General features: G+C 46.8%; 4 protein-coding genes across 16 annotated transcripts in view; all 4 read right to left on the bottom strand.

Annotated features, from left to right (window-relative positions):
• LOC147252801 (C-type lectin domain family 10 member A-like) overlaps positions 1–1,258 on the bottom strand; it is a 3,080-nt gene extending 1,822 nt beyond the window's left edge. Inside the window, exons 1-3 of the mRNA XM_086217053.1 lie at positions 914–1,258; positions 312–384; positions 1–14 (exon numbers count right to left, since the gene is read on the bottom strand). The exon at positions 1–14 is cut by the window's left edge and continues 43 nt beyond it. Coding sequence (XP_086073179.1) covers positions 1–14; positions 312–384; positions 914–919 — 93 coding nt within the window. The 5' untranslated portion in view covers positions 920–1,258. The remainder of the gene's footprint in view (positions 15–311; positions 385–913) is intronic.
• Positions 1,259–1,734: 476 nt separating this feature from the next.
• LOC147252800 (NKG2-D type II integral membrane protein-like) lies at positions 1,735–7,730 on the bottom strand. 2 transcript variants are annotated; one of them, XM_086217051.1, is made up of 7 exons: positions 7,568–7,730; positions 5,573–5,647; positions 5,170–5,292; positions 4,027–4,374; positions 3,772–3,935; positions 3,548–3,660; positions 1,735–3,465 (listed from the first exon to the last, which is right to left on the bottom strand). In XM_086217051.1, exons 1-7 carry the CDS (start codon positions 7,632–7,634, stop codon positions 3,342–3,344), a joined length of 1,014 nt encoding a protein of 337 aa, XP_086073177.1. In that variant the 5' UTR covers positions 7,635–7,730; the 3' UTR covers positions 1,735–3,341. The 2 variants fall into 2 exon arrangements, with proteins under 2 accessions (XP_086073177.1, XP_086073178.1); XM_086217052.1 differs by having other exon boundaries at positions 4,027–4,209.
• Positions 7,731–22,948: 15,218 nt separating this feature from the next.
• On the bottom strand, positions 22,949–30,858 carry nes (nestin). The gene is made up of 4 exons (XM_086217626.1): positions 29,972–30,858; positions 28,956–29,080; positions 27,342–27,415; positions 22,949–26,756 (listed from the first exon to the last, which is right to left on the bottom strand). Exons 1-4 carry the CDS (start codon positions 30,797–30,799, stop codon positions 24,025–24,027), a joined length of 3,759 nt encoding a protein of 1,252 aa, XP_086073752.1. The 5' UTR covers positions 30,800–30,858; the 3' UTR covers positions 22,949–24,024.
• A 2,597-nt stretch (positions 30,859–33,455) lies between these two features.
• Positions 33,456–124,437, bottom strand: mef2d (myocyte enhancer factor 2d). Of its 12 annotated transcripts, none has more exons than XM_086217625.1 (13): positions 124,203–124,437; positions 84,248–84,599; positions 78,150–78,353; positions 67,438–67,572; positions 67,182–67,319; positions 59,043–59,277; positions 56,329–56,385; positions 49,980–50,158; positions 48,895–48,924; positions 46,682–46,799; positions 45,645–45,825; positions 43,373–43,441; positions 33,456–36,626 (listed from the first exon to the last, which is right to left on the bottom strand). In XM_086217625.1, the coding sequence occupies exons 2-13, from the start codon at positions 84,299–84,301 to the stop codon at positions 36,191–36,193; spliced, it is 1,836 nt and encodes a 611-aa protein (XP_086073751.1). In that variant the 5' UTR covers positions 84,302–84,599; positions 124,203–124,437; the 3' UTR covers positions 33,456–36,190. The 12 variants fall into 12 exon arrangements, with proteins under 12 accessions (XP_086073751.1, XP_086073740.1, XP_086073742.1 ...); XM_086217614.1 differs by lacking the exon at positions 67,438–67,572 and adding an exon at positions 39,955–40,005; XM_086217616.1 differs by lacking the exon at positions 67,438–67,572 and adding an exon at positions 39,955–40,005 and having other exon boundaries at positions 48,904–48,924.
• Positions 124,438–144,179: the final 19,742 nt, after the last annotated feature.

Raw genomic sequence — 144,179 nt, 5'->3', positions numbered from 1 at the left:
TGGGCCACGTTCATCTGAAACGGAGGAAACATGAATGCTTGAGTACCTGCAGAGGTAAACAGGCTCATATTTGCAGGGTCACTTCCAACATGTGGAGCAGACGAGGAGAAGTCATCATGACAAAAGCTGAAGCGGGAAACAGATTTGTGTTTGCTCCGTGTGTTTGTATCGCGCCAAATTACAACACAAGTGATCTCATGACACCATGTCAATGAAGCAGATCCAGACTTTTTAGAATAAGTTTAAAGCATTGCGTAAAATGAAAGGTAACAACGTTGCCTTTTTCATAAAGTTTAAAGGAAGTATCTTACCTGCAGGCAAAGAAACACTGGGATTTTGGGCAGTGGTGGCAGGTGTGTCTGTCATTCTGTTCCTCTTTAAGAGCTGCGAGGGAAATGATGAAGTGAACAGTGTGAAAATGTTTTATTTCTCAGAGGAGGAATCTTTAGTTCTGCTTTAACGTTGCTACAGAGATGTTTGGTCAAGACAGTGTGCGTTTACAGTCCTACTGTTGCTGTAATTTTCCAAAGAACGAGACATTAACAAAAGATTTCAGACACTGATGTCAGAGGTCAGGGAACTCTCTCTCTGGGTCAAATGATGGTCTTGAACTCAGAGAGCAGCAATCCCCACCTTGAGACCAGGATGTTCCATGTAATGTGAGAATACACAGGACGGGATGTTAGCTGAGCTGCCAACAGCAAAGTAGCAACAGAATCACTTGTCCTCAGTCCAAAGGTTTTCAGAATAAGTCTAAAATTGCTTTGACAAAAAAACCACAAAAAAAAACGGAATAGTAAAACATTGCTACTCTTATTTGAAAGGATCCCTGCACTGGAAGTGATTTTGTAGGCAACTGATCCAGGATCAGGTTTGACGAGGAAGACTAAGGAGAAGGATTTCTGATTTGTACTTTCATTGCAGACGGGAGGAAGAGTCAGAAGTCGTTCAGTCAGCACGTTGCGAGTGGATATCCAAGCATGTCAAAACGTTTGTGACGGTGTCAAACAAGGGTCTCGATCCTCTGGATTTACATCGAAGTGAGTCACAGTCCTGGTTGGCTCCTACTTCTTCGCTCCGTGTCCCTCAGTTAAATGTGTGCCAGCCTGGTCGTGTTTCAGCAATCCTGCTGAGAGACAAACAACCGAACTGACAACAGCCTTCATAGTGAAGTAACACTCGTGCAAGAGAAGGTGATGAAAGAGCCGAAAACTACAAATGGCTCTCTCAGCAACACCAAACCCCACGGGCACCAAAAGCAAACTCAGAACGCCAACTTTAACTGTACATTAAGACAGGAAATAAATCACAAACTTACGTCAATTTAGTCGGTCAATAAAATAAAAGATGATGTTTTCAATTTGCTTGAAATGAAATAAAAAAGGTGAGGAAATTTGTGTGATGTTGACATTCAGATATTTGCCACAAACACTACAGACTGCACGTCTGCCCAGGGTGAACCTGCCTCTCGTCCAAAGTCAGCTGGGGTAGGCTCCAGCACCCCCCCCCCCCCCCCCCCCCCCCCCAGCGACCCGTAACAGGAGAAGTGGTACAGAAAATGAGTGGAGGGATGGATGGACTACAGACTGCACGTCTGCCCAGGGTGAACCTGCCTCTCGTCCAAAGTCAGCCAGCTGGGGTAGGCTCCAGCACCCCCCCCCCCCCCCCCCCCCCCCCAGCAACATGGATTTTTTTCTGTTAATGATTTTTTTAAAAAGTTTATTTTCCCCCCAACAGTGTCTTTTTTATTTCCAGTCATAATAACACATAAGTAGAACCACTGGGAATTAGAACTCTGCCCCAAACCATGTAGAACCCATGTCTGTCAAACCCGACCACGCGTCACAATAGAAGAACAGCACCAATAAACCTATAGAGATGAGTTACTAGAGAGAAAAGCAAGAAAAAAACTCAAATACACAATGAAATAATCATACACACACTACATAAATGAACGGGGGGTAAAAGACCGACCAGCTCATACTTGCAACTGTACACTACACATAGATCAGATCCTGATCATTCAGCACCAGACAGTAAACACGTTTTCTTCATGAACTGCAGGGGGCTGCTTTTGGGTCATCCCCAGGTGCTCCCACCAATTGTGACAAGACTTTATTAGCAAGAAAATTACTAAAGGGGCCCCAGATTAAAAAAGGTGGATTTAATAAATTTGTTATTCATTTGCAGAAATGTATATATCACACAGATTTGATTTGAGTGACCATAAACAAACTAAAACATCCCAACAACAAAAACAGAAGCGCAGCCATGCAGTCGTCAAGCAAAGTGTGCGCCACTGCCCTCTAGTGGGTCGCGGAGATTCTGCAGGTGGACCAAAGGTGACGGCCAGTGATAAAAGGCAATTAGCGCCACCTGTGGCCACCAGAAAGAAATGTGTGTGTGTGTGTGTGTGTGTGTGCGCGCGTGCGCGTGCGTGTGCGGAGGGAGGGGTGGTCGGGCGGATAATGTTTCTATTAATCTCAAACACGTATGACACGGACGTATGAAAGCGTCTTCCGCGTTAGTGGGTTCTTACACAGTGTGTGTGTGTGTGTGTGTGTGTGTGTGTGTGTGTGTGTATGTGTGTGTGGGTGTGTGTGTGTGTGTGTGTGTGTGTGTGCGCGTGCGCGTGCGTGTGCGGAGGGAGGGGTGGTCGGGCGGGTAATGTTTCTATTAATCTCAAACACGTATGACACGGACGTATGAAAGCGTCTTCCGCGTTAGTGGGTTCTTACACAGTGTGTGTGTGTGTGTGTGTGTGTGTGTGTGTGTGTGTGTGTATGTGTGTGTGGGTGTGTGTGTTTTGCTATGAAAGTAGGATTAAATAGACCTGCTGGGTTTGTGTTGATTATCGTGAAATGATTAATCAGCCACTTCCAACTCTCCATTTTCACATACAGTGTTTAAGTTTGGACCTCCACAGATTGATTGGTGTGTTGTCGATGGTTAACTTGCAAAGTCTGGATTATTTCCTCCACAAGATGCATCACATTGAGTGTCTCTGCAACAAGTGCTTCCTCTTCTGTGTGAGAAAAAACTACTGAAAGAGACCGATTCTCTGGTCAGTGAGTGGTGATGACTGTGCAGGAGTGGTCACTGCTGCTTGTGGGGGGAAGTTGGTTTATTCTTTGCACAATGGTAGAATGGAACAGTGGTACACTTTTCTTTCGAACAGCCAAAGTACATCAGTTTTCAACCAGCATAGAAACTATGAAATCTTTATAGAATTCCCAAACTTGGCTTTTGGTTCTGAGTATTTAGTCGATGAGCAAGTGCACATGCACAGAAGATTTGAGTCTCCCTCTATATGTGTAGAAAACACTTGGCTTCTGTAGTTTTCAAACAGATAAAGCCTTCCTCTCGCAGATAAATTGGTTTCTGGCCCTACAGTCCACAGCCCTCAGTGGGCTGCCAGAGAGAGAAATGGCACAGAGACCGTTGATGGGAGGTTGAATCCAGGAGCTGAGGGAGGAACATGCAGGTCAGATCAAGGCCGCTTACGTCCGAGTGGATGATTTAAAACATTTAGTTTTGTGTCTTTTACCTCTCCGTCAAACTGCTTCCGTCAACCCACGTCCATCTGCCATGTTGACGTCTCAGGCCCAACCAGTAGCCACTGATTCCCTGACCGCGCCAGCTGTTATCAGTGATGAACGCCTGAGAACAAGAGAAACACAGTACAACTGTCCTGATGGTTGAACATGAATAAACAGTCTGAGTGAATGTCGACCCAAAATACATTCTCATTGCATTCAGGAAGTCCTTCACCTTCTCAGCTGCATTTCCTATAACAGCCAAGTGTGAACTCCTTTGTCTGCAGAACTCTCGAGCTTCATCCCAGGTTCTGCTCTCCTGGGAGCCATCAATAATCACGTAGCAGCTTGACTGGTCCCTTAACCAGCCTGGCACACAACGCTGACACTCCCTCCAACCTGAAATAACAGAGAGCAACACCAACAATGAACATTTCAGTGCTAATATGATTGTTATTATCTGGGTGTGATTAATGTGACCTGAACATACCTCTGTAGGATTGTGCTGGGCAGTAGGCATTGATGGTCCACTGAGCTCGACTCACGTTGAGCCTCAGCTGCTCTTCCTCCATCTCTCGTATCTGCTCAGTCAGGGTCTTCTTGTCCGTCTCCAGCTGCGTGATTTGTGATGTCAGGTTCTGTTTTTCAGCTGTCAGGTTGGTGATCTTGCTCTCTAGGACAGCAAAGACTTGTGTCAGGTTGCCAAGGTGGTCTGCCAGGTCAGTTTGGTTTCTCCTCAAGTTTTCATTTTCTGAGCTGAGTTTGTTGTTGTTGTCTGTCAGGTTGTGTTTGACCACCAGTAGATCCTTTATATCGCTCCCTTGAGTCAGGGAAGAAACTGCAAAGGCAAAATCAGCTTCTTAGGGACATCAGTGGTGGAATTCAGTTCTTATGTTGCTATTGTTGGAAGCTTCCTCAGTATTTGTAGGATTTTTGAATTTGTTGCATTGGGACACTTTACTGGAACACTAGTTGTGTTAAATCGAGGGCTGTCATGGAAAATTCCCAACAGGATAATTATTGCCAAAACAAATCCGGATAATTTCAAGGAATGTTTCTAAATTCTAACAATACTGTCACTCAGAATTCATCTCCAAAGGTTGAGCGTCACCACAAAAATGCATCCAAAGGAAAAATGACTCCACGGCTACCAGACAGTCACTGGTTTCACTGGTTTTTCTACAATATTAACATTCATGTTAGCATCGTTTGAATTAGCATTTTAATCTACATGCTTCGTCGTCTTCAACAGAGTTATTAATTCTATATTTTTCTTATGTGAATGTGAATGACATTGAACATTACATTCGTTTATATATACAGTGTAGTTCTCATATATACACACCATAAATGACCAATTAATAGCCTGGTGTCAAACTGCCGCAGGGTCTCATATATACATATATTAACAAATGCATATGAATATGTACACACATAATATATACATATTATACATGTATTTATATAAATAATGTACACATATATCTCAAATATATTTGAATTTTTATATCTATGTATTCATATGTATATGTGTATATATACACACATAAACAGTATATATCTCAGAACTGTTCTGGTTCCTTTTCGCTGTGTCTCAGGTCGTGAGCTGATGAATGGTGGCTGTCTTACTCACGGTGGACTACGACTGCAATGATGCCAAACAGCAGAATGACACAGCTAGTGGTCAAACAGCAGGTCAGCTGCTGGTAGTGGCGAAGTCTGCTTCCTGTCGTGTCTGTCAAGAGCCCCTCTGAGTCTGAACAGCAAAGAGAGGATTAGGTTACTTTAATCTTTCCTCTCAGCAGAGCAGTGGGCACTAAAACATACTGACTCATTAGACTCAGATTTAGACAACAATGCTGAATAAGTTTGGATTCCAGATTATGTTTTGTGTCGTTGTTAACTGGTGTCCAAGCTTCATCAGTGGCCGAGGATGTCTCCTGAATTAGTTCACTCCTGAGAATGGTGATAGTCATCAGGAAAGAGGTAGAGGCAGAGTGATACACGCTCCCAGGGGCGCCATGGTCACAACTTACCGCTCTTGTCACCCTGGTGTTCTTTCTTCACTTTCACCTCTTCGTACACAGTTTCTTCCTCTTGTTCTGTTGTGGCTGAAAGGTCACGATCACAAGGTTGATTACTGCATAGGCTTCCAATCACAAGGCCCAGAGAGGCTAATAATGCTCTGTCTCTGGACATGGATGAAACAGCAGGGCAGAGGAAGTGAGCTGGTACAGTGGAGTGACAAGAACTCCCTGTATGCGACCCAGGTACCATCAACAAGACACCTGGAAAGCAGGTGGAGGCATCCAGGTATCTGGGATCTGGTCCACTTGGGTGGATGTTGTGTGTGCTACTTATATCACTGCTGCAGTTGTCAGAGGAGACAGAGGGTGTACAAATACTCCACTGGGCCTTGTACTTTTTCCCCAGGAGCACATGAACTCCTTTGTTGAAACATTTAGGAGCACATGGAGAAATTAAGGGGCTCAGTATAAATTTATAAAATTGTGTGTTTTAACTCAACACAGGACAAATGGAGGTTGATCAGCAAACTGTAATAGTTTGTATGCAAGCAACAGCAACCATGCTACAAACATTTAAACATGCTACAAACATATGAACATGCCATGGTGGAGCCTATCCCGGCTGATGTATGGTGAGAGGCGGGTTTCACCCTGGACGGGTCGCCAGCCCTCGCAGGGCTCATGGTTTATGTATGTCTCCCAACAGTACTTGGAGAGCTTGAGTACGCTGTGTCCTGTTCTGCCTCGGGAGTGTGAACATGGTGATTTATTGTTTAGAGCTGACCAGATTCTCTCTGCCGTTCGTATGAGAACTACGACCTGTGCCTTCTATCAGAAATACCCTTTTGCCGTCTGTTCTGCTTGTGGGATGCGCCTCAAACACCTCTGGTGAAACCAAAAGCATTGTTGGGGAGCCCTGGCTGCTTTGGTGGAGTCGGGCCTGGGGGCTGAAAATGCTGTGGGTGGGCAGGCAGCTGCACAAAGGATGGACAGAAACGGTGGACTGGACAGCACCGGTCCAGCGCTGCGATGCTCGCTGTCGTTGTCTAGAAACACAGTTGCTGGTTGAGATCGTCGGCTCATCGACGTCATCGGTTGACCTGAACCTGAGTCTTTCATGACAGCCAGAACTCAGAAGGTATGCGCTCGGCCCAGGAACTGACAAATCTGCTACCATCGAGCAGGCAGTCGGACCACCGTGGTGAGGACTAAACTAGACGAAAAACTCAGTCGCGTGGAACCCCATCGTTCTCTTAACAAGCAGAGACAGATCAGTTGGACTCGAAGGGTTATTTGTATTTCAAGTATCCGTCTCTTGGGGCTCCAGCCACATGATTTATAACTCTGGTGGATTTCCTGCTGTCATTGCATCTTGGTGTGTTCATGTGAATCTATTCTTGTAAACGATTCCACACACAACACTGTGAAAGGAGAGGTCGTCTATTGTCAACATTGAGACTGCTGCATTCAGTCTTTTTGAGGATATCTCTGTCACCACCGGGCTAAAACTCAAATTGAAACGTACATATTAGGAAATTAAAAAAAGAAGCCGGTGCCTTTTGTGGTGAGAAGCTTGGGAAAATGTCGAAATCACCAAATTTTGCAAACTGTTTCTTGACAGCAGAGGTCAGTTTTAAATTTCCACTGTGATGAAGTAATATAAAGATACAGACACACACACACACACTTTATCTAAGTAAATATGTTGATGATTAATAAGTTGCATAAAAGACAAGATGCATCCATCTCATTTTTTAAACCTCAATTCATTTTACATTCATCAACAGTAACATTTTTAACATTAAACGTGTCAACTTGGCTAAAAGCTAGTCTGCATCCTAACTCCTGGGTTTCACAGTGGTTGAGCTAATCAATGTGTGGCTGCCTATCAGTTATCAGTCAGAGGATTGTAATTATTTACACCTGTCAATCAGTAAAAATCGAACTCTGGATTTATGCAAAAAGGAACTCCTCTTGACGTATTGACAATAAAAGTCAGCATACCTGCATGTTGGGGCGTTTTTTTGGCTTTAAAGACAACGGAAGCGTAGTTAATTTCCTCCTCTGCCATCGCTGGAGATATTCTGTTGATGTGCTGCTGGCAGACAAGAGCTGTCGGACCAAGGATTTACACTATCACCCAATTAGAGAAGTGACTCAGAGTTCTGCTCAGTCAATTCTCACCACTTTGAAATGATCAACTTCTGCTTTTGTGAAAGTGTGATTTGCATCAACCACTTCCTGTACACCCAGGCAGCCTGGCTCAGAGGTTGATGGCCCTTTGACAGACTGGTGACTGGGTGAACCCCAGCTCTCACACAATGTCAGCTGGGATAGGCTCCACTCCCCTGACCCTTAACAGATACGCGGCGTAGAAGACGGATGGATGGCACTGCCCTGATATGAACCAACAGTCCAGTCAGGTTCATTAGTGTGTCACCAAACCCCAACCAAAGTCCTGTCCTGACTCTGTCCAAGTAGAGCAGGTCCAGCTCCTCCCTCCTTCAATGAACCTCCACCCAACAATTCTCCATCAGCAGCACATCCTGCAACAGCAGCCACCAGAACCTTCCTTTACCAGCAGGAAGGTGGAGCAGATCCAGGATCAGTGGGGACGGAGTGGCAACTTGAGCCTCTTCAGGTCTGGAGCCTCCTCCAGCAGCACCGGGATCTGGGATGAGGGGAGAAGAAGAGGAGTTAGTAACACGTCTGAGTATAGAAAGTTTTGAGGCCATCTTGCCAGACTACAAGTGACTCCTCCAGTTTGGAGCAGTGCCATATTCTCTCCAGTTTTTGATTTTTTTGTTTTTGTTTCAGCTGTTGGGTTTCAGAATTGTTGTTTCCTTTGTTTCATGATTTTCTTTTATAGTGGGGCAGTAGAGTCCAGGGTTGTTCCTGAGGTGCCTGCTGCTCTATGGATAAAATGATCAGTTTGGGAGGGACAAAGGTGGACAACAGCGGCCTCTGTTTTACTGGGACATGACATTGAATTTAGTGTCAATGGAATCACTTCCTTGAATCCAGCTGTGGCCTGATCAGACAAACATCTGGAAACTACAGTTTTCCTGAGTGGAGTGTAGCTGATCAGTCCAAATTCCAAAGTGATTGATTGGTGGTCTGATAAAAGCGTTCTGTGGAAACACAACCAGATGTTCAGCTTCAGTTCCACATGTTAGGAGGAGGTGGAGGTGTGGTTGTGACAGTGAGGGGGTTCATGGACAGACTGATGGACACCAGCTGAGTCTAGGAGAGAGAGAGACGCAGTACCAGACTGTGGTTATCAACATCAACAACAAGTTTGTCCGTACGGCGCAGAAAATAAAACCAGTTGAGGCTCCATTTTTAGCGGTAAAGTGTCGTGTAATTCGGCTAAACTAGCATCAACTAAACTAGCATCAACTAAACTAGCATCAACTAAACTAGCATCAACTAAACTAGCATCAACTAAACTAGCATCAACATTTATTTCATGCCACTCCAATCGTAATTTTCAGCATATCATTATTATTTTTAATTACATACCAGGTATAATGAACAAACATTGGCTTATTACACTTTCCAGCATCACAACAGAAGAACCGGCTTAACAAATTTTTAAAGAATGACCGTACAAATCGTACATTTCTCAAATCACGTTTAATTAACAAGAACATTTTTGACATTTAGCGCATTGCAATAAAAAGTCAAACGAAACGTTATGTGTATTCTGTGAAGGCACTTTTATTTTGTAGCGCATGCAATGTTTTATTTTAGTAAAGACCAAAGGAAGTGAGGAATGCGCTGATGACGTCGCAGGGTGTTCCGAACGGAGGACCTTGGACGACGCAGGGTGTTCCTTGAACAGGGAGCAGGGAGTACTGAGCTGATCGGAGCGCAGCTTGAGAATCCGGCTGTCAAATGAATGGAAACTTCTTCTGGTTTGGGATTCATTCCTAAACTGGTGTGGCAGCAGCGCCACCTCCTGGGCCAGAGCCTGGAGGAATATGATTGCCCAAGTAATGAAATTAACTATGCAGGGTTTTTTTTGAAGTTCACAGTATAGCATACATATAATCTTCATGGGTTACATTCTTTTGTTTTTCATTTGTACAGTCTGATCAATGCGATTTATTTTAAATATTTTTCTTTTTTTTCTTCTCTCATATGTTTCTTCGTGAAGTATCAATACTTATCCTATAACAACGTCAATTAGAATAGAACACGGGGGGTCATATAAAGATACAAGAGAAAACAAAAAACAAAAATACAAAAAAAGACTAAAAACCCCTCTTAAACATAAGCCAGACCTTTTAGGGAGATTTCCGTTTCCCACTTCTTCCAAATGTCCTCAAATGCACTGTCCTGGAGCCTCAAAGAAAAAGTCATTCTTTCCACGACACAGATTTGATATGCAGCATCACAACATTCTTTAAGTGTTGGGGAAGCTGGTTTGAGCCATTTCTTTGTGATAGCTTTTTTAGCAGCTAGACTCAGGATTCCAAACAGTTTCTTATTTCTAGTGTTTGTGGTTATTGATGTCAAAAGTTCATCCCAGGTGAAAGTCATTTTTTTCTCAAATATGATTTCTAGTTCAGAGTGAATCTTGTGCCAGAAAGGGAGCACCTTTGGACAGTCCCAAAGCACGCCAGAGTGATTGCCATTCTGAGAGGCGCACTTCCTCCAGCAGGTGGAGGTTCCTGAGACGTGACGTAACGGAACAGGAGAAACAAAGCACCTGCAGAGACTCTTCCAGCCGAACGTTCTCCAGCAAGATGAGCTCGAGATCCTCATTGAAATTCACAGTATTTAAACCAAACTTCCTCTGGGATGCATTTATAAGTCTCTCTTCCCCATTTTTGTTTAATGTATGTGCTATTTGTTCTTTTGATATCTTTTCGATATCTATTTAAGAATTTTTATCTCCTCTAGCATGTCATTTTTTGTAATAACATCTATCCGTTCTTTCAGAGATAGATCGATCCATTTATTAATGATACATTTATTGATTAGTCTTTTATCTCCTAACCGCGCCTGAATAGGAACTCCGGATACTTTCTCCTCAATTCCTTTCCATCTGGCTTGGGATCTGGAGCTCCGCCCTGCCTCATAGTGTCTTTGTTTTAGAAAGATCAGTTTCTTTTTGATGTCATTTAAATAGAGTTCATTTCTTTCGTTCCTTATCCTGTCTAGTTCTTCTTTAATCCCTACATTTAGAGTCTCTTTATGTATGTTCTCTAACTTCATCAAGTTAGTTTGTAAAATTTCCAGTTTTTCTTTCCTCTGCTTTTTTAGATTAGCGCAGTAACCTGTAATTGTCCCCCTTAGGACAGCTTTCATTGCATCCCAAAGTGTCGGTGGAGGAACTTCCCCATTATCGTTGGTCTCAAAATAATCTTTAACATCTGTCTTGAGTTGTTCCCTTATTTGATTTAGAATCCCAGTATTTAGCCTCCATATCGTGTTTTTCTTTTCAGAACCAAACCTTAAATCCATAAAAATTGGTGCATGCTCTGACAAGTCCCTGCTCCCAGTGCTGCAGTTTATCACCCTATCTAAATCTCCTTGGAACATAAAAAAATAATCAATCCTCAAGTGTGGGCGGCATGGCTCAGGGGTAGAGTGGCCGTCTAGCAACCGAAGGGTCGCTGGTTCGATCCTCGACCCCGGTGACCATGTCCAAGTGTCCTTGAGCAAGATACTGAACCCATAATTGCTCCTGATGAGTAGGTTGGCGCCTTGCATGGCAGCTCCACCATCAGTGTGTGAGTGTGTGTGTGAACGGGTGAATGAGACGACACTGTAAAGAGCTTGGAGTGCTGCTAAGGTAGAAAAGCGCTCTATAAACTGAGTCCATTTAGCATTTACACAGAGCGTGGGTGGGAAAAGGAAGTACAGTCCCTTCTTGTCGGATCCTGGTCTCTCCATATGTCTGAGAGTCCGAGCTCCTCCGCCATTGCCTTTATGTTTTTGACTGTCTTTTTATCTTTGAATAATAGGGTTTCGATGTATCTGAGGTTCCATGAAGTCGAACATTAAAGTCTCCCCCACAAATAAGGATGCCCTGTGCCTCTGAGATCAGTGGATCAAAAATGTGTTGATAGAGTTTCCCTCAGATCCTGGAGGGGCATGGATATTCAACAAAGTGACCAGAACACCCTGCAGATTTCCCCGGACCAGTAGAAATCTTCCATCTACGTCCCTTTTTTCACAGGAACATTCAAAGATCCATTTATTAGCAATAGTGTTCCCACCCCTCTTTTGGAACCCTGACTGCAGGAGGAGGAGTACTCCTCTTAAGTTTTTCGTGCTCGGTTCTTGCTAGATGAGTTTCTTGGAGGAAAGCCACATCTATTCCTTCTCTTTTCAGTTTTGCCATTATTTTGCTCCTTTTGATTGGATTTCCAAGACCGTCTACGTTGTAGGTCGCTACTTTAAGTGACTGAATATTTGGCATTGTGAAATTTGAAGTATATTTTGACTCCCTTCAGGCCTATGACTGAATCACCTTTTGCACCCCAGTGCTACCAAGAGCAGCAGCAACATCTTGAACCCTAACACATAGCAACTACACATGAACAGAAAAAAGAAAACATTTTTCAATACTGACTTCCAAAATGAAGGCCTTTCCAATGGCCTTGTGACTCAGTTGGAACCTGAGTAAAGAAGGGAAGTCTCTTGCACCTAGAGTGGGAAGAGAGCCCTCTTCACCTTTAAGCTGATGTTTAGGCCTACAGTGTCCAGTAAAAGTGTCCCGATATAGTATCTGTCCTTAATATGTCCTTAGCAAGTAACTCTCTGGCACAGTCACTCATATTGGGAAGAAGAAGGTAAAAGTTTGATGTCATTAAACACATCCTCGCTGTCCTCGACGGTCAGTTCTGTCTCCTTGTTTAGTCTAATCACTCTGCAGTGGAGGTACTTATCCATCACCCTGATGGCGTGGAGCCTGGAGCCGCTCCTTGAAGCCCTGCCTGGGTCCCGCTGCCTGCTGACGGTTCGCCATGTCATCCGGTTAATCTGGTCCAAAAGCGACGTCGGTTTTTTCAGCACTGTCACTGATATCCCACGCTTCGCTATGTCCGCTGCTGCCTCCTCGGCTGAGCTGTACGTCACCGTGCCTGCCTCGTAATGCACTCTCAATCTGGCCGGGAAGGGTGTTTGAAATCGGATGTTTTTTCCTCTTGGTGCTGCTTTAGCTTCCATGTACGCTCTCCGTTTCTTCAGCAGCTCTGGTGCATACCCATGGTCTATATGGTCCGCTTTCCTTGAAAATCACACCCCTTTTTCTGCCAGCTCGTTTGCTAATCTCCTCTCTCATCCTAAAACTTGAAAACTTGACCACAAATGATCTCGGGGGAGCTCCGGCCGGGGGTTTAGAGGCGAGCGCCCGGTGCGATCTCTCGATGTTTAGCGCTGTGGATGGTGGAGCTCCAGACCTGTCATTATCAAATCCTCAATAAAATCTATCACATTAGTCGCACCCTCCTCAGCTCCTTCTTTAACCCCGTGGATCCTCACATTGTCACGTCGTGAGCGTCCCTCCAAATCCACCAGCTTGGCCTCTGTTTGCATCTGAACTTTAGCTCGCTGTGCTGAAACCTCCTCTGAAGATTGAAGGTCCCTGCTGTGTCACCTCTGTCCTCTGCTTCTTCCATCCTTTTGTCGATTTTCCGAATGTCTTCTCTCATGCCTTTTAGTTGTTGACTGAAATCCCGTCAGATTTGTCGGAGCTCTGTCAGGATCAAGTCCAGGTTCGCTTCTCGGCCCGACCCCGTGTCGGCGTCCGACTCATCCTCCATCTTGCTAGCGCTGCTAGCTTGTGAGAGTTCGCCTTCCTCTTCTCCTTCAAGTTTATTTCATAATGTTTGTCTTTTCTTCATTATTTGGGGCATAATCTTGTCCCTGCAATGTCCCCTTTCGTGTTAGCACGTCATTAATATGACTCCAGTTGTGTAGGGACACTTAGCATTTATATTTATCTGTCGCCCTGTGCTGCCATGTAGTCGCGCGTTAGAGGAAGTCAACGATGCAGTTTTAACAGGGGGTGAATCTGCATAACTACCATCGGCAGGGATGCTCAGACTTCTGTAGGTGCAACAAGGAGAAGCACGACGCTCAGCAACAGTAACAGGAAGTGAAAACGTGCTGTTGGGATCCAGGCCCAATGTGCTGACGTCCACCACTGTCTTCCTCCCTCTGTTCCACCTGGAGATGGGACAGAACACAGACTAATACAAACTTTCCCACCAGCCACCAGGTTGAGGTGTGGCAACCCTCTTCCAAGGGGGAAAACCACCACTCATTGGCTGAGAGCCCAGGGGTCCCCGCTACGTCATCATCAGCGGTGGACCTATAAGAGCAGACGTACTGCCGCAATGCCTCGCTTCTTCCCAGGTACGCTAACTTCACCAAGCGTCTGTCGAGAGGGAGCAACCACCACACGTCTCCCTTTGCTCCCCTCTTGTTCGTGGAGCAGCAGTCCACAACCCGCGGGACGAGTCCAGTCCACAGACTTCCACGGTCAATTCAGTCACGTGACCGCGGTTCTCCTCATCCCCAAACACGGAGAATCCGCGCGCCCCTCCTTTTTTTATCTTTTTGACTTTGTTTTGGATCCAAAGGAGACAGCCCGCACCCGCTGATCTCCTCCACCCTGCAGAAGGAGAAGAAGTTTTGTCGGGACGTGTTGCTCAGGACAATTCCCCGACCCGGTCGACCGCGGAGGCGCGTATCCGAGCCAAGGAACGGACCCTCTGCAAGCGCCACCTCCATCTCCGCCTCGGAGCGGAGCAACGGCAGTGAGGCATCAGTGTGTCTGGGCAGAGATCGTAGCAAGAGTGTGACGGTAAACGCTGCGAGTGAAGAGCCGCCGAGCTCTCATCACTGTCACTGTGCCGTGTTAACTCTGTTGGATCAGACGGGCCGCCGGGCCCTCGGCTCTGATCATCAAGAGTTCCCACTGTTTGGTTTCCACAACCGAGCTGAGTTCAGGATCGGTGGCCGTCTATGAAGTCCAAAGAGCTGGAACCTCGTGTGTGGAGGCGCACGGACCAGACTCGGTCGAAACCTGTACGCGCGCACACGGCGAGCGGGAGCGAGCTCTTTGTCTTTGTCCGCGCCATTTAATCTGAATCTATAGAAAGGTTGGATCTTTCCTTTCCTCCCCCACTCTGCTCCGAATCTCCACACCTCCACACTCGCGACTAGGACTCTGCAGCCTCCCTGCCCCCCCCCCTTCCTACTCAGCGGAAGTCAGGGCGGCCATCTTGGCTCTACTCGTCCCAGTCCGCCATTTTGGGTCAGTTACCCTGACCCGCTCAGGTGCGCACGCGCACCCACTCTCGCTCTCTGTCTCTCTCTCGCTCTCTCTCTCGCTCTCTCTCTCTCTCTCTCTCTCTCTCTCTCTCGCACACACACACACCCTTGATCGAAGTAGATGTTAGATAGTAGTCCGTAATTGTGAACTTATACCTAATTGATTATTGCTGTGTTAATTGTAAAATTAATATTGTAAAAATAATGTAATAATAAAAATAAATGTGTTATATTTTGCAACAATTCGACTCCTGGTTGTGTGTGGATTGAACTTTGATTGCTGCTTTGATTGGGTCAGTGCTCAGAATCAAACCGTCTATTTGACTGAGACTGAATAGATCTGATAGGAATTGATTTGAATTAAATAATTAATTGTTTAATTTTAATTGATTCAATAGCTGTTGAATTTGGCCAAGCAAATTTGACAATTTGCTCACCCTGTTCACCTTTGAGGTCGATAGCAGAGGATTGGCTGTTCCCTGATTCCAGGGTGGTGCCCCATTAATAGATTATATTGGAATAATCATATTTAATAATTGATTATTTTCTTTACAGTTCAATTTAAGATATCGCCAATCCTCTCCCCCTTTATGAGCCCCAACATTTTGGCACTCCTTGTGAGGCCCAACCCCAACAAATCCGGGTACAGGAAGCAGAGAGAAGAAGAAGAAGAGAGAAGCTAGTATCATGTTTTCTTAACTCATGCAGGGATGGTTTGAGTGTATCCTGCATTACAGCAGGCAAACCAACTTCTCCTGTTAGCTTTTACTTCTTCCATCTACTTGTCCTGCCTTCTGCATTGACTGTGTGTGTGAAACCAGTCCGTGTGGGTGACGCCAGTCCGTGGGTGTCAAACCAGTCCGTGTGGGTGACGCCAGTCCGTGGGTGTGAAACCAGTCCGTGGGTGTGAAACCAGTCCGTGAGTGTGACACCAGTCCGTGAGTGTGAAACCAGTCCGTGTGGGTGACGCCAGTCCGTGGGTGTGAAACCAGTCCGTGGGTGTGAAACCAGTCCGTGGGTGTGAAACCAGTCCGTGGGTGTAAAACCAGTCCGTGGGTGTCAAACCAGTCCGTGGGTGTGAAACCAGTCCGTGTGCGTGAAACCAGTCCGTGAGTGTGACACCAGTCCGTGTGCGTGACGCCAGTCCGTGGGTGTGACGCCAGTCCGTGGGTGTGAAACCAGTCCGTGGGTGTGAAACCAGTCCGTGGGTGTCAAACCAGTCCGTGGGTGTGAAGCCAGTCCGTGTGCGTGAAACCAGTCCGTGAGTGTGAAACCAGTCCGTGTGGGTGACGCCAGTCCGTGGGTGTGAAACCAGTCCGTGGGTGTGAAACCAGTCCGTGGGTGTGACACCAGTCCGTGAGTGTGAAACCAGTCCGTGGGTGACGCCAGTCCGTGGGTGTGAAACCAGTCCGTGGGTGTGAAGCCAGTCCGTGGGTGTGAAGCCAGTCCGTGGGTGTGAAGCCAGTCCGTGAGTGTCAAACCAGTCCGTGTGGGTGAAACCAGTCCGTGTGTGTGAAACCAGTCCGTGTGTGTGAAACCAGTCCGTGTGGGTGAAACCAGTCCGTGTGGGTGAAACCAGTCCGTGGGTGTGAAACCAGTCCGTGTGTGTCAAACCAGTCCGTGTGGGTGAAACCAGTCCGTGTGGGTGAAACCAGTCCGTGGGTGTGAACCCAGTCCGTGTGGGTGAAACCAGTCCGTGTGGGTGAAACCAGTCCGTGGGTGTGAAACCAGTCCGTGGGTGTGAAACCAGTCCGTGGGTGTGAAACCAGTCCGTGTGGGTGACGCCAGTCCGTGGGTGTGAAACCAGTCCGTGGGTGTGAAACCAGTCCGTGGGTGTGAAACCAGTCCGTGTGGGTGAAACCAGTCCGTGTGGGTGAAACCAGTCCGTGTGTGTCAAACCAGTCCGTGTGGGTGAAACCAGTCCGTGAACATCCCTTCATACTTTCTCCTGATATCACCTGACTTAATGGCTCTCGACGGCCTGACAATTTAATGAGTGGAAAGAGTTGATGAGGTGTTTTGGATGAATTTGATGTCCTGTCTCATATTTAATCATTTATTCCACCTCAGGGCTGGTTTCATCTGCTGATATTATTGATAATGGATTGCAGATGTCACTTGCAGCTGGATGGTCATATCATGTGACTGGTATGATAGTGTGGTGCTTCTGTCTGGTTAGAATTTTAGTCCAAATAAATCGTAGCTGAGTCTCGGCTGTTGATCAGTGATTGGCTTTTTTCCCCTTGGCGTTTCCATTCATTTTTTATTTTTAAACATTGTTTTATTTATCGAGTTCCTTACTTCTTGTGGTTTGCAGTGCCATGTAATGTTGTTGTGGACCCTGAGGTGTGAGATGATGGGGATATTTACCATTCTGTAAATGTATAGAAAGAAATGTTTCTATGAGATTCACGGTTGTAATTTTCTGTTCTGTTTCCTGGTTTAGTGCCGCAGTCCCAGTCTGAGTGACTTCATGCATCTGAACGTTTGATAAACTTGAAGATGAAGTGGCTTTGACCGCTGCTTGTGTTTGTCCGTCCAGTCACTAATGGCTCAGTGTGGGAAAGTCACACTTGGTGTCTTCTCAAGTTTTCGTGAATTCCTCTGCAATGGTTTGGTCTCTGTCCACACTGGTTTGATCTCATCAGTTTGAAAGGCCCACCTTGAGTCACTGTGCAGCTCAGCTGCTTGAACTTGGCATGATTTTCTTTTACGTCTCCATACTTGAACTACATATAAAGTTCAGTTCCACTTGGTATTGATTTCAATAAATAAATGTATTTCTTTCCTTCTTTTATGAATGTATTTGTACATTAGAGAACAACATGTGATGTGGTTCATTATTCAATCTGTTAAAACTGCATTTTTAATCAAAATTTAGCTGCAGCTCTTACATCACATGATGGCAACATGTTAATTTTTAAAAATCTTTTTTAAAAGTTTTCTGCAAGTACTTATGTCACCTTGGGTTGCTGTGTAAGGTGGTGGAGCAGTGGTCCTCACGGTGGCCCCCAGCAAGAAGGTTGTGGGTGGAGCAGTGGTCCTCACGGTGGCCCCCCAGCAAGAAGGTTGTGGGTGGAGCCCCGGCTGCAGCACGGGGTCTTTCTGGGTGAGTCTCCATGTTCTCCCTGTTCCTGCTGGGTTCTCTCTGGTACTCCAGCTTCCTCCACAGTCCAAAGACATCAAGAGGGACCAGGTTAATCCAGACTCTAAATTGACCGTAGGCGTGGCTGGGAGAGCCAATGGTTGTCTGTCTCTATGTGTTGGCCCTGCCATGGACTGGTGACCTGTCCAGGGGGAAGGCTGCTGGGATAGGCTCCACCCCCACCACCCTCAACAGGAGAAGAGGGAGAAATAATGTTGGAGTTATGTCCCTGTGGATTGCTGTGTACTGTAACTGTTGCAGTGTTGATGACTCTCCACTAGGTGGAGATGCTGAGATCTGTTTGCGACCCTGCACTGTAACACCAGAGCTGCTCTGCTGATAACTGTGGTGTTTGTAGGAGGAAACACACTCTCACTGATCGCTGTGATCACTTGAAATTCTGAAGAACCAAATTCAAAATAGAATTAAAAAAAAAAGTAATTTGCAGTTTGAGTGCAGAAGGAATATCAGTCTGTTCCGTGCCTGCAGCGGCCATTGTTTCAAAATTCCTGCATTTGAAATTTTCAGGGAAATGGTTGTTTGACACACGATCACGTGGCGTTCCTCACCGCTCTGGAATGTTGCACTGCCCATGTCTGTTAAACTGCTTAATTTTCTCAGGAAGATTGTGAAGTTCACTTTTTTCTTTCCGTTCTGTACTTTCTGCCCTGTTACATTGCTTTAATGCAGTACTTCTCCCTTCCAAGTACTCGGTCATAGGTGTGAGTTGATATCAGCCCATCACAGATGTATCCAGGTGTGTGTGTGTGTGTGTGTGTGTGTGTGTGTTTTCCGATATGTGCTAATATTTACCAATATTTATTAACCCTAGAACACATTACAATTAGTTACACCATAGAGTTTGCGTCACAATACACTACAGTACTACACTGTATGCCAAACTGAAGTACTCTTCTTTAACTTCCCAACATGCAGTGTCACACAAGAAAAGATACCATTGGAGATGGGGTTCTACCAAGATATGAATTAACAAAGACAAACCTAGACCCCCCCATTATTCTCTTCATTTCAGTTGACACCTCCCTCCAGAATGGTTGGATTTTCAGACAGGGCCAAAAAAACATGACAGTGGTTTTTATAGGAATATTTTAATGGAGAAAAAAAAATCTGTGTCATGGGAATTATCAGTGACATCAGCAGGATATTTCAGATGGCGGCTGCCTGCAGATGCGCGCGCACACACACGCACACACACGCACACACACGCACACACACACACACACACACACACACACACACACACACACACACACAAAGTAATCTAATAAGTGTCTGGCAATGAAGTTAGACGCAGGCAGAGAGGCCACACCCATGAACACACTGGGAGACGGTGTGTGCCAAACTTTATTCACATCAGCTACAAGAAGGAACACTCAGAAAACCAAGTCTCTCCGGTTCCTGGGGAGAACCTTGACCACAGAGAGCTGTGGTTTTCTGCGTAGTCAAGCCACTGTGAGGGCACGATGACTGCTTGAATATGGGAACATCAGAACAACCGCCTTCATCGCACAGTGGCAGGAAACAGCGACTGTGGGCTGAACAATGCCAGGACCGTCCAGCTGGAGGTCTGACTGAGCCTGTCTTACTATCAGCGGCCTGTTGAGCCACGAGTGTGTGTGCCTGTGTGAGACGTGAGGCCACCGGCTGCTGCAGACAAACCGGCTGACACTTGCAGCTGATCAACTCCGTCAGTCATACACCAGTGGGTGCCCCCTCTCCTCCATCCATCCCAACTTTGACCCCTTTACCGTCTTTTCTCAGCACATGATGTTAACATCAGTGACACTCAATATCCCACTATTTTGTCCATTTTTGACCTACTTCTGACACGACGATGTTCCAGCTTAACTGTTCACATGGGTAAGGAAAGTGAGGACTGGACTAGTGGGGTTTGAGCTGAAAGACAAAGGGCGGAACTGCTGCTCGTGTCGTTTCCCTCCTGTGCAGTTAAAGGCACTGCACACTGTGAGACTGTCTATCAACATTTCTCCTGACTTTGTGATGGCATGTCGTCGAATGCATTGTGGGAAGTCTGAAGAGAGACGCTGGCCTTGTTAGCAGGCTGCACGGTGGCATTAAGCTAGCCTGCATTACGCATCTGACTGTGCGCCCAGAGGTTGCTAACACTGTGGAAGCCCGGCTCCAGATGCTTATTTGAATCTGCTAAATTAGTGGAGAGGTCACAGTCTGATAATGCGGCCAGGATTTGCTGTTCACATGAAACCAAACCAACCATCCCTCGCTGTGGTGGAGGTCATCCTGAAGTCCTCATCAAGGAGAACTAGGATGGCTAAACTGCAATAATTCAAGTGAAGCTTTACATTCAAAGACGCACCCAAAGTGCCATAGCTGTGCTGATGTCATAGCACTATGACCTGAACGTGGAATTGTGTAGTCTTAGCACAATGCCTGTAAAAATTAACACATGTTGAATAATTAGATGAACGCATAGTTTCTATGAGACCCCCCCATTGCTGATGTCAGGCCTTGTTGTTTTGGAGGACGTGTCTATCAGGTCACATTCTTACCTTATTTTGAAGTAAGAGACGGCACCTGGCCGCCTCCTCCGTCCAGCGGCTGCTCCGCCGTTCACCCTGATGACATCAGCTGGAAATCAACAGAGAGGAAAGCACCTCACGCGTGCACACGCATCACCGCGAAGAGGCCAGCAGCTCTAGAACGTAAACCTCTAGGCCTTGGTCCCTGCTGGATATGTCAAGAATGCTCATAGTCACGTTTGAGAGAAGTTGAACGTAACAGCAGATAGAAGGAAGTGTGTGGGCATTGGTCCACATTTCTGAAGTCTGGTCTGGCGTGCATATTAAGACATTTCTAGTTGTAACTGGCCAAAATCCTGTTCTAACAGTCACGTTAAACACAGCAACACTCTGTCGGTGGTTATGCCAGGTTTGCTGCAACGAGGGAGCTTGTTAGTGAGAGCCTGGCGCTCGACAAACACATGTTGTTGACAGTTGGTGTGATGCTCTTCATCATAAAGTGATTCATGCCACCATCAGAAGACACTTCCACCTCCGAGAGCCTGCAGCGCTAACAGCTAATTTGAGCCAGAAGTCTCATGTTAGCACTGTGCCAATCATACACACCCTATTTTGACGGGGTGTGTGTGTGTGTGTGTGTGTGTGTGTGTGTAATTTAGAATAATCTTCCGGTTTGAGACAGTAAATGACAGGCCTGTAGGAGGAGAGGCACGATGTCGTCATGTCTAGTTGTAGGCTACAGAGCTCCCACTGGGAAACGAGCTTGAGAGAAGTGAAACTCCTTGGTGGTCACCAGAGGCTGCCTTGGTTCTTTTTCTGGAGAGCGTCAGGAAGTTTCACATTCAAATGTGCTGCTTTGCCATAAGAGTATATTTTGATTACCTGAATGCTTCTGTAAACAGGCTCACACACACTTCTAAAGTCTTGGGTGTGCAGGAATATAATTAGACCAGATAATCATTTCCTCACGTCCAAAGGCCCTGAACAAACTTTACTGGAGCAACGTTGGATTTATTCTCTCTCACTGCCTGAGTGACAACGGGCATTCGCTACCTGCAGCTTCATATTTTGAAGCACCTGTGCACACTGACAACGGATGCTTCAAGTGTACCTGGAGCATTGTAGTTGGACGCTGTGAATGTGTACTCAGGACAGCTTTAGGTAGTGGTTAGCATGGTGGCACTTAACATATATGGTCATTTCTTGTTCCAGGAAAACAAGATGTCTAAGAATCCACAAACCAAAGTGGTACCCTGACGATGACGCCAGATGTTTTCAGTTACCGTTATCTCAGTTATCACTGGGACACTTTCAGTGCACCATAAATGTGTCCCAACAGCGGTCAGCTGTGTTTGTAGGGAGAGGATGAGAACATGGAGGGAAGCCACTGTTGTCCTGCTCCAGCCTCTCACATCCTGTATGGCCTGGCATTTCCTTTCTCGCTGAATCTTGTCGCACAGACTCAGGCAGCGAGGAGGCGAGCACCTGCTAAAATAGCCGTCATTGTTCAGTAAATGGACTAATGAATGACCAGAGGGGGTGCAGGGAGTGATGGGGCAGGAAGGACATTGTTCCCTTGTCTCGTGGGAGGGGTGTTTGCTGGCTGAGGGCCCCAGTGCTGCTTTGTTGGCACGCCTGCTTTGAGGTCAGTGAAGCTGGGATATAACCAGATTCTCAGTCCTCCTCAACGCAAAACCCCCGAGGACGCAGAGATGGATGATGCTGGACGACGGCAGGCAGCTGGTCACCTGACCTTGTCTTAAGGATGCGACTGAAAAACTTTGAGAGACTTGGCTCATCGATCATTAACTAACCCCCGTTTCCTTTTACATTCAGGCAGTTTAGGGCTGCAGTCTCTGTTTGGGTGCATGTACACCATTACTGATAAAACCTCCTCTGACAAAAAAGAGTTCATGCTTTATTTGACAAACCACTAATGTCTTCGCAACTGCATTTTCATAGATATACGTATGTAAATAAGGTAATGCGGAAGAATTGGTCCATTACTCAGTAGAATCAGGTAGCTGATCCTTCCATTGTCATTAATAACTGTAAAATGAATCCTTTATGTATTGTGAACTGTATCCCTGCCAGCTACATGTTCATTTTCATTTTGTTGCACGTTTAGCCTGCCGGGCACAAACAAAACCACTCTCCAAATCATGCTAGTAATTCATTTAAGTGCACTAATTGAACAATCTCATTAAACAAAGTGCTACTTTTGCAGCTCGCAATAAAAAACCCAAGAAAGGACTTGCACTCTCAAAGTTAATGGATTCAGGCTTCACTGAGTTTCCTTCATGAAAAGATAACAAGATTCTGTCACCAATTCAGTTGATGTGTTCGCGCCGACATAAAGATGTCACGTACTTTAATGGTGGGCTGCAACAGTGATCGGTCGCCTCTAATTGAGACGATGCAAATGAGACGGGGAGAGAGAGAGAGAAGGAGAGAGGGAGTGTACCATGGATCTAGGGTTTATTTTGAGGTGTAAATGTGCAGCAGCAAAAATAAAAGTTCAACCAATTTTCTTCTTACAAATAAATCTGTTTGCGTAATCTTGAGCAACCTTTGAAACCATTCTAAGAGCAAAGAGGAGCCAACTGTTGTTGAGCTGAATGAGAGAACTCGTTAGCAGTAACATGAGCTGTTTGTTACACAGTGAAATAGCAGCTCTGCAAGGAATCCCACTCCTCTGGACTCATTGATTTCCACCAGTGAGTAAAATCAGATTATGCAGCAATCAATAAATGCTTTGACTTTCAAATGACATTCTTTGTTCTGTCTTCATGCTGTCCTGTCATGCAAAAACCTTCTTATGTAACACGCACACTGAGAGACTGAAGGGTTTCAACAATCGGTGACAAAAATGATGAGTGAGATCATGAGGCGAGTGTTGGGGCGTCACAACTTCGATTCTACAGAAACACAACTGGCTCTTGACAGGCACTCTGACATTTTGGAGAAACTTGCTGTTGTAAAGGATGATGTTGATGGCGGCACTAACCACGTCACGGTGCCGGATCCACCTCGTACAGAACCCTCTCATCCATCTGTGCCCCATCTACCTGGCAACCGAGGTTCCACAAGAGAATGAAAGACTTGAATGATGTAAGCCGTGAAATTTAAGCCAATAAAAGAACCGAGCCTCTGCTTCTTCATAGTTTGCTTTTTCTGGTCTCTGGTCAATGGTTCCACTCAAGACAAGTTCCATACCAGTGGTAAATGTTACACTGACCATACAGTAGCTGTCAACATTGAACAAAAATATTTAAATAAAATTGGATTTCGCCATTAAATCAATTTGAATGCTGTATGGAGACTCGGTCCATGCCTAGCTAAGGGTTGATGGAATTGGCACATTGGTGGTTAGCACCACTCAGGTGCGCACCAAGGCACAACTTTGGCTTTCAGAATAAATTCATTATACAGAAGACTTAACTTTTCATTAAAATCATGAGGTCTAAACCTGATTTAACTACACCCCTAGCTACCTTTCACACCTACTCCTCCCCAGAAGACCAGGATTCAGACTCCTCAGAATGAACCACCACCGCTTCTGCTAGGTTTCTACACAAAACCTGCGTCACCTCTGACTGTTCCTGCACGTTTGGCGGGGCCTCGGCATTCGATGTGTCCATTTCCACCCTGGAGGTTCCATTTACCCCATTTGGGTTTCCTGAATGCCCCCAAAGAGGGCTGCCACTAAACCTTAGATTTTTATTGGTTTTCTCAACTGCTTCATTATTAGCCGCATTATCTGGGTGGAAACTGGCAGGGGTCTCCAGAGAGGACACCCACAGGTCGTCCATCACACCAGGTGTCAGGAAGCCGTGGACGCTCCCGTCTTTGCCATTTGTGGACAGTTTAGTTGAGTCCTTCACAACAAAGATGTCTGGTTCTTCAGGTAAACTTTCAGGATGAATACCAGGAGGCTTTGCTTCTTCTGTGATGACGCCCACTCTAGTGCCGCCATCATGCTGAAGACTTTCAACTGATGCAGGCACATTATCGCGTATTTCATCTCCTTCCTCATGATCTCTGATTTCATCGTCCTCGCTTGGATTCTCTAGGACTTCCCATTCAGCCGTTTCTAGAACTTCAGGAACACCTTCAACCACATTTTCTTGAGACCAACTGGCTCCATCTCCATCTCCAGTCAAATGTAGAGTAAACTTTGGGTCGTCTGCGCTGTAGATTTCTTCATCAGACTGGATGATGAACTTGCTGAAGTGACCTTCTAGCACAGTAACATTTGTCTGCGTGGAAAAATCTTTTTCATCCTCTTCTTCCGTTTTCTCAGGACCCCCGGTGGCTTCTTGGTCATTATTCTGGGCTTCTTCAACTGCTGAAGTCGGATGTGTTAAGACGGACGCATCACTCAGGAAAAGGTTCTGGTAAGGTCGATGTGCATTTGTTGTAGCTGATGCAAACTGATGGTTCACACCATTGTTGGGCTCTGTACAGGGAGACATTTCTGTTCCCCTGGCCTCTTCCTGCTTGGCTGTTTCCTTCGCATACTCGCCGTGCACCACGTTGCTCTCATTGGCCTGCTGTTGTCCAAAGTGAGCACTGTAGTTTTCCGTGGATAGATTTTCCAATTCCTCTTCCACAAGTCTGTCTATCTCCAATTCCTCATCTATGTCAGGCTTGGCCCTCTCATCCTCACTTTCTTCATCCAAATGTGCTTCACTCCCCTTCTTTGCCATTTCTTCAGTGCATTCACTTTCATTTGCCAGTGTGGTGTACTCACATGCATTCTTATCCTCTTTGTCCTCAACTTGAGTATATCCCAGATCATATTCCTCATCCAGTGCTTCTCCTTCCACCTCTTCACACAAATCCTCCATTGTTCCAAATCTCTTTGACTTGCTTTCGCTCCATGCGGCACTTCCCGCCTCTCCAACCCTCTTCTCCTGCTCACCTTCACTGGACTCACTCTCATCCATGTGTGACGCCTGAGTGTTGGCGTCCGTCTCGTCACTCTTGTATCGGATCAAAGGACGGGTATCTGCAAGAGTGTTGTCCAGAGCGTAGCTGTCGCTCTCCAGCTCAGTTCTCCATGACACGGAGACATTTTGAGAATCCTCTTCTTCCTCGTCGTCTTCGTCATCAGGATCCGGCACTTGCTCAGTGCACCAGTCTTCTTGTGTGTCCGCCACTGAATATGCCATGTTGTCATTTTGCTGTTCACCAGTGTCAGAATCTTGCTTCATTTCTCTCTGGCTGTCCTCTGGTTTTCTTACCGATATGTCCTCCTCCGGTTCAGCGAACTGTTTAACTTCAGCCTTAATTATGCTATCGTCTGCCTTTAGTTCGCCCTTCCTCTCCATCACACTATCCCATGTATCCATCTCTTCTCCGTCAGGGTACAACTTATCATTGACCTCACTGGTTCCTGCCATGGAGCAGCTTGAGTCTTGCTCCATTTCTTCTGCGTCCTCTTTAAAGATGCTATCATCTCGGCTAAAGCCTGATGCTTGGTGAAACACACCTTCCTCAGGCTCACATTCAGAAGCTGGACTGCTGGTTCTGGACTCCAAGGTTGGCTCTAGTAATGCGTCCGTTTCAGAATCGGAGGTTTCCTCCTGAATCTGCTCGGCGTCTTTGCCTGTGGTCTCTTTCTCTGCCCATGCATCAAATGGAGTGTGTTGCAGTTCTTCTGCAGACATCCTAGAGGGCACACGGGGCTCCTCTGTCATTCTGAATGGTGTCAGGCTGGATGTTGTAGATTGTGTCCGACCAGTGTCGTCATTGCAGGGCAGCTTGGTGCTGAGGCCGGACTCCACCTGATAACTGGCAGCTGACTCAGTGGCAGGTTTTTCTTCAGGAACATCGACATCGGTCCAATTGTTTTTCTCTCCTTGGGTACCAAATGTGTTTTCAGTTGCATCCTCTGGCTCATTGGGGGGTGAAAGAGGTTCCGCGTGCGTGACTTTCTCATTAATTTCCTGTGGTCTGAAATGTTCAACTGCGCCATCCTGCAGTATTTTGGGGTAAGGGGTTCCCCAACTGGCTGACTGTGTTGCATCTTCATTCACATGCTTCCTTGAAACCTTTGGTATTTCAGTGAAGCCAACAGGCTTCCCTTCCAAGAATGATGCTGCATTTATCACTGCTATTTTTGATCTTCCTGTTCTGCCACAGAGAGATGAGAAGGAAATGGTCTTGTGGCCTGCAGGTGGTTGCATCATCTGGTAATTCTCTTTGAGCCCCAGAGGACTGACAAATGCATCTGAGGGGAACAAAAGCGGCGCTCATGAATGTGCAATGACCACAGCGACTGTAAAAGTGATAGTGTGACTGCATCGATGTGTTGTCAACACATTCAAATGAAACCAGAAGGCACTTTCAATGACTCGGCCAAATGTAACATATCTAAATATTTGTTGGTATTTCAAGTCATTTTTGTGATGTGTGAGCTGGTGCGGAGAAGCAGCATCCAGACTACAATGAAAACAAATATTCAATAAAGGTTAGACACTAATGGGTCAGTATTGATCCTCATTTCCTTTCTCCATTGTCTCAGTTCCTGGAAAGCAAAGCCACACGGCTCAATAACCATCGGGGACTGTCTTAGGTGGCTCAATGGGCTCAGCTCAGCCCGCTATCAACCCCCGCCCCCCCACAATTAGAGCACTGCTTTCACAAATTGTAGTACATTTCCCAAATATGGAGAGGCTGTAAGTTATGCTAAGAGATATTGCAGTCTTACAAATGTGTTGTGAGTTAATGTACCAGGAAGAGGAGGAAAGGTTCTGAACACGTGGCAGCAGTGTTGCGTTGACGTGGCGCTGATGTGCGACGATCGTTTAATTACCTGTCTGGAAAATGTTTCTTGGCTTATTTATCAGAGAGACGTCCCCGCCGAGGCTTTCACTGTCCATCAAAGCTCTGCATGGAAGAGCAACAAACAAGTTACATTTTGAAATTGCGCATGACAAAAATACATATCACCGAGGATGGAAGAATAAAAAATAACAAAATAAATTCAACACTTTTTTCTTCAAGCAAACATGCCACACTTCAGTGGGTTCCAGACTTTGCTGTTGTTTATGACAAAGAGTTTCTGACTGTTGGACGCTCAAAAGAACAACACGTCACTTTGGACTCTGGGAAGTTATGAAGAGCATCTTTTCTTAACATTTTATTGATAATATTCCAAGGTGGATGGGAAGAGGAGGGAAGGGTGACTTCACTGGTGCTGTTAGGGAAATGAAAGAAAGGTCCTGCAATGGAGGACCATCTGCAGCACACACACACACACACACACACACACACACACACACACACACACACACACACACACACACACACACACACACTAATGCCAGCATTTATGGTCACATATTCCAGCACAGTTGTAGTCCAACGAATTAACCAATGTTTGCGTTTCCTCTCGAGTTCCTGTGGGATGACCAGACTGAAGAGTTGCCTCACCCCCTGTGAGTGACTTTGAAGTGTCCTCTACCCCCCATCTTCTCTTGGCTGTTACTCGACACTCCCGAAGCTCATAAATCGGTGGCTTCCCGCTGCAGAATGAGGGTCGATATTTTGAGGAGGGGGCCGAAGGAGAAAGGAGACGCCGCTGTAGTGCTCTGGCGCTCCGTCATGGATGCGCTACTCTGACCGAGACAACAGAGGCGGCTGATTCAGTGACGTGACCTTTGGTCCAGGCAGCTGCACACGCAGCAGACGGCCTTTTATTCGGTTCTCACTGATGGAATGTTGGTGTTCACTGCGACTGAGCAGCACTTAAGTGGGTTTCACTCGCCGTCTGAATCAGACTGGACAGAAGCGAGCAGCTGGAGGCGTCTCGCTCGTTTTTTCATTCTAACTTTGATGTGGACGACAAAATGCAGCTGGTGTTTGAATCCAGGTCGGATCTGAATTGTTTCCATTGGAAAAAACACAACAAATCAGTTCATTCATTTATTGAGTGTTTAACCAAGAAGAGCAGAAAGGTAGAAAACAAACAGCTGACAGGCTGAATCTCGCCGTGAGGGAGAATCCTGACACCAGAAAACCAGAAAACATCCAGGCTGATTTTTCCCAAGAATGTGGTGATGCGCCTGGTGATTAAATCCCGTTTCTGGCGAAGCCGTCTGCTGCCTCTCAACGTGTTTTCATGGTCACTTTCTTTAACTTCAAGTGTGTTGAGTAATGTGAGTTTATTAGATATTCATTCAGGAGGCTGAGCTGGGTTTTGCGGTTGTCAACGCTCATTCAGAGGAAAGGATCTCACAGGGCCGTGTGATACCTGTTTTTTTCTAGCTTTACCTCAAATAAATTTGTGAACTCCCCTAAAATCCTTTGATTTGTTTATATTTCTGTTAATTTATGAGGTAAATCTGGAAATACTGTGAGTTGGTAATTAATCGCTCTAATCTGGACCGATGCTGTCATTTTTGGTGTACAGGATCTGAGGGGGTACCTGTATGTGGCCACTTCCAGGCCCAGAGACATCTTCAGCTGCAGCAGGCCTCGGATCTCCTGGACCAGGTGATCAACCTGCTGACCCAGCTCCCGCTTCTCCGCCTCCAGGCCCTCCAAGTGCTCCTGCCAAAACAGGAAGGGAAGCAGGAAGCAGGAAGAGGTTAGAAACAGATGCCACAAATGATAAATATCAGAATGATCCCGGGCGATCCGGCGGGTTTGTGTCCCTCCAGCGTTGGAGGAGACGTCGTCTCACTGATCCAGCAGGATCCAGGACCACCCTGGGGGAACACTTCTTGGTTTGGGCTCTTCACCTCTCAGGCCTCCTTTTGACCCAGAAATAATCACCCACCCTTTAGATAAGCCCCGCCCCCAGTCCCAGCCCTTTCACACCCAGATCTTTTCATTGTGTGAGGCTGACCTTGGGGAGAGGTCACAAATGTCCCTGGAGCTCTCAGCATCTGGGAGTTTCAGAGTCAAATAATTCACCCAACAAGAGTTTCTCTGCAGGCGTTGACACGAGTTTCTACAAGAATGTTCCACCATATTCCTGCGAAGCCGAACGACCAAAGACGCGCCCTGATTACATCACTGCGGTTGACTTCGCAGTTTCTTGGCACTGAATCTTGTGAGTTTTCTTGCTAATGTTGCGTAACTCTGATTGAACCCCTGCTGGAAGTCTGACTGACGTGTCGCAAAAACTCTGGTGGGACGTCACAGCGTGAAGTCCTCAACACTGATGATCAGATAAGTAACCAGGGTCAGACTTTCCTGACTCCCTCTGACCGGTGAGTCTACTGATGACACGGCGGCGTCTTGGTCACAGTGTCGTCTTGGTATCTGAACATTCTCCTCCTTGGAAATTCAGCCCCTCTGAGTCGTAACCTGCTGTTCAACCCCATGAACCGACTCCAAATATTCAGTATAATAATGTGCACATTCACATTTTCTTTTACGTAAATTGAGTTATAATTTGCTGGACTTCAGAACGGCAGCCTGACCAGCAGCTCTCACCTGGAGCATCTGGACTCCCTGCTGGTGTTGGTCTCTCTGCTGGGCTGCTGTCCTCTCCAGGTAAACTTGGACATCCTGGGCCGAGGCGACCTCCCTCTCCAGGGCTTGGAGCCTTACCTGACTCTCGGTCTTTTCCTGGCCCACTTGTGCCAGACGGATCCGGGTCTGGTTAAGAGACTCTTCCAGGTGAGCCAGCTGGCCCTCGTAGGCGTCTGCTGCCTCCTGCCAAGCTCTGGTGGTCCTCAGGCTGAACTCCTTCTCCAGCTGGTGGAGGTTTGGTCTCACATCACTTCTTTGAGCTAAATTGGGGAACATGTTGGTTCTGGAATGGGTCAATGTGGTCTCCAAGTGGGTCACATCCTCCAGGTGGGTTTGTCTTAGTTGCTTCATCTCCTCCTCCAGCTGAGCGACCTTCTCCCGGAGCCAGATCTGAGCCCTGTGCTCCTCTTCGAGCTCCTTTCTGCTTTGTTCCAGCTTGGTCTTGGCCTCCACCTGGGCCTGGGCCTCCTTCTGCCTGTGCAGATCCAGGGATTGGAGCTCCTCAGTCAGCTTGCTCACCTCCAGCTCCGTGTGGACTCTGTCCCTCCAGGCTGCGTCCACCTCCAGCCTTGCCCGGCGCAGCTCCTCCTCCAGGCCCCTCCTGTGTGCCGAGGCCCTGGTCCTGCCGTGTCTCAGGGCTTGGATCTCCTGTGTAAGAAGCATGTTTTCCTCCTCCAGGACCTTGACCCGGCTCAGGTAGTTCTCCAGTCGTCGGTTCAGGTTCAGCATCTGGTGCTTCTCCTCTCCCGGGAGGCTGTGGGGGGGTCTGCGAATAGCACAGAGGTCCATGGCAGAGAAGAGCGAGACACTCGAGGGCCGGCGTCCGTCTCTGTGGGTTCTGACTGTCAGCGAGAGGCTTCCAGCCTTAATGAGGGGGCTGAGGGGGGAGGGGGGACTTAGAGGGAGGGGACGAGCGAGATCAGGGAGGGAGCCAAGAATGGCTCAGATGGGGGGGGGCTGGAGGAGGTGGGAGAGGGCAGAGAGAGGCAGTGAGGTAATACTTAACCCTTTCACTTCTGCCTCCATCGTTAACAGTCATCAGGGTGAAAACCTTTGCTGATGTAAGACTAAATAACCGTTTTTTTTGTCAACGCCTTCCAGCAAGTATTCACCTGATCAAGGCTTCTAATGACTTATGGGCAGTGGGACACAACAGTCACATGACCAGAGCTGAGGAGGAGCACAGCAGCGGAGCCCCCAAGCAATCCTGGGAGCGTGAACGTGCACCAGGAAATCCCTGCACCACCGCAACAACCAACCAGCGGACGTTGACTCGGAAAATGAACAATTCGTCAACATGGTGGTAAAAAAATGTCCGTCTACAAACTCCCGAGGTTACATGGAGTCACCAAGAAGTACTACAGCAGGAAAAAACATCCGACAGCTCAAAACACCTACCAGGCAGTACTTGAAAGGCAAAATACTTCACTTCTTGGATAAGTCTCACTCTGAGTAAAAGAAGAAGAACCCAGATAGAAAAGGTACTCCAGTAAAACTCTCCTGCTTTACTTCAGCTGAAGTATAAGTGAAGTATCTGATAGTGCAGGTACTTAAGTAAAAGTAGACCATCAGCAGGACGTTCAGAGTGACTGATGGAACGCGGTAAAAGTCTCCCTAAGCGCATTCTTGTTATTTGACTAAATGAGGTGCGTCTTATTTATGTTACCGTGACGACGCCCCCCAGGCTGGAACAGTCCAACCTGGAATAAACCGGCTGCTTTCATCTTCTGCTGCATCTTTGCGTTGGTGAGCGCTCTTGTGAATATTTAAACAGACGATGACCTCAGAGGTCACGCCGTTCTCCTGAGGCATCGCCGCTGTAGTCATTATTGACGGGACTTTCCTGTCCCCCCAGTCATCACTAGCCGGTGTGCAGCTGTCATCGGCCGATTGCTCGCCGCCTTGCAACCTCTGCTCTATTTTTATGTTGAGCTCATGCTGATGATGAAATCCTTGGAGGCTGCGAGCAAGATCTGGTCCCACCGAGGAAGGTTCTAGACCGTAGGAACTGAGTCACGGGAGCAAATATGGCCGTCTTGACTAAAACAGATTTGTAGTCAAATTCAGTTGTGCAGTGAAGAAGAAGCACAAAGCAGCCGGACAAGAATAAACAGTTTTAATGAAGGCCGGCGGTCTGCCAAGGTGGCGTTGAGGATATTTCTCTGTAGAAGGAAAGATCAAAGTCACACATCAAAGACGCTGTGATGAGGGACTGAATGATTCTTTTTCTGTGAAGATGACAGACTTGAGCTGACGTTGCTCTGATCTCAGGTTCAGGTTTTCTTAGGTCCCCCCCTTCACATTTTCTTATTCATCCCTCTTTCTATGAACTGAGGCCAGTTTTAGTTGATTAAATGTCTGAGAGATTTCCTTTGATCTTATTACAAAAACAACAACAACAAAACCAAACAACTGAGACCACCTCAGGTCACTTTGATCTTTAGTTGAAGTTCATTAAATTGCTGTCACTCTGATTGTTGCTCTTGGGTCCGCTCAGCTGGTTCCCAGGTGGACCCTCATGTTTGAGAGGGTCCTCGTTATAAAGCTGCTTCACGAGGAGCCGTGGTGCAGATTTCAGGTTTCAAGACTTCTCATACATTTTCTGGATTTTTTTTGTGTGTGTGTGTACAATAACTTTTCCAGGCCTGGAAACTGCAATTTCCTCATTCCGTGACTTGTCCAGGTTCTGTTTGTGTTCGACTGAATCAAGCCTCTCTCATGTTGCTGCATTCAAACTCACTTGTGAGTTCTTTGGAGGCGGATCATCTCCGTGGTGGCACCCAGCAACGATGAAGCTGCAAGTTCATTCCTGAATTCGGAGACGTTTTTTAGTTCCTCCTGATCTGCACAATCAACACCAAAGCCTGGAGCACCATCTGGTGGCAGCACCGTGGAACTGCGTCCACAGCAGCACAGAAGAACTGACACCAACTCACATTTGTCTGTAGGTCAACTTGTCTATTTAATATATAAAATACGGTAAAACATACGCAAAAAGGGGAGGCAGGTAAGAGGGGACCAATGGATACTTTGGTACAATAACAAACACTTTTTTTTGTAAAAGCAGTATAGAATTTGTAATAACATATCAGTGCATACTTTATTTATGAAAATATACACAAATTGTATATCATTCTCCAAAAAACAACAAAAAATTATCTTTACAACAAAAAAGCAGACTAGCCGAACACAATATATTAGCTATAATTTATTTTAAACTTTTTTTTCTTCAATTTTTTTTGTCTTAAATGTCTTTACGTGTGATGTATAATTGTGTTGATATTACACTTTATTTCCTATAACATGACTCACTCTGCTTGTTTTTGAGAACGCCCATGCATTGACATCATTGTGTCTGGTCAGAAATAACTTAGGTGTGACACGCACCCCCCCCCCCCACACACACACACGCACATACACCACCCCCCCACCCCCCCACCCCCCATGTTATCATACGTGGACTGAGTTTTGTGCATTGGACTCAAAGGTTGCAGCATGGAAGCGTGGCAGCGTCTCCGTTCACGCCTCGTCTAACATCACTACACTTGTGTTGTTGGTTTCATAAAAATCGTGCAACATTAGTAACACCCCTTTTTCAGAGAAAAAAAGAAAAAACCCCAAAAAAGAGAAAATATATTTATAGAATATTTTCCCCCCCAAAATCCAAATGAAACAAGACGCCTAAGCTACACAAAGTAAAAACGCAGATATCATGGCCAGCCCCCGTCAGCGAGAGCTGTGGTAATAATCAGAGTCAGAGTTCTATCACTTCTCAGAGAACAATAAAAACAGACTGTCACCAGCACACATTAACACTGGAAAGTGAGTGAGGAGCGACGCTGCGGTTGTTTGGCGGGCGACGCAGCACGATTGTCTCTCTGGTGATGACAGCGACCCCTAGTGTCCACGATCAACATGAGCCACTGACTAACAAAACTCCCTGTTGGCTTTTTTTTTCTCTTTGTTAACAAACCTCCGGTTGGCGGCCGTAAACACGGCGTAGAGTTTGGTTCAGTCAGAAGATCAGGCAACAACAGTCGAAGTGTTGAGGGGTTCGTGTCGGTGACTCTCAGCCACCAACAGCAACGAACGAGCGGCCGCCGCCAGCGTGGACGGAGCGAGTAATGAAATGTTGAGATGAAGTGACGGGTGACGCGGCGGCTGATGTTGGGTTGGGGAGCTGGTCATCAACCCGTGTGACTGGTTCCTCCGCAGTTTTGACCCCCCAGCGGACGGCAGCTCAGAGCCTTCTTACACCGGCACACACGTTTGTGACTGAACCTCTACCGCCGCCTCTGGAGTACAAAATGGCGTCCTTCACTTCTGTCTGTCCTCAACTCTCCTCAGAGGAAAGTACGGACCAGTTCCACTGATGCATGGCTTTAGTTGGGGGGGGGGGTCCTTGGCTTGCTCAATCGTGTGTGTGTGTGTGTGTGTGTGTGTGTGTGTACCTTCTAGAGCGTAACTGATATCTCAGAGGTAAAACTGATATTTTTGTCCAGACGCTGCAGTACTTAGACTTCATCAAAAGTCAGAAGTCGTGTCGGTTCTGTTGTTGCATTCACACAAACGCAGCGAGACCGTGCCGGTACCAGAATGTTGGAACTGAACCACAGGCTCGGACAGATGTGGGATTCTCAGTGCTTCCCTGTAACATCTGGAACTTCTGCTGGATAAAAAAGTGCAAAGTTTGATTTGTATCAGCAGAATGTTTTAGGTTTGTAACAGGCAGCCAGGTGTGTGTGTGTGTGTGTGTGTGTGTGTGACTGTGTGTGTGTGTGTGTGTTGAAGCTAAAGTGCACTCCGTCAGTCCAAAACGTGGCTCACTCAACAGTCTTTGTCATCGCGGCTACGTCCCTTCCTGCTTCTGTAGCACCGTCTCTCGGCTCGTCCACATATGACACACATACATACACACATGTACGTATACATACGTGTGTATGTGTATATATATGTGTGTGTGTATATAAAATAATGATAACAATGATGATCTGCTGAGGATGGCGGCGTCTGCTTGTCTGCGACTGTCCTGCTGAGTACGTGGTTGGTATTTACAGTCCCTGTGGTTGAGTTGCTGCAGAGCCGCCCCTCGCTCCAGCAGCCTGAAGCCGCTTCACTGTCTACAACTAGAGCACCGATGTGAACCGTCGCACACCGAGTCCCCGTCGCACACCGAGTCCCCGTCGCACACCAAGTCCCCGTCGCACACCAAGTCCCCGTCGCACACAGAGTCCCCGTCGCACACCGAGTCCCCGTCGCACACCGAGTCCCCGTCGCACACAAGCACAAAGGTTACAGATTGCTTATATACATTGTAACTCGTTCAGTGATCCGAACATGATTCGCTTCACAAAAATAAACTCAGCTGTGTTCAACTATGAAACTGAAGATGAACATTTTGCCCTAATCATTAAAAAACAAACCCGTATACGCACACACACACACACACACACACATAAAAACACCACACACACACCTCTCAGCTGACACCACGTGGGCGTAACGATCTGTGTTGTTGAGCTGTCGCGGCTCATCCCTGATTCAAAGAAAAGTCTTTTACCTCTGTAACAAATCACGTCCTACAGCTCGTCTGCAAGGTTCTGATTAGCGAGGGACCCGGCGGGTCATCCTTCTCGTACTGGAACATGGCCGCCGGGCCGGGGGGGGGTTGTTCTTTTAGTGTCTTAATATAACAAACTGTAGAGATCAACAGTCGAGACAGACGCAAAAAACATTGAAAAAGAGCAAAACAGCCACACCACCTCGTAGACGACAAACGAGAATCTAGAGAGTGAAAGCAATCCGGCGGTGAGAGGGCCAACGTCAGATCGTCTGGTGCCACTGGTTCGATGCAGCACAGACCGCCGGTGCAGGGCATGCTGGGAAACACGTGTCTGCTCTGCCGGCGATGGCGAGGAGTTTTGGATCTCCATGGCGTGATAGTCCGACATCATTTTCCTGGTTTCATGAGTGAAGAACAATTATTGTCATTCAAGTGCGCGTCCACAAGTGTGACATGAGTGTATTAGCATGCTCGTGTGTGTGGTGTGTGAGGTCCTGGAGGGTCAACAGCGGGTTGTTATGTGTATTTGTGTTAAGCTGGGGGGGGCGAGGGGGGATACACAAGCCACAAGTACACATCTCCATCTGTCCGTCCGTCTATGGCGTCCGCTCCTCTCTTTATGTCACCCAGGCGTCCAGTCTCATTCTCTTCACGTTGGTTCCGTCCTGCTCCTGAGGCTCGGCCGAGGAGGGCCGCAGGAGGACCATGGTGGGCTGTTGGACCCCGGCACCGGCCTGGTGGAGGAAGTCTGGACCCCCTCCTCGACCCTGGGCTCCATCGTCCCGATCGCTGCCCTCGTATGAGCTGCCGTTGCTGCTCAGGCTGTCAACAGGCGAGCGGCCTTGACCTCCGGCTTCCAGGCGCAGGGCTCCGGGGTACGTGACGGACACCAGGCTCTGGCCGTGGATTTGACCTCCTCCGCCTCCCCCGCCGCCGCTGGTGGAGCTTGGAGTGCTGCGATCACGGTTTGGTGAGACGGGTTCAGACTTGATATTGACGTTGGGGTTTGTGTTGACCGTCAGTGCTGCTCCTTGAGGTATGTGACCCACCGGCCTGCAGAGATGGACAGAGACAGGATACATATGACCTTTGACCTTTCCAGACAGAAGACATCACTGGACTGAAGTTTTGAGGTGAAACAGAACGTGCAGCGACAAAACACCACTAGAACATCACGTAGAATGATAAGGGTGGGATGGAGGAATCACAATACGCAGCAGTGGGGGGGGGGGGGGGGGGGGGGCATCCATCTTTAAAGACATTAACCAGGGGGAGGGGGCGGAGCGAGGACACATACAAGCGCACAGTTCATTGGTCCTGCAGGTGGACCAGCGGGGACCGAGCTGCTACGACCGGGGAACTGAACCTGTCTGAATGAGTTGTGTCGCCAACCATTGTCACTGCTGCCATCGACAGTCTGGCGATGGCAGCAGAAATGTAGTCAACGTTATTAAATGTGAGTCTGTCTGTACGAGCTGGTTAAGGGGCGAGGCTAAAGAGGGCGGGGCTACTGTCTGGTTCATTCGGGTCAATTTAGGGTGATGGAAGCGTGCAGATGTCAGCGTGCATCCAGCCCGACTGTAGTTTCCACAGGTAGTGAAAGTCCTGTTACAGTCGGACTGAACCAGTAATAATGAAACCAGGTTACCGTGGTAATTAATTAAGGAGTGGAACACACCCCATCAAGCCTCCGACCACTTCCTGTGAGGCGATAATGTTGAGACACTCAGGACAAACTGTGCCAGCACCTCTGCACTCCCTGACCCCCACCTGTCACTGACTGACACCGACTGTCGAAGCAGCGCTGAGGCTCGCTGCTTCGACAGTGTCAACAGTATTTTTTAGGTAGCGCTCGTTGTCCCGCTCCCCAGCCTGACACGGCCGATCTGAATGTGAAGCTCCCAATTAGTGTGTCGGGCCCCTCGGGCGGGTTCTAACATGTCATATCAGGAGCCATCTGCAGCCGCCGAACTCTAATATTCCCTCAATTACTGCCAGGCAGAGAGAAGAATTTAAGATAGCACTCCTCCAGGCTCTCAAATGTGCTGCTGTCTTCACACACACACACACACACACACACTCTTGCTGCCTCTCCTCTCCCTCACACACATAAATCCCTCAGTGGCAGCGAGGTTCACTCTATGTCTCGCCGTGCCCACTTCATCAAGTGTGTACACCACAGCTCGGTCGGCACAGGTAGATGGATGACGGTGCCGCGGGGGTCTGTTGCTATGGCGAATGAAAAGGGCTGAGTCAGCGAGCCAGTGACAGTGATGAAGGCGAGCGCAGGAGGCGAACCCCCGAGCACTAACAACACAGTGAGCACAGCCAGAAGCAGACATGAGGCTATGCAGCAGCGTGCAGCGCTGCAGCCACCTTTCCCAGAATGCTCTGCTTTCCTGCGCAGCAACATCATAACTCTGCAATAATTAGCCAAATAAGACACATTAACTGAGGTTTCCACGCATCCTGCTCAAAACTCTGATACTTAAAACTGTGTAAACTCTGTGTTTTAAATATAAGTCAGAAAAAAAACTTTCTTCCCTGAGTGTCTCATTAGGGAGCAGAGACCCAGGCTAGTTAGCTTAGCCCAATGGCTGGTAGTGGGTGGGAAGTGTTAGCATCAGCTAGCTCAGGTTCAGGATGCTAGTTAGCTTAGCCCAATGGCTGGTAGTGGGTGGGAAGTGTTAGCATCAGCTAGCTCAAGTCCAGGCTAGTTAGCTTAGCCCAATGGCTGGTAGTGGGTGGGAAGTGTTAGCATCAGCTAGCTCAGGTCCAGGCTAGTTAGCTTAGCCCAATGGCTGGTAGTGGGTGGGAAGTGTTAGCATCAGCTAGCTCAGGTCCAGGCTAGTTAGCTTAGCCCAATGGCTGGTAGTGGGTGGGAAGTGTTAGCATCAGCTAGCTCAGGTCCAGGCTAGTTAGCTTAGCCCAATGGCTGGTAGTGGGTGGGAAGTGTTAGCATCAGCTAGCTCAGGTCCAGGCTAGTTAGCTTAGCCCAATGGCTGGTAGTGGGTGGAAGTGTTAGCATCAGCTAGCTCAGGTCCAGGATGCTGGTGTGTCCAGCAGGAATCCTCCTCCTCCTCATCATCATCAGTAGCAGCAGTCGCTCTTCTAGTCCTCAACAAACCTTTGGTTCTGTTGACCCAAGTTCCAGTGGAGCTTTGGAGGTTCTGCATCAAATCACTGCTCCCAGTCAGGAAAGTAGTTCCGGCTACGTGTCTGATTCTACCACTACAACGTCTCCTCATGTTAAACTGGTATTCATCACCAAGGTTACACACAACCCTCCTGCTATTAATGCAGGCAGAGAGGGAGCTACGCTAACACTTCCCATCCAGTACCAGTCATTGTGCTAAGCTAACTAGCCTGGGTCTCTGTTGTCTTGTCTGACTCTGGGGACGATGGACAATAGACTTTCACTAAAAGCTGGTGTGTGTGTGTGTGTGTGTCCTTTGAGAAAGAACGGAAGGTTGGTTGCAAATTTGGAGATAGTTTTTGTCGTAACTTGACTTGGAACTAAACGTCTCTGGGCCTAAACAGACCAAAGTCTGCGATTCATGTTGTGTTCTCCAACAACAGAACTGGTCACAGTCCTTTCCTCTAACAGTCTGGTACGGTGGATGTGTGCGTCACGCGCTCCTAACTAGCCCAACATGTCTCCGCTTCTTTAATTCCAACATACATAAAAATAAACCTGCCACCTTCCAGTTGCCCAACCTGACGGAACACTGCACACTGCTACTCTCCACCCAGTCTGATACGTACGAGCAGAGAGCTGTCAAGAACAGCGTGACTCATGTTTCAGGCTAGGCACTAACAGCTGCAATCCCGTTGGAAAAAGGGACGTAGAAAAAGATGCTTTAATTTTATATGTTGTTAAGATGTAACTAACCATGAACCATCCTGTGTCCCTCCTGCAGGACAGACGCACTACAAAATTAACAAGTGTTCTATTTATCAGACCAATTGAAGTAGAAACTACAAACAGAATCCCTAGGAGGGGAGGTTCAGTGGAGCTCGATGAAGGGATCCATCAGTGGTCTCTAGTGCCGGTTCGTTGTCGTAGTTTTCAACAGTCCATTAATGTAATAAATCACCAGCCATTTTAGGTCCAAATCCTTAAGAAGGGTGCGCAGGTTCCTCCTCCAGTCCAGCACCCCTTTTTGAGACGTGGGTTTTGCCAAATTCGCTGAATCCTGTGATACATCATTGGAAATGATTATTTCTACATAGTTCTCATTCTTCTGAGGGTTCTGGACAGTAATCGCAAGCGTGTTGGAGCTGTTTCCAAGTTTGCAGGTTGAGCTTTGGAATGTGTGCAGCAGATATTTTGGGAAAGCAGCGTAGTAGCTGTGAGGCTGGGGTGTAGCGAGTACAGTACCAGCAGAGACCGTCCTCCCTGCCAAAGAGCAAGTTGGACTGAGAGGCCAGGCTGTGGAGGGAGGCGGGAAAAAAGACAAGCAAGTTTAGAGAAGCTTCCTCTACAAATGCAAAAAGTCTAAACATGTAGTGAGAGAGCTGGGAGCGCTGGAGCTGCGCCCATGAGGGATCTTGAATAGAACTTGACTCTCCCTTAACAGGATGCACCTCTGAAGCTCAAAACCTGCTGAGGAGTTCTACAGCTACACAGCGTTTCATCACTCAGTCGAACACATCCAGGACAAACGACAACAGAATTTTAGCGCAACATTCCATTGTGTCATTGTGAAATGCCAAAAACTAAAAATGAGCACACACACGTTTCCCTGGCGACTTCCAGGTCTCAGCTGAGACCAACAGTCACCTGACAAAAATCCTGTTCAAACTCATTTTCAGCCGCAGTTTAAAGATTTAGAGAAACTGCAAATAGTTTCGAGGTTTTAAACATCAACAAATCACCTTTATTTTTACCATATTGGTGACATTTATGGTTTAACATATTAATTCCCCATTTTTTCAATGTTTATATCAAATAAATTATATAAGAAACTGCACTTGTTGAGGTGTGGCTTAGGGAGCAAAACTAAAAGCCACCCCGAGTGTTTTGGGCTCAGAGGGTTTGATGAGTTGAATGCGTTTCAGACGGACTTCTAGAGACGAGTCCTTGTAGTTTCACTCTGGTCCTGAGGTACTCGTGCGAACACTGTTGGTACTCAGTCCTTCAGTATTTCATGTCAAGTCTGATTCACACGCATTCAACATTTAACTCTTCTGTTTTAGATCTTATTCCATAGATGACAACATTCTGAGGGAGCGCTGGTCGGTGCAAAAGGAACCTTCCGCTGCCACTCTTGTTCCCATGCAGCCAGAGGTGCCTGATCTATAGTCAGGGACGTCTGAGGTTCCACACATTAAACAGAACGGTTCTACACCTGAGAAGGAGGCAGACAAATGAGACAGACAGAACAAGGTGAGACGCAACAGCACGAGGCAGAATCATGAACGTCCCATGAAAGACACGCACGCAACATTCCTGCAGGGCTCTCCGAGCGTCCCAACAGGAGATCATCCAGTCGGTCAGGAAACAAAGACGTCCTAGGAATGAGCAGCTCCCGGAGACCAACTCTACATAAACAGGCAATAGAGCTGAAAGTGCGGCTCTGCAGGGAGGCGGTTTAGGGGGGCGGCCATGATATTAACATTTAGATTGACGAGTGAGGAGAAAGATTGGAGTCAACAGGTACCGAATTAAACCGAGCCTGACAAAAGAGCAGGAAGTAGGCAGAAAGGCAGAAGTGGTGAAGGAGGACTCATTAAACCGGGGGGATGGGAGACGGGGCGATGACAGAAATAATTTCCCTGAGAAGCCGACGGCGGGGAAAAGTGTGGACGGCAGCGAAGGCAAGGCTCGTAGCCAAGCCGTCAATCACCCTGTGATTGGAGGCGCTGGCCTGCTATCGGTGAGGCGGCGCAGTGATGACGTTTGAAAACAAGCCGGTACAGTCTGCCGTGAACGTGCCCACGTCTGCTCATGCTGTCCTGAGACGCCACGATTTTCCACTCTGCTGGGAGAACAGTTTGCTGTGCTGGGAATCCGTCCCACATTTCTCTGCTGCTCGCTCGTTTTCAGCAGCAACATTCTGTCCTGATCTCACACAAGCCGGCAGACCTGCCAACTATTCCTGAGTCAAACCAGCAAATGACCTGAGAATCCTGCATATTCAGAACAACCATGGTTGTTGTCCTGCTTGTATTCAAGCTCTATTCTGGCTCTTCTGACCATGAGCAGGTACTTGGATCAGAGGTCACCCTGGACAAGCCGCCGTCCTGCTCAGACACAAGCTGCTCCTGCAGGCTCTCCCTCTGCCACATCCGCAGACGTCCAGCGTTCTCTCAGAGCAGCTCACACTTCTGCACTGAACTGATGTCACACCATGCAGGCTCCGCCTTCAGTGTTTCATCTCAGCAGATATGATTGTTCAAGCCTTATTAGCTCCAATTACACAACTATTTACTAAGCAACAGTGCAGGTCACAAGCTCAGGCTACGGCCTCTTAGGGTTCCCATAGAGGGAAACTGGTCCTGAGGCAAACACTCATCCTGTCCTGGACTACTGTGACATGCCTCTGGTGGACTACCCAGCTCATTTAGACTCTGGGTCTCAGGGCTGCACACGTGACTCCCAGTCTGCAAACTAAGGTTGTGTTGTCACTGTCCTGAAATCCAACAGAGCTCTTTTCTCTTCAGCTGGTCTCTGATCACATGAAACGAACCAAGGTGCGCTGAGCCGTTTCTGGCTGCCAGACAAGTTGCCGATCTGGAGAACAATCTTGCAAGGTTCTCTTGTCTTCAGTGTAAAATGGTGGTTTGCTGTCACACAGATGCTTTCTATTTGCTAGCTGACATTGGAGGACCACAGGTTACCAACCATGCCAACATTTGAAGAATGTGTGCTTTTATCTTTCCATCCTTCCATCCAACTGCTCATCTGAAGTCAGGTCATGAGGTCGCAGCTCCAACCCCAGAACTTCTCTTTGCCTGGCCACATCCACCAGCTCTGACCAGAGGATCCTGAGGTGTTCCCAGACCAGCACGGAGCTATGATCCCTCCACCAGGTCCAGGTTCTGACCCGGGACCCAGAGACTGGCTCCTTTCAGCACCACTCGTCCCTGAGGGGGACTGAACTTCTCATCTTATTTCCCAGTGAGACCCCACCAACAGCCCTGAGAAAACCCTCCACTGCTTGCGTCCACCTTAAGCGGCACATAAGCGTTGGAGTTACATCAGCGATCAAGAGTCTGGCAGTCATAAAAGAGAAGCGTCTGTTATTTCTGCGATGGCTCACCATCACGTTGTGCTACTGTAAAGCCTCTCGGTCGACCTGAGGAATCCCAGCTTGGGTTGTCTGTCTGCTAAGAGTGACAGCTAAATAACCGGAGAGTAAAAGTTTAATGCGGTGAGCGTGTCGCAGCGTACAGCTGCGTGTTGGTTCGGTGTCGGGGACTGAACACGACTCCCAGAGACTCCTTTCATTCGAGAGCCGAGCGAGACGCCGCCGCCGCTGTCGTGTCTTCTTTGTTCGTGACACTTACAAAGAGCTTCAGAGCGACATTTTTGCTGGCATCCTCCAGTCACACTGGTAAACTGATAATGAAGGAAAAAAGTGCCTCAACGGGACATAAAGAGTGACAAAGCACCGACACGGCGAAGCAACAACAACATAAAATGGAGAGAGACAGTTTGATCAAGTGTTTGTTGCCTAATTGCATCTGTTCTGCAACTTCTTTGGGATATTTTGTTATTTGGGATCACAGCGTCGCCTGTGAGCAGAGTAGCTTGACAGATGAGCGGCAGCGCTAGATGCTGTCATGTCATTCACCTCAGGTTAGCAGCAATATTGGAGATGCAGTTAACCATCTCCGCATTCTGTTTGTCTGCACCCCACATGCTGTGGAGAGAAGGGGGGGAGGGAGGACAAAACAAGAGGCAGTTACAAGCCGCGAGCCCCTCCACTTGTTAGCCTAGCAGAGTCTGACCTGGGCTGAACTCCACCAGGCTCAGGAGGGTTAAGAGAGGACACTTTAAACAGAAGCAGGATTTTAACAGCAAGGCACCTGTCTGGACTAAATCCTGACGCTGAGAAAAGAGACAAAATAGACTCACAATGGTCACGTTTGTGTCCACTGGACCAATCGGCATCCTTTGACGAGAAAGGGGCGTGGTTTAGGTGTGATGGCAGTGAGACGGCTGGTTAAAACAAGGATGGATGTGAATGTCCCAGAGGACTTTTTTCTAATAAAGTGCCTTTTTCACCGTTGCACCGGCTGGCAGCCTCTACATCACGTCCTTGATCTGATTGGTTGAGTTCAGCCCACACGAGATGCTGACAGAGAGCTGCTTCATCCAATCACCTGCCGAGTATTTTTGAACACTTTTCCAAACAGAAAGTTGTGCCAATCTGACGGAGCGGATTAACATCAGATAATCTGAGATGATTACAGGTGATCTGTGCACACGTTTGACAATCTGTCAGCCAACACAGAGGAACGGAGCAGATAGTTGTAGATGCTGGATTACAACGTCTAGTCAAGCGTTTCAGAACTATGTACAAATCCTCTCATGACCAGTATGAGTCTTACTTTGTCTCAGCAACATGGCTCATCACCACTCATCAGCTAGAAGTCCTACCTGTTCTCACAATGAGACGTCTGAATTACACAAGAGCAGTACTAGGAGGTGATACTGCTGGATTCATTAATGCAGTACTAGTAGGTGATACTGCTGGATTCATTAATGCAGTACTAGGAGGTGATACTGCTGGATTCATTAATGCAGTACTAGGAGGTGATACTGCTGGATTCATTAATGCAGTACTAGGAGGTGATACTGCTGGATTCATTAATGCAGTACTAGGAGGTGATACTGCTGGATTCATTAATGCAGTACTAGTAGGTGATACTGCTGGATTCATTAATGCAGTACTAGGAGGTGATACTGCTGGATTCATTAATGCAGTACTAGGAGGTGATACTGCTGGATTCATTAATGCAGTACTAGTAGGTGATACTGCTGGATTCATTAATGCAGTACTAGGAGGTGATACTGCTGGATTCATTAATGCAGTACTAGGAGGTGATACTGCTGGATTCATTAATGCAGTACTAGTAGGTGATACTGCTGGATTCATTAATGCAGTACTAGGAGGTGATACTGCTGGATTCATTAATGCAGTACTAGGAGGTGATACTGCTGGATTCATTAATGCAGTACTAGTAGGTGATACTGCTGGATTCATTAATGCAGTACTAGGAGGTGATACTGCTGGATTCATTAATGCAGTACTAGGAGGTGATACTGCTGGATTCATTAATGCAGTACTAGTAGGTGATACTGCTGGATTCATTAATGCAGTACTAGGAGGTGATACTGCTGGATTCATTAATGCAGTACTAGTAGGTGATACTGCTGGATTCATTAATGCAGTACTAGGAGGTGATACTGCTGGATTCATTAATGCAGTACTAGTAGGTGATACTGCTGGATTCATTAATGCAGTACTAGGAGGTGATACTGCTGGATTCATTAATGCAGTACTAGTAGGTGATACTGCTGGATTCATTAATGCAGTACTAGTAGGTGATACTGCTGGATTCATTAATTAATTGGAGAGAAGCCAGCTGGAGGAGCGAGTTGGTGGTCCTCCAACCAACCAGTGGCTACTTCAGCTAACCAGCTAGCTTCCCTCCTCTACCCAGCAGCTAAGAACTACACTTGTGTTTGAGGTTGCTCATCAGGCCAGTGTTCAGTGTGTGTGTGTGTGTGTGTGTGTGTGTGTGTGTGTGTGTGTGTGTGTGTAGGCGCGCATGCTGGAGATCACAGCTAGCAGCCTCACCTCGCGACTGGGAGATAAATCAGAGAGGGACTCCGGGGGGAGGGGGGGGGGGGGTAACTAGGTCACCATGAAGATGAAGTGCTTCAAGTGTTTTATGTGCTTGTATTACAGCTGGGGTACTGAATCAGTGGCCATGAACTGAAGCTACTGGTCTGATGAGGAAAGGTCAAAGGTCAGCAGTGTCAATACAGCTGAGGTGAGACTGCTGAATCAATCTAATCTGATGAGTTTGCAGAGGGAGGAGAAAAAAGGAGCTTACACCAAGTTACTGAGTGACGCCAGGCTCAGCTGCTGAGGCTGCTGCTGCTGCTGCTGCTGCTGCTGTTGCTGGGTGACTGCTGGTTGCTGTTGCTGTTGCCAGGCAGTCATGTTGCCAGGCACCAACCCCGGTGGTGTGAACGTCTGGAGCGCCGTGAGATCTGCACTCGTCAGCTGGTACTCTGAGAGTCAGGGAGGGAGGGAGGAGGGGGTAGTTTTACATCATACAACTTTCTGGAGCATCAATATTAATCAGCACTAATCCATATTAATAGAGACCTTTGAAGTGGAATCACTTCAGAAGCTCTCACACAATGAACAAAGTGAATATTCATAGCGGTTTGTGGCATCACACTGGGAGGCTTGCAAGTTTCTCTACACGACACTAAAGATTTGCAGGACATAATTATCATTATGATATATGAAATGTTGTAAAGGCATCTATTCCTCTAGGTAACAGGAAGTGATGTTACATCCCAGCAATGATCAGTCTGACGAACACAAAACCTGCAGATGTAGTTTGTGACACAGACGCCAACTGGCAAAATCGTGGAAGATCTAAAGGCGTTTCATCAAAGCTGTAAATTTGCCTGACGGGAAACTTTTATTTCCAGAAGCACATGAGCCCGTTTCATTAAAGCCATCTTGACAACTGGAAATAAAGTTGAGGAAAAAACCAGTAAACTTGTAGGTCAGTCAGGGTTTGCTGTGCCATCCTGAGGCTCTGGGCAACATTTCCTGCATGTTGGTCTCTAGGTGGCGTTTTTAACCCAAAGTTGAATTATCACCTCTGAGCAGACATCAGCACATGCAGTTTGGTTCCAGAGACAAACAGCCTTTATTTGGTCCTTTATGGTCTCTGTCACAACAACAGTGGAAAACACACGTCTAACCCGACACACAGGGGCCCTCGGATCATTCCTGCTGCCCTCTAAAGTAAACCAGCAGTCATCAGACAGGATGTCACTGAGATCCATGTTTTAGATTCTCCTGTTCCCAGTCAGACGCTTATGCTACTAAAACGTTCCGTCGTCCTACCAGTGTTGTAGGCCGTCTGCATGCCAGAGAAGGGCGCGAGAAGACTGGGAGTTGCCACGGAGACCACCGGTGTGGTGAGCGGCTGTGCCACCTGGGAGCCACCTAGCCGCTGGGCGTTCTGAGGAGACAGATGCAGCATGGATGAAGAAGGTTAAATAGTGAGAGATTAGCTGCTGAAGAGGGGATCACTGGTTCCAAAATGGGGTTCTTTAATAGCTGAGTGGGTCTGTTGGGGGGTTTAGGGGGAACCTCCCTCCTTCGCCCAACTAGTTCCCTCTAAGTGTGTCTGTGGCGATGTTCCTGCAGTGCTGGGAGCAGTGGCGCTGGCGCTGTGCGAGCGTCCAGCTCTTCTATGCTCTTCTAACTGTATTTTCCAGCCGTTTGCTCCTGATGTGATTCGGTCTACGAAGGCTTCGGTGTTTCTGGCCTCATGTGGATTCTCTGGCTCAAACATCCTATTTACAAGCCATTGATGTCTGTCTTGGTTTTTGGCTCCTGTGTCTGTGGCTTGGTGTCTTGAAGGAACCTGACGGGGTTCCACAGCTAATGGTGTCTGTTTGCCCTTATAAGGGCTGAGGCCAGGAGTTGACGGTGCATGACTTCACCAGCAGTAATGATAATGGTTAGCATGTGGCGTTCCACCGTACAGCCGAGTGCATGCAGACGGCTTCTGATGTGACTCCTCTGTTTCTAGAGATTCCAGTCTTCTTCTACGACACAAACACACACTCACAATCCAGTTGTTTCATTGTGTCCTCTGATTGAGTCTTCCAGACACTTTTGAAGTCCTGTTGACGGACTAAACGAAGAAAAATACACTGACGATTACCTCGTGGATTAATTAGCAGTTACATCACTTCACTTTAACGAGGCGGCGTCGGGTGGCTCCTCTCACCGCGCTGCACACTGAAGAGCTTGTGCTCCTCATGAGAACATCAAAACACCTCGTTCTCTCAGAGGCATTTAACTTTTCTGTGACGCTTTAACATCGGTGTGCAGGATGAGAAGTGTCTCGCATCCTGTTGTCACAGCAACACCGTGGTGGCCAGGGCCTCGTGTCGTCATGGTGAAAGGTGTTATGAGAGGAATCGCTGAGCCTGAGAGTCATGCCGACAGGAGGGCATGCATGGCGGAGGGGAGAGTGTGTGTGAGCAGGGAGGTATGTGAGGAATTGATGCTTATTGCATTTGCGTGTGTTTATGCAGAGAAATACGTATGAACAAATGTCACTGTGTGTGTGTGTGTGTGTGTGTGTGTGTGTGTAGGACGGCACATGTCAGCGATAGTGCCGCAGGGTGGAGACGTGATTGTTCCTCACTCTGATCCTTGGAGCATCAACACTGAGGTGAAAGCAAACATGCACATGCTGAGCAGCGTTCACACACGGCGGCGAGTCGGCTGGCTGCTCCTTTCCCAGAGTTCTGCTGTGCTGCTGGCGATGATCTGAGACCAGTGCTCACCAACATCTCCCTACCCGATCACCTGACGTGCCAACATAAAGTGGCTCCTGCAACAAAACACTGACACAACATGACGTCATGTCAGTCTGCCTGTCGTTGATCAACCTTCCATAATTGTTTCCAGAAGTGACACCTCCATCCTGAGTCATTCAGACTCTGGAGGCGGCTGCTCACATCACTTCTCACATCGGCTTCACTCCTGCTGATATGACAGAGGTTTTCCACTGGTACATGGCAGCGATATGTTATTCTACCTGAAATATGCTGCGTTCAATGATGCCGTGCTCAAGTCAAACCAAAGAAGTGATTGGTTTGACTTGAGCACGAATGTACTCACTGTTCAGATTTCTGCCAGGAATTCTCATTTAGGTCATAAAATATGATTGAGATCTTCCCACAACAAACATGAATCACTTATGAGCTTGATGATGGACAGCAGGAGACTTTGATCAAAGGAGGCGTGTTCCTTTCAACTTCATTCTAAGTCGAGGGCACGTCTCAGTGTCTTTGAAGTAAAAACATTTTGCTGTTTGGATGAAACTGAGGGACATGTTGGGATGAACTGGAGCAACCAGGTGACCAGTCCGCTCTGTGTGCGTCGCTCCGCTGCCCCTGGTCGGTCTGGTGATGGCTCTACTTTTTCTCTGGTTATGGCGCCACCAGTCCCCCCTGTCGGGATGGTGTTTGCTGACACACTCATGCTCGGTGAGATCACACACATCCATGAGGCTAGAAGTCTAAAAGTCTATTCACCTCACTCACCAACTCCAGCTCTTCCTCTGTCTGCACGGCCGGGGGAGGGGGGGAGGGTGGAGGGAGGGGGGGTAAAAAAAAACAAACAAAAAAAACAAGAGGACGGTTACGTTTCTCCAGCTAACGGCAGTCAGAAAAGAGAGAAACATGAAGAAGAAGGTGCATCTGGAGAGTTGAAGCTGTGCTGCGACTCAGATCTGAACTCTGCCACCTCTGACTGAAGGACTGAATCGTCTCCAGCATCCTGGAGACACACCCACGTGGTCACGATCGGTCCGTGACACCGAATAAACCCCTGCAGTAGAACTGCACGCTGCTGAAAACACCAGCCGATCATCTTCCTGGTGTTGCTGTTTGCTATATTAGAACATTTCTCTAATTATTGTTAACACAGAATCAGCATGGGGGACTAAAACTGCTGCAATCATTAATTCATAGCAAAATGAATAAATGTAGAGATTAAAACCTCCACCATCAAACAAACGTACAGGCTCATCTGACAATATAGTCGGTGTATATTCCATAAATATGTAAATACACACGAGCAATAAAACTGAACGAGCTAAAACGGCCATGATCATAAACAGGAAAAGGAATGAATGCCTCAAACGTCAATTTGATGTGTTAGTCTACTGCTAGAATTGACAAATTACTTATCTATTTTCATATTAATATTCAATTCTGTATGTGTTAATTCCTCATAATTATTCTATTACTATTATATTTATCCTCATACCACACACGTCTTCACCTTATTGTAGTAAAATAAACCAATGGACAAAAGAAAGTATGTGTTTGTCAGTCCATGAGAGGATTATTGTACTAAAAACGCATCTTGTTGTGTATTTTTTACAGTACTCTGAGGTACTACTAGTTAGGTGATTCTATCTTGTGTCAGGTATAATAAGGTTTATGAAACTTAGACCAACAGAGTTTGATTTTGTAGGTCTGGCTAGGTTGATGCCAAGAACCTGAGGGTCTTTAACGGATGGTGAGATCAGAGTTCATCTTAAATTCATCGGATTCAGCCTCCTTTTTATGGCTGACTTAACCTTTGACCCCGCGAGGCTCCCGTAGATGCTCACCAGCTGCATGAGGCTCTTGCCGCCCTGCGAGGTGATGACTCTCAGGTCTGGCTTGCGACTGTTGACCATCTGGGGGCTGGGCGGAGGTGGAGACTTAGCCGGGACTACTTTTGCCAGGCTGTTGCCGTTGGAGACGGAGAGCAGGCCTGGGGAGGCCCTGGCACTGATGTAGCCATTAGCTGTGGAGAGACACAGAGATTGAGTGACAAGGGAGCGTGTTTGAGTGTGTGTGTTTGGATCTACCTGTGTGTGTGTGTGTGTGTGTGTGTGTGTGTGTGAGCGTACAATCAGCTCTTTGTGTGTGTTCTCATTAGCGTGTTGGATCACTCTGTCACACCACATGCTGCTCATCGCTTCTGCAGCGGCGTTTTCTGGCGCCTCTCTGATTTTCTGCCGCTCCTCCACATCACAACTGTGTCACGCTCTCGCCACAGATATTTCACTCCTCTCTCCTCTTCTGTCTCGCTGAACACAAACTCACAAAAGCGTCTCCAGACTTGTCTCGCTTTTTACACTTGTAAAGACAAACCTGGTCTTCCTGATTAAACCGACCCGAGTGCTGAGCAGAGTCGCTCTGTGACTCAGACGCACTTCCTAGGACAGCTGCACAATTAATGCTAATTTTAACCCTAATTGAAATATGGTGCAATAATTATTACAAGTTAATTGCATGTGAAAATACAATTTCTGTTAAATATCAGGGAGCTGCAGATGCACACGATCGTCTGCAGTTTTTTGTAGAAATATGTTTTGTTTTTTTGCCCCCCCCCCATTTTTTCCTCCCCAGTGGTACATCAACAATTCATCTCCCAGTGAGCAACGCAGACAATCACACGCTTCAATCACATGTGGGGTCTTCGTCTCTTCACCTGACAGTGGAGTTCCATCGGAGGGGCGTAGCGCGTGGGAGGATCATGCACAGCAATAATGGAAATAATGTCAGATCAGCTGGAATCCTGAAACCAGACAAAAGCGCTCTGGTTCCAGAGCAGGTCTGAACTGACGCTGATTCGTTTTAAAGACTAATTTAGCTCTTATTGCTCAACGCCTCTGTGTTTCTGAGCTCCTACACTGAACCCAGATCTCGTCCTGCTGAGGCTGTGGGTCCCAGCAGGGGTTGGTTGGTGCTGGCAAAGATGGTGGAGGCACCAGAGTCTCAGTCCAGCCGGACAGGAAAACTAAACCAACACACAGACACTTTTTTAGACTTTCCCAACACTGATGCTGTTGTTGAATTTTCTTCAATTTGGGGGTTGGGTGGGGTTGGCGGGTGGGGGTCTGGGTGTCATGACAACAAGACTCCAGCAGACAGCAGCCTGTGCCGCAGATTCAAACAGACTCAGTCACAGCGTGTATGAAAGGAGATAGCAGGGACTTTCCAAGCCCTGACACACACACACACACACACACACACACACACACACACACACACACACACACACACACACACACACACAAAATTCTCCTTGGGCAGTCAGAGCCGGGTGTGTACATGATTGCAGATAGAAGTTGTCCATGACGCCGCCTCCAGACGACAGGGGCATGTGACTCTGCTTCATCTCACTCACTCACTCACACTCCAGGTTCTCTCTCTCTCTCTCTCTCTCTCTCTCTCTCACACACACACACACACACACACACACACACACACACACACACACACACACAACAAGGAGTTTGAAATTACTGGTTAGTTCCTTACCTTGTACTTTTGGATTGAACAGTGCAACTTGTTAGCTATGACACAAAAGATGTTCAGATATAAAAGAGTGACATGGAAGGAAGAGGGAGTGATGCGTAAGCACAAATGGAGGATGCTCAGGAAGGAAGGGGAGCGCAAGGTAAGCAAGGAAAGTGGGAGCAGGTAGAGGGAAGGAGTGTAGGGGAAGGAAGGAGGGAGGAGGGGATGAAGAGGGGTAACTTGGGAGGGGCAGGGGGGCTGTGGGGTAGGAGAGGTTCTAGCAGGGTTCCTCAGCATCTCTGTGTTCTGTGTAATGCTGTGGACTGATTCACACCGAGACAGAGTCTCAGGTTTGACATGAACGAAGACACCACCTCAAACTTCCCGCCCACCACCATTCATCATGCTAAGCTAACTAGCCTGGGTCTCCCAGGAGGAGGCGCGGCTTACAATGGGAGACTTCTTCTAAAGTGGGTATTTGTCGGATATGTTTTTAATCTTTCATCTTGGGTTTTGTATTTAACAGTCAACTGAGCTGCCACAATCTATCTGTGTGTGTGTGTGTGTGTGTGTGTGTGTGTGTGTGTGTGTGTGTGTGTGTGTGTGTGTGTGTGTGTTGTGAGATGTCTCCCATTACGTGAGGCCGGGCGTGGGAATGAGTGGAATGCTGTGTGACGTCAATAGTGACATTCCCAAAGCCCTGAGTCTCTGGTCAACAGCTGAAAATGACAGATCCAAGCAAGGAGGAGGAGAGAGGAAACAGAGGAGGAGGAGAGAGGAAACAGAGAGGAGGAGAGAGGAAACAGAGAGGAGGAGAGAGGAAACAGAGGAGAGAGGAAACAGAGGAGGAGGAGAGAGGAAACAGAGGAGGAGGAGAGAGGAAACAGAGGAGGAGGAGAGAGGAAACAGAGGAGAGAGGAAACAGAGGAGGAGGAGAGAGGAAACAGAGGAGAGAGGAAACAGAGAGGAGGAGGAGAGAGGGGAAAACATGAAGAGAGAATGGGAAGTGGAGAGCAGGAGAGGCGATAAGGGAAGAGGCAGCAGGAGATTAGAGCTAATGGAGCTTCAGCCGGACGGATCGGGTCACCTGAGCTGCGATTAGAGACGAGGAGGTTTCATGTTTCGACACACAGAGGAGACGTGGCCGTGACACTGCTGCAGGGATCACAACAGTCCAGCATGACAAATACATCATGGAGCCACAATGACACGTTTTAGGATCCTAAAATGTTTTCGCTGTTGGATGTGTCTCGTCACACCTCTAACAAAGACTGACAATTCAGATGTTGAGTTAAACAGTACAAGATCCAACCACAAGGGGGTGTCCAACTGTTAATGAATACATGGATTCGTTAAATTCTGCTCCACCTGCCCTCAGCAGTTCAAACAACCAAGAATTCCTCCTGTTTGGATCCAGTTGATCAGAACTCGATAGAGGAAGGAGTCCGAGCATGAATGCCCTGATCCCCCAGCCAGGAGGAGAGCTCAGCCTCGCTGCAGCACCCCCTGCTGGACCGTTAGCATCGAAGGATTTCAACAAATGATAAACTGCAATACTGGACAGCTGCATCAGTCAGCAACAAGCCTGCTCAGAGAGAAACATTCCAATGTGTGATTTTAAAAAGATGATCTATTGTCTGGCAGCTGAATGAGCCTGCTGGTTGTGCTGACAAGGTCTGCTGCTGTTAGCCGTCAGTCTCCATTAGCTTCAAGCTACAAATTTGTGGCTGGCTCTTTCTGCATTGTGGATTCACACAGAAGTAATAAAAGAGGGAAAAAACATCTCTGTGAGCTCAAGTCTCCTGTTAGCGAGCACTTGAAAGGTAAAATACACGTTTTTGGGTGAAGTACGAGCTGTGGCGGATGGATGTGGTGACCTGGTCACTGGAGAAGAAGCCAACATGAAAACAATCCAGCGCCATCTTCAATTTGAAATATTGATAAAGACATTCTGGAATAAATGAGGTGGAGAAAGAAGAAATCTCAACCTGATTACTGTTTCTTACTTCATTAGAAACTTGAGATTTTTGTGGTAATGCATATTGACTTAGACTTTAATTACCACAGCAGAAACTTTGAAGTTTTGAAGTACATGACTTGAAAATGCAGTGCAGTGATCCAGGCTCCGTGGGAGTGCATCATCCTTTCATGAGACGCCTCCAAGAACAGCAACAGTGAAACCTGGCTTCGGCCTGCTCCTCTGATGCACTCCCGAGTTAAAGTTAATATCAAGGTATTGATTCCTGGCCCAGCTCACACTGACACAAAGCCCTTATCAGGAGACGATAGAGAGAAAGCGCCACCCTCCAACCAGATCTATGACTTGTGGCTGGCCGGCCTATCTGTCCTGGCTAATGGGATTGAAGGGGAGAGCTCTGGTCAGCGTCAAAGTCACCTCTGAGGATAGTCCTGTGCCAAGACAAGGGACAGTTGGATGAGGGGGTTGGGTGGTAGATTATTCCACAGAGGAGACGAGGGGGAACAGCTGACAGAGACAGGATGGAGGGGGGGAGGGGGGAGAGCGAGGAGCTGGGAAGAGCTGAACAGACTGCTGCCGGACCAACGCCGCTTTTAACTTGGTACTTTTGTGAGAGTAAAACTGACCTAGATTCTGATTCTGGTGTGTCAGAATCTCCAGATTTAACTTGAGACCAGCTCGTTTCCAGTTCAAGATCTGACCGGCTGATGTTTCCAGCTCCAGTAACAAATCCTCGCCACCCACAGACAAGGGTTTTAGTTGATCGACCTGACAATTAGCATTGCCATGATTCCCTCCACCACCAGATCATCTTCACTAATGAACCCTCTGATGATGCTGCAAGCCTGGAAGCTACGGTTAGCAGTGCTAAGCTAACGTTAGCCTATGAAGGAGCTACACCAGGGTCACATGACTTCAAGGTCACCACCACTAAGCTTGAGGCTTCTTGTGTTTCCCCCTCATGACCTTTAATGACCTCCATGACCTCTGTAGGCTCCTCTAGACTCTTGTTAGCAACCCAGGTTTTTAAGACTCCACCACTCCACCATCCACCAGTCTGGTGTTTACTGGTGGATCTGATGTAGAACTGAACCTCCAGCATCCACCGGTCTGGTGTTTACTGGTGGATCTGATGTAGAACTGAACCTCCAACATCCACCAGTCTGGTGTTTACTGGTGGATCTGATGTAGAACTGAACCTCCACCATCCACCGGTCTGGTGTTTACTGGTGGATCTGATGTAGAACTGAACCTCCACCATCCACCGGTCTGGTGTTTACTGGTGGATCTGATGTAGAACTGAACCTCCACCATCCACCGGTCTGGTGTTTACTGGTGGATCTGATGTAGAACTGAACCTCCACCATCCATCAGTCTGGTGTTTACTGGTGGATCTGATGTAGACCTGTACCTCCACCATCCACCAGTCTGGTGTTTACTGGTGGATCTGATGTAGAACTGAACCTCCACCATTCACCAGTCTGGTGTTTACTGGTGGATCTGATGTAGAACCGAACCTCCACCATCCACCGGTCTGGTGTTTACTGGTGGATCTGATGTAGGACTGAACCTCCACCATTCACCAGTCTGGTGTTTACTGGTGGATCTGATGTAGAACTGAACCTCCACCATTCACCAGTCTGGTGTTTACTGGTGGATCTGATGTAGAACTGAACCTCCACCATCCACCGGTCTGGTGTTTACTGGTGGATCTGATGTAGAACTGAACCTGCTGATATCTCCAGCTGCTGGGAACCACACACCTGATTTCAGGTCACTGACCTGGAGGCCAGGGAAGTGGATGCTCAACAACTAATTTGGGGGTTTTCGGTCTAGTTCCTGCATGGCTCTGCTCCCTGTAACACACATCGTCCTCCTTTTTCTCTGTCATCGATCAGGCGCTGGCGAGGAAAACTGAACAATTCGTTTTGGGGGGTCGTTTTGAAGTACAAATTGACCTCGTTCAAGTAGATTCCTTAACCAAGAGTCAATGAGCAGAAACCTTTCCTCTCATCCTCCTTCATCCCGAATGTAACAAAGTAGCATCACAACAATGCATGGATTCATACCTCTGACAGAAGTCTAGGCATAAAATCAGCTCCAATCCACAACACAAACATCATTAAATGGGGATGAAAGCTTTAGTGATGGTGTCGGACTCCTGCTAGGGTTTCAAACATCATCTGGAAATGACTTTCAGCAGAGCAGGTCCTGGGCTGGATCTCATGCAACACTGAAGACAGAACCAAAATTCTCTTTCAGACTCATCTGTCACCCAGCAGCTGGCCGACAGCCGACCACGTTGGTCAGTTCGTCAAACTTTAAGAGTTTTTTTTGCTTCAAAAGCGGCAGCTGAGTAGCTGTTTTCATGTCGTTGTTGTTGGGTTAAAGCCTCTCTCCTGTTTCTCTCTCACAACCTGAAGCTCATTCTGTCCTTCGGAGTGTTGGCGAGCAGCTGGTCCCGCGACCCTCAGCTGTCACCAGCCAACAGGTGTTTCCGTGACTGCGCCGGAGTTCGTGTGAGCAGCGAGTGAAGCTGCTGCTGCTCATAAATTATCCTGCGTCGCTGCCAACCCTAGGTCAGGTCTCCAAAACCATTTTGCTGTTAGATGTAGAATGAAAGAGCTGTGTGTGTGTGTGTGTGTGTGTGTGTGTGTGTGTGTGTGTGTGTGTGAGCGCGCGCTACTTACGGACTGGACTCGGGCATGCTCCGTTGGAGTTTCCCAGATCGCCTCCTAGCAGAGCACCTACAACACAACATGATAAAGGAACAATAATTAATGCTGAGTTTTCCACTTCAATCATTAAATCAAGTGCGTCATTAAAAAGTACTTCTGCTCCAGACCTCCATTACACTTTATGAAGCACCATCACTCTGCATTCCCAGTTTTGATGGTACTCGTATCATCATGTTGAAGATAAAAATGTCAAACTCATTTTAAATTGTGGGAAAAAGATGAGTTCCCACCTAAGAGTAATTAAACAATGTTGAAAATTACCATTAAATCCTAAGCAGTTAAAGATTACATTCACATGATCTACAATAATCAGATTTACTCTTTCCCATGTAAAAACACGTGAGGTAGGATATTAAACAATACTTTGACTTTAGTGACATCCCATCTTAAATGAGTCACTGTTCATTAAATGTACTCAATAAAAAAAATACAATAAAATACACTCACAGTTTTCTGATTTCTATCAGGACAGAGGGATCAATAAGTTACTGCGAGTAAGTGTCAGATGTAGTGAGAAAAGACAGTAATACTAGTACAATATTTCTCTCTGAAACTAAGTAGACAAAGAAAGTAGGAGAAACTGAAAGTACATCAAAACTGTTCCAAAGTACCTCCAGTACTTGACTACTTCTTGTTAACTAGGTAGTTGAATAACCAGCAAACAAACAAAAACATATTTAAGAATGTATTTAGCTTCAGCTAATGCTAACAGAGCTGCTCAGGAAACGACATAACCTTTCATGTCCGTGTCTGCACCTTTAAACTTTTCATACCAGAGCGCCAGATACTCGCCGCCATCCGTGTCATACTTCCTGAGAAACTACTGAGCCTGTTCACTTCTGCCCCAAATGTACTGCTCTTGTCTGGTGCCACACCCCGACTGTACTGAGAGGCCACTGGAGGACTGATGTGACATCAGCCTGCACCACAGATGGAGTCACTGGTTTGTTAGGGTTAGCGGTTAGCAGTTAGCCCCACTTCATTCATTCAAAGTGGTTGACAAGCTGCTTTAGTGGTGGTGGGGAGGCATTCAAACATCACGACCATGACCCCAGCAACAGGGAGCATTCCAGCCATGATGCTGGTGCTGCCGCCGACACAAATAATCCATCCAGTGGACACCACCGACCTCAGTGAACCTCACATATGTTGGAGGTGGAGGTCGTATCCACGCCAGAAATCCCATCCTGGGACTTTTCATCTGGGTGTGATAGAGGAACATACACACAGAATCCTGCGTTATATTAAAGTTTATTAAAGTCCCTGTCTTCCAAATTTTGAGCAGCATATTTCTGCGCTGACACTGACGTTCCCTCCTCTCGTTCAGATTCAGGTCTCAGATTCCTCAGAGGCAGAATCTCAGTGTCATGAGGGGAAAATATCTGGCTGGAGCGCCGCATGGAAAAACATCAACAAGCAAACACGACGAACCCAACGCTGCTCCACATAGCAGGGTACAGTGGAGCATTTACACTGCTGAAGAGGTGTGTGTGTGTGTGTGTGTGTGTGTGTGTGTGTGTGTGTGTGTGTGCGCGCGCGCGTGTGTGTGTGAGAGAGAGGGGGGGGGTCCATTACTGCTATGTGAAACCTTCTTCCCTCTGAGAACGGCATGTTATGAAAGATGCTGTAATGCATTTGTTGCACGTTACATCACCTAATTCTGACTTACAATGAGATTATGCTGCTCGGAACAAAGCTTGATAAGTAACCTTGTCTGAGAAGCAAAAATGGGGCACAAATCCTTTTAGCGGGAGAGTGAAGGATCGCTTTGCCACACAGAGGCAGCGGGTGCTCGCAGGAGAGAGCCGAAACCCACAACGTGATGCTTCCCTGTTGTTGTGTTTATTCGCTCAGACTGGCAGGTTACTGACACACACCTTCCTCTCCTGGCAGTTCCTGCTTGTCAACTCAGAAAATCCTCTATAAACTGCTTCTAAACACAGCAGAGAAACATCCAAAGCACCTTCAGACTTAAGGTAACTACGCTGCCATGGCAACCACCTCAGCTATGACTGTAGGGTTGTTGTGTTTGTTTACACGTGTTTTTCAGGGAGATGACGAGACGAGATGTGACAGTTAGTCTCTAACAGAACTCAGTACGGGAACGTTCTAGATCCACTTATTCAGACCTCCAGCATGGCTGATCTGTACATTAGCGTGCCGCCCCGGCACCGTCGCCACCCTCCACGCTGCTTTTACTACGGCCTCCCTTCACTTCTGTCCAGTACGATGTTGGAAGTGAGCGCGCTGTCACAATGGGAACAGAATCAGTTGGCTTTTAAATGTGGGTTCACCTGTGTAGGCGGTTGCGTGCTGTGGGAAAAGATTTGGGGGAGTAAACAAAGTGAAAAGATGTTTTAGTGGTAATTTGCAGACATTCGTGTCCTCTTCTGCACTTCCCCGAGAACAGCCGTCAATCAAAGCGTGTGGGCGGCACTTCACAGTTTTCGCTCCTTTGATGTTCTTTTTGAAGAAGTTTTTGTTGGCGGGGCTTTTTTCTTATTCCGTGTATTTCTTTCTCTTCATTATGCTTGAAGCAAATATTTAATTATATGGAAATGTTTGATTGACAGAAGCCCTAGTGTGCCGTGAGGCTACACACACACACACACACACACACACACACACACACACACACACACACACAGTCTCATCCTGTCTCTTACCTGCGCTGGCGGGTCGCTGTGGTAATCCTGGTGAGACAGTGTTCCTCTGCAGAGCTGGTTGCTGTGGCGACAGGAGGCGGGGGTCTGTGAGGGTGGAGGTGACAAAGGAGGTGGTGGTGACCAGGGCGCCACCGGGGTTATTACTGAACTGGAGCGCCGCTGCTGCAGCCGCAGCGTTCTGATTGGAGACTGGCACGGTGACTGGCATGGAGAAGGTGGGCTGTGGGACGGCAGACTGGTGGAGAGACAGGAGAAGGCGGGGCTTAGATAGCTGCCATTTTTGTCACGTCTAAATATATGTTTATAAACACAGTAAAGACAGGTGATCAGTTAGCCATCTGCAGCAGCAGAACAAGCCTGCAGGTGAGACACACACTCACACACACACACTCACACACACACACGTTGATTTGACAGATGCGTAAAACAGTCTTGCGTAACTTAAGGGTATAAAAGTGTCACGAAGATTATTGAGTAATCGTTTGTCTACACTTAATTAAGAAGTCCTGATCTCTCTGAACAGGAGAAAAGAAACACAAGCATGAGGGAACTTAAGACTCAGGTTGAAGCACTGAACAATCATTTTAGTACCACAGGGAAAGAAGATTCGTGTCGTTCAGAGAACATTTTCTGATCACTTCTGCGGCGCGTTTCAGTTCAAATCGCATGTTTTTAGACTCGACTTCCAACTGCAAAGCTGGATCGGTTCGAACGTGTTAGCCAGGCCAAAAAATTAACCTGCATGACATAAAACTCGTTTTGAGATTTTTTTAATTTACCACCCTGACTGTTGTCTCGTCGACCTGCATCGTCACTACAGGAAGTCGGCCTGAAATGATGCATTCTTGTTTTCAAAATCAGTTCTTTAAATCACCCCAATACACACACACACACGCACGCATTCATTCAATTGTAGCATGCACAGTGACTTGGGGGAGGGGCCAAGAAGCTGTGTGGCCTTTCACATCTCATGCCAGGTTAAAACTCCGGTTGCAGCAGCAGGTTATTGGTGACATTTTGTTCATGCGTGTCACATTCCAGCCACATCCCACCACCCCACTGACATGGGCTCGTCACTGGGACGCAGTGAGGTCCCCCTCCCTCATCGTGCAGGAGTTCTCTCAACATCTCATCTTGGCGTTTTGTATTAATTCTAACTCTTTTGAAGTGGACTCACTCATCACGCCAGCTGACCTGGGAATGTCAATGACACAACAGCCCAGGGTCCTGGAAAATCAAGGACAAGGACCTTGGGTTGTCCAGCCGCTCGACCCATTTCACCCTGTTCCGACTCTGTCTGAAAGGAGGAGCGACTTCTATATTAGGAATGTGGGCCAGTGCTGCCTGTACAGTACTCAGACTTCCGGGGACCCAGTTTAAGGCAGAGGAGGACGAGGGCACTTTCCTGCCCTTGATCTCTGTCTGTTCCTTGCAGCTATGAATTATTTTATTGAGGGAAAGAGGAATGAAAGAGTGAGAAATAGGTCTGATGTTAGCTTCACGTTATGCTTCTCAAGTCCTTGATGTCAGATTAATTTCCTTCTGCCTGCCAAGAAAGTTTCATCGTAGGTTCTTCTAATAAAAGTTGAAACATTTCACACTCCAAACCAGCAGGGGGCAGTATATCACTTGACCGTTGGGGTGTCACCTCCTTTTGTGCAGAGGGTTTTCAAACTTGGAAAATAAATGACATATTTGAATGTTTTGTTCTACTACTGCGTCATTTAAAGGTGAAAACAGCAGTGTGAAGCTTAGTTGTGGTGCTGTTGCCTCGGTAGCTAATGTTAGCTCTGGGGCGGCACGGCTTCGAGGTACAGTGACCGTCTAGCAACCGAGGACAAGCTGGTTCAATTCTTGCTTCCATCAGTAACTGTGCCTAAGTGTCTCCTGAGCCCCTCGCTGCTCCCGATGTGTGAGTGACAGCTTGCGTGGTGCCATTCCTACTTTCATTGTGAAATTATTTCAAGGGTCTCAGACTTCCTTTGAGTTAAAATAAAGTACTGTAGCATCTTTCATGTTTTTATTTTGAAAGTTTCTTCAACAAGTCAGAGGTTAAACTGGCAAAGACGATGTTTCTGACCCTCCGACCACGAGCCAGAGCCCCTGGACTCCTACGACATCTAAAACTGTAAGGAGGAAGTTGGCAGAGGTCAGTTGACGGCGAGCTGTTAAGTGGTGACCGTGGCGTTTGAAGGTAGCAGCTAACAGCACTGCACCACTGCACACTGGCCAAGCAGAGAGAAGGGAAGGAGGTGGATGAACAAGGGATGAATGGGGAGGTGAGGAGTTCGTGCAAAGGGGATGAGAACACAGAATAGAGCGCTGGAAAGCTCACGCTGTGGTTATCCAGAGCGAACACGACCTTCTGATAATGTCATTCGGGTATCGAATCACCTCGACATCCAGCTCATCTTGAGATATAAGCAACTATATCAAACATAAAAGTTCTCCGGTTTATCTTTTAGAAATAATTTAAACTAAAAATAGCAGGCTAGTTCCTACCTGCGCTCTCAATGTGAAGAAACCTGATTGGACTGGCGATCTCCTAGTCGATGCTTTGCAGTGGCGAGTGAGTGTAGACGAGCTGAAATCTGCCTGACGACACGCTGCCTGGGCCGCCGCTCAGTTGTTGTTGTCAGCCCGCTAAATCAACCCCATGTGAGTCGACTGTAATGTTTCTGCTTTGATAAAACATTACACTTGATATCAGAAGGAACGTTACCGTGGTGAAAGACCACACGCTTCCTTGCCAAGGGCTAGCTTAGCTTTAGCTTCATTAGCTGTGTTTCCATAATAATGAAGAAATAATAATGGTTTGAAGTGAGTAAACCAGGTCACGTAGTGACTTCCCATCAGAAGACGGTGGTACAGGCAACGTTAGATGGTTGTAACCGGTAGCAAAGAAGAAGAAAACCCAGAGATGCTAATGGGCAGAGATGCTAATGGACAGAGATGCTAATGGGCAGAGATGCTAATGGGCAGAGATGCTAATGGACAGAGATGCTAATGGAGGAGTTATTTCCAAGGACTAGATGTAACTGTTCTTTGGTGCCAACAACTACTGGACATGTGGCTCCGTAATATCCAGGAAGACGACTGCGGCGGAAACAGCTGGTCTGTCACGTGAGTTAAAGATTCGTTACAACAGAGTTTATTCAAACGAGGTGTTTCCGTCTCCTGTTTTGCACAGTTACTCCCTTAAAAAAGGGCAAAAAACTAAAACTCAAGCAGGGTTAAAAACTGTTGCGAATTGTGCTGTTTCCATAGAAAGGGAACCAGGCTACTGAGTTAGTTAGAGCCTGCAAGGATGGAGTGACTGAGAGTGAGGGAGGAGGAAGGAGACGGTGCACAGGAGGGAGCAGGAGGACAAACGTATACAGGAGGAGTTCTGAGAGGCTGCTGTGGAGGTAGACGGAGGTGTTTTTCTATACATTTTTTCATGTTGCTACAAAATCTGACCTTTTCCCATCTACAGAAGTCACCTCCTGCTGGTCTTCATTAAGACTGCAGGTCTAAGTTGCTCTCTCCACATCTCAGCCGAGTGGTTCCCAGATAATATTCTTCAAGTGTTCTTATCGCTGGTCTACAACACTCAAGTGAGAGAAGCCTTTCCTCCAGAGGACCTCCACGGTGTCTTCACTGTGTCCCCAGAATACCAAGGTTTTGTGTGTCCTCACCCTGCTTGGCACTGAGCTCCGCTGAGCTTTAATCTGTGTCTTTGGCAAATTACATGTGAATTCACATCCACCCACTCCGGCTCCATTCAACAGTGATACTCCTAATAGCAGACAGGAGGGTTAATTGGTCTCTGCCCACCACGCTGCAGACTTAAAACACTCAACGAGAACCAGCGAAGAACCTGTCAGGTAAATAACAGACTGGGAGCTTTGCGGGAGGCTCATGTGAGGGAGCTAAAGGCCTCTGAGTGAAGAGAACAAGAAGAGGGGCGCTAACCTATTTTCCCTCAGAGGAGCTCTCTAAACAAGGGTGTGTTTCCTGGATGCAAGGGTATTTCAGAATGAATTAAACTCCTGGCCTACTTTCCCTCTCTCCCCCTCCTGTCCTGGAAGCCTCTGAAAGTTGTTTCCTTTTTCAACCTCAGATTTTGTCGCATCCTATTTGTTCGCGGCTGATCTGAACGCAGTGGATATTGCTGATGTTCCTTTGTTTTTCCCCTCATTCCAATTCTCTTTGGATGCTTGGCTCACACGAGCAGGTAGGTTTGATCTGGAAAGCCGAGGCTCTTACAGTATGTGTGGCACTTGGGGTCCTCATGCATTAAACGTAAGCAAGACTGCTACAAGTCCTGATCTGCAGTTATTTAGGCTTGAAAAGAGAACACCAACCAGAGGCTGATGGCCTTCAGCGACCGTTCCTGTCCGTCTGCTTTGAGCTCGAGGAGGAGCGAGAGGACAGGCTCGGCTCATGAGCGCCCTCTTGCTTGTTGTTTAAAAGCCGGTGACAAACTGGTTTTAGGTGTGTGTGTGTGTGTGTGTGTGTGTGTGTGTGTGTGTGTGTGTTTAGGTGCGCTACCGTCTGACGGGGCGGCAACAGAACCTTTACTTTGTACTCCAGTTAAAGAGAAAGGGACAAAGAACTGCTGGTGAGATCCAGAACCAATCAGGATGTGAGAGTATCACACTGAAACCCCCCTTTTATCACACCATGGTTACTTGACCAGCTCCGACCTGAATAGTTGTTATGATCAGAACTGAAATGAGAAAAGAATCTTTTCAGCGTTGCGCATTTGACCTGGAGATCTGGGATGTGATGACATGTAACTTTCCGACAGCAGGAAATGGGCCAGGATTTATTGATGATTTAGTTTAATTATAATATTTAAGCTAAATTAAACATGTTTGGCTGCACAGCTCCAGCAGCGTTTCAGCAGCACCGTGTTCATGCTGAACTCCAGACGCTCAGTTGCAGGGTCGCCATGGAGGTCGTTGTTAGAGGAGGAAATCTATTTCTTATTCAATTCCCAGACCAAGAGTTTCAGAGCCAGAAACGGATCAAACCACAGACCCTCTGGTCAAAACTCCCCTTTTCTCTAACCTCTCCCAGTTGCAGGGCTACATGAACAGAATCGGTAACTCGTCTCGCCAAGCACGCTGCCCACTCTCGCGCCACTTTCTCCCCGCCTCGGGGGTATTTTAGTACAAGTGGGATTAAGCTTGTATATCCCAGCCCCTAGCTGTCGTGCTGGGGATTAGGCTTCTGAGAGGAGGTTCGCCTCTGCCTGGTAAAGGTGTGCTTGGCCAGCCAGGCTGAGGGACCCAGGGCCAGTGTAGTGCAGTGGCAGGGGGCGGGGACGCTCGCCGCTGGCGGCATCCGGCTGACATCCAGTGGTCGATGAGTGCCAAAAGCTGCAGCTCTCCAGCGGTGGCAGATCGAATGCTTTTCTTCTGCAGAGCTGACAGACGCCAGGCGAGCTGGAAATCCACTGAACCGACTAAACTGAGGCTCGCCTCCTTCGCTCCTCCCCAACAAGTCAGACATTCTCCGGTTAACTTTCTTAACTTTTGATCCCTCACGTTCTTGAACCACCTGGATCTTTTTGTAAATTACATGCTGTCACTCAACTCAAGAGGGAATTAAACCTTGAATCCAGACCCCATGTTCATCTGTGGGACTCTGCTCTGGTACCGACTCTTCCTGAGCAGCCAGGATGTTCTGGCTGCTGGCATCGTGCTGACATCATCGGTATGAGGCAGGTCATTCTTGTGTTTCTGCTCTAACCTGCACAAGATGTTGCTGGAGACCTTTTAGACATAAAGTCAGCCAGAAAAACGACAACAAAAACCGTCCAAAACCTGAAGGTTCCTGGACGGACTTGATAGAACTGACGGAAACCCCGGGTGTCCACTAAACCCTTCATCTTGCCGCCTCCGTAGCAGACGCAAACATGAAGTAAAAACTAAAAAAAACGTCTCCTGTGGGAAGTGACTTGCTGTTTCCTCATTTTTCATGAAATCCTATTAAAAACAACAAACAAATAAAGACCCTGAAATTGTGTCATTGGAGGTGGAACATCTCATGTTTTGCGTCGGGTCTGGATGGGTTCGTGGAAATGAGCTTCACCAGCATCGCTTCTGGAGAACGAGACTTGTGAGAGGCCCCAGCGCCCCGCTTCCTCCTCGCACATACGAGGGAATCGTGAAAATGCCCCGTAGAGGAACGTCTTAATCTTATTGCAAATTAGAAAGGGAGTTGGTGCAGGATTACATTCATGTAACCCAAACCACCGTTTAACATCAGGGTCCATCCCTTGTCTGCTCGGCGCTGTTCCTGATCTGTTCAGGTGAATCACTTTGATGTGCACTCACGTCGACTATCATTTCTGCATTTATCCAGGTGGGCTTTCATAACAGGAGTGAAGTGGTTGACTGGTGTTGAGCTCTAAGACTTTGTTCGTTGGCGCTTCAGATTACAGAAATTACTAAGAGAAACTAAAACGTTCGAGCAGAATCAACCGACCCCTGGGCTCCGGTCTGACACCATGTAGGTGGTTTCAGGAAGAACTGCTGCCTGACTCGCCTGCAGCTCCTCAACGTGACTGAGTCGCCTCCCCAGTGACCAATCAGAGGAGACGGCAGACAGGAAGAGCGGCTGTAAATTGAGTGCTTCTCATTAAAGCGACATTAATGGCATTATTGAGCACGGAGGAAAAAAATGAATCACAGAGAAATTGGCACAGGAGAGCGGCAGTAAAACAGAGCGGCAGTCAGGAGGCAGACCTGGACAACGTCGGCAGCACATCCAGTCAGAGGAGCAGCAGCCTGGAAACGCCATGACCACGGACGATTAGCGGCGGCGTTCCCCATTACCTGAATGACATCAAGAACTCCTCTCCTCTCTTGTGCACTACACTTGTTTCTTTACTGATGTTCAACTTCAGCTTAAAGAGTCGGCTACACAAGCATGATTTCCTCTGCAACACTGGTTGCTATGCCAACTTTTGTGAAAGCTGGGACCGAGTTAGCGCTCCTGCCTCCGCTGTATGAATATTCTTCCACACTGTGAGTAGACGACAGAGGCAGTCGGTGTCCTGGAGCCTCATCGCTCTCCAGGCTGCTGGAGCTGGGATGACGAGGGAGGAGTACAGTAAGAGCAACGCGGACCTTGTTCTCGGCTCCTTAAGACATCTTGCTTCAACTAAGATATAAAAAATAATAAATAAAAAAAAGGGTCCTGGGAGTCCCTTATTGACACTCAGATGTATGGAATCTGCCTGTTGTGTCTGAGTTCTACGCAGCTCAAATTGAGACTCACTGCCAAAATTGTTAGCAGGCAAAATTCAGAGGCCGGAAAAGAGATGACAAACTATTCTCCATTAGTCCTGCAGCCTTGTACTCACAGAAGGACAGACTTCTATGACACGCAGCCAAAGACTCAAGAAAAGTGACACATTAGATTAGTGACCTGGAAATTTGTTGACTGAACAACCAACTTTCGACCCTCTGACATGTCCACAGTTGAAGTTTTAACCTGAGTTCTTAATTTTCTTATGGCCTGATCCTGGATTCATTGCCTTCATAATAACAGCAGCAGTTTATTACCATTTAATAATAATAATAATAGCAATAACAATGATTATTATTATCATTACTGTTGTTGTGGTTTTGAAAACCTCTGATCAGCTGTAAAGCAAGAGTGTTTTGGCTTACTGCTCGCTAAGCTAACGTCACTGTGCTAACGTTGCACCCGTTAACTTGCCTAAGAGGAGGACACGGAAAGAAGAACTTCTCTGATCTGTGGGAGATTTTCAGGGTGAAAGGTGATTAAACAATAAAATTCACTATTCTGAAGGTCAATATTTTAAACCCTCAAGATTCTAAGCCATCTGTTGACTTGGAGAAGAATCTTGATGAAGATAAAGGTTAAAGGTTTGCTCTGCCTGTGCTACGTTGCTAGCTGGAGTCGCACCATCAGGGGGAGGGAGGGTTGTGATGTGGTGGGTGGGGGGAGGTGCTGTTGGTAAGGGGGTGATGTGGAGGAGGTACAGGAGAGGAGAATGGTGAATGCGAGTGCTCTGTGAGTAGTCAGGCTGCCATCAGCAGCCCGGAAACCTCCGGTAGTCTGGTCAGCGGCAGCAGCATGAGGAGGGGGCGGGGTTACACAGAGGTGGGCGGTACTCACTGACAGCCTATAGTTCTGCATCATTTTATCAAACTCCTCGTCAATTTTTTTGTATTTCTCCTCAGTGCGGGGGGTGAGGGAGAAGGGCTCCTCGGGGTCTGGGCTCTCAGAGTCCCGGTGCTCTTTCTTGTTCAGAGCCTTCGTGGGCCGAACAAAAGAAGAAGAGGGCAGACAGAGAGAGGGAGAGGTAGATAGAGAGAGAAGAAGAGGAGAAAGGCTAGGTTAGACAAGGTGACAAAAGTGTGGCGGTACTCACGCCGTAGCGTTTGAAGAGGCTGTCCAGGTCCTCGGTCTTGCGGTACTTGTCATCATTTAAGGGGCTTTGGTCGATGGAGTCGTCTCCGTCGGGCTCTGGGCTGTTGCAGCCGTTAAAGCCTTTCTTTCGCAATGTCTGAAGCGGTCAGAGAGGGATAGAGGAGGAGAAGGAGGAGGCATATTTACATACATTTCATTTCTCATGCAGTTTGGGATTTCCTTTACACACACACACACACACACACACACACACACACACACACACACACACACACACCATTTTGACACAATTTTTTTATTTCAAACACAAAGACCATCTGTACTTGTCGGCTCTACGTCTGCCCACTCCTGCGCTGTTTATTGTATGAAACTCAAGCAGAGAACAGATGGAAAAGGTTGATCCCAGCGTCCTCTAACCACACAACCTCTGATACGTGTCCATCAACTCACACAGTCGGCATACAAACATCTGCTGCCATGTGAAAGCAAGTCATTTCCACTGATTGTGTCCTCGCCAACCCAGCAGGCGCTCTTGAAATTAAAGGCCAGAGAACCCAAGAACCCTGGTCTTTACCGAGTGAATCTGCTGTCGCTGCGGCAGAGAGAAACTAAGTATAAACCTGAGCTGCATGTCAGGAGTCACGAGGAGGCATCACACCTCTGCGCACACCATCTAATCAACAGTGTGCGTAATTGGTGTGAAGCTTTGCACCGAGGAAGGTGGGTGAGCGAAGCAAAGGGTAAAGGGTGAGTTAGAAAGCACACGGTGGTGTTAGCGCCGCAGCTAACGGCAGCCAGGTCGCGTAAGTGTTAGCACACTTCGGAAGGGGTGAGAAGGAAAAGAGGGAGAGCGGGGGAGACAGAGAGGCTCTTATTTTGAGAGGATTCTGCTAAACGAGATTGGTCGCTAAGGAGCTTTGCCTGGTGGGTCCTTGACCACACTGCCGAGTGGCGAAATGGAGCTGGGGAGCCTTCTGTCTCCTCCAAATACCAGCTTTAGCCCATCTCTCTCTGGCCTTGATCGGAAAAGAGTTTCCAAGTCATTTCTATGTCAACTTCAGTCTAACAAACACAGGCGAGTGCACAAGAGGAACATCACAACCTGTCCCTGATTGACTTTGTTCTGGAATTTCCTGGAAACGATCATCTTGAAACAGGAGAGAAGCAGATCGCCGCGTTTAACACAAGACAAACGAGCAGCGGCAAACCTGCACCAAGGATGAAAAATCCCTGAAGCTAATTCATTCCAGCTTGATCTGTAACCAGAACAAGACAAAAACTTCATTCATTCACACTGATTAAAACAACAAACTGGTGCGGAATGTCATGGCCATGGCGGTTCATCCTGGAGGAGCAAAACACGCAGGAAAACCCCAAAAAACCTGATGATAGCGACCAAAAGGCTTAATATTAACCACAGCTGCAGCAGAAATTAGTCGCTTTAGTTTCATCCTGAGAACAGCTGGCAACAATCGGCACGGGTCACATGACCTCCCCGGTGGAGGTAAAGAAACCTGATCTGTAGAACTGTTCCAGGAAGCCAATCTGAAAATAAGAGTTTGACTAAAAAAAAGAAAAAAGAAGAGGCGTATCAGAGATGTTTGAGGAACAAAGTCACTGAGGGATGTTGCTGCTATTTGATTCGTCTACTGGCTGAAACATATAGGAGGTCTCTTGTGGGAATCATCTCTTAAATATGGCTGCCAAACACAAAGACTCATGACAGAAGCAGGACAATTTACAGCTCAACAAGGAACAGTTACGTGACCTCGCACTGGCACTGAGAGATCCGGGGTTTTAGGGCTGATTAATCATCTCATCCGGTATTATTTTGGCAATAATCCCTCAAATATCATCAGCTAACCAACTAAGAAAGTAATTAATAAGATGTGAAATGTAAAACTGTGGAGCACACATTTAAATATCATCAACACAAAAATGAAGAAGTCGCAGTTGAGGAGTGGAAACTCTGAATGGGACTTGAAGATTTTTATTTCATCACTTTTTGCTTGATGTTTTTCTTTAACAAACACCTGCTGTAAAATATGCGACTGCAGTCTGCTGGTGGTCTGATTAAAACATAATCACGGTTAAGTGAGGATGACTCAACTGCCTGCAACTCAGCCTTGGAAGAGACGCCGGCAGGAAGTAGTACCTGCAAGCCGGCACCCCGAGGACGCCGAGACAGAAGAGTCGTTTAATTTTGGATGAATTAGCCTTAAATCCTCCAACCAGGCGAGGGCATGAGGGTAATGATGCCATTTGGATGTCAGGGAAAAGAGATGTTCAGTTTTAATAACAACAGTGCTCTTTGATATGAATCTCATTAAAAGTCCAAGACGTTATTATTATGGCGGAGTCAGAGCGGCGTTTTATCTGCCCACAGAAGGTTATTAGACAGATTTGTTCCGGCACCGAGGCAGTTGCCTGATTCAGCTGTTCAGCCTCACACACGCCGGCGCTCTGATCTGCCGCTTCATGCAAATGTAACGCACAAGAGCTGCCGCCGCCACACGCTTTGTTGTCCATAGTTCATAGAAAACACACACGGTGCTGGCGGTCGGTGTGCAGGTGTGAGTGTGTGCGTGTGTGCGTGCATGCGTGCGCTCTGACCTCAAAACTGAGGCAACAAAAGAAGAAGGAAATAAATAAGTTCAACATGACAATGAGGACATGTGACAGAGAGATGCGCTGAGGTCGTGATGGAGGCGTGGACCTCCTGCCTCAAAATGTCAGGACACAAAGAGATGAAGACCCGGAGAACAAAACTGTGCTGACATGTTGTGTTCACATGTAGTGACACACAAACACACTTGACCGGACCATCAACAACACAACTGACAAACAGAAGCTCGCTCTGACCACTGGGAGTCATTCTGGTTTAGACTTCTCCTTTGACGCTGCCACCAGAGTTGCTGCTGGGACCTGTGACACCACAGCAATACGACAAGAACACGGAGCAGGAGTTTTAATCTGGAGCAGCCTTCCGTGTTCTAGAGCTTTCAAGAAGATACTCAACACTCGAAGTTCAGCAGGTCTAATACACCTCAGTGTTTCTCACTGTCCCAGTTTGTTCCCAACAGTACCACAGCCGTGAACTGGTGGAGCACTGACACTGTTGTGTCTGAGTCAGCTGTTATCACTCTAACAGACTGATGAGAAGACAGAGACCCTGGGAGCAGAGACCCAGGCTAGTTAGCTTAGCCCAATGGCTGGTCGTGGTGGGAAGTATTAGCATCAGCTAGCTCAGGTCCAGGATGCTAGTTAGCTTAGCCCAATGGCTGGTAGTGGGTGGGAAGTGTTAGCATCAGCTAGCTCAGGTCCAGGCTAGTTAGCTTAGCCCAATGGCTGGTAGTGGGTGGAAGTGTTAGCATCAGCTAGCTCAGGTCCAGGCTAGTTAGCTTAGCCCAATGGCTGGTAGTGGGTGGAAGTGTTAGCATCAGCTAGCTCAGGTCCAGGATGCTGGTGTGTCCAGCAGGAATCCTCCTCCTCCTCCTCATGATCAGTAGCAGCAGTCGCTCTTCTAGTCCTCAACAAACCTTTGGTTCTGTTGACCCAAGTTCCAGTGGAGCTTTGGAGGTGCTGCGTCAAATCACTGCTCCCAGTCAGGAAAGTAGTTCCGGCTACGTGTCTGATTCTACCACTACAACGTCTCCTCATGTTAAACTGGTATTTATCACCAAGGTTAGGCTCAACCCTCCTGCTATTAATGCAGGCAGAGAGGGAGCTACGCTAACACTTCCCACTCACTACCAGTCATTGTGCTAAGCTAACTAGCCTGGTTCGTTAAGACATTGGCGTGTTACCTTTATATATACAGTTTATGGCAAGTGATTGTAAGACAAACAAACACACACACACACACTCAGCACACAACGCACAAACACACTATATTCTTTGAACATCAAATGCTTCTCTCTTTTAAACAGAACTCATAGTTTGTGAAAGTTTCTAGTCAAACATGGGCATTAGTCTCTCTCTAGCTGGGTTTCTGCGTGTTCCTCAAAGAAACACACACACCCACACCCACACACACACACCCTCTGTAGAGCGTGATCAGCTTGTCTCTCAGTCAGCCCGCCATCTGTTCACCTGTCCACCGTCTCTCTCCCTCTCACTCTATTTTGTTGCCAGGGTAAGATTCACCCTGCGGAGCACCACGCCGCCCTCTGACTGGCTGCGGCTGCCGGTAAGCCACGCCCCCACCTCCCTACCTTCCTTCCCCTCTGGCTGGCTGGCTCGCCCACTCGCCTGTCCTCCCGCCCTGCTCCCAGCTCTCCACTAAGCGCTTCTGCTGCTCTCGCTCTCTCTCAGCCCACCACCTTTGACGCAGCTCTCGTAGGAAAGTCTTCTTACATCTCTTGCTCTCGTTTTTTTCTTGTAACGCCTCCGTATATAATTCTCCCCGCTGGCCCATTTCCTCTCCTCCTTCCTCTCATCTGTTTCCCCACCTCTCTCTCTCTCTTTCTTCCTCTGTCCTCTCCTGCCCTGTTTTCTCTTTTGACCCGCTCTCAGCTCACAACACTTTTTTGGTGCCGACTGTCATGGTTCCAAAGCTTTTCCAGCGATGCAGGCCGCGGCCTCTCCTCCTCACTCCAGTTCACTGCATTAATTGCGCTTGTGCTTTTCAAGGAAACAGAATTTATTTTCCATGTATTAAACTGCAAAAAGAAATCTAAAATCTGAATTTCAAACATAATGGAAATCAAACTTCTGGTCGGATCACAAACGGGCCAGAAGGCTTTTTTCTCAGTTCCTTTATATTTAATTATATAATTTGTTGTGTTTCCTGCCTCTACCCGTAAACATAGTAATACCTACCCTTTCACAATAAGATCAAACAGTTACGATGTTAAAAAGCAATGTTATCATCATCAGTAGCAGCAGATATTTGGCTTCTTTATCAGAATCCTGTCAGTTTTTTTCATGTTTGTTTTTTTTAGTAAAAAAACAACAAATCAATAATTCATGGGCTTTTTAATGTTTTAGAAGTGAAGAAAATTGTTACTTTTTTTCAAATTTACAATGTTGACATGAGTTATTCAATGTAAATTAGATGACATCAACATCAGAAAATATCACAATTTGTCAAATCAGGTGTGCAAAATATCAGCATATTAGAAAAACATCCCCGCCTCCATATTTATAGCCCCTTTCTTCTATTATCATCATCACTTTATTTATTTCTTTTCTCATGAAGGAGGGTTCCACAGGGATGTGGCTGCACAGAGCAGGCACTTTCTGTTTTACTGTCTGTCCTTCCTGTTTGACCTCTGACCTGATATGAGCCTACCAACAGTTCATGGATGCGTCCCCTCCTGCTCAGACGACTGCTGGCTGCTCGGCTGTTTTAGCTCCTGTGGTAGCTGCTGCTGCCCGATCCAACTAGAACTACTTTGATTTTGAACCACAAGGTAACTTGTGCAAGAACCAGTGATTAACTGTTGATTCATCTGTGTGCCTGGTGTGGAGCACAGAAGTGTCTCTGAGTGCATTTGGGACGTTAAACTGACCCGAGAACCTGCAAGTCCCAGCTTCTGTTCAACACAGAGCACAATGTAATGTCATGCCCCTTTGCAGCATGTCACGACCAGCACTGCAGAAGACGATCTCTCGCTCTCTCTCTCTCTCTCACACACACACACACACACACGTCAGTTATATGGGACAGCAGCTCCATGGTGCCGGCTGCCAGGCTTCTCAGCTGCTGGATTATAAATCAGCAGTTGTTGTTTCTAACCAGCCGAGCAGCAAGACGCCAGCAAACACATCAAAAGTTGTTTTTTTTGGGGTTTTCCAGGCAAGTCAATGGCACCTTTAATTCTGAGATTAGAGCAGATTAAGGGTTCTTATAAAAGGAAACAAACCATGACTTGATTGTCTGAAGTGGAGCTGACTGTGAGCATCACTACGTTTGCTCGTCTGAAGCGTTAATCCCATGAACCCCTCGGACCAACAAACATAGAGAGACATCTAATCCCCAGTGTGTGCGTGTGTGTGTGTGTGTTTTGGGGGGGCCACATAGGTCCTCTCCAGAGTCGTCTCTAACTGTTTTGTATTGGGGCCGTTTCAATACCAGAATCTAGAGGGATGAATCCTGTCATGTGGTGTTTGTGGCTCCCTGGCCATGACCCAGGAGGAGCAAGGACCTGCTCGAAGTCCTTAAGTCCTTAAGCCCCTGCAGCGAGGTTCACCACCAAGATCGGCCTTTCTTGAGCCGCTCACAGAAAAAAGGGCATCCCCCTTCTCCGCCCATCTTCCTTTCTCTCCTCGGCTATTCATCGGCGGTCCTTTAGCATTTTGCTCGCTCATGTTCGCTGTGCCTCTCTTCCTTCCCTTGGCCTGATTGGGATCTGCAGTCAAGCGGATTAACACACTCTGGCAGCAGAGGCAGGCTGGCTGCCCACACACACACACACACACACACACACTCACACACACACACACACACACACACACACACACACACACACACACACACACACAGTGTTTCAAGCAGCACGTGCATCAGTGTGTGCATATGTATTGCCTCTCAGCCTTCACTGGAGTGAAGGAATGTCTAAGCGTGTGAGGAATACTCAGCTCACACACACTCACACACACACACACACGTCACTGCAAACTTAAGTGCTTCTAAGCATAAAGGGATGTGGCTGCACAGTGCATGCATTATGACATACACTAAGAGTGTGTGTGTGTGTGTGTGTGTGTGTGTGTGTGTGGCTGCGTGACTACATCTCCACTTCATAATTTATACTCAGAAGCACTTGCTTGAAGAGACTCACGGAGGCAGAGCGGCAAATGGGCACATTTTGTGACTATCCAATTATCCTCTCTCTCTCTCTCTCTCTCTCTCTCTCTCTCTCTCACGTGCCGGTGTGAATTATCTCACAACTTAAAGAATAACTCTAAAATTCAGTTCAACCACCAACTGTCCACACATGAAATAAAACACATCTGCTCGTCAATGTGACCCCACCAGAAGCACCACACAGGAACCTGACAGAGGGAACCAAAACACACAGCGAGGGAAATGTGAATAAATCAAATCCAAGCTCATAACAATGACCAGGTTCCAGACAACTGCTGCTCTGTTTAAATAGATGGAGCCTAATCACAATAAAGATCGATTTTACTTCACCGCTCTTTCTCAATGTTAAGTAGTTGAATCTTTACACTTCCTGCCATTGTTTCACATTAAAAGCCATCCACAAAAGTGAAGAGATTATACCTCTAAAGGGCTTAAATATGAAGGTGAGGCAGCTCAATAAATGTCTCTCTCAAATTCCCACATCTATTGACAGGCCTAATGTGCATGAAAGCTATCTATCTAAAGTGGAAACTGGTAAAAATAAACCTGATCATCAGCTAAAATGTGACAAGTCATGAGATGAGAACTCTGAAAACAAGAGAGCTGCACTAGAACGAGTCCTGATGTCAGGGAGGAAGTCACCAGTTCCCTCGTCTCCCAGTCCAAGGGTTTTTGGTTAAATACCTTAAATAAGGTCATAGTGAGGTCGTAACAAGGTAATAACATTTTATTGTGAGCCACGTGTGGTGATTCATGTCGTACGTACCAGCTACTCTGTGGGTATCATTTTGGCTGTAAAACAGGACATAAACTGCTCTGAGCACCACACAACCCTACGCTTCCTCTCAGTACCAAAATTGTATCCATTTCATCTGATAACATCTGGAAAATCTAGAAGAGCCGCAACATTCAATTATTTATGCTTTTCAATTAGTTGGGTTCATGTGTGTTTTCAGCACTTTGATAGATATTTCTACTCACTTTTCCAACCTAAATGATTCCAAATGCTGCTGCAAATGTAGAACACTAAGGATTAATGGAAAATGGTCGTCCCAGACAACGCTAACACCCGCTTAGCAAGTAGGTGTATGCTGCAGCACATCTGGCGGGGACAGCTGAGGACAAACACTGGAGAAAGTTAGCGAGGGCCTGACAGAGAGGAGGGAAGCTCCCGTCCGTGTAGGATCCACACAAACACACGGCCCACAGCCTCACCAGGCCTGAATATTGTATGAGGCGTTCTCATGGGCCGCCGCCGAGCGTGCAAACCGAGAGAGAGAGAAAGAGAGAGAGAGAGACTCGTGCACGTGCGCGCGCACACACACACACACACACACACACACGAAAATGAACACACATAAAGAGAAGGAAAGAGACAGAGGGACACACTTGAAAACACAAACACATGTACACACAAAAACAGAGCCAGTGGAGCTTGAGCTGATGTGGCCTGGAGCGGCCCAACGCCCTGCCGCCACACACACACACACACACACACACACACACACACACACACACACACACACACACACACACACAAGCTTACATACACTTAAGAGCCATCTGCAGCTGGAGATAGAGCCTACAGAAAGGCTTTACTGCTGACACTCAGAGACAGGCAGGGGGACGAGGATGGACGAGGCCAAGTGCATCAGATTAGAAGGAAGAAGAGAGGGAAGGATGGAAGGAATTGATGGAGAAGTGGAGGTAAAAAAGATGTCACCAAACTGCCTCCTACCTTCAATTAAAACCAGGACTTCACCTAAAAAGTGTAATTTTGCTATCAAGTACTCACTAATTGGAGTCTTGAGGTCACAGAGGTGTTTTTCCCTCCTGCATTACTTCATTCGGACTCCATGATTCAGAAAGATCCAGCCACGTTGGTTTAGCTTGAAGCTAATGGGGACTGACTGCTAACAAGAGCAAAACCGTCCAAAATGTCTGCTGACTAACCCTCAAATGTCCAACGCGACCTCATGAGGGAGAGTCAGTGGGTTCAGCTAAATGCACCAGCTGGTCACACTTGCTCACTGTCACACCACAGCTGAAGTGTTAGTGGATTACTGATCATACAGCTGGATAAAGAAGACGCGGATTATAGCCGACGATGACCTGGAGAGTTTGTAAATGCGTGTTTTTGGACAGCTTTGTTGTCTTTAGTTGTCAGTCTCCATTAGCTTCAAGCTAACGGTACGTGGCTGACATTTTCTTCTGGCTGCCTTCTGGTGTCACCGGGGAAAACGGCTTTGTGAGTTCACCCAACTGGGGGTCTTTCTGGGAGAAATACTGCTTTAAAAAGGAAGCAGGAAAAACGGTTTGCACACTGCAGGGCTCCAGTTGCCACTGTTTTATTGCATCATGGCGTCCGGTGAGGTTTCAGCGAGCTGGGTCAGTGCATGTTCCGCTCAGCACCTGCCCAGATCCAGACATTCAGTCATACCTTCTGTTGCTGAAGTATCGTGTTAACCTCCACTACACTCTCACTGCCCCGAACCTGCTGACTCAGGTTTCAGGACCAGTGATGCAGCATAAAAGATGGTAAAAAAAAAAAGAAAAAAAGAAAAATCATTATTTATCCTTGTTTCAGATTTTTTTCTGCTTGGCTGCAGGTGAGGAAGTATGACTCTGGTGACTGAAGTGCCGGTTTGTCGTGGTGAGGAATTTTCTGCTCAGCTGTGTTTTAATCTGAGCTTCCAACATGACAACAAACCCAGGCTGGTGATGATGATGATGATGATGATGATGATGTTTGTAGTCGACCGGTTCTCAACTCCAGCAGCAAACACGCGGGGTGAGATCCAGTTTTAAGTCAAGCCTCCATATGAAGCCTAAGTGCTGGACTGCAGCACACGGCTGGCTGAATCATACCTAACCATCTCGTGTTCAATTCATGAGAGGGCCATTATGTATAAAAGGGTCAGCAAGGCATGTGAATGTGCTGCATGTTCGCCTGACAAGCTCCACTGAAGCCTGCTCCCACAGGGATGAATGCCTTTGGAAAAAAAACGTATTCCTATTAGAGAAAGATAAAAACCGAAACTGAAGGACTGACCTCACACCTTCTCTGCTAGCCTCATCACTGACCTCCTCGAGTCCATATGCAAATGAAAAAACATTATTTTCTGCCTCTTGATCGGCTCTGTCTTGGTTTGTGTGGACAAGGCTTCCTATTGGCTCCTGGTCTTGTCCTCTAGTTGCTGTAGTCGTTAATGGAAATGTCTCTGGGTAACAACAGGGCCCATGCCAAAGGAGGAAGGGGGGTGGGAGGAGAGGCCCAGCTGTCTGGACCTCTGCCCTCCCTGGGTGCTCATGGGTGGATTTGGTCATGAGGGAGACCACAGATAGAACCTAAGATCTAACAGTAAGAACACACACACCACATGATTCAGTCACCAGAGCTTTAACTTGGCATTTGAACCTTTTTGGCGATTCCAGGGACTCGGTATCCCATAGAAACACAAGCACCAAGGCCGACTGTCAGCTTCAACCAGTGGCTAAATAAAAGAAAAACAAGAAGAGGCTGTGGAGACCAAGCGGGAGAAGAAGTGGAGCTCAGGAGGTCAACAGGCCAGCTGTCAGTGAGAGCACTGACAGGTAACGCTAGCAGCTAGCATGAAGGCTAACATGACATGGAATCAAGTACCATGAAAAAAACAAGTGAAAGAAAGTAAACTTCTGCTTGGAATCATGAAGCAACCTTTAACACTGAAGTCAATAATCAGCAGCTGCCAAGCTGAGTGACATCAAACATTCATCCCAACCTCCAACTATCCAGGTGGGACATTCCAAAGTTGCCAGTGACTCAAAATACATCGATATTTTACAGTCCTCAGACTGAGATGAAATCAGTTCATTCAGACTAATTCAACCCCTCCTCCCGCCCCCTCACATCCACGCTTTACCTCAATGATGTCAGCGTTGGTCCGGCTCTCGTGCGGCTCGTTGTACTCGGTGTACTTGAGGAGAACCTTGTCCATGTCGGTGCTGGCGTACTGGAACAGTTTGTTCGAGTGGTTGAAGATGATGAGGGCGATCTCACAGTCGCACAGGACGCTCAGCTCGTACGCCTTCTTCATCAGGCCGAACTTCCGCTTGGTGAACGTCACCTGGTTGAGAAGAGAAATGGAGGGAAATTCAGCTAACAGAGTTTTGATGCTGAAGCTTTCATCTGTAGAATGCTTGCAGTTGGTCGGAGATCCTTCCTCTTTGATACCTGCGATGCTTCGGACACTATTGGTCTGGAATATTGATGTAAATGACGTAAACACTGGACATTATTGCTTGTATTTTATTAATATCCAATATTTCACACATGACCTCACTCCTGTGAGTTTGTGAACTCGGGCACATGAAGCCTAGAATAGTTTGGGCCAGATGAGGACTTGAGAAAACCTCTTGATTCACAAGGAACTTTGAACCTTGTGGTTGAAAAGCTCTGAAAGATGTCGGGGGAAATGAGTGACGTTCAGTACAACTGTGACCTTTGACCTTCTGGTGGTCACCTTTATCCCATTGAGGACCATGACTGTTTGTACATGATGTCATGGTAGTTCTCAGTATTTCATCCTGATTTGAGAAAGCAATCCTCCACCACAGACTGTTCCTAAGTTTGATAGAAAGTATAAATCTGCTTTTAACATTTCAACACTTCAGATGTGAATTCAGGAGTGTAATGAAATAAAAGATACAAGATGGAGGCATTCTGAGGGAACAGACTTCCTCCTTCAAGCCCTCAGTTTGTCTCCTTCTCCCTCCATGTCGTTTTCACACTCCGTTATGCTCTTTTCTACGCTCCCGTTCTATGTCACACGCTCCCCTGCTCTCTTCCACTCTCTCCTTCTGTCGCACATTATACATCTCTCATTCCCTATTACACAGACACACATGCGTGCACGCACACGCACACACACACACACACACACACACACACTGGTATCTAGGACCCCCTGAGTTGTGAAGAGCAGCACTGCGAGTGTTACTGAAGTGCAGCGTCCCCCCGTGTCAGCTGGTTGGCTGAAGAAGCGCTTCCCTTCCAGAACCAACTGGTATTTACAGCCCGGAGAGATTCGGCTTTGTTGGGATCAAACACACAGGATCACGCAAACACAGCACAGAAAGACTGAGAGAAGAAGATCTGGCTTCATACTTGATCTTACAGGAGACATAGAAAGCAGCGCTGCAACCGACAGAAGCAGCAAGAATGAGCAGCGGACGTCAGGTGGGACAGTTTTCTGTGGAATCTTTTTATTATCAGCAGTGACTGAGATAATGAGTCAGGTCAAGGGGTCACTGGCACTCTCCAATCACCTGGGAATTAAAACACAACACTGCAGCTCTACCACTCATCAGTCTGCAGTCTGGCGCTGCAGAGGTAACGCAGCGGAGATGAAGCTCGCTGGTGAAAAACTCCGGACGAGAGCGTTGCCAAAAGCCTGACACTTGTAACTCAAGAGACGATGGAGACGGGCGCAGCAGGATTCTTGGCAAAAGGAGATGAGATTACTGTTCTCAAGTTTTCCAACTAAAACATGAAGTGCAGTCTTAAAAACATGCAGTTTTATTTTAGTGTTGTTTATTTCATGCTTTAAACAAATGAGACCGAACTCCTGTGATACGACGTGTGACGGATGTGTGTGTGATAAAATGCACATCCACCCGTCTGGCAGCACGAACAGGCCAGTGAGGTACAGTCACCCAGCACTGCAGTACAGTGGCATGATATTGTTTTGCTCTGCAACTTTTCAGCTAAATATTTTTAGCTTGAAGTTCATCAATTGAAGGATTTTTCAGACTTTTACATTTTAGAGCCTACAGTGAAAGTGTACCTCATAAATAAATATCCAGGTGTACCCAGGAATTGGCAGGTGTGTATGATGAAAGTAGACGTGCCCTCCCTTAACTTTACATTCAGGTTTGAAGTGGCTGAGGAAAGGAGAGGAGAAGATAAAGTGAAAGCTAGAGGAGACCTTCAATCTCTCCATTCCTCTCTCCCACCATCTCTGCGTTTCATCCCTCCCTCTCACTCGATCTCATCTCCCTCCATCATCTCGTTTTTTCTCGCCCTGGTTTTTTTCTTCCTTTCTCGCGTCTTTCCACATCCTCCCTCCCTCTTCCTCTCACGCTACCCCCACCCTCCTTTTTCACGCTCACTCACTCATTGCTTCCTGCTGCCACAAATCAAATTATATCGGGGTCGTATCCACGGGCAACCGCTTCCCCTCCCTATCCTCCGCCCTCAGTTTCCCACCTCATCTTACCTCCCTCCCCCCATCATCTTTATCTCTACATTTCTACATTTCTCCTCACACACACACACGCACGCACGCACGCACGCACGCACGTACGCACTACACTACTTCAGACACCATTACTTCAGACACCATTACTTTGACGCACGCTCACTTCCTGGAGACTTCCCCTGAACTTACAGTCACCTTCAAACAAATCCTCATCCCAACATGCAACACTTTACGAGGACCTGCTTTTCGTCTCCACAGCGTGAGTGTGTAAACACACACAGAATGAGCAGATGAATTATGGTGGCCTTGGAGAGGGAGGAAACTGCGACTGTGGAGTGCAGGATGACGGGAGCAAGCTGATGATGAAGAAACAAGCAACAACAACAACAGCAGCAACAACACCAACAACAACAACAACAACTGATGTAACAAATTCTAAGGTCATCAGACGACACTGATAACAGCCCCGGCAGCTCCAAACATCCCAGCAGAGCCCCTGTGTGCTTCCTTTCTGAGAAGAAGTGGGCAGCGGGGAAGCGGCTCGGTTTTCGATCCTGGTGTTTGCTACAAAGGATAAACAAGCTGGAGGTAACTGACATTAAGAAGAGAACTGCCAGGTAACCAATGGCAACTGAAGAATGAGACATTCTCAGTGAGGAGAGAAAGGGAACGAAAGGGGGCGAGTGGTTTCGTGTGCGTGCGTGTGTGTGTGTGCGTGTGTGCGCACTTCTTGGCGAGGTTGTGGTTGTGTGGCAGATGGATGAGGAAACCACCACTGACAACCACAACCTCCTCTCGCTGTTTCCTGTAGCCAGAACCTCGCTGTCATTGTTGGCATTCGGTCTCCCTACGATTCTTATCTCCTGTAATTCTGCTTTGATTCCAAAACAAACATTGATTTTTCTAAATATTCGTTAATAAAGTGATGTTTCAGAACTCAGCCGTGAGGCGGTGCAGCGCCGGGACAGGCTACATCCTGCAACTGCATACGTACAAAGTTCTGATCTTTGTGAGAGTGAACCGTGAACTTGATACGACGTCACTCACAGAAGTGAACTCCCCAACAAAATATTACAACAAATGAAATCCAATGACAACACAAATTGCAGGGTTCAAACGACTTGAACTAAAACTGAATGGGGGGAAAGAACTTGGTCCTCACTTCCATGAGTGGCAATGTTGAACACTGAAGGTGTGAAACATTTAGATGCTTCAGGACAGCATGGAAACTGTCCAAAAACACAAGGATCCATGTCCTCTTTATCCTCCCATACGCTCAGTCATCCAGAAGCACTCTGACTGGAGCAAATAACTGACACACCTTCCAGACTGAACAGATGTTTTAGGAGAGCATTTTTGTTGTTAGCCGTCAGTCTCTATTAGCTTCAAGCTAAATACACGTGGCTGGCCCTTTCTGCATTCTGGAGTCACTAAGAAGTGATGCAGGAGAGAGGAAACCGTCTTGGTGAACTCAAGACTCTTATTAGTGAGTACTGGGGAGACAAAATACACTTTTTGGATGGAGTATTGCTCTTAAAACACGGACCCAAAGATCTCGCCCTTCTGTTGTAATTAACAGTCACAGCTATGATGAAAAATCGACCCCGTCTGTGTTTTCTTTAATATGACAAACTGCTTCCCTGTGAGAACCATAAATAAAAACCAGAATCACTCCGGTCCTGTTCACTCTTCTCTCTGGTGCGTCTTTGTCTCCAGAAGCAATGTGGCAGCGGAGATACTGTCATGCTTCCAGCCGGGGCCCACACTCCCAGCGCTGTTTGTTTAGAGGAGCTTATGGCAGCATCTTCTGAATCAACATGTAGGAGGGTGACGGGCTGCATGGACTCCAAAATTCATTTGATTGCCTTTCAGAAGCAACACTGTTCATTAGCTGAAGTGACACCATGTAAAAACCACTTAATACTCCACTGAGGAGAGGCAGCAGACCACGTCGCTGTCCAGGACAAAAGCGCAGACAAACAGAGACGTTGCATTTAAATGTTGATGCTGTTTGGTTCTGCAGGAGCACAAGAAAGTCGGTGATTAAGAAACCGTTCACTTGCTCTTAATCGCTCAGCCAGGATCAATAAGTCAGAGTTGATCGGACGCTATGACCATGTATTACCACCGAGCACATCAAGATATTGACAAACTGTTTGACACTTGATACAAACGGTGGCTCCATTAACCAGAGCCGGCCGAACCAGAAATAGTTCCACCCCCCCCCCTTTATGTCCAATTGTTTGCTGATGAATAACACGCCATCATACATTGCTGACCCCCTGCAGGCGGCGTTTCTGCTCCTTTATGGAAATGCAACCTGCTAAGATTGATGAGGAGAAAACTGAGGATGATTTTCCAGTGCCGGCGGCGAGCTGGCTCTCTCTCTCTCTCTCTCTCTCTCTCTCTCTCTCTCTCTCTCTCTCTCTCTCTCTCTCTCTCTCTCTCTCTCTGCAGCTCAGGTCTTATTCAGCCAGGCACCTTGTGTCTTTCTGTCTCTCTGTTCCTTTTCTCTCTGCTTTTGAAGGTGGGCACGTCAAATCCATTACTCAATCTGCTCAATGGAGCGCAGCCCATTTACCAGTTGACTCATTTTAGATGGATCATTTACCCTTTCATCCTCTCTGACAAAGCCACTGATGTAACCAGAGGGACTGGGGTGGAGGTTGTTTCATTTTTTGGATGGGGGATATCATACTTACTTGCTCTTTTCAACTGTAGGCGGTAAAATTAGGAGGGGGAGGGGGTTGAAGAAGCCCCATGATGGCTCGGTAGAGTCATATGAGCCACATAAAACAACAAACAAAACAAGAGAGAGAGAAGAGCGGCTGTGTTGTTCACGCTACAGAAGACATGTGAACGCAGCAGAGATCCCTGTGGGACTTTGTTAAAGTTTCTGTCACCACAAAGGAATTCAGTGGAGGAGGAGTGACAATGATCATTGTCTTAGATTGGAGAGCAAATCGTGTTGGTTTGATCAGCACAGAAACGGAAGCTGACACCATCCAGAACGTGAGTGACACTGTTTGTGTGGAGCTAACACGCTTAACAGAACATGCTAACTGGCGTGATGTAGAGGACGATATTGCTCTCCACCAACAAGGTCATGTTTTCTGTGGATTTGCTTGGTTGTCAGCGAGATTAAACAAAAACTATGAGGCAGATTTTCACAAAACTTGGTAGAGGGGCGGAGCCTGCTCCGAGGAAGAACCCCTTCAATTTTGGGTCAGATGAGTAATAGCGCCACCAGGGGGCAACAGGAAATGACATGTTTTTCTACACTTTGATGTCCTCCTCATCTTGGGTCGACCAGATCATCTCTAATGGCGTCAGAACCTCCTTCAGAACTGTGACGGTTTACCGTGGAGACTGAAGTTTTGGTTAAACGGCGTTACCATGGCAAGGCCGTCATAGAACAGGAAACTGTCGTAATCTGAGTCACACGGTCAGATCTTTGTCCTGAAGATATCTACTAGCTGAATTTAAGTTACGGTGCCACCTGGTGGTTACAGGAAGTACGTCTAATGGAGCCAACCTCACAATGACACTGTGTTTTCTTCAGTTGATTGACAGTAAAGTAACATATATAGTAAATGTTCTCTAACACCACCTAGTGGACACAGGAGGTTATAGCTGCAGCTTCATGCTCCTTAATGCAAATCCAAATATGATGAGATCATAGAGTTCTGGTTCAATACTGGAATTAATCATTGACAGACAAGGCTCCGGTGAATAGGTCAATGATGCTGACTGCTGCTCACCTGTCTGTTGCGTTCGTCGGTGATCCTCTGAATCTGAATCTTTTTCCTCCCCATGGTTCAGGTGTTGCAGTGGGAGGAGCTGGAGGCGTGGTAGGGTCAGGGGTCACAGGCGGTTGTCGTTGTGTTTCTCTTTCCTTAAATCTATAATTTTGGTGTCCTTTCAGCTCGTGTTGACTCTGTTGGAGCGGCTTCGCTGGATGTCACCCCAAAGATGTAGAAAAATAAAAAAGGGAGGAGGAGGAGAGGAAGAACGGGGTTTAATGCGTGGCGCCGTCTTCAGATCATGGTCCTGTTTCCCAGGGCAGGTCAGCCACGCTCCTCTGCCCTCCCCTTCACCTTAGCTGGGCAGCTCCTGGAAAACAACACAGAGGCATTCATCATAATGTTTGTCTCCTGTGACCCACTTCAGCTACTACACAGTCTTTGCTGTGACCCCTCGTATACAACGAGAGAATACACGATGCAGCAGAGCATCCGAGGCGCCATCAAATCAGGAGCACATTGGGCTGAAACAAGGGGGGGGGGCTCAGCGGCCCGCGAGGAGGGAGGCTGTGCTGTGTCAGCTTCATTAGAGGCATCACCGCCACATCACTGATCTGCTGGTCGCCCACGGCAACTGGCTGCCCGGCTGGGGCCGCCTGACATGCCAAATGAGATTCCCCCAATCGAAGGCAGAGCTGAGAGGATCCAGGGAGGTTGAGGACTCTACATGTTCCCCATCTCAAAATGTCCTGGTTTGTGCTCATTCCTCAGCAAGAAACCGGTTCCACTCTGCTTCAACATCCAGCAACAGCAGCGGAACCGGAGATGAGGCAACGGAGATGAGGCACCATCACGGAGAACGCCTCGACCCATCATGGTTGGAGTTTTTATCCCCCCTCATGAAATCTGTACTTTTTAATTACGCTGGCACGATCCAGTACTGATTCTGGTTGAACTGGTGTCAGACTCAGCACCTGAGAGCACATCCAGGTGGTGAAGGCAGTGAGATCTCGTGATGTCTCCTCCACAACAACAACACGTGCGTGAACCTCCTCATACACTTGATGATGTTGTCTGGCCAATTTTTTTCTTGCTTCTTAACTTTATTGAACATATTCAAGCCCGAGGTGATGAAAGTGGCCTTCAGCGTGGTGACAGTAGAACGACACAGACGATACTTGGGATGTGAAATGCAAAATTGTCCGTCTGGCCTGAGAAAAGACCTGATCGAACCCAAACCAGACCGAAACGCTGATGAGTGACTCCTGCAGCCGCCGACAGCTGACAACTCAAACAAAAAAATAACCTTTTTTATTTTTTTTGAGAAAAAATTTAAATCCCAAACAGTACTGTGAATGGTACTGTACTTACAGACTTACCCTGTGAGTAAAGGAAAAGATTGATAACTTCCAAATAAATTGTTTTGACGTGTAATCCTCAATCAACCTTTTATCCTCTGAATTATTGGATGAAAAATGTAGTTACCCACATTGGGATGAGGATCAGACGTGTTTGTGTTCCAGACGGACTGCCGTGTTATGTTGTTGAGTTTGATGTGGATCGCTGTGAACGGAGAAGCGCGAGCCCACAAAGCTTCTAACGATGATTAACTTTGGGATCGATACAGAATCATTCTTCTCACACAGACGAGCAACTGACATCATCAGAAAGGTCGATCTCCCTTTTGAGGTCCGTGTCCCTGCAGTGAAGACTTAACCAGCTACGCCACCCAGAAGCAGGGATGTGAGTTTTAAGGCTCTGAGGGCTTTAAGATGGCTGATGCCAGGTAATGACATTACATCTAATTACCTAAACTGAACGCTGGCGTATTCCACTCAACACAGAAAGATAAAAACATGTGACTCTAAGTTGCCATGGAGTAAGTGTGGTCTGACATGAGCTGCATTCCCTGAACAAAAACAGACAATAAGTAGAACATAAATGTCAAGACTGGGGCGGGAGCATGGCAAGAGAACCCTCGGTGTCTGTGGAAATTCATGCAAACTCATGAATGAGTGAGAGGGCGGCAGCAGCCCAGGAAGAGGCGAGGACCGTTTTAGGCCCCGTTACTACTATTTGTGGTTTCCGTTTTAAAAATAGCACTCTCTATATATACATAGACTGTGTACACACACACATGCGCGCGCACACGCACATGCACACACACACAGCGGGAGCCAACAGGCGGCGTGCATCTGGAAAAGCATGGAGCTCAGGCGCCACACCAGCTCTCCAGCATTGTTTGCATTCCTACCTGGGAGAGCAGCCCTCTATTTACATCCATTCTTGTGAAACAAACTCGCAATTGTCTGTCATGAGACATTCCTTTTGTGCTGCCGTGGGCGCTGTGCCGCTCGCACGTTTAGAGTGGATGCAATTGGCTTTGGCAATGAGTCGCCTATGAATTATGCACTGATGGAAAGAGCGTGGAGGGAGGGGGTGAAGCAAGACAGTGTCATAATTATTTTGTACAAAGCCTTGATGAAGTCTGGAGGCTGCCTGCTCTTAAAGTGGAAGTCAGCTGCAGGAAATCATTGTGATATTTGCTTCCTCATATTCTAGAAATCCATTTTTAACTCCTCTGCTTCTCCTCATTTCATCTCCTCCCCTTTGACTGGCACAGATTTAATAAGTGAGTTCAGAGAAGGATAATGAATCCTACCTGGCTCACCTCATTAGGGTGCTTCAGGAAAAGAGAAGGTGTTCCTAATGTGTCGTACACTGTGTCCTTTCATTCAGCTCCAAATTACACCCAGGCAAGACGTGCTACAGTATATTTTAACCAAATAATAACAAGGTGTGTGTTCATCCCTTCTCGCTGTCTGCAGCCTTCGTTAGCCACCGAGCGAGTGGGGGACTTGCTCCCGTTGTGCTGAAGTTCAAAGGCAGCGTGCTGAGGGATTTGTCTTTAGGCTGTGGGCTGATCACACATGAAAAGGCTGCTTTATCTGCCCGAGGTGGTCAAGTCCCGACCTTTTACCCTTCATGCTGCCGGAGCTCGCTTCCCATGTCTGATGTCAGGCAGAATCTGGGCTCTCACATGGCAGGCGGAGGGCCTGGAGTGTGTCTGCCGCCTGGCTGAACAGGCCTGAGCTAGAGAGGATCTGGACAGTGAAAAGATAAACGCTGATAATTAGGAATCTGCGGCAGACCCAGATGAGAACCTTGAGGAGCGCCTACAAGACAGCTTATCTCACAAGAGGTCGCTGTCATGTTTGATATGTTTGATTCAGGGAACGTGGACAAGAAAGCTGGAGTGAAGCAGCTTTTGAGGAAATGGCAAGAATATTTGAAGAACAGCGACTTTTACATTTCTACCACTCTGAACTGCAAGAAGCTTCTAGCAGTTTTTTGCCCCCATCACATTTTTACTCACCGTGGGCTCATCTTTACTGTAAGAGGCAGCATGATCATGGCTGGGAGGGGGGAGAACGCCGAAATGTCTTTTGTGCAGCAGAACGCAGGTGTAATTTCACACATTATAGAAACAAAGACAGAAATAGAATTTGCTCAAGTGCGAATAAGTCTTATGAAGACTGGATGGAAGACAGACTGACACATATTGAGGCGTTTTAAGTTATTTGGGGTTTTTCACATCCAGCAGCCTGCAGTTGAGAGACAAACTCACCAAGTTTCTGTCACGTGACCGTTGGTTTCAGCTGAGTCAATCATCGATTCAAAGTTAGGCTGCAGTTTTTTTTTTATACTCCATCAGCTTTGTACAGTTACGTTAACATAGGTAAAAAAAAAATTCAGTAAGATGTAGAGAAAGTCTTTGTAGGAATATCATAATTAAAAGCTTTGATTAGGTTGTTTTTCTTGCCTTAAGCACAAAGGACAATTTAAAATCAGCCAATTTTTTTGTTCTTTGAAAGCTTCTGGTTTTGATAAATGATATAATTTATAGTGGCCTTATAGTCAGGACTGCTTAGGCTGGCCCTTAGATCTGCTGGGATCTCCCATGATGCACTGGGCTTCTCTCTCCTCCTCCTGTCCTCAGACGTGTTACTCACTCCTCTTCTTCTCCCCTCATCCCAGATCCTGGTGCTGCTGGAGGAGGCTCCAGACCTGAAGAGGCTCCAGCTGCCACCCGTAGCTCCACCTGTTCACGTCCCCGTCTGTCCATCGGTCTCTCCTCCTTTCTCTCTCTCTTTATCTCTGTCCCTCTCTTTCCTTCTGTCTCTCTGTCTTCCTCCATTCTCTGTCTTTGTCTCTGTCCATCTGTCTCTCCTCCTTTCTCTCTCTCTTTATCTCTGTCCCGCTCTTTCCTTCTGTCTCTCTGTCTTCCTCCATTCTCTGTCTTTGTCTCTGTCCATCAGTCTCTCCTCCTTTCTCTCTCTCTTTATCTCTGTCCCTCTCTTTCCTTCTGTCTCTCTGTCTTCCTCCATTCTCTGTCTTTGTCTCTGTCCATCTGTCTCTCCTCCTTTCTCTCTCTCTTTATCTCTGTCCCGCTCTTTCCTTCTGTCTCTCTGTCTTCCTCCATTCTCTGTCTTTGTCTCTGTACATCAGTCTCTCCTCCTTTCTCTCTCTCTTTATCTCTGTCCCTCTCTTTCCTTCTGTCTCTCTGTCCTCCTCCATTCTCTGTCTTTGTCTCTGTCCTGCTCTCCTGCTCTCTCTCCGTCCCCACTGATCCTGGATCTGCTCCACCTTCCTGCTGGTAAAGGAAGGTTCTGGTGGCTGCTGTTGCAGGATGTGCTTGCTGATGGAGAATTGTTGGGTGGAGGTTCATTGAAGGAGGGAGGTGCTGGACCTGCTCTACTTGGACAGAGTCAGGACAGAACTTTGGTTGGGATTTGGTGCCATACAAATAAACCTGACTTGACTTGATTTAGATGATTTGGGGGTTCAGAAGGTTAACAACAGCTCCTTGAATAATATAACTGTCAACGTTTGATGAAAGTTCAATCGTCCCTGAGGACAAACTTGGAGACTCCATGTTGATTTAGCATCGTGATTTTTCTCCCTCATCAGAGCACAAACCAAACATATCCAAGTCATATCAGACTTATCAAAAAAATCATCATTTTTTTACCTCCTAGGACCAAAAGGAACCATTACAAACCAGTGATACATGATAACATAAACACTGAAACAGGAGTATAAACTTGTCAGCAAAGAGCGAATCTGAGCGCTAAGTGTCTTAGCGTACCACTAGAAATGGTATTGAAAAAGAAAAATATTATCACTGTATGTGTCCACTAAGCTTGAAAGAGGGCACATCAGGTCACGGCCTCGCAGCAGCCTGCAGCAAAGATTAGTCCATAAAAGAACAGTTAGAAACGTTGAATCGCATCATTATCCCTGACATCTGTTGCTGCGGCCGTTAAGCATTTCAAAGCTTAAATCTTCTATTCCAATGATGTGGGTGGAAAGCCAGGCGCTGCAAAGGCTCCACTATGATTTTAACATTTATTCATGAGGAGAAGCCTGACACAAGGATGTTCTTCAGCAGCAGCAACATGCTCTGCGGTTCTCATGGCTGAAAACTGCCAAGTAGAACCACAGTCACCTCACATTGGACAAGAAGAGGCTCCTTTTGCCTGACTGGGAGTTAAGTGGCGTGCTCGGGGGCACGTCACCCAGATTTTCCCAGCCAGCCAGGCAAGGTTGGTGAACTGGTGACCTTCCTCCTGACAACCTGCCTCACCATCCTGTTGGCTACCGCCGGCTACCGCCGGCTACCGCCGGCTACCGTCAGCCTCCATATTACACACACACGCCTCCACCAGTTTTTCCGCCACAGGCAGAATGTGTCAGAACCTGCAGGGTGACGGCGCCAGGCCGTGACTGAGTCATGACACACAGGAATCAAAACATGAACATGCCACTACACACAGGGAGAGGCTGCTGCTGCGTTTGGGGGATTTGAGTTGCGCCACATTTGGGTCATTTATGTGTGATAACTGGAGCAGAACCAGATTAGATGTTGAGATCATTTTCAGTCCTTTCAGAGGAGCAGAATCAGTGAACCTACACGATAAGACAACAATGACGGATCAATATTTGCGTGTGTGTCCGTCCTGCAAGTCCAGGGTTTGCCGCCCCGGTGTGTTAAGTAGCAGCGGTGTAGCCTGAAGCAGAGAGATAAGAGTCAGCCATGGGGGGGGCTGGTGGAGGGAGGGTAGCGGCAGCGGCGGGGAAGATGGTTCTCGGCTGCTGGAGTCTTGCCAGAGCACTGCTGAGAAATCCATCAGGTTCTCCACTCGGTACCAGCAGAGACCAGGCCCACTGCAAACCCCTGCCACAGCGCCAAGCCAGCACCAACTGTCATCAACCTGGACTAACCTGCTTCATGAGTGTGACGGGCGGAGCCAAGTGCTGAGGCTTTTGATGTCCTGGAAATCACCTGAAACATCGTCATCTGTTTGTGCCAATTAAGCAAAACGCACGTCACGGTAGATGATACAAAAGAAACCTGATGCAGAGACACACCAAATCAGTGCGTGAACACAACTGATCTGCGTCTGCTGATGGAGAACGCCACACCAGCACGGGCCAGAGGAATGTGCCAAATCTCTTCATCCGTTCAAATATCAATGACCATTCTGTTACTGCGTGTTTTCTCACCCCAAATGGTTTTAAAAACAGATTTTTAACGTACAACAATAGGCTGACACCAAGCACCGCCCACTGGCCAGCGTGCCTACAGCCTCCATGGATTCAGTGCCTCCGATATACTACAGATGCTGACAAAAAATAATCAAGCAGCTCTGAAAACTCTGAAAACAACACAGGCAACAACTCTGAAAGCATACAAGCGAAGCACTAAGTCGCTTTAGTTGTGAACAGAGACTCCGTCATACTTGAGTATGTGACAGCACCGGGACACGTAGCCGACTCTTTAAATTACACTTTGACTCAAGCTTTATTGTGAAGTTCGCGGCCGTACAACGGCATTCATTGATCGATTTTCAAATGGAAATTAAGCTCTTTAGGACCCCCCCAGGAACTCGATGCTCCTGGCTGACATGCTCATGACCAAACACACATTCATCCAGTGACCGTCAAACACATACAACCAATATCTAAATTCAAGGTCGACTGTTGAGTTGAAACACATGAATCTGACTTTATTAATCTTCCTCAGGTAGAGACAATCTTCTCCGGAAATATTTTCCGGTCGTGAAGATTAACTTTGTGTTACTGAACAGACGCTGCTGCTACATCAGTAGAGGCTAAAAATATACGAGACACATGCTGGAGTCAAGTGACCACCAGTCATGTCGTGATGACAACTGTTGTTGAAATGCATGAAAACGCTGGTGTCAGTTGGTGGGAGCTGCTGGCTGCCACCACAGGAGTCACCTGAGGGTCCGTGGAGGATGTTGACGGCCTGCCTGAGCGTAACTGCTGCTGTGGTGACCTCTGCAGACGCCTATCAAAGTGACAGATCTGTCCCTCAGTCTGAGCTAATCAATACTGTACCAATATTCATTCGTCGCCGGGGTTCGCTCGGACGTGATGGACCGAACATGAGCTGACAAACGATGCTGCGTACGACTGGGAACCAGATGAAATCTAATTAGCAGGCGTTTGAGGCGTTTGCGGGAGAGATGGACAACGGCGTCTGCTCCTGTCATCAACATGTTCATGACATGTAGCGCAGCCCGCGTCACCACATTCTCTTCATCTGTGGAGAGTAAGCAACATATCAACTACATAGGTTTGCTCCGTTAATCCAGAAAAGAGATAATCAGGATAAACGTCCACATTTTCTTGAGCAATGGCACTTGTCTGTAAATCCAGTGCACCACCTTCCTCTACACTGCAGCACAGAAACAAGACTATGACATCTATCAAGTGAACTGTCATGAAATGGCACCTTTCTACCTGAGTGGCTCTTCTAATATCACCAAAGATATGTTGTTTATTTGGCCAAAAACATGACAAACATTTACGTTTCCTGGAGAAGGTTTTTTCCAGACTGCTGCATTACCACTGCTCCCTAAAAGACTAGAGTGGTGTCGAATCCTCTGTACAAAACAAGCTTGTTTTTAATTATAATTTATTTTGACTAATTTTAATTAGATTTGACATTCAAAGGAATCTGTAGTTTCAGCTGAATGACTGCATGATGTGAGTAATCTTGATGGACTTTCAAGAACACGAGGCCGAGGTTCAACTTGAGAGCTGCTCCTAACCAGAGAGAGAACACCTGACGTCATCGCCTCACCTCAAGTCTGAAACTGAATCAACTCTTCCTCTTCCTTTACAATCCTACTCCTCATCGCGCTGGTAGGACACAAACAAACACCAGTCCTCTCCTTGGAGGTAAGGAGGGAATAAAGAATTGAAGTCTGGTCATACAGATCTGTGCCAAAAAGATAAAAGGTTCTCCCTTCACTCAAGGTAGAACCGCCCACCAGGTGTGCTTAACATCCGTCTGGTCATTTTGGTGTAACCCCACCGGGATACCAGTACATTTCTATGACTTTGAGGAACATTTTCATGATCATACGTTCTTAAAACTGAACTTTGTTCAAAGGTCACTGCCCTAAAATTCCATATCAACTTGAAAGTCACAGATGATTAAGAGTTGGAATCCTGTCCTGGACTCCTTGAATCGCTGTCGCGTCTCACCAGAACCTCAAACAACACCCAGGATGCAGCAGCATCTTTATTCATCTTTTTTTAGCACAAAAAATCAACATATTCCAGCCTTTGCTGCTTCAATCTCCTCCTTTCTTTTGCAGTCTCTGGGGAATCCCCCCACCGACCCACCCACCCCCAACTGCATGAAAGCAAAACTTGAAAACAAAAGTGGCCTTTTAATCTGCATGTAGAGCTACTGTCACCATGAAATGTCAAAGGTCACCAGCATCAGGATACGCCACAGGCATGAACCGAGTGTTGGAGGGGAGTGGAGCAGGGCTGATGGGTTGGTTCCTCAGCGGGCCACACACACGACTGCCAGCAGGATCGGGGTTAAGGTCTAAGTGGGCCGCTGATTTCCCTCAGTTGACCCAGCAAGGCTCGGTTTGCAGCCCAACCTTGAGAGTGTTCTGCCAGCACCAGCTGTGGGATATTTACAGCCTGTTGCCTCACGTCCCCGAGCAACTGAGAGACCCTGCTCCTGCCTCACTAACTCCACAGTCGACAAAACAATCAACAAAACCCGACGCTGATTTAGTGGTCGGAGCATCAGCAGGTGGAGGGAGGGATGGAGGGGTGGTGGAGGAGGGAGGGAGGGAGATGGAGGAGGTAGCTGCTGGCCTCCTATCTGAAGCCTGGCTTGTGACTGTGCCTGCATTGACGCTGCCAGGGTTGGCAGCGCAATATGAGCTCCCCTTCCCCCTCCTCATCTTAACCAATCATGGGCCAGCCTTTGGGGGGGGGGGGGGGGCAAGAGGAGTGTTGATGCAGTGCAAGGGCAGCATTTCTGAGGTGGTGGTGGCGGTTTGGGGGATGGGACGGAAAGGACGGGGTGGGGTGGGGTGGGGTGGAGGGGGATCTCTGTTCATGAATCACACCCATGCTCTGCTGTCAATACACAAACAACGACACACACTTATGATGAAAAACAACACACACCCACACCCTCAACACAGGGCGTCCTACCTGTCACTGACTGAATGTGATGCCTCAGGCACAAATACCACAATATTACCCAGAATACCTCCATGCGTGCATGTGAGCGCAGCCACAAAGACGGCTTTTGTCCGGCACATTCAGAGAGGCATGTGGATTTAGTGGCGCACAATACTTGGGAGTGTTGACGTGACTTGACGCTCTCTGCATGGCCAGCGTGGACTATGTCGTTTGACCTGTCAGGTTACATCACTGCTGAAGATAAACCCTGGCAGGCACGCCCACTCCTGGTAGGTGTGATGTGATTGGATGAACCGGTGGAACAATGAGAGGAGAGCTCTTACAGTACAGGGGGCCTTTTCTGTTTTTTGTTGCAACCAAGGTGGTCACCTGGTAAAAGTTCAAGTGCTGACGTCAGCAGAGCAACGTGTGCTGAAGATTACCAGCCTGTCCTTCCATCTACCTGTGAGTGACGGCGGCCCAACAGGCAGCCTGCCATGTTATTAGTTACCTGTTGGTAAGTCACAGCGCAAGAGGAATTCTGTTCACGCTTGAAACACGTCTCTAAGTGTGCACCCCCTTTAGAGACGTACAAACACCCACACCAGGAAGAACCATCACATCGGCATAAACCAGCAGCTTTAGGTTATTTTTCTAAAGACATCAATACCCTCTGATATTTAGGATGAAACAATGTGGTAAATAAATCATCTTTGGGCTTTCCCAAATGTTTCAGAAATGAAAGGCGACATTACTTTTTTAATTGCTGAATATCAACACACCTGAAACCAGCAGAAGATCAAATATCCATCATCTCTCAGTGAGTATCAGTCAATAGGCAAGTCATTGATTTAATACCAAATAATGTTAACATATCAGCTCCAAACTGTCAGAGCTAAACTTGGTCAGAAATCAGGAAGAGAACAAATTGTAACGTTTCTACATCCAACAGCGTCGAGACCAATAATACAGATAAAGATTAAAGCAGAGCTTATTTAATAAATGGTCGGCTGCCAACAAATGCCGGAGGTCCTGCTCGCTCGCCAGTGGAATATCAACGAAAGGCATATTGGAGAAATGAACAGGGGAAGAAAGAATTTCAGATCATACATTTCTCAAAACTTGAACAGGATATGAAGCAAATCCCTTCCGATGGCTGCCGCGGGAGTTAGCAACAGCAACCCAAAGGGGAGTCGGACAAGCGGGGAACGTCTGTGACATGAAGACATGGTTCTGCAAAAGTCTGCCCCCAGAACCCAAGGTTCTTATTTGACCAAAAATAAGATCTAATTTTCAAAAAACATCCTTTGATAATAAACTAACCGCCCCAGCAAAATTGAAACATATTTTGTTTTCTGCTAAAACACGAGGTTTACGTTGAATATCTGCAGTTGCTTCCCTTACTCAGCTGAATGAAGGCTCTCACCAGGCTGAGTGATGAATCTCATTTCATTTTCATTGAACATTTTGGTTTGCAACTACGACAACAAACAAGCTGCACTGATCGCAGCACAATTACACTGTTCGTTATTATTACTATTATTTGTTTCTCGTGTTGACAGTAAAGAAGTGGAGAAATTCACCTTTAAACAGACATTACTTCAATGTTCTGTTTCGATCAAAGCCAGGTATGATAGCCCAGTCCTTCTTTGTCACGACCTCAGATCAGGTGGCATCTACGACGATCTGAGAGGTGACAAAGCTGATAGATTCCTCCCGTAACCCTAAAAAGAGCCCTGAGACGTGTCCTCCTCCTCGTCTTCAACCTGCAACAACAAGGAGGAAAAAAGCCCTCCAGACAAAACACTGATGACATCAATGTGACACTCCAGGACAGAGGCCGTGCTCGCCGGAGTCGGCGCGTATACGAAGGTTTGCCGCCACCAGTCCATCACATTCTCATCAACGAGAGATCCAGACTGGCGAGCTCAAGCTGGCCGACTTATCCCGGCTGCATCAGGTTAATGTGTATGAATGCAACGAGTGGGAGGAGGAATGGCGGCACATTCATACCTGCATATTTATAGCACCACTCAGAGAGTTTTATCTGTCGGTTACTATGAACCACAAGTACGCTGAAGGCACTCATGAGAATAAACACGCGGCTGACGGTGGGGCCCACGGCTGCTTTGAGGAGCCATGGTTTCAACAGACTACCCCCCCCCCCCCCGAAGGAGGACAGGTCTTTCAATGTTTATACATTGAACGCTCGGAACGTTTGTCATCCAGCGTCTCCACACACGTGTTCTTATCTCTGTATGGAAATATATATGCAAATAAACTCAAACATTTGCTTCCACCCATCGAGTTTTGAACCGACACATTCGGCCGCGATATTTCGCATTTATGACAAGCGACACAAATCCTGTTTGGTGATGTCGACCAACACTGATTCATTTCGATCACTGGCATTTTAATTCCTGTCAAAGCGAATAAGGTTGTGTTTGGGGCGTTCTGACCGGTTTGTTACGTGCGTACCAGCTGCTGGGCAAGAGACAGCGAGCAGCTACAGTCAGAACGAACACGCAAAGAAGCAGAAACAATAGAAACACTGAAGGGTTTGGTTCCTACCTAAAGCACCAAAGTTGTTAAACACACTTTTAATAAAACTGTGTGTCCTGAGTGCATCCACCTGACTTTATGTTACCGTTACATGAATGAGGCGTTCACTGACTGGTTGACGAACGGCTAAAAATATATATAAGTCTGAACATGTTCCATGTAAACACTGATGACTCAATTACAAATGGATTCCAGGGGAATCAGGACAACGTCAGCACAAACAGGAGAGGGACAAGTAAGTACAGCGTAACTATACAGCACAGCGTGACGTTAGCTTATGAACTGACAACCACCTAGCAACAGACTGGCTCGACTTCCTGGAAGAAAGTTTCAGAATAAGACTCTCATAACAACTCTGACAAAACCATAAAAAAAGTCAACTCATAAACTAATTGTCACATGACCTTGCTAGTTATCATCAGGACTGTCTGCACTTCAACCTCACACACACACGATGATCGGTTCCGCGATCGTCTCAAAATGAAACGCTGGATTCCAGCGAGCAGCCGATTGTATTGTGACCCTCAGAGGATTCAGCAGCTCTCTGTCCCAGCGCGGCCCTTCACACTTAGAACTCAGTGCTTGTTGTTGGGGAAACGGAGACAGACAGACAGACAGACATTCATTAAGGAAATGAGGAAAAGGCTGAAGGGACAGACGTGATAGACGACTTCCTTCCATTCACGTCAGTTAGACTGACTTGGCATTGAGAGAACCAGATTCAAGAAGAGCAATCACACATGCAGGCACACACACTCACATACACATGTGTGTGTGTGTGTGTGTGTGTGTGTGTGTGTGTGAACATTTGACATAAACATGATTTTAACAGGTGCCATGGCCACCACAAGCACGACACGGACTCGTAACACAAATGGCCGTGTAAATCTTCCGTTCAAGAAAGAACTAGAACAGGTGGGATGTTCTGAGCAGCACGACAACACTCGCTATCACCCATAAATCTTCACAGTGCCCCCCCCAACCCCCCCGCTCCTCTCTCAGCAGATTTCGGGGCTAGGAAGGTGTCAGCTCGGCAGCTGACGATGGAGAACAGACGTACATGGCGAGTCACCTCACACTCCCTGCTATCTACCTCGTAAAGTCCTCCAAGGCGCCGGCGGAGCAGAGATTTTTGATACCGTCTCCTCGGTTGAGATCGAGTGAGTTACAAAGCCAGCTGTTGTTAGAACCCTTTAGAATGGCAGTTTGTCTTTAAGTAATTAGTTTTAAGGGAAGTGGCGTTCATGTCAGTTCACTTATATCATGAGAAACACACACACACACACACACACACACACGAATTTAGACCTGCAATGTCTTCATCTTACCGTTGAAGATTAAAGATGCCAAAAGGCAGAAGGGAAGTAAAAAAGTCTGGACTGAATCCAGTTAATTTGAGGAAGAGCTCTGAGTGGGAGGTAGTCCGAGTCCACGATCTCAGAGCGCCGCAGTCCTCTAACTCCGAGCAGCACACGCGCCACTCTGCAATCCAAGAGACAACTGCTAGAGGAACGCCTCACTCTGGATGCCCGAAATTACCCTCCTCACCGGACACCCTGCACCCCACCAACACTCCTCATCACCCCCCTCCCCCCGCCCCTCACACAAACCCCTCCCAAGTCACCCTTTGCCCTAATATGCCTCCAGCAACTGCCACCAATTCATCAGCGGCCATGTTGACAATCTTTAAAGGACCATTCTGCCACTATTCTACTAACCAGGTCGGCTGTGTTGACTACATGCTCCCTCTCATCAACACTCGTGGCAGCTCTGAGGCACCAGTTCTCTCCTCCACAACGTTGAGAAAAGAAAGAACAACACCAGGAGGAAAAATGGCATGATGGCAACTCTCCACATCCACATGGAAGAAGTCACACACCACTCCACCTACTGTGGAGAGAAATACCAATTTCACATATTTTAGGAAGGAATATTAGTTTCTGACATTAAAAAATCATATAATAATTAGTAATATATAATTGGTAGTTTTTAGTCATGCCGTAGACACACTTCTTAATTAGTTTCTAGTTTCCTGTGTGGTGTGAAAACTAACCAGAGAGCTGAAATCAGCCAAAGCCAAAATAAGAGGCCTGTTTTCCTCTGTGTTTAACTCATCACCCCAAACGCTGTTAGGTTCTTGCGGGCCATGTAACACCCCTCCACCAAGTTTAGTCAAAATCAGCCTCACTGTTTTTCTCGACTCCTGCTTACAGTCAAACTAACAAATACCATGACAAGCATTCATTCCTGGGCAGTAAGTGAGTCTTCAAATGAAAACCTGTTGCGATTCTTCCAGCCACCGTTCACGGTGAACATGTTTGACTTAAACGCTTTCACCTGCATCGGCACAGAAGACCAGCAACAGAAATGTCCAACATGATGAGCAAATCCTCACCCACCACACGGGAATATTTGGTATTTTTCCTTCACAAATGACCAGAAGTAATTTGATGATTTAAACTGTTCACTGATATGTCATCCAAAAAGTGTATTTTCAGGGACTCGCGACAGAAATTTTTGGACAGTTTAGCAGCATCAGTCTCCATTAGCGTCAAGCTAAACGTATGTGGCTGGAGCTTTCGGCTTTCTGGAGTCAAAGAAGAAGAATGCAGGAGGAAGAAAAAGACGTGTGTTTGTGCGCATGTGCGTGTGGACGGCCTCCATTTGGATCATGAGCTGCTGTCAGTGGGACGCCAGCTGCCTACATACCTTTTGTTCAGTTGGACCAACAGACCCCCCCAAACACACACACACACACACACACAAACACACACACACACACACACACACACACACTCTCGGATGGTTAGGAGGACACTCCTTGACTCCCTCAGCCGTTACTCTACCAGTATAACACAAGGCGAACACTAATCGTTGCCAAGGATGCAGAGCACCATTTTCAAGCTGTACAGGAGGTGACACTGAAGGAGAGAAGAACAGTTGTGTTCATTTCGATGTTTTATAATGAATGTGCTTCTCTCCGAGCGGTGATGAGGCCTGAGTGAGGCAGCGTGTCTGACTCAGCACTTACCTTCATCCACCAACTCCTGATGTTCTCCTAAGACCAACTGACAGAAACATATCTGGGCCTGAATTTGTGATTTAATGAAATTGGTCCTCACTGAGAGGCTCAGCTGTGGGAGAGTTCAACACACCAGTAAAGTACCGCTCAGACCAGACGCTCTGCACTCACCTCATCTTTACCCCCCATCAGCCCGGATGAGGACCGCCACTGACGACTCCGATCGAACGCTACGCCCAAAGCTGTGCTAATCAAAACCCTGATAGCTGACAGAAGAGAGGACTGTAAAAGGAGAGACCGGCTGTATGGGACTCTGTGCGACAGTGACTCTGCTTCCCAAGGAATGACTCTCAGCCCGCGCCCTTTCCTGACCTTGAAATCTCCGAGGGGCCCGGAGGGTGTGGGAAATGGGAGGCCAGGAGTCTGCTAAACAGTTGTGTCATTGAGTTTCCACATAACACAGTGAATGTATGTATGAGTGCAGCCACCAGAACCCCGCGGGTTAAACTGGGGGCAAACATTCAGAGGGCTGATTCTGTCGCGAAGCAATAAGGATAAATCAGCAGCACTGGGAGGGAGGGAAGAAACTCTCTCCGTCTCCATGGAGCCAGAAATCTGCCCATGGAGGAGAAAAATATACACTGCCGCTAAACACAACAAGCCGTATGCCAGAATCACTTCCACAACAAACACTAGCTATCTGGCGGTGGCCTTATCTTGCGGCCCCTTCTCCAGGCTTTTCCCCCGCTTGCCATCCACATTTGTCGTCCATGTGTGCGCGGCTGCCTGGGGGCCCTCCATGTCGAACACACGGCGCTGGCCAGAAGCCTAAAATGGGGATCTGTGATCCTACCTCCGCTCTCCCTGAGACACATGCGGGCCTGGGCCAAGTGTGGCTTCATGTGGCGGGGAGGCAGAGAAAGGAGATTCTTTCTTCTTTAATAGAGCGGTGAGAGGAAGCAGCTAGTGCGCCCCGAGGCAAGTGTATTTATGTTGAAAGGAACCACAAAACCATATAAGCTGCGGCTCTTCAGTGATAAACATCCATCTATGGAGCTGCGAGTACTTTTAGGCTGAAAGATTTGTTTTTGTGTGCTTCCCACCTGAGTGATGTTCCATCACAAAGAAAACTGGAGAGGTTCTACCGAGGATGAGCTTATTCGGTACTTTGTCTTTGTGGCAAATGACTAATAGGTCTGTGAGTGAACATGATATGCTTTCAAGGGTTTGACAGTGAATACCCTGATTATGCAAATCTGCCTCCCTCCTGCAGATGGGGTAAATTAAAAAAAATGACAAAGCTTTCCTCTGGTGTCGTGCTCGTGTGAGCTTTTCTCTCATGTGACCTATATTATGGAGGAATTCTCCACATTTTTGCCGCGCTCTTGACAAATCTTGCTGCATAATAAAAGGCTCAAAAGCTCAACACTTTCCAAGAGAAAGCACACATCCAGACCAACACGGCCGTGTCACTCGTCCACATGATCCCCGCCAGCAAATCTAGACCGAGCTCCGTCCACATTTGTCAGCTGACACTACAGACAGAGGATCTTGTACTTGTACTGCATGTTAGATGTATAGGACTTTTCAACAGTTCAGCAGGTTTCAGGCCCTCTGAGATCACGGCTGGATCAAACCCATCAACAGCGTATTTGCATGTGCTGACTTCCACTTTAGTCTGCACCACATTACATCTAAGGCCAATGAAGTGTTTCCGACTGTGTTTTGAAGCGTTGCTCATGGAAGAAAGACACCAAAGCTCTTTACTCCAGGGTTCCCCACATATTTGTCTAGCATCCACAAATCCAAATAATATACAGATTATGTTCCCTTGTGCTCCAGCGAGGGGTGGTGTAGCTTAGAGGTAGAGTTCAATCCTCACTTCCCCCGGTGACCATGTCCAAGTGCCCTTGAGCAAGATACTGAAACCCTAATCGCTCCTGATGACCCTGCGACGGACTGGTGACCTGCGTCTCTCACCCAATGTCAAGTGGGATGGACTCCAGCACCCCCCCCCCCCCCACACACACACACACACACACGCGCGAGCTTGTAGTTCAGAACTAATATGGACATGATAGCAAGAACTCATGCTGGGGGGTAAAATTTCTTAAAAACAGATTATTGAGAGGAAAATGTCAGTTTTGGGGTGGAATTTTCCAGGCAGAGACCCCCACTGGTATTAAGATAAATGCAAAGATCTGTCTGGGCGTCCATCCAGCCTCTGGTTTTGTGACGCTCATCAGGTTCACATTGACTTTAGTGACAGCCACCTTCCCACTCTGTGGTTGAGCAGTCAGACAGAGCAAAATCTGCTGTCTCACACCAAAAATTATATCAAATTGAGAGAAAATTGAAGTAATCCATGCGAACCAATGATTAAATGGAGGGCACACATTACTAATTCACGTCAAGTGATGTCAGCAAATTATATCCAGCTCTGACGGGTGTTTCTCCCTAAAGATCTGATGATTGGACCAAGGGAGCTGGACAGAGCTGCTGTTGTTTCAAGGACACAGTTCGCGTGTCATGCTGGAGTTTCCATTCATCACTGACTTCCTCAGGGTAGAAAAGTGTTCATATCCAACCCCAAAATCAAATCAAGAGCCTCTACATTCGTGCACACAGGATTCTCTTGTTGTCAGCAGCCAGCGACACGACATGTACTTTTCCACAAAGGTTGTTAAAAGTTATCATGATGCCAGAACCCTGGAAGTGTTAACAGTTCCTGACGAATCAGAGTCATGTTACTGAACATGACAAGGTCAAAACCTCATATCTGTCTGGACCGTGAAGCTCTCTGTTGGAAAACATGGCCAGTGTGTTATTGGTGGGGGGAGTCAGAGGGTCTCTGATGTGAATTCCTGGATATTGGCTGCTCATCTTCAATCTTCCTTTGTGGTCCCAGTAATAATTGTTTTTACAGCCTACAATCATCCCTGGAATCATAGCCTGTCTGTACGGGCTGTCGATGCCAGCAGGGCTCATCTGCTACATGGAGGAGGAAGCTTCAGGGCCAGGTTAGGGCGGACATCCCGTCACGCACTGCTGCAGTAAAATCACTCAGCGGGGCCACACCAACAGTTGTAACCGAGCTATAGCTTCATTAAGCAATTTAATTGGTTGTCCCCATACACAAGAACCAGAGAAAAAAAAAACCTTACAACTGGTGGCAATCAGACTTTTGTCAGTCCACCGTTTCCATCATTTATCAATCATGTAAATCTATGACTATGAAAGAGAGATGGACAATTACTAAAGCTGAGACAGTAGGACCTCTGTCTCTGACGTGTTGTTCTGGCCTGGCCACCTCGGGATGCACCAACATGGACATTTGCAAGAGATGTCAATACCACCATATAAAATAAGAATCATAAAAAATAACTTTGCAGATAACTGATATCAATATTCAATACTTCTGAACTTGAAATATCTCTAAAACATCTGTGGTAGTTGTGTCTTTCTCAAACGTGGCTGATGTTTCTTTCACTTTCAGTTGAAAATAAACCAAATGTGTGTCTGAGCCAAGGCAACCGCAAATAAGCAGGGCAGGAAGAGAAAAACTGGTATACTTCTGATGACAGCATCTCCCTCGCTGCGCGCGGTTCAACTTTCAGGTTCAGCACAACACCTGGAACCTTTGGAACGTCTGCAGAACACCAGGCCAGTTTGGGGCATTTGAGGCAGATACTTGTCTCAGGTATGTTAGCCAGAGCTCACAAGGACTGACAGTGCGAGTTCAGGCCGACAAACACGTTTACGTGCATTAAAAAGGACAAGTTTAGTTTGACTAACGAAATAAACCAACTTCCTGACATCATGTAAACATCTGGAGTGATTCTCTGAGAGGCGGACTGGACCAGAGGAACACCATGAAATGTCTGACATCGTCTCGCGATCCTGCAGGAGACCTGATCGATTCACGCTGAGATTCTCTTACAACTGACGCATCTTTTAGAACTGAAAGCAAAGCCTAAATCCTCAGACGTGTCATAACGCGCGCCCTGCAGGCGAAACATTTGCAAAACTTTGAGAACATTTTTGGGAACAGGTCGCTGCACAAACCCTGATGACATCATATTGAACAGTTAGCAGATTCCCTTTGAGAGAGCAGCAGCCAAAGGGAAACTCCAACACTCGTCCACCACACGAATGATGCAACCTGATCCCTCAGCTTCTCAGTGACAAACCTGTTTCTGTTGTTGGTCCAGACAAAAAAACTGTGTGTTTCTCACATGTCTTGTTCAAACTACTGAATAAGGACTGTGTTGGAAGAGCATTTCACCACTCATCCAATCTTTTAAGCAAGAGTGCCGGCCGGTTTCGTGCATCGATGTGTCTCATCCAGGCCTGCCTGAGTCTGCCTGTCCGGGGAAATTTGCCATCTCCCAGCCCCTGGTGCTGTCACAGCTAAAGGTTAAAGGTCAAGAGCAGCAAGACGAGCCCTAACAGACGCAGCAACTTGTTCCCTTCAACTGTCGGCTTCGCTCAGCTGCCACCACAAAAGCCGCAAGCACCCCTCCTCCTCCTCCTCCTCCCCACTTCACCTGCTGAATACTCTACTATTACTATTACTTCATGTTCAAAAGTTGTCTGAAGGTGGAATCAATAAAAGTTCATATTTAATCATAAAGAAAACAAATCTCTTTAGACTTGACATGCCATCAGGAGCACAGTATTCTATTTAATGTCTCAAGTGTGGAGACTAATTAACGCCTGATCCTTGTTGCTGTGTTATATTTTAATCTATCAAATAAATTAAAGCCATAAATCACTCAACACCTGTGACTCCCACGCAAGTACGGCCGACTGGAGAGTTGAGAGACAGCAGACGTTTCGCTTACACCCAGAGAAATAACAGCAGACGTCTGGAATTAATTGATTCTCAGAGTTGCTCGGATTGAGAGGTTCTGGAGAGGAGAAGTGATCCTCGTGAGTGCTTCACAGCCACTGCTCTCTGAGCTCCCTGACCTCCTGTAATCCACGCCATTGGTAGGCAGTTACTCGGTGACTTCAGAGCTTATTGACACAAGTGAACAAGGTGTGAACAGAGATGATTATTTGTCCTCTTCATACGGCTGAGCTTCGTTTTAAGTGCTATGCTAGGAATCGTTCCATGAGAAAAACAGAGGCGCCTTTGCATGCCAGCAGCACGCGAGACCAACAACAACAGCCACTCCTTACTGGATCAAATACCTGGTGAGATTCATAATCTTATTAATTATCCTTTCAAGTGGAAGCTGTTGTGGAGCTTTCAATTATATCACATGATCCTCATCGGTGCCTGGATTGGGCCATGCTGTCCAGGACTTGTAGATGTTCCAGGTTCTTTGTCAACTGTGAAACCAGCAGACTTCATGGTTCCGTCTCCCTGCAGATTTATCACACACCAAATGTACTGAGCCTGTTTAACTGCTGCAGAAGAAGAGGGTGCACAGGAAGTTCCACCTTGTTACACAAAACAGGGCTGACACCCGACGGCTGGTGAGCCTGTCTCAAACGTCTGCTTCAGCGGAGATCATGTGGCTGCACGTAGCGACGCTGGTAGCCTGACGTTTACCTTCCTAAAGGCTCGATGGACGGCTCAGCTGCGAAACATCACATAATCTCACGTTGCGTTTGACGCCGTCTCCTCCTCTGGTCTGGCCTCTTTGCTGCCTTGCAGTTGTTTTGGTTCAACGTAGCAAACTAAGGGACTCAACACCGTGACGTAGAAGACCATCAAACGCTCAACCATAACAGTGTAGGACACACCTCAGGCACTGCTCTGTTTTGATTGTTGTCAAGTTTCTTGGTGCTGACAATAGTGTCTGACAACTGATGAAAAATGGTTCCATATTTTAGCGCAGCTGAGTGCTCAAGTGTATTTTGTAGGTGTGCTACCTTTGGACGTTGGCTTCAGCCCTCCGTTGAGGCTCGCGCTGTTGGGGCGGGACCTCCTCTCCAAGCACAGTCCACTACTGCCCTTTCAGGACATTCAAGTCTTTCTCTAAATTCAAAAGTGGATTCGTGGAAGCTTCGTATTTTCTAGTTCCAGCTTCTCAAGTGGGATGATTTGCTGCTTTTCCTAAACAATTCTGACAGTATGCGCGTTGGCTCACTGGTCAGATGAAACATGACAATTAATAAATAATCCAATAAATAATGACACTGATCAATAGTTACAGGCTGAATGTAAAATGATATAGAGGGGATGAACTGGACACGAACCGGTGTCTGGCTCTCGACAGAAGATCAGAGCCAAACAGCTGAAAACACAACAACCACATCAAATAATCCGCCGTGTCTCTGACTCCATCACTTCACTTGTTGCCAAAGTGGTGTCACGAGCAGCATGTGGAATTATTCCCCACACATCCAACATCAAAACCTTCCACGGCGGTCGCTGCCAAAATGTCCAGCAGTTTTTCTTTTTCTTGTATCCAGATCCAGACATTCTGGGTACCAAACAAAACATTTCTAAATAATGAAACCTGTCAAGTACTTGACGCTGACACTGAACACGGGTCGTATTTGCTTCATCCATGATCAAATATTTCCTGTCGTAATTACAATTTACCATTGTTTAGACTCCATTGTGCAGCTTTTTGTAACAAATTGGATGCTTCTGAGAAGTCTTTTGGGCAAAACACCACAAGTTTTCGGAGACAGAGGGATGACATGACTAATGGGAGACGTTTATATACAGTATATACATATATAATCTAATACTTACTATTTTCAAACCAATAATTTCATTTGTATTAAAACCGTGGGTATTTGGGTTGTACATGCAGGAGGATAGGAGCCATACAGGAAAGGTGAGGTACAAATATCGACTTAAATGTTGATTGAGGTCAGAACTCTCAGAGTTGTGAACCTCTTTCGCAGGGTCGCACACAGGATTTGATATTTATATGTACTGTGTTGGGTTATAGGTTAATTTGGGGTTTGTTCATAGTGGCAAAAAGGATCAGGATGTATACAGACATGGTATCATGCAAATTAGTCTAATATGAGAACTTTTAAAAAGGTGTTGGAATAAAAAAGTTTATACTTTTGCTATCAAACATGTTGTTTTAAGTTTGTGCTGTTCTGTATTTGTTAAGTGGGTTTTCATAAAGGTCCATTTTTTTACATGACCTCAATGCTACTCTTGTTCTTAATGATATCTTTTACTTTTCTGAAATGACATTCATCTTTTACGATTGTCCAATGTGTCCAGAGAGAGAAACCCTGACTGGTCAAGTCTGGTGGATCTGACCTCTCAAAACGAGGCAGTTTGAGCAGGAAGACCTGTCACAGCGCTCCATGTAGGAACAAATCCCCGAAGGAGACGAAGTGTTTGATGTGCAACGGGGTGGTACACGAACACACCCCCCCCCCCAAACTCCATGAGCTCCCTGACATTGACACACACACACACACACACACACACACACACACACACTTCTCCTCAGAAACAGCTGACGTTTTAACAGGCTTACAACAGCTGACAGGCTACAGGTGGGGCAGAGGGCACCCTTCATAAGCCCTCCACCCCCCCGCCTCATACTTCCCCTAAGCAATCTGCTCACACACACAAACACACACCTGTTGTGACTCCAGAGGAATTGTCCTCTGTTAAAAGCCTTCCTTCATACAGTGTCACCCACGCCGTCTCCCTCGCTGCATTAAAGCGGGCCTTTATGACCCTCCAGCATGTGTTGGAGTGCCTCTCCTGTGCGTTCGCTGTGTCCGACTGCAACAACAGATGCTAGCGGAGACCCGAGCTGAGGACTAAAAGCCCTAAGCTTCTTTGCTTTGCTTCACTGGAGCCGGTGGCGGCATTACTGTGAAGGGAGGAACACACTGTCATGTTAATCCATAATCATTTTAACCCACAATACCTAGGTTTTCACCGCAATCACCACTGCGTACAATCATATACGACAGTTTGACCACGTAATGTGGACTCTCTAATCCTGAGGTCACGCTTAAGACAGGATATAATCTACCTCTGAGTTTCCAGCACAGGGTTTCCTCGATGGGGAGCTCGAAAGACTCCGTCACTGAAGACTTTTGAATATAACCTCAACATTATTGCAACACTTTTGTCATACAAAGTTAGCTGCAAAGTGAACTGTGGCGGAACACAGGCAGAATCTTTTGTAAAAAGCCTGGAAGAAGAGAGGGGATTTGAAAGCGCAGCAGTTCTTTGGATTGGGAGAGAAAACCATGGGGTGAAAGAGAAAAACATCTCAGGATTATGTATTCTTGCTGCGTGAGCGAAACCCAGCAAAAAGGGAGTTTCCTAAAGTTTTTAAACCAACAAATCTGTTATTCCTTCCTTTCTTCCAAAATTCACATAGGAACCCGCCGCCAACTGTGTGAGGAAATGATTAATTAATATTCATGTATATTTGGGTAGCGCAACTCAATGCAAATGAGGGAAAACTGAATAAGCGAGTTGCTGCCCTCTGAGAGATGCATCAACTACACTTGTCAGGTTAGAGACGCTAACAACTGGCTTTACTGAGGCAATGCAGCCTTCAGGATCACAAGGTCTCACTGCCATGACGTGGACATCCAAAAACCAAGTAACCAGCAGCCACCAGTTGCACTTCCACTTAAATGTGAAAACGAATTTAAGCAAACTGAGGGTTTGTTGTGATGAAAGAAATGTGCATTGGGTCTGTTTCAGTCAGCTGCTGTGGGCCGAATGAAATAATGACTAACCAATATCGATGTCGTTAGAGGTGTAGCGGCAGAGCAGGAAGGAAAACGTTCCACCAGGTTGTTTTGAGTACCACAGACACACAAATATATGAGTTATGAGAAACATCAATGTTCACCACTTGTGGTGCGGCACTGCAACAGTACACCAGAGACCGCTATTCAACTCCTGCATTCTTCCAAACGCTACGGCTGCTTTGTCATAACCAAGACCGCGACCCCTCCAAAACACTAGTTTTTATGCTTTCTCAGCCAAATATTAGTCATATAGCTGGCAGATCGTCTAAATCGCTTTCGTACGAGTCATATGTGTTTCAGGAAAACAATGACAGACATTGTCGTCCCAACAGATGTTTCAGATCTCAAGTGTGTTTCTGGAGGAAGCGGCTTGTTATTTGAGGGTTCAGTCACACTAATGAAGACACCTAATGATGCTGACGAGTGTGATGTGCGTGACTCGTCCACCCTCTGCACTCGTTTCTCCTTCGCGTCGTTTCTTGGGGAAGCGGGAGGACTCGTTCTCTGCGAGCCTGGTGGTGTTCCAGCTGTAATGTGATAACCAGCTCAATAACATAAACAACTGCCAGAATTCTCCAGAGGGACGACGCAGAGCCAAAGCGTGTGTGTGTGTGCGTGTGTGTGTGTGTGTGTGTGTGTGTGTGTGTGTGTGCGTGTGTGTGCGTGAGCATCAGTGGGTGGATGTCTGTGCGTCTCTTTGGTCTTACATGGGAGCGTGTGTGGGCTGGAGAGCAGGAGAGGCCTGGGCGAGAGGTGAGGACGAGTCAGCCATTGAACACCATCAAATAAAACGTTATCTAATGCCTGCGCTGACACGGCCCGCCACAAAACAAGTACACTCTCTATCGACTGAAAGCACGGCGGTAGTGCTCCTCGCTGACGCCGCAAGCTCCGTTTGAACATCAGAGTAGAGAATGGGGCTTAGCAGCATTTTAAAGAGCCATCAGGGTATCTTCCCACTCTCTGAGCAAACATTTAATGACTTGTAGGACTGTTTTAGTAGATCCAAAAGAGAGACAATGACATTTCTGTGGAAGAAGAGCAGGAGCAACAGGATATGATACACAAATATTAACTCCTCTGTAGACCTACAGCCACTTCTGGCAGAGAATCTAAACTATTCAGCAACACTCACATGATACCACAATTCTACCCCAGTACGAATTCGTCCAAACGATAGCTTAGAACTGCAAAGACCCTCTCTCAAAAGGCTATGGGGTGAGTTTGGAAATTTAAGAGTGACAAGAATTCTAAGATGGTTGAAGACTTGTTGAGGACAGAATGTAACAAGAGTCTTAACGTGCCAATTCAATGCTCGTGGAGGCTGAAGGGGTGGTTTGGTCCACAGCAGGTGAAGCTAGTCTGGCTAGCTTCCTCCACACTATCAGCAGCTTCAGGTGCATCCCTCCCATACTTTTAATACATTGGGGCTGCCTGGGTAACGCCCTGGGTAGGGTATTGTCAAAAACCTCCAATATTTATACCAGTTCCTGAGTGACGCTTTTTTTTTTTAAATACTTCAAAAAAGGACACGTTACGTTGCAAATCTTGTCTTTTAATTGTCAGCTCGACATTTTCGCGCACTAAAAACTGTTTCATTGCTAAAAAAAACAACGACAAGACAAACAAGTAAGATAAGTGTTCATCTTAATTTTCAACTCTCGAGTCACGTTTCAGCACTGTGGCATTTTTCTACTCAAAGCAGTTTTACAAAATGTTGGTCTCAAGTGTGGGTTTTACTCCTAAGTTACTGATTTTCTTTGATTTCAGAGTCTTGAACTGTCAAGTATCAAAAGTTGTTCACCATAAACATCTGAGTGAAAATCACCTTCACGCAGATGTGCAACAGCGCTCACATTTTACACTTCAGTAGAACTGGCACTCATGAGCACATATACAGTGTTCTTTATGTGTGTTCATGCATGAACGTGCACATGCCTGGAGTCATCACGTGCACAAACATGAAGAGAGGGGAGAAGAGATTCTTCAGGTTCCTCTTCTTCGTCTACCATTCCGAGATATCCTACAACACAGGTAGAAGGAAGTGTAAGCTGCCTCTCTCCAGCTCGGCCCGCTCCTTCCCCACGTTAGCTTGTGGCTAGCTTAATGAGCCCTGCACAGATGGTCCCATAACACCGCCACAGCTGTGCAACCGTAAAACGACGCCACGCCCCAGCGAGAACGAGGTTGATATACATTCAAATATTCAAATGAGGCTGTAACCTCTCGCTGCGCTCGATTGGAAGCAGAGGAGAGGTGTGGGAGTAATTCCATGGGATTGTGGGGGGGTGGAGGGATATAGCAGAGGTTAGATGATGATGATGATGAAGAGCAGGAAAACACTGGGACGCGAGATCAAAGTGAACCAGGGTGAGGGAGTGAGGTGAGAAGGCGAGAGAGAAGAAGAAGAAAGAGAAGGAGCTTTAGGAAGGGAGGGGGGGTGTTGTGTTTCAGCTCCTGGCTCTGCTGCTTGCTATTTCAGCTGTGGCGGAGCGCTGGCCAGCAGCCCCTGCTCTCACGCCATCGTAACCCCGTCAGTATGGTGGCACGGCACTCGGCTGCCTTCACACTGCCGCTGAGTCTCCCAATACTTATTTCTCCTCTCCTCGCTGCGACTGGCGAATGAAGTGATTAAAGTCACAGCTTTTTAGGCAGATTCCAATCTTGGATCCGGAGCCTGCAAGAGGCCAATTGACAGCTCAAAAACTGGCTGCATTAAAGGAACACACCAACTTTTTGGGATCTACATTTACTGTCCACCGTCCCAGAGCCAGAGAAGAAGATCCTTCTGCCCTCTGTGCTGCATTATTAGGGGGCTGCAACCCTCTGCAGGCAGAGATCGGCTCCCACCAGTTAGCTTAGCACAATAAAAGGCAGTGGGTGGAAGTGTTAGCGTATCCCCTCAAAGGTCATCACATTGACTTTTCTCTTGCCTGCATAAATATAACAAGGTTTGTGTGCAACTTCATTGTGAAACAATCTACACGGACGCCACATGGTAATTCTGCCATCAGACACATGGAACTGCAGATGTTTCAAGACCACTGTTCCGATTCTGGTACCTGAACTTTGAGTGTCTGCTGAAACTGAGTACCGCTCCAGTACCAGTGCATTGAAAATTATTTACATATTTCAATATAATCTTTAAGACCTATAAACTACTAACCTAGTCTTGTGGAAAACATTGCCAAATGGCCGACTGTGTTACCATCGGCAACTACTCGTTTTACAGAGGTGAAGGAGAAAAAAAGAGATTTCCAGTAGTGAAAGTTGGCACTTGGGCAAATGTTAGCTGCTGCATCATCGACCATTCAATTACGGCATTTTTTTGCAGTATTGGAAACTTTGCGGATACTGGTATTACTGTCAGAAAAAAACTAGTGGGAACTACTTTTCTGACTGGATGCAGTGATTTTACACAGCCGCTCAAACGCTCCATTGTAACTCAGGTCCTCCCCCAAAAAAGCAAAATTTCCCAAAATGTTGGCATGGCAATTTAATCTTACATCAGGATAAATTTGGCAGCGAGTGTCCTGAACTAACCAGCAAAGAGGAATAGAACGAAAGCCGGAAAGCAACTTTGGGGAGACGCCTCAAATTAGACAAAACCTGAGGGAATGTGGTGCAACCAAAAACTAAATATGCTGGCATTCAGTCAGAACCATATAAGCTAACAATGGTGTGTCTGATTACTCATGCATCTATTTTTTACTGTAAGTGTTAGCTGGGTTGCAAACGCAAATAACTAAAATATAATCCCACGTAAGGGCGGTTTTAGAGCTAATTTGCAGTAAACATGGATGCCAGCAGTGTAAGCAGTATTTCTTCTGCCTCCTTCTGTGCAGCAAACGGGTTCTCCACCCTTTGAAAGTGTTGGCACCTGCTGTAACAAAATGATTCCTGGCAAAAGTTACTATTCAACTTTTGAGCAAAGGACCTTTGATTATGAAACGTCTCTGCTTCTGGAGGCAGTGATCCATGGATCCTGAATACTGAATGATGCATCTGAGCTAGCAACAGATGTATGGCATTTTCTCCTCTATATATCTGTCGAAGCTCCCTCCGGTCTTGTAGGTGTGCAGAACTCCTTGATCCTCTTCCCAGCTTCTTCTTTTGTCTTTTATAATCTTTTATTGTTCTTGGAGCTCCCTGGCAACAATACCAGATGAACCGGTGAACCTTCAGTGTGCTTGGAGAAGACTGCAGCTTGAGTCATTGACAGAGAGAGAAGCCTTAATCCAAGCCAAATATAATGCAGTCGATCGCTGGCTGTTCTTCTGGTTTCTGCTGCTCCTCCTGCATCTCTGACTCCACCAGTAGCCTTAAACTCCAGCTGTGTTATGAAATATTGAGTTTGGAGGAATGAAACATCTCCCACACGTGATGAAATGGTAACAAGACGACTGATGTCACCACTGTGATATATAAAGTAGGACAGTTTGTGTTTTTGAGCGAACATCAGAGGGACTGCCAGAGCTTCAACACGCTCACCTGCTTCACTGCGTTCCAGCGAAAACACTCAGAAGCTGCTGCAGCAAAGCTAACTAACGAGCTAACACGACCTTGACTTCTGACCTTCACACGGAAGTGTAGAAAACATTTGTCCAACTACATTCCAAACTGTGTGTCTGTATAAAACCACTCTTTCCTTACTACAAACTATAAAAACACATATGATCAGTTAGCTGTTTGCTAATATCAGGGCCGGCTTAAGGTATGGGCGACATAGGGGGTCGCCTAGGGCGACACAAAGGACAGAGGAGGAGGAAAAGAAAGCCCGATAGAAAAATATGTTGAGGTACGTTGGGGACTGAGTGACTTTGTTAATAATGTTGATATTAGGTTAATCAAAATAACGTTTCAAAAAGGGAGGTAGTTGTTAATATTCCATAATGTATTCATTCTTTGATATGTTCCTTTGTTTGTTAAGTCATTTTTATATACAAAAATACATTTTTTGTCTTGAAACAATTGTGGTCCCTGATGTTTGTCGGGGGCACCAAATCCCAATCTCGCCTAGGGCACCACAATGGCTAGGGCCGGCCCTGGCTAACATTATTTAATAAGTATTTATACCATACCCATAAAAACAACCCCGGGCTCAGGCCCGATTATGTTTGCTCATTCTTTGACTATTTCTGCTTTAACTTGTAGGGAAAGTCTTTTGTTGTCCATCATCCCAAGAGTCAGATGAGAAGACCCTTCTCTTCTCAGTCTTGCATTAAGAAACTGAGTCCCAGGCTAGTTAGCTTAGCACAATGACTGGTAGTGGGTGGGAAGGGTTAGCGTAGCTCCCTCTCTGCCTGCATTAATAGCAGGAGGGTTGTGTGTAGCCTTGGTGATAAATACCAGTTTAACACGAGGAGACATTGGAGTGGTAGAATCAAACACGTAGCCGGAACTACTTTCCTGACTGGGAGCAGTGATTTGACGCAGCACCTCCAAAGCTCCACTGGAACTTGGGTCAACAGAACCAAAGGTTTGTTGAGGACTAGAAGAGCGACTGCTGCTACTGATGATGATGAGGAGGAGGAGGATTCCTGCTGGACACACCAGCATCCTGGACCTGAGCTAGCTGATGCTAACACTTCCACCCACTACCAGCCATTGGGCTAAGCTAACTAGCCTGGACCTGAGCTAGCTGATGCTAACACTTCCCACCCACCACCAGCCATTGGGCTAAGCTAACTAGCCTGGACCTGAGCTAGCTGATGCTAACACTTCCCACCCACCACCAGCCATTGGGCTAAGCTAACTAGCCTGGACCTGAGCTAGCTGATGCTAACACTTCCCACCCACCACCAGCCATTGGGCTAAGCTAACTAGCCTGGACCTGAGCTAGCTGATGCTAACACTTCCCACCCACCACCAGCCATTGGGCTAAGCTAACTAGCCTGGACCTGAGCTCCCTATAGAAGGGCCAAGAACTATCTTCTTGTCTGTCTCTGGGGGACGGTGGACTTTAAGAGACGCTTCCTAAAAGATGGCATGTTCTTTTGAAGCACAGAATTCATAAACATTAAAAATGGAACATTTGAGGTAAAAAGTACAGAGAATCAAGAGGGAAACCGATTCAAATGGCCCTTCTTTTCTTGCTTTAATTCGCTTTTCCAAAGCTCCAAGACTATTGAGAACATAATGGAATTTTAAATAAAAGGCTGTTTTGCTGAGGGTTGCCAGAAGCTGAACTAAATGGATTCCCATTGCGGTTTAAGTGGATTTTGACACTGCGACCGAGTCAAGGTCAAGCCAGACAAAAGGTTTTTTGCGTGGCACAGCAACTCTGAGAATGCTGTCCCCACTCAGCTCCTGCTATTTAAGGTTAATCCTGTAAATTGTGTACAGTTTAAGTTGCATTTAACCTACATAGTAGGTTAGTGGGTTGAGTCTTGATCCAGGACCAACGGCCTCTGATCCCACCACACACCCAGAGCTAGCTTTGGCCCGCTTCACTTGGGATGACCTCTCAGGTTCATATATTTCAACGATGGACCGTACAGCTAAATTTGGATAAAAGGTTGCAGCTAAAAGGAAGGAAGTAAAAGGATAAAACAGCCCAGACCCCTGGAAATGAAATCTAATGAGAGATTCCTACAGATTCTATAATCCCTGATGAGAAGAGGCGCTCCCGTCATTCACTGTTTTCATTTGCTTGTCTGTTTCCAGCCAAAGGGAGGTCAGCAAAGATTTGCTGTTTGGCTCCAAAGTGGGTTATTTACAGCAATATCTTCCAAGGCAGGCAGGATATTTTTAGTGCTGTGACGAGGGTATTTTTAGCTGAAATGAACAACAGGAATTTCCACTTTTTTAATTCTTTGTTTCCGTCACTTTTATGTAACCTGCCTTCATCGACAGACTGCACCACGCAGACCTGCTGAGTCTCAATGGAACACAACGGAATTCACGCTACAATCGAGGAAATCAGAGGAGTTTGTTTTAGCGATGCGGGTGAGCAGGTAGGAGTGAGTGTGCTGCTGCTGCGCCCTTCACCTAAAGTCCTGTGACCTTTCAGATTACAAGACAGGCCAGGCCGCCCTGCTGCCCTCCTTCCACTGACGCCATCCTCACAGGAATTCTCTGCTGTGCTCGCTTTATGTGGAGGAGGAAAATTTGTGGTGAACCACAGAGAGTTGGTGATCATTTCGGCCGTGGTGTCAGTCGGTGGTCAGTGCTGACAGGAACACGGGACCCAAGTTTTCCCTCGCACTGTTCCACAGAACCGCAACATAGCAAGCTGGTCTGATCACAATGCAACCTTCAAGCATTTTCACATCACGTTTCATAGACTTGATGTTTTTCAAGCTCACTATGTCCAACAGGAAGTTTCTGCCATTCTGCCACTTTCATCAAAATCCATCCAAAACTTGAGGGTCTTTCCCGCGAACAGAATGCTGTGCTAATCACATGATCTCCTAGGAGGAGGTCATAACCATCCACTCAGAACATCAGGAGCAGCGTTTGAAGAAACCTCCTGCAATTGTTGTACTTAGAACAGTTCTCGATTACTTTCACGCAGCCGGAACGGAGATCCGTCACCTATCCGCCACGATGAACACAGTGAATCGCGGGCATTTATCCTTTACCAGTGAGGGTCATATTGAGGTGATGTCATCTCAAATGAATAAGTGTGACGCACAGTCACCCATGTGACTGAGTGCGACATGTAACTTTCATCCGGTTCCCCTCTGTCACTAAAGTCAAAGGCAAAATACTCCAGAAAAGCAGAATTTAAAGCTACTAGAAGCTCTCTCTCTCTCTCTTGGTTCCTCTATGCTCTGTGAATTCACCTTCAGACCGAAGGACGTTGAAGGACGATGGTCACTGGGAGCACTGGACCTCCACGAACTCATCATTCCCATCCCCGGTCCTGATGTAAACACTTCTGACAGCCGACCCTAAACCTCAGAGCTTGATGGTTCCACATGAAACAAGTCCGTGGCACCAAGTCTCAAAAGAAATATCACAGGCTGGCATAGAAAGTCTCGTCTGGTTTAAGTTAATTTGCCTTTCAAACATAATATTGCTGTTTTTAGACAGTTTTTATACGTGACAACTAAATTCTTGTACTTTTGTTAGGCCACGCTGAATATTTAAGAACTTAGTGGCTTTGTTAGGTGAAAAGGGTTTTTTGTATCCTGCAAAGGTTGAGAGGATCACGGCAAAGATGCTGTCATTTAAAGGGGTCCCGACAGCATCCAGTGACATTGGAGGAGGTTTGATTGTGTTGCAGAACTCAACCCCAACTTTGCTGTGTTTGTGAACAAAGTTTAACCAGGCTGTCACTTGTGGGCACTCCCAAAGATGCCGTTGTGAATTCAGAAATCAAACGTTTGATTGAAAAGAGAAAGTGTTTGAGGGGGCTGACGAGAAGCTTTAAATGCGACTGCTGACACAAAAGTGAAGGAAATTTAGGGATTCTGTTAAATAAATGAGTCATCTTAAGAGCTCGACGTATCAAATAGTGATGCACTTCAAGATTGAATCATCGGTTTGTTAAATATTGAATGCTAAATTTAACATGGGTACATGCGGACGTGTTTGACATTTGTTTGACCCTCTGGACGCTGACAGAACAGTTTCTCTGAATGTGTTACGCTAAAACCAAGACAAATTGCAGTCTGTTGCAGCACCAAAACCCAGAGGACTGTCTTTAATGATTATCTCAATAAAAGCATCAAATGAAAGAGCAACAGAAAAATACCAGAGGCTGTGTGACAATTCCCTTTCCCATCCTCACTGAACGTTTAAATAAAGTTAAATAAACCACCGTAGCGATTCACTCAGGGGACAGGCGGCATTCTTGTTTCTCCATGTCAGAAGAACTTGAATCAGTTCATTTTCAAGTTCATTAGTTGATCCAGAATTCTGCCAGCTGACGGCAAAAGAAGTCAATCCTCAGCGCTGCCTAAAGATTATCAGATTAATTCAGCCTACACCATCCGCTAGCGCTGTAAATCAGTGAGGAGGTGTTTTCTAGTGTTAAACAAGCATCACTTATTTACTCAAACACTAAAAACCATGAAGGTCCGAGCTGAGCGATCCTGCTAGCTTAGCGGGTTGGAACGGAGCCGGCAGAAGTGATGCGAGTTGTGATGAATACGAGTTTCCTGATATGTTCTCCATTTTTGGTTTTTAATTTCCTGTGAGGAGGTTCAGATTAAAGAGAATGAGATTGACAAGAAAAATGAAATGAACAGGTTCAACGTAGAACCGACGACTGACATGTAGGGAAGAACTGGGATTTATAACTTGCTTCTAACCTCTGGTTTAGACAGACTTCATATCACAGTTCTAAACGTGAGAACAACTAAATTTTCGATACATCGCAGTATCGATATTTTGTTCCACCTGCACAAAGCAACAATTTGTTTTCTATATTTCTCTTCTTCTACTTTTGTTGAGCTCAAAAATGACATTGCCATCAAAGCTGTTATAAAATTTTTATTTAAATCTGTGAGTCCACAGCGGACCAAAAGGCGGGCTTCCCTGTAAACGTTCATGCCACCTAGCGAGTGCTTGGCGTTCCTACGGTGAGAAGCCTTAATTTGGGCATGTGAGACTAAAAATAAATCAACTCCACAACTGTTACACCCAGAGCTTTTCCACTGTGCTTCCAGCCAAAGAAAACAAACCGCAGCGCCAGGAGAGTCCGATCTCACCCAACCTGGTTCCTCCGCCCTGTGTGATGCGTCCACGGCTGCAAACAGAGGCGAAGCCATTTTGAAAAATGTGGGAATGGATGGAGAGGTGAGGCTTGCCACCGCTCTTTCCTGCACTGAGTGGCTCATGGTCTCCTCTTTGCACAGAAACACCTTTGGCTCTGAGCTCCATTAGAGTTGAGCGAGTGAGGACGTTTCTAGTGTAAAGCACTGCCCTGCAATGATTGAATCACAGCCATAATAGCAGAAGGCAGAGGCCTGCCGAGCGGCCGAGTTCTTCCTGTTCTCCTCACTCAGCGTGGGAACAGCCGTGGACAGAATCTGACCAAGAATCAGCACACAAAGAGGCCACGAGGAGCAAGAGCAGATTGTAAACGCTCCTTTCATCTGAAACACTCGCTGTATTTGAAAGGAGCACGCCTGGCGCTACGAGGCTACAGTTTGACAGCAGCAAAGGCGGCGTGCTTGTCTAACCCCGGCTCACATGTTTGTTCTGTCCTGGGACCGGAGCACGGGTCAGTCGCATGGAAAACACACGTCCAGCACTGAGGCTGTCCTACTGGCCGAGTATCACGGCAAATAGCCAAATCAGTGGCTCGCCGTCGACCACCTCCAGTGGCTCCCTTCAGCGGGAGCCTCGGCTGGAATATACAGCACACTGATGCTATTTTTCTCTCTCACTTGCAAATGCAACCTCGGCTCCAGCAGTGATTAAAGACCATCAATATTCAGCTTGGCCAACAAACAAATTGATTAGTGAAAATTAGACCCCCGTTAAAATTACAGCGCATGCCAAGGTCCTGAGCTCGGCTGTGACAGTCTGGTGGGCCTTGACTAATGGAGTCCTCTGGAAAACCTGTCGGGGAATTAATGCATTGCTGCACTCTTTAGCCCGACTCAGATGCTTGATGTGGACCTCGTTCTTCCTCTCTCTCTTCGTGCTGGAGCGTTCACACCCACAGCAGGATGGGGAGCTGCCGTTCGTTAGCATTTCATCAAATCTATGCAGCGACTAATCAGTCTTTTATCGACGGGGAGTTATCAGTAAATTGTTTTGTCTATAAAATCGAAAATAGTAAAGAGGCCCATTACAGTACTGTAGTTTTGGCATCCTCACATTTGAGAGGAAGACGCCAACCAAGCTTTTGGCTTGAAGTTGTCTAAAAGAATTGCTTAACTATCAAAACACATTCAGATCTCATCAGATCAAAAGGGTATTTTCATTATCTTGCATTATAATGACATTTTAAAAATAGAGGGGGGAAAATACCCATCACAGTGACAAAATCCTGAAGAAAGTAATTTGTGCATTTGCTAACTAGCTGGTTTGTTTCATTCACTGGGACTGTAGGGGGTGTTGTGGACATGCGTCATTGACAAGTTCAACAGGACATTTAGAAAACCTCCCACCGTGGTTGGAGGAGATCTTCCGGTATCGCGAGACAATGCCAGTGGTGGGTGGAGTGTGTAGGAGGAGTTTCAGCTGACCATGTGTCCGTGTCCTGAGTGTGTGCAACAATAATCAATACCGAGCGAAATAAAACCTACTGTGATACAGTGATCGGCTGTATTGTTGAGGAGAACAATTAAAAGGCTTGTCGTTAGTACGTGCATCGCATGTTTGGTGTTAATTTTAAAGTAACAACCAGGATTGGACATCCATCTCACCACCATGTCTATAAAATGAGAGTTATAGACCCTATGCATAATCACATGACCGTAGTTGAGCATTTACACTTCTACAGTTGAGACAATCTTGAGAAAAAGCAACACCCAGAAAACAACCCTGGACCAGCTGATGAGAGCGATCCGCCTCCAGAGCAACGGCCAGTAGGCAGCATATTCATGTTGACCTGTTTCTCAAGGTCAGCGGCAAAAAACAGAGCAGAGCTCAACGGTGTTAAGGTCCGGCTTTCAACGGGTTACACTGCTGCAATAACAATCACAAGGCCGATGAATGAAAAGACCCCCAACTGACCACTGGCATGGCGCGCACTCATCACCACCGTGCCTGTGACTGACACTGACGCTGTGTGTGATGTCTGGAGAGCACATCGGCTGACCGCCTGTGTTTGCATTTCAACAGGAAGCTGCAGCAGGAGGGAATGATTGTACTTCCTCAAATTAGCCAAGGCAAGGAGGGTTTTTATCCCCCTGCTGTGTTTTGGCTGCCGCCAACCAAGCACACGATGGAGCACATGGCTGAACGTCAGCGAGGAAAAATCCTGTTCCTACTTCCTCACAGACCTGGCCTGGACCAACGTTGAGCAGAATTCATTTTCTACTTTAAAAGACTGTCTCTAAGTTCTGTCCTGGCATGGCGCCGTCGAGGAGAGCGGCGTACAGCTTGGCCTGCAGTCATGCTTCTCAGGGACACAAAAGCCCATTACTGCAGCTAAGCCCACAAGTTATCTGGAGCTTAAGCCCCTTTTCACCAAACAAGTCTGGTTACATTATTTTGTTCAATTTATGGATCGTGTTTGTGGTTGAGCACACGAGTGAAGTGAGTCTCCTTGAGGATCCAGAGAGACGCCGGGCTGCATGAATGTGACGTACAGAAAGAGAGACAGAGCGAGAGAGAGAGAGAGAGAGAGAGAGAGAGAGAGGTAGCGTATCTCCAACCAGAGCGCAGTATTGACTTGGTTTGTCCTCACCAGAGAAGATTATGGTGATGATGGTGAGGATGATACAGGCCTCCAACAATGTCAGAATGAGGCCACTGAGTCGGCATGGTCACGTGATCTCACCTGAAGAGATGAGATGAACTGATGTCTGAGTGTGTGTGCGTGTGTGTTCATCAGAAACAACGCAAAGATCGTGGTTTTTGGAGCAGTTTCATGTCAGTATTAGTAGAGACGGGACTCTAGAACCCAATCCCAAGGGTTTGATGAGCAGAACCTATCAGTTCCTTTCATTGACTGTCGTCAGGTTTCCATTCAAATGTATCGTATGTGTCAACCCAATTTTCAGGAAATCAACCAAAGAAAATGTGAATTTATGCACATCTGCAACCACTACAGCTCTGCAGATGTGAGGAGTTGGTTGATGGAGATAAGCAGCAGATGGCGCTAATTTTCCCGTCAACCTCTGTAGAAGTAGAAGCTACAGGGAGCTGACGACCATGAGCCCTGACCATCACGCATCATCAAGTCCATTATAATTGTGAACCGATAAACCAGCGTTTCTGACACCTCCCAAGCGTAACAAACTTTTTAGAAACGTTTTGAGATTTAATCAAACTTTCACAGTGTATTGAGATGTTTCAATGTTTATGGAAAAAAACAAGTAAAAAGTGCATTTAAAGATGCAGCGAGTGAGCTCCTACTCACACGTCAACACCTCCGGAACCTCGCAGCAAGAGAGGGGCTTGACCAGCGACCGCTCCCAGATGTCAGACACGGCTACGTTCACAAGGCAAAGTCTTAAGCCTGGTTTATGCTTCTGCGTTGACGCGACGCGGAAGCATAAACCAGGCTTTAGGACTTAAGACACGCCCACATTACATCACTACGTTCTAAGTCTCCTTCCAGAATTTGACATGAAGCCATTTCCGCCATGTCGGTAAATCTTGTGGCTTTTCTAGCTCAAAATGCAGGAAACTGACCCTAGAGAGGGGTTGTAGCTGGACCAGTGTCGTAAAGCTGTTTGACTGCCGTATTATGTCACAAAATGCTGCAAAAACTCCAGTAAAATTTCATAGCCTGATTGTACATGTCTACAGTGCACCAGACAAACGCAACTGAGAGCAGAATTTCCCATGTGTCTATCTTCTTATTTTTACTCTAACAGCACACGCAGGCTACGGTTCACTCCACTCTGGTCGCTAACTATTGTGTTTATCAGCTTCCTATAGGAACATCGCCGCCCTTGTAAGCCCCTGGAAGTCTTAAGTCAACTGAGTTGAGCAGGTCTGAACGTTGCATGTGGAGCAGATGCTATCCCACAGGGACGGTTTTCTCTTCGCTCCCATCACATGCACACACCTGGTTTTTATGTGAGTGGGTTTTCTGATCAAGAATTTGACGGAAATCTTTTTAAACAGCACGGCCTAAATTCCAGGAATTCCATGTATCAACAGATGTGCTTGTTACCGGACCGAGTCAGCACCGAGCACACGGGTTTTCGCAGAGTTTTCCTTTGACTAAGAAAACCTGCATGACAGCTAACATTCTCTTGACACCTAAAACATGAATGGACTTACTTTTCCACACAGAAAGAGAATGGATGAAGGATCTCATTACCATCCCTGTTTGTTTGACAGTGACAGAGGGGAAAAAAGGCAGGATGAGAAGACACAGAGAGAGAGAGAGAGAGAGAGAGAGAGGTGGTGAAACTGGACACAAACACAGGAGGATGTGGCTCATCATCGGCGGCGGTGGCAGCAGGGGGACAACCTTCCACTGCAAGAGGCAATCACGCTCAGTATGCAGCTCTAGCAATGAACTGGAGAGCTGCGCAGCTTTACATGCCGCTTGCATCTGACGGCCGCTGACGTTCACACAGGTAAAACACTTGAAGGTGTAAAGGAGCTTTAAAGCAGAACAGAGGGACGAGAGGAGGGAAAGAACTGGCGGGGCAGAAGTTCTCACTCTGATGAGGCTTCATTATTTCTCAGGAGGAAGTAAAACCCACACATGCACGTCCACTATTCCATTTCGCCAGTGTCCCCACTGTGGGACGAGTGCAGGCTCGTCTTGTCTGATCTTATTTCACGTGCTGTCTTTTCACAAGAGCTCACATGTGGAGGCTTTATTTTTATTTAGTTTCAGTTGATTTTCTATTCTGTAAAACTGCACTGAGAGAGAAAATTAAGAGCTGAACTACATTTTGGTAAACCGGTTTATATTTTCATGGTATTTAACTATTTTGAGTGAAAATAATAAAGAGCTGGAAACTAAAGATTTGTAACATTCATTTCCTTAAAATGGATTTTAATCAAACAGACAAAAGTATCATTCAGGACCTGGAATCAGGGTCCAGGTATCAGTAAAGGAACCGATAAGCCGCCACAATGACAACATCAGAGGCCTGGACCTCCATCAGCGACAGTTTTCCTTATTATTTTCATTCCTGCAATCTAGAGCGCTGTCACAACTCTGATAATCTATCACCGTTTATTCTAGCAAAAATGTCCCAACAAGCATTTGCTGCTTCCAGACTCCCAAACAAGAAGATCTGACCTGCTTTTTTTTGGGCATTCATGACCAAAAAATGGAGAGTTGGGGGGGGGGGGTTGGACTGTTGGTTGGACAACAGAAGGAATCTTAACACGCCACTTTGAGCTCTGGGAAATAGCCACCAAGAAGAGTTTTTCAAAATTTCCCAACATTCCATCGGAAAAACGGTTCATTGTTAAAATAATCGGTGATCAATTCAATGATGAAAAACAATCATTAGTTGCAACCAGCGTGATCTATTGATCTGGTGTCCGGGAGAACTTCACGGTCTCAACAGCATCACAGTATTCAGAAGCCTACAAAAAAAAAGCTCTACCATTTTGCTGCTCTTTATTTAGAAAGCTCAACCGTGAGTCTGGATAATTAAACAATCCCTGCTAGAATCAGGTTTAGTGGGGTTGGATTTGTTGCCTGTCACCTTCCCTGACGCAGCCTCACCTGTTACCTGTCCCATGCACCCTCACACCTCCACTCATGTCCTTCCCTCTCCCCGGACGCGCTCTAATCTGCCTCCTTCAGGGTCATGTGACGCCTTCTTGGCAGGCAGGACCTGAACCTGCAGGCATCTCTGCATCCCTCTGCTTCCCTGGATCATGATGTCATGGACAGCAGTTCCTCCTGGCTGACATGCGAGCCTCGTCTCCGGAGAAACTGTCATTGTCTCGGGCACCTGGCTCCGGATGATGGCAGGGACAGGAACCTCAGGAGCTTATTCTGCTTTATCGATGCCGTTATTACACGGCTGCTTCCAGGAGCAGGACGGTTTCCGGGTTTGAGGAGGAAATTAGAAGTTTGATGACACTCTCCCGGGAGAAAAGCAATTACACGCAGTAATGAGGGCACAATAGTCGGAAATGAGCTCATGAAAGAAAATGATTCGACATAAGGATCTGAGTAAAAGTATCCGATGTGCTGCTGGACACAACACGCCTCCCTCCTCGTTTCCAGTTTGCTAAAAAAAAGTTCCTGATAACCCAGACGTGCGTTTCCTAAAATCATTTCCAGAGACGTCGGCGGTTAATTGTTTCTGACAGCTCCTGGAGGAGAGACTTCAGCGCTGCGCACACCGCGCAGCCCCGCCGGCTGCGGGATGTTATTACCACCGCACAAACACGCAGATCCCGCTATTAACAATATGTAAACTTAGCGAACTAGCGAGCAGCGCCTCTCCTTCACAACTTTACAACTCCCACTGAAACATTCCAGATACCGAAGCAGCCGCAGACCCGCGTCTGGACTCACAGTTGCCACCAAAACACAGGAAGAATCCCCCCCAAAAATGTGTCAAACCCGGGCACAAGCTGGCGACTTACCCGGGCAGAGCATCCGCATGTGTTAGCAGCGACGAGGGGACGCACTCAGCTGCGTTGGCGGCGAGGACCGTAACTCTCCGCCGAGCGGTGGGCTTCCAATTATCAAATTCTTCCTACTTGATGTACAAGGTAACTATTTGGTTACGGCAAATGGAGCCTCATCTGTCCTGAGTGGCACTGCTGCCTGACCGACAGCAGCGGGGCCAATGGGAGGGAGCTCTCCCCCCGGCTGCTACCAATCAAAATGGCGGACTGGGAAGTAGGAAGGGCTGAGGGTGACGTCATGTGTTTATATCCCTCCGCTTGTCATGTTTTGGGGGCTCCGCTCGCTCAGATTTTACGTTCTAACTCGTTTAACAGTTGGAAGTCGAGGCTGCCCCTCAAACCGCTGCCGTGCTGGAGGTTTGGACGTCTCTGAGCGTAGACGCCGACCCGGAAAAGTCCCGGCCTGTAGGGCCGGGAGTTGGAACTGTTACTCTGACGTGACTTTGTGGTTGTGGTTTAACGCAACGTGGTCACGAGAAGCCGCGCGGCGGAGAAAACAAAACAAAACACTTTTCAGGTGCCCCCCTTGCGGAGATTCTGACTCGCACTACTTCCTCTGTACACGCGGCGGATGAACACTGTGTTTACAGTGAGGGGAAGAATGACGTTTACAGTGACGGGGGGACGGTGTGGCGCGCGTGACAGGGCAACACGTGAGCACGGATAAATTACTTTCGCACGAGCGCACGTTTAGTTTTGACGGGCTCTCGCGCATTTTAGGGTTAATTCTCGAAATCAGCGGTAGGTACTGAACGCGAGTGTGTCCGAAAAACATGAGAGAAGAAGAACAAAGACAAGTAACCGTCGGTACACTGAGATTTGTCATCATCATCATCATCATTATTATTATTATTATTATTATTATTATTATTATAATTGTTATTATCATCATTATTATTATCATTATTATCATTATTATTATTATCATTATTATTATTATCATTATTATTATCATTATTATTATTATTATTATCATTATTATTATTATCATTATTATTATTATCATTATTATTATTATCATTATTATTATTATAATTGTTATTATCATCATTATTATTATCATTATTATTATTATTAGGTCAGGTGCATAAATAAGTATTCGTTCAGTAAATAAAAGTTTACAAAGTAGAATGTAGTCACAAGCACTTTCCTCTAAAACGGAGACAAGAGGACCGACGCCAAAAAAACTATTTAACATTCAAGAAATGCAAAAGTTAGTATTGGTTTACGAGTAGTAGGATAAGTGTAAATGTACAAATATGATATTTATCTGAGTGAACTGAAGTGAGATTTTGAAATGTGCACACTAAGATGCGCTGAGTTGACAACAACCTGTTTGGGTAGTTTGAACCTAAGAGCTGAGTGACTGGAGCGTCCCACCGGCTGCCAGCTCTTCTGAACCACCACTGCTGGAGTGGTCAACTCAAACGCAGGTTCATATAAAATTCCACCTACTGATTGGGCCATTTCATGTTTTGTTACAGTAAAAACTGCTTCATAAAGTTCTTTGATAGGCAGTTTGATCAGGTTACATCTGCTCACCTCTAACTAGCAGAAGCTAAGCTAACACTGAAGCCTTTGCTCCAGCTAAACCATAGCGGTACAGACTGGGGTCGTTTTCAGACGTTAGTTCGTTTATGCTTAAGGTGAATGTTTCTTGTTGTTGTGGGTTCCAGAGCCAAGAAGAGCAGGACAGCGAGGAGCTGTCAGCCAGGTAAGGGGGGGGGGGGGCACTGCCTGGGTCCGAGCAGGCTGAGTAAACACAAGGTTTTGGTAGATATCCCCCAACGGTGAGGAACAAAATCTCTCCGGAGATCCATGAGGAAACTCTGTGAAGCATTGTGAACGTCCACTGGAGTCAAAGATGATTCTGACCTGGTCAAAGGTCAGAGCCACTGTGACGGACACATGGCGGAGGCATGCAGCTGCGACGCACCAGTCTTCACTAAGCTCACAATGAGAGTATTCTGTGTGGGAACCTGATCCGCTGAGTGATAGCAGGGCTGGACAAACATTCTTCTTCCTGCAATCCTGGGAAAAAACGGACTCGTATGTTGCCAACCAAAACATTCTACATCTTGAGTGATTTTCTAAAGAAAAAGAACGAGGGACAGTTAAGAGCGATGACATAACTGGTGGTACTGGTGGTGGTGACGCCAGCTCAGACACAAAGAGAGGGAGAGAGAGATTACGCACTGTTTTCTGCTTTACATAAGAAGCTTATGGGATGGGTTTTTCAGAGGAGAGTTGCAGCAGTCAGATGGACGTCCCGCTGCCGTCCTCTCATGCTCGGACAGCTGGGTAGGCCAGCGGTCAGCGCTTGGCTCCGGGGTCAGGGAAATGCCACCGGAAACAACACAACAAACAAGCGGAGCGAGTGAGGCACTAAAGATGGCCGGCCTGGTTGTGGCTCTCTCCGAGTTCCTAGAGGTGGCAGTTTGAACCTGTTCATGACGATTTTTACACAAAGCAGATCCCACTGCAGGAACATAAACACATCCCATACGGTGACAGGTGGCAGGTACTTGGATTGGCATGGATCAGAAGTCTGGCGCCCCCTGTTGGATTGCTTGGCTTTGTGACCTGCAGGTCACTGGATGGGGCAACTGCAACACAGGCATTGATTATCTGCAGCTTTTGATTAAAACCCCCCTTCATCAGGAGTCTGAGATGCTGAGCCACCCCTTAAACAAAGCTTGTAAGGAGGCGCCCTACCACCCCCCTTACATTAGTTAAAGTTTCCGCCAAACGATCTTCATCAGGCTGGACAATCCCGTTGTCAGTCAGCTGTTTAGCCCAGCCGCTCCAATGTTGCCTCTGATGCTTGAGAACAGCCTCAACAAAAGAACGACCAGCACTCCACGCAGCCTCCATGAGCCGCCCGGCAGAGCCAGTCTCCTTCACAAGCGTCTTCATCACAGCCGGGCATCGAGCCGGGGGTGGGGGTTGGGGCGGTGGGGGGCACTCTTCCGGCACGACTGGGAGGATGTGGTTTCGATCCAGGGACTTACAGGAAGGAGCAGGACCAGCTTCATGATGACAGTGCGATTCAAAATCCTCTGAATTTATACGACGCGTAATCTTGGTCCAGCTGAGTCTCTGGAGTGTTGAGTTCCCAAACATGAGACTTAAGCCGTGACCCAGGACGCCGCGGTGGTGGGTCTCACGAGCGCCGTGACCTCACCATTTGGGAGCAGCGCTGTGAGCGTCCAGCTGCTAGATTAGTGTTTTCATCTGGACGCTGTGCAGACACACTACTGGGTGTGATTCTGTGTCCCCACTGTGTGATAGAGTGACCTTTGAAGGGGGCAAAGACTCATCCAGCAGCAGCTTCATCCACTGGCCGCCTGTTTTTTTTACAATATTAAAGAATTCTACGAAACTCTTCTTGCACCAACAGAAAGAATTTCATTGCCTCGATAACCTGCTTTCCTCTGCATGTGAAAAAATCCTTTTAATCCTTGAAAATGTGATGAGAAATTAGAGACATATCAGCTGAGGGGTCGGAGGGGGGGGGGGGGGGGGCAAACAAGAAAGGACACAGCAGATTAGAATTCATTAGGTTCTTGGTCCTGTATGGAGCCAGGACAGCGACAAAAAACCTGCAGGCATGGAGAAAATTTGAATTTCTATTTTGAAGCCATGACATATGACTTGATTCATAAATATAAACCCTCTGTATCAAAGGAACAGGTTCCATCTAACCCACGGGAGAGGGGCAGGCGTGTGAATTCTGCTCAACACTTCCCACCCAGGGGAGGTCAGGGGGCTACGTGCCGGCCGCCATGGTTTCCACATGACATGACTTGTCACCAGGGTACTTTCAGATACTCTGCTTGCCCCTTCAGAACCTACACATCAAGAAAAGAGGCTTCAGGAAACCGACACACGGCAACTGAGCCACAAGTGACCAAAATTCATGCGATGGCTGGCAGGAAGCAGCTGATCGGTCCTTTGTCCTGACATCATAGTTGTGTTAATGGTTACTGTAACATAAAAGAGCTGCATGTTAGTGCTAGTTCACCTCCCGCCCTCCTCCCTCTCTATCTGTCCATACCGCTGATGTTCTCCTTTGTTGTGGTCGTAATAGCCTCTAGAGGGCAGCGGAGAGAGAAGCACGCTGCCTTAAATCACAGCCTGGGATGATCGCACCTGAGGTGGGTGTAGGGCTGGCTTCGAAAACTCAGGTTTCTCTTTTCTCTGCCCAAGTTTAAGGGTTTTGTTTAACTTGAAAAAGGTTTTCTAATGCAGCTTTAACTTGTAGTAAAGGTAATTATCAGCAGTTTGGTGTGTAATTTGTCAAGATGCTGGCAGCAGGTGAGCGATTAGTTGCCCTCGATCTGTGCGGCTGGTTTATTTACCTCCCTGATTGTCTGCCGCTCAGCTGTGGAGTGTGTCGGTCCGTGTGTGTGAGAGTTGTGTGGGTGCACATCCCTCTCGCCGCAGTGACCCGCTGCTCTGCTGCACTCCACTTCCACAGCATCCTTCCGGCTGCCTAGCAACGCTCAGTGTCCATGGCGACGCGGCCAACAAACGCCCCCACTCCTCTTCAGCCTGCACCCCTCAATTAGGACTAAAGTGTGGCAATCACAGGAGCAGAGTCTCTCAGCGAATTAGAGGGGAAGGGCAGGAGGAACCGCGTGCAGGTTGGAGCTGAACAGTCGGGTTTTCCTGCAATCAGCTTCAGCTGATGCCAGTGTTCTCAGCGAGGAGCCGCTAATTCCGATCTGAGCCTGCTGGGATGTAGAGATGGGTCGAACAGAAATCAGCATCTGCAACAGTGCGGATTCTGTTTTCAGAAAGCTGGATAATGGAACGAGGAGCAGCACAGCCTCAGTCCTCTTACTGAGGGACTTTCAGCTGAAATGATGCAACAAAACAATGCTGTCAGATTCAGAACACACAAAGTCTTTTGAATATCTTTCAGAGAAACTGTGACTGAGGATAGAAATGTGTTTCCTCTGACTGCCCCTGAAAGCTGATGATTTGAATCCTGTCAGAAACCCGAGCGAGCAGAGCCGCCTGTCCAGTTCTCACTAGCAGGTGTCAGGGGTTGACAGAGGTGTTCTACCTCCTGCATTCCCTCTTTGCAACTTCAGAATGCAGAAAGAGCCAGCTGTGTACATTTAGCTTGAAGCTAATGCAGACCGATGGCTATCAGCAGCTACCTGTCTGAAAACGTCCATGTACAAACTCTGAAGGTCATTGTCTGGTAAATTCACCTTTTCTTTGTCCAGCTGAGTGATCAGTGACCCACGAAGCCTTTAAATTCAGATAAAATGAATTAACTGCATCTAAAAAACCACAGTTAGTTTCCTGATAACCTAATAGAGCTAGCATGACCTGCTAGCAGAGACTGCTAACATTAGCATGCTGCTCCTGCTTTCTGAGTTTGCTCTGATTACAGCCATCAGTGACAGACAGGAAACAGGAAGCATAACACGCACAATAAAGTCTCATCGTCCGCCCAGCATCTTTCTGCAAAACTCACTCATTATTTTTGAATCCCCTCCAAATAAGCATCAGTGTTCCTGATTCAAACGTGTGTGAAGGTGCAGGGGCCTCAGAGGCGAGGCCAGTTCCTTCTGATCAGACAAAACATGTGGGATCTGGCTGCAAATAGGTGTGTTTAGGCAGCACTAATCTCCCGTTCCCATACATACTCAACTCTATTAACACAACCATATTTACAGTGGCGATAACAGAATCTAATCTAGTTAACAAAATACCGACAAAAGTCCAAAATATCACATCATCTAATTGAATCTTTAGAGATGAATACCTCCTCTCGTTGAGGCTTTTAGTGTTCGTCACATCGTGTGTCATTAGTTGCATTAAACTATAATAATAGGGTTGTTGATTGGTGTAGAAGTGAAGAGTTGACCACATGACCCACTTGAACAACACGCCCCTCATTTAACACGCAGTTATACGAAAGAGAAAAATTGATCGATTTGAGGAATCCATTGGTTTAATGTGTAAAGGGAAAATAATCAATCAAAAAGGGGATGTAAATACATTTTGATTCGTAGTAAAGTAAATCAGCAGAGGGGATTTTTAATGATAAAGCTTTACTTGTATCTTATGAGGAGGACTGGTTCACACCGCAGCCATGTGTTTATCATTATCTATTATTTAGTCATTTCTTTAGTCTCTATTCTGGCGGTGCGGGTCCTCCACATGGTCATGAACCGTAATGTTGTAGTAAGAACAAATAGCCACAAGAGGGAGACGTAAGATAATAAATGTTCTGCACGGGGCCCCCGTGTGTCCTGCAGGGGGCAGTGGGTCTCTACTGCTGGCTGGAGGGACCTCTCTCCTGTGCTGTGGTGTTCACTTCACCATGTGGCCCACAAGACCCGATTTGCATGAACAGGAAGGTGATAAAACTGCTTTTCTTATCCGTGACACCTAATTTCACGAGGTCTCCGGTGATGCCTTTGACCTCTGACCCCTGCTGGTTACTTTGACGACCAACAACAATGTTGGTGTAGGTTTTCTCAGCAGCATCGCTGAGGATACTCAGAGGTGCTCTGGCAGCTTTGTTCACGGGTGAACTCTTTTTATGGCAGAAGGTTCCTGGAGTATCTGTGAGGGCGTAGACGAAGCTCATTACTCAGAGACGCTGCGAGACAAACGGACTGAGGGGTTCCTCGAGAGCTCGTGAGACTCTTCAGTGGAGTCGCAGCACCTCCGAATCTTTCCCAACAGGCCAGGAGCGTTTGAGGAGCGGCGCTCACAAGTTGAAGACTGCACTGTGGGAATAAATCGATTTCATTCATTTAGTTTACCACTGCAGTGTTGTGAAGGACCGGGTCAAAGATCAGAGTGGAAACAAAAAAAGCAGGAAAAACTGAACAGACATGGAAGCGTTTCACTTGGAGTTTCTCTGTGCTTGGTTCTGGTGTGGTTCTGGTTCCCAACCACACTTTTTGAGACTCTCACAGGTTAACAAGTTGAAAAGGTGCAAGAGCTGAAGGTTTAATGTAAAAATAACAATGCATCCACAGAACTTTTAGAAAGTTGACAATTTAAAAGTCTAAATTCACCTGAAAAAATGTGGTGAATTACGGTGTCACCGACCGCCGGAGCTCAGGAGCTGCAGGTGCTGCAGGTGCTGATTAACCAGAGAAGCGTCAGAGAAACGCGAGGCTTCGTTAGCGTCTCAAACACTGTGGGACCAACAAAGCAGCAGGACGAGGGTCCATCCTGGTTCAGCAGCTCTAGGCTGGTCTGAGCTGGAGGACCAGAAGCGGCTTAGAAGCCACTTGTCTGATGGGCAGCTAAGCTAACAGTTGCTAACAAACAGTAGCAGTAGCTCAAGTTCGCAACTTTAGCCTCTGACAGATTCATGTCGTCACTGTTAGTAGGTGACCTCATCACCATGGTGATGAGGTCGACCACATGACTCGTCCATCTCATTCCCGCATTCCACCTCTGACCTCGTGTGGTCAGTTGAGTCGACCTGGTAACCAGGAGACTAGATTCGTGCAGCAGGATGGAGGGAGACACCTGCTGGCCAGGAGGTGGAGGTGTTCAACCCTGCAGCTTCACCTCCAGATGTTCAGGAAACGTCTGGAGGATCTTTCTGTTGATTTGAGGCTCGGTTTATCAGTCGAATCCTTTTTCAGCTTATCTTTACTCTCCATTTTTATTGTTTTAGCTACATTTTGCCTCAGGTCCTGTCGTTCTGTGTCACGTAAATGTGGAACGCCGGGCTGTTGCACCGATCGACACAAATAAACTCTCTGCGTACATCATTCAGGCTCCAGTGTGGGGGACAAGAAGAAGCACTTTACTTATGTACATCAGTCGACGTTAGCCACAGTGCTAACTCACGATGCTGCTCCACCTGCAGCCAGGAGGCGTTGTGATGAGGTGCTGAGTTAAGAAACTAGTTTCACGAACATAAATGCAGATATCGACTTTCTTCCTTGGCCTGAATTTCTCCATTTCCTGTAATGACGTTAACTACAGGGTCTCCAACCCCTCCAGCCAAACTGATACCAGATGATTCTAACTGAGCGACAACCGCCGGAGCTGTTGCTGCAGGAGTACCAGCGAGTAAAGGGTTAACCCAGTTTAACCCAGTTTAGCACGAACTGGAATGTTTCCACATCAAAACTGAAGTTCTTTGTGCCACTGAATGTTCTCAAGTCAGAGACTCTCCACTGTGACGCATGAACTGCGACGGCACGCCTTCCTGCTGCTTGGTGAGCCCACATTCACTGCACCGATCTGAAGTTCCCTGCAGGTTCTAATAATTTAACAGTCAGCCTGGATGTTCTCAGGGCGAGAAGAATTTTGAATAAAAGCAGGTGAAATATTTACGAGAAGACTTTTCCACTGGCACTGCCCATCAGGTGACCTCAAATAATGACCACGATCGCGTTAAACTGGTGTTGTTGTACACGCTTGAAACAGACAAACAACAAGAAACACACAACACAAACATCTGAGGTTGTCTTCTAATCCAGGCCTCAACCAAACCCTCAGATTAATTTCTAATCCAGGCCTGAATAAAAAACCTGAGGTTAATTTCTAATCCAGGCCTGAACCAAAAACCTGAGATTAATTTCTAATCCAGGCCTGAATAAAAAACCTGAGGTTAATTTCTAATCCAGGCCTGAACCAAAAACCTGAGATTAATTTCTAATCCAGGCCTGAATAAAGAAAATGAGATTAATTTCTAATCCAGGCCTGAATCAAAAACCTGAGATTATTTTTCTAATCCAGGCCTGAATCAAAAACCTGAGATTATTTTTCTAATCCAGGCCTGAATCAAAAACCTGAGGTTAATTTCTAATCCAGGCCTGAACCAAAACCTGAGATTATTTTTCTAATCCAGGCCTGAATCAAAAACCTGAGATTATTTTTCTAATCCAGGCCTGAATCAAAAACCTGAGGTTAATTTCTAATCCAGGCCTGAACCAAAACCTGAGATTATTTTTCTAATCCAGGCCTGAATCAAAAACCTGAGATTATTTTTCTAATCCAGGCCTGAATCAAAAACCTGACAGCCTGTCAGTTTTAATCTGAGGAGAGTCCTCCACTCGTCATGGAGACGAACGGCGATGATCTTGATGCTCGTCCTCCTCCCTTCTACTTCTGACCTTTGCATTCCTGCTGTTTTATTTTTGTACGTTTGAAAAATAATTTTGTTTTCTACAAATTGACAACAGCCAGATTTTAAACATAAATCTCAAAAACATAGAGAACATTTGCATATAATAATAATATAGATTAATACAGATTTTCTTAAAAAGAAAAAGTAGAAGACATTTTAGAAATTTGTGACCGTTTAAACAAATTGTGTGTGTGTTAGAGGGTTATTTAAGTTTTTTTAATTCTAAATTCTGTTTTTTTCTAAAAAACATTGATTAAAAACCAGATAATTATGTAACACACACACACACACACACACACACACACTCTGAACTCGGAACATCCTCCTCTCCCTCCTCTCCCTCCTCTTCCTCCCATGTGAACAGAGCCTCCTTTCTCGCCTCCTCCTCCTCCCTGGACGCGCGCCTGCTCCTCTAATTCACGAACCCTCTCACTGTTAATTTATGCGCATATTAATTGCGCTCCATTGTAATTTCCACCGTGGGAGACAACATGCAAATGCGCCACGCATTTGTGCGTGATTTCTCTCTCTCTCTCTCTCTCTCTCTCTCCCTCTCTCTCTCTCTCTCTCTCCGTCCAGGTCAGTTTTATTTCCCTCTGCCATCGCTTCTTCTTTTGACTGCTCTCAGGAGAGAAAAAAACCTAAAGATAAAAAATTAAATCAAAAAAAGAAAGATTTCAGATTTCACCTTTGTTAAAAATATATCATACGTAAATACACACATATGTACTTTATATATGTACTATATCTATATATGTGTGTATTTTTTGTTTGCCAAATTCTCCAACTAATAAATAAATAATGTCTAATTTTTGATGCTTTATCAGTTCTGATACATTCTTCAATGAACACTTTGGTTCTGACCGCGATGCAAACGAACAAAAGCCTTTCATCCTCTTCTGGTTCATCACGCAGGCTTCGCTACTGAAGCTTATTAATTAGATTCACATCTTATTTTGTAAACATAATTTTCCCCTCACTTTTTCCACTTTAAAAGCTTTTATTTTTAAATCTTCTTTTTTTTAATTTTTTGAAGCGTTGAGGAGAAACGAGAAGTGGACCTGAAGCGGTTTTCATCTCTGACGTCTCTTTATTTTACTGAGGAGTTTTGCCATTCATTCTTTCTCAGTGAATAAAAAAACCGACATTGCTGCGATTCCAGAAACGTTTCTCTGATTGCCTCCGTCTGATCCGCCCTCTCTGGGCTGACATCACATCCAAGAACTCCAAATATTCACATTGGAAGAATCATGAAACAGCAGCAGCTAGGATTCGGAACTCAGGACGAGAAACCTCTGCAGCTTCTTGTCTCTCCTCCTCTGAACTCCATCTTGATCGATTGGCTGAACTCATCCGATCACAACCAGGATCGAACTGAACTGACACGTCACGCGCTCGTCAACCCTCCAATCACAAGTTCACCAAAATGACGTCATGATGTAACTGTTCGGCCCTTGAGCACGTGCTGGTTTGTAGGTGAGCGAACCCGACCGAGGCGTTCGAAACTCAGCTCGAGCTCGTGAGTTGGGCCTGTCGCGCGCCTCCTTCCGTTAATGAATGACGGCGTCAAACAGGAAGCGACGTGTTTTACGTGAACCCGGACGCGCGTGCGTGTGTTCGCGAGGACCTGTTGGCTGCAGGAGCCCGCAGGCCCCGTGGGCTGGTGGGTACTGATTATTGATCAGTCCATCATCATCCCCATCAGGAACAGTCACATGACAGGTCACGATGTTCCTCAAGTCATCGTCTTTGAGACTGTGACGTCAAGATTTAGAGGGAAAAAGAACACACACACGCGCGCGCATACACACCCGATTAACACAAATTTTAAAGGAAGGAATATCCAACTTCCAGCAGCAGCTCCTCCTGACAGCCTCCGTGTTGCGGGAGGGAAGTTGATATTTCCCCCCTCGGTCTCGCAGGTGCGACCGTGGGGAGCAGGAGTCTCCCACGGAGGAGTCTCCCACGGAGGAGCCGCGGAGGGCCGCTGCCTCCAGGTGAGGCTGAGCCGCGGCGCTCCGCTGCGACCCGCAGGCTAATCTCAGATGAGAAATAAGGAAAATATAATTTCCTCAGTTCACAACGGCCACACGTGTTTTTTTCCTGTGTGGAGAAAACATCACGTCAACTACAGATGACGTCGACACTCTAACGGCCCTAATTTACTCGTTTCTTCTTTTATCCCGTCAAACCAGAGGTGCTGAGGCGGACAGCTGGCTGAGCCTCCGCGGCTCTGGGAGGTCCAAGTGTTTCCATGTTTTATTCTGATTTCAGGATTTAAGTTGAAATAAATGAAAGATTTGGGGGATAAAAGGCTCGGGAGGCCTCTCGCATCCCTGCAGCCGCTCTCCTCCTCACAGGCAGGAGAAGAAGAAGAAGAGCGTTTCCCTCCAGCGCCGACACGAATTTACCTCATTAGCATTTATGCAAATGACCTTCTAATTGCAGGCGTAATGACTCTGGCGTGGGAGATTTCTCCCTCCGCCATGTTTTGTGTTCCGGCTGCTTTACAGGATGCGTTTCTTCATTTTGGAGAACAAAAACGGACCTTTGCTCTTATTTCTCTCTCTGGAGCTTTCAGAAGCAGGCCGCGGTCATCTGTGACGTCGGCAGGCGCCTTTACACTTGGCTTTCCTGCAGCTGTGAGAGGACGATGTGAGTTGGAGGTGAGTCACATCTGCTGCTGATGCAAGATGGCAGCGCGTTCAGCTGAAGGGAGGCAAACGAACCCGGGCGGAAGGTTCCGTCTGCCGCTGTGAGGGAGACTAAGTTGTGACAGAAATGAAGTCATGAAATACAGAGCTGAGGAGTGAATGAGGGAATGTTGCTTTTTATTCACCCTTGCAACACTGCTCCAGTGTGTGTGTGTGTGTGTGTGTGTGTGTGTGTCTGTGTGTGTGTGTCTGTGTGTGTGTGTGTGCGCGTGCGTGTAATCTGTCTGGTTTGGCACAAGGAGGCTGTTTGGCCCCCACAGAGCTCCAACAATATGGGCCGAGTTTGGGGGACAAAAGAGCCGCAGCTTTGAGTTGCAGAGCACGTCCCTGTCACTGGGATGGTGCACTGGTGTACTGGGATGGTGCACCGTGCACCGGGATGGTGTACTGGTGTACTGGATTCTGGTGGTGTGCTGGTTGGTGGATGCAGGGTGAGCAGAGATGAGGAAGTTCTGACTCGCGTCCGCCACCCAGGAGCAGCTCGACCTCCCAAACCTGCAGATTTGCAGCGTTTCTTTGTTTGGAGGGCGGTGAGAGTTACAGCCTGACTGAGGCTTCGTCGTGGCCGGCGGTGTCTGCTGATGCTGGCCTGCTCCTGATGCCTCAGTGCTGGCATGGAAGAGTCCAACTTTATTTTATTTCTTGATAGAGAACAGAACCCAGAGAAGGTGCTTGTGATCTCTGGCGTGTTGAAGTCATTTACAAACCTCCTCCACGCCTCATCTTTATCTTCTGCTTCTGACATGAAGGACACTTAGGAGAAGAATTGCTGACTATTTCAATTCAGAGCGTTTGCTCCCTGATCTTGGCACCAGCTCCAAATGACCATCTGATCCTGTGACATCACCAGCGATCGGCGCCCTGCTGATGTTGATGTCGGCTGATATTCACGCACACTTCGGTCGCTGCCTCTGCTGTGCCTCCAGGAGAACTTTTATTTGAGGTCATAATTCAGAAGAGTGAGATTCAGAATTTTGTGGCGCCAAAATTCTCGTTGGTTTCATAACTGAACAAACAGGCCGATGCATCAATCTGGGAATTTCTTTTCCTGGATATTTTTGACCAGCGTGAAAATCCAGGGTGACGTTTCTGGTCAAGTTTACTGGTTAACTGTAAATTATTCTTTGTCACTGAAATATCTCACATATATTTTGTCCGGTTTAGTGATGTCATTTATTGATATCAGGACAATGCGCAGACGAGTATTTCACTTTTTCTTATCTGATGTGTTGTTCTTTTTTTTACTGCCTGATGTCATCATCATCTCCAGAAATCTGGTTGATTCTGGTGGCACGTCACTCTTTCATCAGGTCCTTTGTTTAAAATTCTCTCAGCTGATGCCACCATTTCTGTCCCAGCAGGGAACCGGACCCACAGATAGGAAAACACCCAGATATCCATTTTAGCCAGAATTTTTTTTTTTTTAAATAATTCAATAATCCTTCACGTGTCTGTTAAACGTTTGTGACAAAGATAGAAGCAGGTTCATTTACAGTTTATAGATGAACTTTAATCAACAAAAGACAAGAGTAAAAAGAGCAGGAATGAGTCCTGAACTCTGGAACCTGACTTGGAATCAGGTGAGTGGTTCCCAGCAGCTGGAGATATCAGCAGGTTCAGTTCTACATCAGATCCACCAGTAAACACCAGACCGATGGATGGTGGAGGTTCAGTTCTACATCAGATCCACCAGTAAACACCAGACCGGTGGATGGTGGAGGTTCAGTTCTACATCAGATCCACCAGTAAACACCAGACCGATGGATGGTGGAGGTTCAGTTCTACATCAGATCCACCAGTAAACACCAGACCGGTGGATGGTGGAGGTTCAGTTCTACATCAGATCCACCAGTAAACACCAGACCGGTGGATGGTGGAGGTTCAGTTCTACATCAGATCCACCAGTAAACACCAGACCGGTGGATGGTGGAGGTTCAGTTCTACATCAGATCCACCAGTAAACACCAGACCGGTGGATGGTGGAGGTTCAGTTCTACATCAGATCCACCAGGAAAAACACCAGACCGTTGGATGTCGGAGGTTCAGTTCTACATCAGATCCACCAGTAAACACCAGACCGGTGGATGCTGGAGGTTCAGTTCTACATCAGATCCACCAGTAAACAACAGACCGGTGGATGGTGGAGGTTCAGTTCTACATCAGATCCACCAGTAAACACCAGACCGGTGGATGTTGGAGGTTCAGTTCTACATCAGATCCACCAGTAAACACCAGACCGGTGGATGTTGGAGGTACAGGTCTACATCAGATCCACCAGTAAACACCAGACTGGTGGATGGTGGAGGTTCAGTTCTACGTCAGATCCACCAGTAAACACCAGACCGGTGGATGGTGGAGGTTCAGTTCTACATCAGATCAACCAGTAAACACCAGACCGGTGGATGCTGGAGGTTCAGTTCTACATCAGATCCACCAGTAAACACCAGACCGGTGGATGGTGGAGGTTCAGTTCTACATCAGATCCACCAGTAAACACCAAACCGGTGGATGGTGGAGGTTCAGTTCTACATCAGATCCACCAGTAAACACCAGACCGGTGGATGGTGGAGGTTCAGTTCTACATCAGATCCACCATTAAACACCAGACCGGTGGATGGTGGAGGTTCAGGTCTACATCAGATCCACCAGTAAACACCAGACCGGTGGATGGTGGAGAGTCTTAAAAAACAGGGTTGCTAACAAGAGTCTGAAGGAGACCAAATAAATAATATGCTGATGATATATTGACAAGAGTATCAGTTCAGAAATTGTGTTGTCCAATATGAAGTGACCATGTCAGGGATGAGGTATTTTTTATAGTCCAACAGGAAGTGGTCATCTCCTGGCTCCTCCACCAGCAGGAAGTGGTCATCTCCTGGCTCCTCCACCAACAGGAAGTGGTCATCTCCTGGTTCCTCCACCAGCAGGAAGTGGTCATCTCCAGGTTCCTCCCCCAACAGGAAGTGGTCATCTCCTGGTTCCTCCACCAACAGGAAGTGGTCATGTCCCGGTTCTTCCACCAACAGGAAGTGGTCATCTCCTGGATCCTCCACCAACAGGGAGTGGTCATCTCCAGGCTCCTCCTCCAGCAGCCAATAGGATCGCTCCATGTGATTGTGGTGATTGACTCAGTAAATCAGCTCTGGTGAACAAAAGTTGATGATCTTCCAGGTTCAGTTTATCAAGATCATCTTCACTGATGAACCCTCTGATGATGCTGGAAGCCTGGAGGCTACGTTAGCAGTGCTAAGCTAACGTTAGACTAGGGTCACATGACTTCAAGGTCACCTTGTATTTTCCACTGTACAACGAAACGTCCAATGACTGACATTATTTCAAGGGTTTAATAAAAAAAAACAACTCAGTGATTTTGAGATAAAGGAAAAACTTGGACACCAATTGACGTGTTTTAAGTTCCAAGACAGGATGAGATAATCAACAGAATCGTTCTTCTGACTCATCGTGAAGCCAACAACTCACTTCACTTGGAGCAACACAAATAAAACATTTTTAAATACCATTTGGATATGAAGTTGGACTGAAAACTGTTGAAAAAATGGTTGTTTTATATTTTTGTTGTAGTTTCAGATTCTGATGTCTGTGCAAGTGGAATTATTGACAAATTTTTAAAAATCACATACCTGATAAAAACTAAATATAACTGTACTGATACTTGTACATGTTGTCCAATTTTTGGTAAAATTACATTTAAAAGAAACTTTTTTTTACAGAGCCTAAATTTTTTTTTAAAAATGCTTGGGAGGATTTACCTTTATTAAATTAATTCTTCGTTTTGTGATATTTTATGAAGTTTTACTCCCTCCTGCTGGTACTGGGTCAAGCTCTGGTTATTACATATGGTGCTTTTTTTTTTTTTACATTTATTTGTAGTTGTTTGATCACCTCAAAAAATACTGTTTGTAGTTGACAATGGAATTGAAGTATTTCCTGATACCGAGAGTTGTCAGTACTTCTGCTACTGCACTGCATTTATCACTTTACTGCATTTTTCTGATCCCCTCCGAGCTAATTACTGCGTAAACTACATCACTACACAACACAAGGCCGAGTATTAGTACACTACTGTCTTCATCGCAGGAGGCCGATGTATCAGCTCCTCTTTTTACCAGGGGAACCGTACGAGGTACAAATACATGTGATTTGTTTTTTTTACAGTTCTTTTGTTCATGTGTTTGAAAACCACGCTTTGATTGACGAGCATGCGTGTGACGGCCGGTCCGTGGCTTCACCAGCAGCTCAGCTATGATTAAGAAGGATGCAGGAGTGGGTGAGGTTTCCAGCTCCGTGTTGGTACGCTGGAGTTCTAGACGCCGTTTACAGTCACGGCCTCTCAATGCGGCCTCTCTTTCTCTGGTTTGGGAGTTTTTATTTTTCTCCCCTTCATCTGTGCAGCCTGACAGTGGGGGGAGGTTCTGGTGGGGATGGCAGATCCCAGTTCAGCTGGAAACGTTCCAAAGCTTTGCTGCTTTTGTGGCTTGAGGCTTCAGTGCAGAAGGTTTCCCTCAAGTCTGGTTCTGAACACGAGCTGCTTCCAAAAAACAATGAGAAAAAACGGCTGAAGATTGTCACGGCACCAAGTCGTTAAGAAACAATCAATCATGTCGTTGTGTGTGTGTGTGTGTGTGTGTGGGGGTGTGTGTGTGTGTGTGTTGCCCTGCTGCCCAGAGGCGTGTGATTCAACATATAACAGGCACGTGCATAGAAGCAGTAAAGTACATGTTTGTCCATACGTATAAAATATACACAGGTGATGAGAGTGACGGGGAGGCTGACAGTACTACTGGTACTGATGCAAACGCAGTAATACAGCCTACATGTGGATATGAATAATGATATGAAGTACACGAGGAGGCTGGGGTACTTTAACGAGTGCTGTAGAAGCACTCGTATACAGAGGGGAGGTGAACTGAAGGCTGTGACTGTCAAACAGGCGGAGGGCCTTCGTCACTGTGCTAGTACGGCTCTGCTCAGAACCACCCGGGCTGAACTCACACACACACACACACACACACACACACACACACACACACACTCATATTCGCTCAACACAACAGGGCAGAACACTGTCGCTGTCCAGAGCTCCAAAATACTACAACAGCTACACAGCCAGAGTGCTGCCATAGTGGCACAACAGCTAGCAGACCACTAGCAACATGGCAAAGCTAACAATATACTGCATGATGGCGTACAAGTCAGGAGTGGAGCAGCATGTTGGAGTTCCTTCTGCCAGCAGCAGCAGCAGCTGTGGGCGCTGCGCTGGGTTGAGCAGGTGTGGCTGCTCACCTGCTCCCCTCCCACTGCCAAACATCCACGACAAGGAACCAAATGATGAGGAGCGAACTTGAGGGGAAATTTGGGATTCTTTTCTCTCTCTTTCCTTTTTTTGTTTCAACAAGTGTAAATTAATGTGAGTGGAGTTTGAGAACCCTGTGAGCCACTGAGCGGCGAGTTAACGACTCCACCAGGAGTTTGTGACAACTTCTTTTATTCGTGTACTTCCCCTGAATGCCTCTCGTGTTTTCCAGCTGCATGTTTTCAGTGTTCAGATGCAGGTTTAGGAGCCGGATGAGTGAAAATGAGGCTGGCTAACGGAGTTAGAACAGCCAGTCAAATCTGATCCGAGGTCAGCAAGTTGTTACCAGACGAATTCACTCTTGACGAGCCATATTCTCAAACTCTTGCCGCCTCTTGGCTCAACATCATCTTGCCAGTGATTTTGAGCAGGTGAAACTTTGTTTACGATGGCGACCGCATCGCTCTCACGCCGCTGTGGTCCTGTGGCTGCAGCTCTGCGTGGAGAGAACTGCAATGCTGCTCAAACTGTAGTTCGTCATAATTCAGCTCTGTGTGAATGAGGACCTCTCACATCATGTGTGCACAGTTCTACTCGCTGGAAAAGTAGCGAAAAAAAGACATTTGGGTTTTGTTGTTGTTGTTGTTGTCTGTGAGATAATTGAAGTGTCCAGGAGTCTTTAGGAGACAAGGAGGAAAGGAAACATGTTATTGACATGGTTATTAATGTGGTTAATGTACAAATTAACATGGTTATTACATGTTATTAACATGTTTATTTATGTGGTCACTGATGTGGTTATTAACATGGTTATTGGCGTGGTTATTAACGTGGTTATTGACGTGGTTATTGGCGTGGTTATTAACATGGTTATTTATGTGGTTATTGACGTGGTTATTGGCGTGGTTATTAACATGGTTATTGACATGGTTAATAATGTGGTTAATGTACAAATTAACATAGTTATTACATTTTATTAACATGTTTATTTATGTGGTCACTGATGTGGTTATTAACATGGTTATTGACGTGGTTATTGGCGTGGTTATTAACATGGTTATTGGCGTGGTTATTGGCGTGGTTATTGGCGTGGTTATTAACATGGTTATTGGCGTGGTTATTGACGTGGTTATTGGCGTGGTTATTAACATGGTTATTGACGTGGTTATTGGCGTGGTTATTGGCGTGGTTATTAACATGGTTATTGGCGTGGTTATTGACGTGGTTATTAACATGGTTATTTATGTGGTCACTGATGTGGTTATTAACATGTTATTGACGTGGTTATTAATGTGGTTAATGTACAAATTAACATGTTATTACATGTTATTAACATGTTTATTTATGTGGTCACTGATGTGGTTATTAACATGGTTATTGACGTGGTTATTGGCGTGGTTATTGGCGTGGTTATTGACGTGGTTATTGGCGTGGTTATTGGCGTGGTTATTAACATGGTTATTGACGTGGTTATTGGAGTGGTTTTATAACATGGTTATTGGCGTGGTTATTGACGTGGTTATTGACGTGGTTATTGACGTGGTTATTGGCGTGGTTATTAACATGTTTATTTATGTGGTCACTGATGTGGTTATTAACATGGTTATTAACATGGTTATTGACGTGGTTATTGGCATGGTTATTAACATGGTTATTGGCGTGGTTATTAACATGGTTATTGGCGTGGTTATTGACGTGGTTATTGACGTGGTTATTGGCGTGGTTATTGGCGTGGTTATTAACATGGTTATTGACGTGGTTATTGGCGTGGTTATTGGCGTGGTTATTAACATGTTTATTTATGTGGTCGCTGATGTGGTTATTAACATGGTTATTAACATGGTTATTGACGTGGTTATTGGCATGGTTATTAACATGGTTATTGGCGTGGTTATTAACATGGTTATTGGCGTGGTTATTGACGTGGTTATTGACGTGGTTATTGGCGTGGTTATTGGCGTGGTTATTAACATGGTTATTGACGTGGTTATTGACGTGGTTATTGGCGTGGTTATTGACGTGGTTATTGGCGTGGTTATTGGCGTGGTTATTAACATGGTTATTGACGTGGTTATTGGCGTGGTTATTGGCGTGGTTATTAACATGGTTATTGACGTGGTTATTGACGTGGTTATTGGCGTGGTTATTGACGTGGTTATTGGCGTGGTTATTGGCGTGGTTATTAACATGGTTATTGGCGTGGTTATTGGCGTGGTTATTAACATGGTTATTAACATGGTTATTGGCGTGGTTATTGGCGTGGTTACTGGGGGGTCCGGGGTCTTCCAGGTCTTCAGTGTAACAAATCCTGCATTAAAACAGTTCCGATCTCATTTTCGGCCTGGACTGAAACACTTTCTGTACCAAGTGAACTGGTTGGAGGATGAAGAGGTGGTGGTGGTGGTGGTGGTGGTGGTGGTTGGGTGAGGGTGGGGGGTTGCTAATGGACTTGGGATGTGCGCCTAGTCCATGTCAGTGCTCGAGTTCCCAGACAGCCGATGGGAGAAGAGAGGGGGTTTTGGGGGGGTGGGGGGGGTGGGGGGTCCTGGATGGTGCACCCGGGCCATTGTGCCCGCTCCTTTAGCCCATTAACCAGCACCAACTGCACTCCGCGTTCCCAAGCAGAGCTCGAGGCCTGCCCGCCTGCCTGCCCGGCCGGTCCCGGTAACCAGGCATCGGGGCGGGCGGCGGGAGCTCGGAAACAGTAGCCGCATTTAGAGCTCGATCTCCAGGAAGGCGTCCAAAATTTGGAGAGAAAGAAAAGTGGAGACATTGGT

Source organism: Aulostomus chinensis, chromosome 11 (genome assembly GCF_037954235.1).
Source record: "Aulostomus chinensis isolate RoL2024-O1b breed Wild chromosome 11, RoL_Achi_v1.0, whole genome shotgun sequence".
Lineage (NCBI taxonomy): Eukaryota > Metazoa > Chordata > Actinopteri > Syngnathiformes > Aulostomidae > Aulostomus > Aulostomus chinensis.
The sequence above is the reverse complement of the archived record's forward strand: the minus strand, read 5'-3'. Positions and strand labels throughout refer to the sequence as shown.

What these genes read in the sequence shown, in the direction of transcription:
- LOC147252800 (XM_086217051.1), bottom strand. Translation starts at nt 7,634, where the DNA reads ATGGCAGAGGAGGAAATTAACTACGCTTCCGTTGTCTTTAAAGCCAAA. An exon ending in ACACCAGGGTGACAAGAGCG is followed by an intron (nt 5,293 to 5,572) that starts GTAAGTTGTGAC and finishes TTTGCTGTTCAG; the next exon opens with ACTCAGAGGGGCTCTTGACA. An exon ending in CATTGCAGTCGTAGTCCACC is followed by an intron (nt 4,375 to 5,169) that starts GTGAGTAAGACA and finishes TTGCCTTTGCAG; the next exon opens with TTTCTTCCCTGACTCAAGGG.
- nes (XM_086217626.1), bottom strand. Translation starts at nt 30,799, where the DNA reads ATGGACCTCTGTGCTATTCGCAGACCCCCCCACAGCCTCCCGGGAGAG. An exon ending in AGGGAGTCCAGATGCTCCAG is followed by an intron (nt 29,081 to 29,971) that starts GTGAGAGCTGCT and finishes CTGTTTTGGCAG; the next exon opens with GAGCACTTGGAGGGCCTGGA. An exon ending in AAGAAACATTTTCCAGACAG is followed by an intron (nt 26,757 to 27,341) that starts GTAATTAAACGA and finishes TGTTCCCCTCAG; the next exon opens with ATGCATTTGTCAGTCCTCTG.
- mef2d (XM_086217625.1), bottom strand. Translation starts at nt 84,301, where the DNA reads ATGGGGAGGAAAAAGATTCAGATTCAGAGGATCACCGACGAACGCAAC. An exon ending in GCAAGAGCCTCATGCAGCTG is followed by an intron (nt 48,925 to 49,979) that starts GTGAGCATCTAC and finishes CCGGCCGTGCAG; the next exon opens with ACAGAGGAAGAGCTGGAGTT. An exon ending in AATATTGCTGCTAACCTGAG is followed by an intron (nt 36,627 to 43,372) that starts GTGAATGACATG and finishes CCATCTCTGCAG; the next exon opens with GCCGGTGGGTCACATACCTC.